The sequence below is a fragment of the Anastrepha ludens genome, chromosome 4, assembly GCF_028408465.1.
Source record: "Anastrepha ludens isolate Willacy chromosome 4, idAnaLude1.1, whole genome shotgun sequence".
In the NCBI taxonomy this organism is placed as follows: Eukaryota; Metazoa; Arthropoda; class Insecta; order Diptera; family Tephritidae; genus Anastrepha; species Anastrepha ludens.
The window spans coordinates 116,896,575-117,022,417 of record NC_071500.1 but is presented as its reverse complement, the minus strand read 5'-3'; the positions used below and the strand labels follow the sequence as shown (position 1 = coordinate 117,022,417).

At 35.9% G+C, this 125,843-nt stretch overlaps 3 protein-coding genes across 3 annotated transcripts; 2 read left to right on the top strand and 1 right to left on the bottom strand.

Annotated features, from left to right (window-relative positions):
• The first annotated feature begins 19,255 nt into the window (after positions 1–19,255).
• On the top strand, positions 19,256–57,279 carry LOC128860801 (catalase-like). Its single transcript, XM_054098552.1, has 3 exons — positions 19,256–19,452; positions 55,527–56,048; positions 56,116–57,279. Exons 1-3 carry the CDS (start codon positions 19,396–19,398, stop codon positions 57,055–57,057), a joined length of 1,521 nt encoding a protein of 506 aa, XP_053954527.1. The 5' UTR covers positions 19,256–19,395; the 3' UTR covers positions 57,058–57,279.
• A 2,648-nt stretch (positions 57,280–59,927) lies between these two features.
• On the bottom strand, positions 59,928–103,860 carry LOC128860800 (protein I'm not dead yet). The gene is made up of 15 exons (XM_054098551.1): positions 103,675–103,860; positions 103,419–103,585; positions 69,802–69,840; positions 69,586–69,724; positions 69,331–69,447; positions 69,071–69,219; positions 68,868–68,982; positions 68,715–68,788; positions 64,978–65,103; positions 64,568–64,900; positions 64,404–64,498; positions 64,244–64,330; positions 63,519–63,712; positions 63,325–63,462; positions 59,928–61,245 (listed from the first exon to the last, which is right to left on the bottom strand). The coding sequence occupies exons 3-15, from the start codon at positions 69,816–69,818 to the stop codon at positions 61,030–61,032; spliced, it is 1,800 nt and encodes a 599-aa protein (XP_053954526.1). The 5' UTR covers positions 69,819–69,840; positions 103,419–103,585; positions 103,675–103,860; the 3' UTR covers positions 59,928–61,029.
• A 1,440-nt stretch (positions 103,861–105,300) lies between these two features.
• Positions 105,301–106,548, top strand: LOC128862338 (uncharacterized). The gene is made up of 2 exons (XM_054100900.1): positions 105,301–106,181; positions 106,239–106,548. The coding sequence occupies exons 1-2, from the start codon at positions 105,929–105,931 to the stop codon at positions 106,463–106,465; spliced, it is 480 nt and encodes a 159-aa protein (XP_053956875.1). The 5' UTR covers positions 105,301–105,928; the 3' UTR covers positions 106,466–106,548.
• Positions 106,549–125,843: the final 19,295 nt, after the last annotated feature.

The window sequence follows — 125,843 nt, the reverse complement described above, 5'->3', positions numbered from 1 at the left end:
AAATTATAATTTTTTTCTTAGGATATATGGGTAAATTTAGAAAATATGCAAAAAATACATTCAAGTTAATTGTTTATGCATTTTTCTCTCAGGTTGAAGATTTGTTCTTATAATAAATATAAATAAACCTTTATTTATTTTTAATTTTAAATAAAAGATATTAACCCTGCAGGACGCAGATCTTCATATGAGCGATTATGTGTTCCTCAGTGTCGAGAGAAATAGTAGATTTAAAATCGATTTCAGTATCTACTTTCAGCTTTCTAATAGCTATGTAACTCGTTTTTGTTGTGGCAGCTCATCGGTCGCGGCGTCAATCTTATCTAATGGCAAACCCAGGAAAGATGTTGTTTTGACTGGGTCCAGTGGGAGAGGGGTGTTAGATGAATAGGTTTAAGGGGACACGTGAATAGGTTGTTAGTGTCGTGTGGGGTACTTTCACATGCCGGAAATATGTATATTTAGTATGCCAGGAGTTTATTCCGGATAGGTAGGAATTTAACCTAGAATGCGAACAATTTTTTGGGATATAGAAAACTATCTTTAGTTTATATTTAAAATTGTAACACAAGAGATTTTAGCAATGTTTCACTAGACAAACTTTTTTTGATTGAAATTATTTTTGAAACTAGTTGTAATATCCAAAATCTGATACATATGTATATTATAAGAGTAGTCAGAACATCGTATCATAACTGTTATATGAAAGTATGGTACTTAATCAATCAATTGTTCATTATTTTGAAATGTATATTAATTACAAAAACTTAAAGTTGCATGAAATTAAATGAACAAAACTTGGCTTTAAAATTTGAATGCTGTAGCATTCACGTCATTTTGCATTACTATAAAAATGAATGCTTAGCATTCACGTCCGCGATCGTGTTAAGTACTGAAAGGTCGTTGAAAGGACTGAAGAGAACGAGAGTTAACATTTACATACGTAAATATAATTTTGTACTTCATTTTAACTCAAGTATTTTTGTAACTTCTTTGATACATGCTGTTTTGTTGATTCATATCAGGCCTGTCTGAACTAATAATTAAAATCAAATCAAACAATAATAATAGCTGAGCAATCAAGCCTCTGCAAAGGTTGCCCTTAATGCGGTGCAAAGGCTTAATCAAATCGCTTATCCGACATTATCCACGGAGGGTGCTGTATCTTTGTAAGTACAAATACTAACCAATTACACCCTATCCCCTTGATTCGAGGTTCTCTTTGAACGATGGAAATTATAAAAAATAGCCCATTCTCAAAATTCCAATTTGGTTTCAGAAATAAATATTCACGCGAAACTGCAGTACACTGCCTAATAAAGAGTGGAAAAGTATTGCAAGGCAAACTAAAATTCGGGCTGTATTTTAAGACTTCAAAAGAGCTTTCGAAACAATAGAAAGAGAAATACTGTTAGAGAAACTAAAAATTAATGGAATAGAGATAATGAATTAAAATGGTTCAATTCCTATTTAACTGAAAGGAAGCACAGTAAATGGATGCGTTTCGGGATTTGGAAAAGTACAAATAGGAGTCCCACAAAGGCCTATCCGAGGTGCTCTACTATTTATAATTTACATAAATGATAATAAAAAAAATGGCAAAGCATTGCAGGAAAATTAGGTGTAATATGGAAAATGTTTAAATCAGCCGGTCGAGCTATCCAAAGTTATGCGGCGCAGGTATAGGATGAGAATGTTGCTGTATGTTTGATAATGTTGACAAATTACAACTGCAATTCATAAAGAAAATTTTTAAGCTCCCAAGCTGTACTTATGCTACTCGAGTATGATCACATTTATTCGCTTGCATTCCACTTAAATTATATCCAAAAACAATATTTGCATATGAAGCCTTGAGGCTCTCGCGCCTCTTCCCAAAAATAGTTTTAAAAAGAAATATTTTCTGGGCCAAGATTTTAAATCAAATAGGATTGGCTTACAGTTTGAAGTGGGACGAAATGGTGTTAGAAAAAAGAAAGTGGTAAGAAAAGAAACGAAATATTTCCAAATTGTATTAACACTTCTAACAGGCAAAAAATGTGGAATAGAGCACTAAACAGAACGGACAGAATATATAAAGACCTGGACCATAGTGTAGGTCAAAGTTATTTTAAGGATGACATAGAAAAGTTTTAAATTTCATGAATTTTTAAAACCAGCAGTAATTGTATTATGCTTAATGGCCTTTACAATAAACTCTGCTCCATATGTAACTTAAATGAGAAGGAAACAAACCAACATTTTCTTGGATGATGCCCAATAATAAAACAATACCACTGCACTTTCTTTGGAAAAGTAATACCGAAATAGTTCGTCCTCTAAATGGTGTAAATGATTTTCAATGGAAGAAATTAATCAATTATTACTGGTGCTTTAAAGTACAGACAATTTATCATAGATGAATAGTTTTGTAAATAAATATCTTCTTAATTTTACCGGTAGACGACTTTTAAAGTCATTGCCGTATGATCATTTAAATGAAGTAAATATGAATACTGTTCAACCTTCCTATATATCTGTTGTAACCAAACAAAACTAAATTCAGGCCCGTAGCCAGACCTAACCAACTGTACGGGTAGACACTATCGAAGGACGGGCAGGATTAAAAGTTTGCAAAAACAAATAATTAAATGAAATTAAAATTATTTGTGTAATAATTTTTTTTTATAATAAATTATTTTATTATATATATATATAATTAGTTATAAATAAAATAAATAAGAAAATTCAATTTTCAATTAATTCTTAAAAGAAACATACAAAAAATATTGTTAAGAATAGATACTTAGTATGTACAATGGCAGTTTACGATTTTTGTTATTATTAAATTTTCGGAGAATCATATCGATATTAATTGCACGTGTGCGATGTCAGCCATGCTGGCATGGGGCGTTGCGCCTTATTAACTGCGGTTAATGCCGAAAATGTGGATTTGTGGACTCGCAAGTTGCTGTACTGCACCCAAATGTCTCAACAGCTACCATCAGCTCGAACGTATCATCAGCTCGCTTCACGAAATCTGAAAAGTACCTCCAACTTTGTTCCATCGTCAGCCTGTTCCTTTCAATTCTTGAAAAAGTTTTTCACAACTGTCAATTCTTCTTTGCTGGGAACTTTCAAACCTGTAAACATGTAAATTTATAAGTGCTAGTAAAATGGAAGGGACACATTTTGTGTTGATTTTAAATGTTTCGAATTACCTAGTTCTCTAAAGCTACTCAAATCATCCGTTTTGAATTCGCTAATGTTGGAAATCGCAGTAACTAGCTCTTGATTCTTTGAGAAAGCGTCGCTTGATTTCGTTTATTATAAGATAAAGGCATTCATTGTAAATTCCTTTCAGCTTCTTATTTGACTCTTTTAGGTTCCCATCAGTTACGCGATTTGCAGAGTATGAAGGTAATCTGGTCTCAGTTATGTAGCTTGGATGCTTAGTTGTTTTAATTTTTCGTTTGGACATTGTTTCGTTCATGGGTTCTGTCATGGGTATGAGCTTATATGCATCTTCCGAAATTAATCCAAATTCCTTCCGGCTTGATCTCATAACTTGAAGTTGTTGAAGAATTGACTCTATGACGTCTACTCCGTCTTTCAACCTCGCTGTTCGTGACTACATAGCAGCGTTCGCTGGATGTAAAATCCCCAGAAACTGTTTAGCAAAAATTAAACAAAATCGAAATTCTTCCGTTTTTATGACAGTTTTGACACCAATACTTTTTGCTCTTTCTTCTCGTTGCGGTAGCAATCGCACTATGGTTTTTCCTTCATATAAAGAAGAAATTTCGGGATGGTGAAAAAATTCATGTAACATCACACACATATCGAAAAAGTTCCTCAGTGCATCATTGCCAGACACCGCTTTTACAACAACGAGATGGAGACGATGGTTGAAGCAGTGTATGTAAGGAACGATTTAGGTGTTGTTCCAGGAGACCAGAAACACCTCCTCTTTTACCACTCATCACATTAGCTCCATCATAGCATTGGCTCAAAAGACACGACAAATCAATACTATTCTCACGAAATGTTTCAATTGTTTTTTCGGTAAATGTTTTAGCGCCCAATCCCTCAGATGTAATAATATCGAGTAATGATTCTCGAGCTTTTCCTTTCTTCACGTATCTGAGAGCGGTAGCTATATTCTCTCGGTTGTTTTTGTCTTTGGTTCCGTCTACCATTAGCGTAAACCATGGAACATCAGCATTTTTAACATCAGAAACTACTGATTCTCTAACTGATTTAGCCATGATTTCAATTATTTCATTTTGTATTTCTGGAGACGTGTATTTAGCAGTTTTGGGAATAGCTAAAAAACTATCCTTTTTCAACGTGAACTCGAAAAGTTGTATGAATAAATCACGTTCAGCTTTTTCATCAACGTCATAAGATCCGCGAAAGGGAAATCCATTGGTCGCCAGGAATTGAACGACTTCAATAATAGATTTTATGTAATATCTATGTTTACCAAGGGTTTCGCCATTGACAAGAGTTAAAATTTCTGTGTTTGTATATTGCCGATTCTTTTTTTCCTCCCACAAAACATAGCTTTAACATGCGATCCTGTCCTTTCATGTCGTGGAAAATCTCTTTTGGCATCTTTCGCATTTTTCCTGATTCTAAAGCCACTCAAAGTAAATGCCACATCTTTCAAATCTGATTGTTTAAACTGCATACATGCATAACAAAAAGCAGCGTCTTTTGTCACCGAATACATCAACCATTTATATTGGTGGAACCATGATGATAGAAAAGAACGGTTATTACTTTAAGGGTACTGCGTCAAAACTATTTGCTTGATAGGTTCTCCTTTTTTAGGTAAATCTTTTATCTCATTTATTTATATTGGTAATGTTGATTGAGATTCAGATTGCGAGCTTGCCTGAGCATCTATAGTATTTTTGGATGAAGAGGTAGAGGGCACGTCGGAAGTCTCTTCTAAACGGGGACGTTTTCCGCCGAAAAAATTCCTTATCCAATCCAATCTACAGCCAGTTTCAAGTCAGGCAAACTTTATCTCGATTGCGTTTCACTGACTCTAGATAGATACTTCCTGAGTTGAATTTCCTAAATAGGGTCGTGAAATATTTGACCAAAGTAGGATGTTCTTCGTAAATACCAGGCAAGGCTTAACTTAAGTAAACTGGTGTGAATCTAGACAAAAATTTTACTGACAAAATTGCTACAGTAGATACTGCGTTGGCTCTCTCTATAATAATTACGATAACCCTCATGAGATGTTCGTCAGGTTAGAACTACCACTTTTAAAAATCAAAATCAAATATAGCTATTCATTTTCCGTTTTTTTTACTGTGGAATCGAAAAAATTACAGTTCATTGGTTTTTGTTAAATAACCCCTGGTTGTGATAACTTTATGGCTATACAATACTACCACCCTAGTAACTTTTGAGTGGGTGAGTAAAAATGAAAAAAAGTATGCCAATAATTATCGTTTTTCACCGTTTATCAACGTGGATTAAAAAAATGTATCGCTCTTTTTTTTAAATAACCCCTGGTAGTGAATCCACGTTGAAAAACGACATAAAATGGGAGTTATTGACATATATTTTTTAGCTTTTTTTTTAGAGCTGTATTTTTTCGATTTCACGGTAAAACACGGAAATTAAATAGCTATATTTGATTTTGATTTTTAAAAGTGGTACTGCTAACTTGACGCTCATCCTAATGGGTGCATAACAGTTCCACGTAAGACAAACCCCATGTTGATTGAAAGTTACTGGCACTGGATAGACATTTCCTGAATTGAATTGCCTAGCTGCGGCCTAGTAAGATTTATTATCTACTTAATTTTCTCGCAATTCGCAGATGCAATTTCAGAAACGGTTTAGAATATATTGCAACTGTTTACTCAAACATCAAGCTCAAGAAAAACACTAAACTGGATTTTGTTTTTAATAACTGACTGAGAACAAAGTAGAAATTATGATTAGGACTTTAATCGATATTTATAATGAAATGCACAGAAATTACAGAAATGCTCGATGCAGAGAAGGTAAATAAATAGGTTATTGCATATGTTGTCAAGTTGCGTAATACATTTTTGTCACTTTTTTGTACTGGGTTTTCCTAGTCAGTGCCTGTTTGGAATTCCCTAACAATACCTCTCTAAAGTAGGCATTAATCGTAGAACTAGGGATTGGCCGGTGTCTATTCTAGAATCGAGCGAAGAAATGGAAAATCCAGCTGGTACCCAGCCAAAATCCAGTTCCGATCTCTCACCGGGTTATTATCACTTATAAGTACACTAATAATTCAATAATTCCAATTATTAGAAATTTGATTATCAAAGTCATTACTTAATTAAACTATTTTTTTATATATTGATTTGAAATAACAATTTTGGAAAACTTGTTCTCGGGTGAATTAATTGACGAAAACAAGACACAGGCTATAGTCTATCTTCAGTCAAGGCTGATCATCCGTAACGTTGAGAAGGCGTGTTCGTTGGTGCGCAGGCGGAATTCCCATTATCCGAAGAATTTGATGAATGTTTGGTGCATGCTTGTGCAGTTTGGGAACATTTGTCAAAATTGTAATATCAAATTTCCATAGCGATAGAAATAACTCGAACTCAAAGTAGTATCAACAAACACAGGTGTGCCGATTCTCCAATGCTATCCAATCACATCAGTAGCACTGAAAACTTCAACCATTTAATATGCAAAACTTTGAGTGATTTGTATGCCAAAATTTGTTCAAACATCGGTTTTTTCTTGTACTTATTCTCTGTACGGGCAAAGAATTCGCTTGTACGGCCAATGCCCGTCCACGCCCGTATGTAGCTACGGGCCAAACTAAATTGATTACAAAAACTGCAAAATAAAGGAATGAGTATGTAAAGAATGAGCGTAATATGAATATATTCAGAAGAAATTGCATAACTATATTAAAAACTTGTAAATCACACTATCCAATCTGTATAACGTGGGCGGCCGCCGTGACCGAATGGGTTGGTGCGTGACTACCATTCGGAATTCAGAGAGTGAGCGTCGGTTCGAGTCTCGGTGAAAGATCAAAATATTAAGAAAAAGTTTTTTCTAATAGCGATCGCCCCTCGGCAGGCAATGGCAAGTCTCCGAGTGTATTTCTGCCGTGAAAAAAGCTCCTCATAAAAAATATCTGCCGTTTGGAGTCGGCTTGAAACTGTAGGCCCCTCCATTCGTGGAACAACATCAAGACGCACACCACAAATAGGAGGAGGAGCTCGGCCAAACAACCAAAAAGGGTGTACGCGCCAATTATATATATATAGAGTATATATATAATCTGTATAACGTAAAAACATTTAAGCTAAAATAGTAATAGAATTAAGAATAGGTGTAAGACGATGACTCGTCTGTTCTGGAACCGTTTTCTGTTGCAAACCAGGGGAGCAGAAGGTAAGAGTCGCATAGCAAGGAAGATAAAAGCCTTAACCAAAACCGGACATACCGATGAGGTTGTTGAAGGACTATTAAGACTATTGGCAAGTGATACTGCAGTCTATATAAATATAAATCTATATAATTCGAAAATGTTGGGAAGCTTCTGTAGATCCTGGATGTAAAACAATATTATCTTATTCCAAAGTTTAATTTTGGAAAATAAATAACAAAATCTCATCATTTGTAAATTTTTAAAGTTAACTCCAGCTAGATTTATGAAATACCCACTGGGTGCCGAGTCAAATGGTATAGGCCTAATACAAGGCGAATTGAGTATCTGCACTGGCCCCATTAATGTCTCTACACTGTCTCTTTATAGACTTTAAGTAAGCGTTTGATAAACTCAACAGAAAATATATCGACCATCACCGAAAAGTATTGGGTATACCACAAATATACATAAATTTGAAATGAAATCCGGCGTGAGGCAAGGTGACTCACTATCAACGTTTTTATTTAATTTAACACTGCATTTAGCAATAAACGAAATAGCCCAAGGTGGCATAATATTTTAAAAATCGACATAAATATGCGCAACGCTAATGACGTGAATTTTCTGATGCGATTTGAAAAAAAAAATTCTTAGAAGAATATTTGGCCCTATACGATTAGAAGACGGTACATACCGTATACGGTATAACCACGAGCTCCGTGTTTTAATCGCGAGAGGAAATGTAACGCGGTTTATGAAGACCCAAAGATTACGATGAAGGACCTGCTTTAAGAATGAGCAGCGAAAGAAAGGAGAGACCGGACGTAGAACACGATGAAAATCGCACAACATAGAGCGAAAACGAACTGTCGAGAAGAATAGAGGCGTATTGTAGAGGAGGCGATGGTCCACCCCGGACTGTAATGCCAAGATCATGATAATGATGATGGTGGCGCCATTAAAAACAGTTACTTTATTTTTCGCGATTTTGACAAGTCTGACGTCAACTCAGTACAAAAGTAAGAAAAATTACATGTTTGTTAAAATTCAGTGGATGCCTTGGTAATATTGCGATTTGTGAGATTTAAACTAATCAAACTAATGAAAACGAAGTGCCGTGCGTTAAATTGTGAAAGCATAAGTTAATATAAATAAAGCGTCCAAATGCAGTTTTTTGCGTTTTTTCTGAAACGAGAATACCAAATATAACTCAATTCAAAAACCATAAATCAATTTAAGAGACGGGTCGCGGGTAACGAATATTTTGATTGGTAGTTTTAACGAAGTGCGTTCGCTAAGATGAAGCAAGTAGGGAAAAATTGTCCTATGGTGGAACGTTGTACTTATTAAACTTCGAAAAAGTTCTAGGAGACTTATGAATAAGGCATTAAAAACTCGAAAAGAGTAGGACTGGTTCAAATATCAAATCGTGTAGAAAAATATGAGAGGGTAAATTTCTACGTTAAAATTAAGGTTTTATAGATAATAGCAACAAGGCTGTGTAAGGTATTTTAAAAGGACCTTGCAATTCTGACGCAAGTAGGTAGAGATAAGGAAGTGAACACGGTGGCAGGAAGAGTCTTTAGTCTCGTTTGACGATTTTAAGTCGTCGGGCCTGCCTTATTTGTATACAACTTTGCTTAAGTGTAGGAGAGACAAGCTTATAGAGGTTCCAATAAGAGATTTTTACAGCTTGTCTTGGACGAAACAACCATAAAGTGAATCCACTTCACGCTGTCCAGAAGAATGCTGACTGCGGGGGTAAAACTGTTTTTTTTACCATGGGGGCAAAACTGTTTTTTTTACCCGAGGATGACGGGGTACTCTCGTCTACTTACAATGTTTGGTAGTGAACTCTCTATTGCAAGCTTACACGAATGATATTTGAGCGCTATCATTAGAACAATTCCTCAGAATCTGTTTAAAGCGCAGTGTGGCCCCTGAATAAGATTGATGAATGGTGTCTCGATGCAGGCGTAACACACACGGAAGCACAGAGTCGTCGCCAAAAAGGTCCTGGAGCCTGGGCAGATTAAGGATGGATTAAGAGGTGCTACACATGCTGTGTGTTCGTCCACGTCTCAAATGCATGCAGAGAAAAATACCGTATGAAGCTTTGCAGACGATGTGAAATGGAAGGACACCATGCAGCAACGTGAAAACTCCGTTCTGTGCGACAGTGCTCACGCAGGTTTTAAGTTTGCGCGAGAAGCCCAAAACCTACTATGGCAAACGCTCGCTGGAAACAATATGGATATTGCTCTTCTTTCAAAGTCCAACGAAAACATCAATTCTTACAGTTTGATGGCGTAATATTGTAAATGTACGCAGCCGCATATGTGCGTATGTATGTAACTACAATATAAAAATTCACATATTTGTCATCTTGATGTGCTGTGTAAAGATGTATTTATGTATGTGCGCTTATATAAAGCGTTTCTCTATGAAGAAATTATTATTATTACTACCATTATTATTTATTAAAATATAATTGAAATTATAGATTCATCTAATATAAAAACACTAGCAGCCCTGGTAGCTTAGTCGAGTGATAGTAAATGTAAGTAAATATAAATTGTAAGATTAAATAAGTTGAAAGTTATATATAGCTTTAAGCAAATTTTAAATTTGTATTATATTTGTTTCAGAAGGGATGGAGAGAATGTTGATTGGATATGCGATATCGTGTTGTGGTCTGTAAGGCGGAGATAGATGGACAATATAGTAGAATGTGGCGTATGGTTAAGCGGTTCGCGTTGCAAAAGGGTATGGCCTAGCCTTAAACATACAAAACATCAGGTCACCCAAGTACATAGTAGGCGAAGTTGGCAGTATGGTAAGGGAACCGGTATTTATGCTGGAAGATATACCAATTGGCGCCCAGCTGGGACTTTCATGCTTTGGAGTATATGGCTTTAATTGATGTTGTACTAAGTGGGCTATAAAAGTGCAAAAACGATTTTAAGGCAAGATTTGCGGTATAGTCAGCATGATGATTGCCGAGTATGCCCGAATGTCCAAATAAATTTGTATTCGTAGTATCACACCCTGCGATTCACATAATTCATATAATTTTACGCCAATTTGTTTATTTTTTATTTTTATATATTGCCGAAAGTGAAGACGGCCACGCCATAATACTAAAGACTCCTCAATAACTAGATCTTTGCCGGGATTATATACAAAATTCATCACGTTATTAAAATGTTTAACAATCGGTTAGATTTTTTGTAGGTTACTATTTTCGTTGTTTGTGCTATTTGAAAAGTGCTGAAACCGTAATAATATTTGAAAACGTATGAGTTCTCCAAAATGGCAAATTATAAAAATGGCTTTTATTCCAATAATGCGCAATGGTGGATTTATGCAGCCCATGCGAAGAAGCAATGCCCAGACTTTTCGCATTTCTCCGCGATTAGTGTCTTCCCAATTATGAAATCTTGATGATTTTCTCAGTATCCCTTTCCGCCCTATTATTTCTGCAGCGTACTCATTAGTTTCTTAAACCAACATATCAATAAGCCATCAGAATTGAATATGTCAATTAGTTCGCCTGGAGTTCTTAATTTTCCCGGAAAATTCAAGCCTTGATCCTTTCCTCGAAATTCACAAACTGGTGTCTTCATTTATAGATTGCACATTGATAGAAGTACTAGGAGCTTCATTTTCACTTTCTGATTCTTCCGAATTATACATATATCACATATATTCGTGGTCTTTTTGCAATAGAAGATAGACTGTGATTCAGTCTCGGAATCACTATCATTTAGAAAATATTCTTCTTCTGAATCAAAATCACTGGCAGCTGATATATCGTCGTCCATTATAACTAAATTGAATTGTACATTGGATCAAATAAATAATTATAAGCTATATAACCATTAAGAATTTTCACTTTCAAAGCATACCTAATATGTACAACAATGTGTGATATCACTGAGAAAAATTTGTTCAAGATTTTATTTCACAACTAATAGTTTGTTATCTGAACTGTACAAAACTATTGTGATTACTGATAAGAGAGGCACTGTAATCGACAATAGTGAGTTTCTAAGCGTCGCTAATTTAGTGAATGTTGCGTCTCGTTTTATTGCATTTTCATTATTTTATCCATCTGCGTGCTATATTATTTGTTTTTCTACTAAAACGTACGCAAATACGAAAAAGGATATCGAGTCCCCTTGCCTTTTCATTGCCAACGACGAGTATACCCGTCTTTGGTTTTCTGCTTCTTAATGATTATGTATGATAATATATGTGATCTTACCAAGAAATAACAGGGTTTTGGTAAACAATAACACTCAAAATATAAATGGCAATGGGAATGACTTCATATAATTTAGGCTTGGCAGCGAATGGGTGAATTTCGTACTGATTTTCTAAATCATTAACATTCTCTGATAAAACCGTTATGGGAACATAATTAAAACAGAGAATTTCATTTAATGCAATTGTTGTTAATAATTTTTTTACCGCCTAAAAGTGTGCCCCATAAACATGGCTTGAAGCACTTTAATAATACAAATTTTCTATGAATTGTTATGACCTGCCGAGTACGTGAGAACGACGACAAAGTTTTAGGCGCATCACAGTGGCCGAAATGAGCGATATAGAGGGACTTTATTAAAATTTAATATTATGAAGAAATAACTAAAGAATGCGATTTTGTGATGTGTGTGTATATTTTTTAATTTAAAATTGTAGTCCATGTTAACACAAAATTTGAGCGTTTTCAAGCTAGTCTTTGTTTTCTTTATTAATGTGATTCCTTGTGATCGTAAATGTGCAAAATCATCTGCTAATGCTATTCAATGTCGGCTACCAAACGAGACCTATTGGTAAAATGGCATGATGACGAAATTTCTTCAAAAATTTCCCACCCATGGATTCATTTATATTTGCTAATATAGTCTCTAAGAATAAATATAATAAGGACCAATGCCGAAATATATGTATGACATTAAGAAAGTAGCCAGTGTGGTTAGGGGATACCCTTTTGTTAGTTGATTCAACATTTAACAAAAAAGCTATAATGTAATTCTTAGCAATAATGCAGAATCTTTGACAGGAGCAGCAGGCTTATTTTTGTTAAAAAAAATGTTGAAATGTTTGTTGTTGAAACCCCTCACGTACGTGTCTCTTACCCAATATTCTTATATGACCGATAAACCTAACTTCAGGTGCTCCAGGTTAATCTGAATTACTTTTAACTCCTTGGAAGTCTTCCAACAACTTCATCTTTCTCAACAATTAATGGTATTGTGGACTTCGTTTAGGTCATCATCTAGGTCGATTGCTTTAAAGATTTTTATCTTGACCTTACATACGCCAACCTTTAGCTTGTTGCCAGCTGCTTCTAGTGCCGACAGGCACTCGCCGTTGAACTGCCACACGAGTGTCATGCTGTTGGCGTTCTAGCAGCAATACTAATCCCAGTCAGTGTAGTGTATGTATATGACCTGTCGTCTTCGTCTAACTCATCTAAAGGTAGGACCAGGAAACTTGCTGTTTCGACATGATGGGTCCAGAGGGAGAGGGGTATTAGAAGAGTGGGTTTAGCGGGGCATGTGAAAAAGTGGTTAGTGTCGTGCGGGGTGCCTTCACATGCAGGACATATATGTATTTAGTATGTCGGGGTCAATTCTGGATAAGTAGGAGTTGAACCTACTGCAATATCCAGAACGTAATTGTGCCAGTGTTACGCGGATCTTACGGGGAAGCTGGAGTTCTTTATCTGCTGTAGGTGGTGGTTGGACTCCGATTACGGCATTCGGTGGTCAGAAACTTAAGATGGTGGTGATGGTCTGCTGATATCTGTTCGTTTTGTCCTGGATCTCATCGGCGTAATTGAGTAGGTGTCTCCTGACGTGCCTAGGAGGCGGCTCTGGCTCGAGCAGATGTCTGCAAGGGTGAAATCTGCGGTAACACCCAAGCAGAAACTCTTTGCTGAGTAGTTTATTATGCTCCTTTACCGTTGTGAAGGTGTTGAAGAGGAGGCATCAAGAGGCAACCCGTCGCTGTTCGAATATCAGTGTTTTGGCAAGTCTGGAGCTTTATCCACTGCGTGTCACTAGTTCCAGGCGACCAGACAGGCGCAATGTTGTTTAGAACCGGTCGGCCTATTGCCTAAAATGTCGATAGCAACATTTCTTTGTCTTTGCCCCAAGTGCTGCTGGCAAGCGATTTGGGGACCTTGTTGCGGTTTTGGACTTTAGTGGGAATTGCGGTTGTGTGCACAGAGAAGGAGAGCAATCTGTCAAAGGTTACACCCAAAATTTTGGGATTGTTAGCAGTCTGAATTTATTTGTCATCGACTTTTACCTTAAGTTGCAGTTTGTCCTCCTTTGTACAGGTGGTAAAGAGGGTCGCCGTGGACTTTGTGGGGGAAAGTTGGAGATTCCTCGCAGTGAAAAAGCGAGAACGATCGGTGAGGTTGACGTTCACTTTGGCGCACAGGTCAGGGGCGGTTTTGGTTAAGCCCGCGGTTTATCTGGGCCTTTATGACGGTGAGTGCTGTAGTGATACTGTGCACTAGTCGGAAGCCATACTGATGTGACCGGTAAGATTCCCCTTGATGGGTGGGTTTCCCAGGATTCAGTTTTCAACTTGTCAGGTATAATGAGACTGGCCAAGGTCAGATTGAAAACCCTTGTGAGAAACCCTACTCCCAATGGACCCAGCTGTTTCAGCATCAGAATGTTTAGTCCGTCAGGGCCAATGGCTTCTGATAATTTGGTTTTGTTGATGGCCCCCGGAACCTCATCACAAAAGGAAGTAAGTGGCGCACTGTTGTGCGTTAGTTTGTGCAACCGTCTGGTGGCACGATGCTTGGATCTTTCGGCCGGAGGATGCAGTGTGAATAGCCGGCTAAAATAGGTCGCTCATCTCTTCGAGTCCGACGAAGTGCAACCGTTGAATGTAATGGCCACCTTATCGGTGTGCTTCGTCGGGTTTGACAAGGATCTTACGGTGGACCAGATCTTACTCACACCAGTGGTGAATTTGTAGGTTTTCAGGTGCTCACCACATTTGGCCCGCTTGTGTTGAATTACCAGTTGCCGAATCTCCGAATTGAGATCCCTTATGCGGGGATCCCCGGGATCGGCTTGGCGTAGGTGGTCACGCTCAGTTGCTAAAACGGCTGCTTCGGCTGGGAAATTATTCGGCGAATGTGTCCTCAGTGAATTCCGCGAAGCCGGTCCATTTAGCTTTGTTGAAGTTAGTATAAGACTGGTGATTCGCGGAAAGAAAGTCGGCAGATCTCTCAATCGAGACGATAATGGGCCAGTGGTTTGATGCAAGCGATAGCATAGGTCGCCAGGTTATGCTATTTATCAGACCAGCGCTAACTATTGTTATGTCAGGCGAGCTGCTGCAATTGTCTACTACCCTGGTGGGCACGTCGTCGTTCACAGTGCTGAATGTCAAATCGTTTATCTGCTCTGCCAATTGATGTTCCCTACGATCGTTTGGCAGGCTTGAATGCCAAAGATCGTGATACGTATTGAAGTCACCTACAACCAATCGGGTTTCACCTCTGATGAGCGCACCAACGACCGGGTGATATCCAGCCGGGTACTAGGTGACGGAGGGTATGTAAATATTACAAATTTCGAGCTCGGCATCACCTGACTGGACAGCTATGCCATGACATTCTGAGGTTCTGTCCCTGCGGTCAAGGCCTTCGTCGATCAGACGATACTGCACTTTGTGGTGGACAATGAACGCTAGGCCACCACTACTGTCTCGCTCGCGATCTTGTCTGTGCACGCTATAGCCATCCCTGGTTATCAGTGAAGAGCTAGCGTGCAGCTTGGTTTCTTGGACCGTAGCTATTGGGATTCCGTGTCGGCTCATAAAGTCGACTATCTCATCTACCTTGCTCGTTAGTCCGTTACAGTTAAATTGCAGAAGCTTGAAGCTTCTCGGTAGGACTATTGTAACTCGAGGTGTGAGCGACGCGTGTGGTCGCCTACGTTGGGTCTGCTGTGCGTTCTGCTGTTGTTGTTGCGGTCTGTAGAAAGGGGCAACGTAGTCAGTTGTCCACTCACGGGTGATGAGCAGGTCAGATCATCTCCGAAAGTGGCACAAGCCTTTTCAAAAATTACATATGACTGAAGCCAGGTTCCGAGATATTCTGGTCTGACACACGGAACAGACTGCGCGGGGGACTAAGAGCTGCTGGTTTGTCTCCGCACTGGGGTTGGAGCAGGAGGGATGGAGATGGGCTATGTTTGGGGATATGCGTTGCGACGATAAGCTCCTTACCGTGGACATATGGGTTGTGGGGACGGTTGGTGGTGCCGGCCTATCAGGGGATATGTTAGCCGTTGAGGCATTGGACGCCTGGTGACGGGAGCAACACGAGGCCCAATACCGTATGGACCACTCTCTATGTGACTTAAGGCCTGAACAAGTCTTAAGGTGGCTCCACCCATTGCACTTATTGCGCCTAACCCTGGTGGAGTTCGGGTGGACCCGCTTATGGTAAACGCAACAATAGAATACCTCTAGCCCAGGGTTGGATTCTATACCAGCTCTAAGGAGAAGTATTTCGAGCAAGATTGCTGCATAGAATTGCTCCTGTGACGATAGAGGAGGGAAGATAAACGATCCACTAGATAGGGCTAGTTTACTGGGGTGGCAGCCCTTGGTCGGGAAAAACTCGAGTCATTCCCGTAACGTATAACCGGCTGCCATGGGAATAAGTGTCATGATATTTCCTTGTGGTTGCTCTGCCTTGATAACAACCATACAGCTGTTCGAGGAGGGCAAGGGATGTCCTTTCCGGGAATCAGTTTGATTTTTAAGCCTACTCATGCGCTATTGATCTCAGCTAGGCATTATTCAAGGACCTTTCTTGATCAGTTGTCTCCGTATTTTATTACGTTGCAGCCTCGAAGGACCTCTGCAGAGTCAAAGGAAGGAAGAGGACCGTGTTTGCCCCCCTGCTTAGCTTGTTTAAAACGATTATGGACAATTTGGACTTCAACTCGTTCACCATTCCTGGACTCCCTTGCCGCTGTGCCCTCACTGCTCAGCATAAAGAGGAGGTTGTCCTTTGGTCTTGACGTTGACGGCTTGTTCTGCAACTCAATTAAGTCGGCTTGAGCCTCTTTGACGCGCGATTGGCAGCGTCATGTGCATGATTTTTTTCGCAGCTTTGGTCTTTTTCTATTTTCCGGTGTGGAGTAATTGAGTACTCCCTTACTATTTTTTTGTATTTCGCTTAAAATGAAGTGAGCCTTTGAGTACTGCGATTTTAGGATAGCGCTGTCTGACTTGGTTCTCGTGTGCTTCAGCTGACTCTTTTCACTATTCTTGAGTCAGAATTGGTTCTTGTTGTTGTGTGATTGTCTGGAAAGGGAGTACTATGGCTGATAGCTCCCCTATTCGTCGATGATATACTGCGTTCTTGGTTAGAAGCCAGCAATGTGTCCTCATCCGAGGTGAAAATTTCTAAGTTACCCAATTTTTTTGTTTTTAATAATGATGGTTTTCAACTGGTCCGTACGACAGATTCGCCAGACCGAAGTCAAGCTCGACCATACAGAGGATATTAGGGGCAAATAAGAGGGCAAGGATACACTACGGCAGGTCCCCTTACCGTGGTAAGGCCACGGTTACTCACCGAGGTGGCCAGAGATCGGTGAGGGAAGCTCCATTCGCGATTCCCATGTTTGAACTCTCTTCACCATTCAGCCTTCGGTACGATTCGAAGAGTTTGTATCCAAATGACCACTACAGCAAAAGTTGTATAGAAACTAGCGTGGTATGTGCTCCGGTAGTCCCGAGCTCGAGCGTTGCAGACAGTTTTTAAATCCTTCTCATAAGCAAAAATGGCGTTTTGTTCATGAAAGGCAACTGTGATTTAATTGTTTAAAATCTGGCTATCGAGATGGTTCATATCGTCGCAAATGTGCCAATGCCAGGTGTGAAAAGAAAGAGTATCTCCTTGTAGCCAAGAGTTGTTGCTCAAGATATTACCAGTAAGGATGTTTACGACAGTAAGTTCTTGATTAAGGCTCGTCACTTAGTATAGTGAATAAGAGACTTGTCTTAAAAAGGTATGGTACTGTATTAGTACGGTAACCGAGTCAGCAATGATATTAAATATGGAAATATCGGGTGTAGGTTAAGGAGACAAAAATACTCCTCTGTGTAATCAGAGCACCGTGAAGAACCTGCAGCTACCGAAGAATATTCTTCTTCTTGAGAGTTATAGAAGCTGTCCATAGAAGGCGCATGACTGGCTGCGTTGTTGGGCTGGCTGATTTACTGTCAAACGAGAACGTAGCGAACCAGCAAGTACATATATATATAATTGGCGCGTGCGCCATTTTTGGGTGTTTGGCCGAGCTCCTCCTCCTATTTGTGGTGTGCGTCTTGATGTTGTTCCACAAATGGAGGGACCTACAGTTTTATTCGACTCCGACGGCAGATATTTTGATGAGGAGCTTTTTCATGGCAGAAATACGCACGGAGGTTTGCCATTGCCTGCCGAGGGGCGACCGCTATTAGAAAAATGTTTTTCTTAATTTTGGTGTTTCACCGAGATTCGAACCTACGTTCTCTCTGTGAATTCCGAATAGTAGCCACGCACCAACCCATTCGGCTACGGCAGCCGCATGTACTTCGAACCAGCAAGTACTTCTGGTAAAAGTGTGCTCCCAGATAACTCTTTCGAGGACGAAAGCACCGACGAGTTAGTTAAGCCGTCAAACATACTGAGGCACAGGAGAAGGCTAGAGCACCCACCTTATCATACAAGACAGCTGTTTAGCCAATTACTTTGAAACAGGGCGGTACCTACGGATATCGTATTTGCGCCACTTCGGCGCAGATAAGCCAATAAGCCTACTTGCATAGCCGTCCAGATTTGGGTAAACCAATTCTAGAAGTGTTTATAAAATTTTGGCAATAGCTGTCAGCTCTGACATCGCAGAGATGTTTCAACAAGTGATTGTACGTGGGATGAACAACCTGCCCAAAGGTTCCTATAGAAGGAAAAGCCCGGTTGTTGGGAACGGTGGGTACGTAGCGTGAAGCATGCAATGTAACATAATCTGACCGACTAGCTGTTACCTGAGCATGCATTGCGCAATGTTCTATTTAACAGCGCTTTTCGGTCTTTGACATTTCAATTTCACTCGTCGCTTTGTTCTTTCTTATAATTCTTAGAGTGCTCAAAGTTGCCACTTGATATAGCAACACTTTGGCTAAATCTGGGCGCACTGTTGGCTGTATACATGTAGGAAATATATAGAAATATAGAAATATATATATATATATATATATTTATATATATATAATCATTTACATATTTAAGTGGAACGAGAAAAAGGTAAAGGAAACACCCACATGGCAAATTAAATGATGAGTTTCTTATAAAACGTTTCCATAAAAGCCAAGCCCTGGGTTTGCAGGTTTTGGATTTGGGAGAATTGTTAATTGTTCGCATGGCATCCATGAAACACGCATTGAACTGTAAACAGCTGCAATATACAAACAGACAAGCACTAGATCACAAAAGGTCAAAGATTCCCACCACTCAAAATCATGTTTTTGTTCTAATTTAGTAAAAAAGTTATTCAAAAACAAAATTAATGTTTAAGTTTTCGCCACCGTGCATATCTAGCGATGTGTACCATAATTTTAAACGCCGGTAGCAAATCAATTTAACGAATCAAATCGAAAACAATTTAAAATTAAAATGCATGCAAGCCACCACAAGCACGGTTATAATATTTGTACGGGATTTGACAAGTGTTTTGGCTGGTGTTTATAATATTACTAAATTTGATTTCAATGGCAGCACTAGATGTATCTCTCCACTTAGAGTAGAGCGCAACCCTGATGAATTTTAGCTGTCAAAAAGTATAAAAGGACTTCGAGTTCTTAATTGTATATCATTTTGGGTGCTTAGTAAGTTTTATATCGTTTTCGATTCTGATTCAATTGTTCGGAGTTTGTGTGCCGTCTTTGTTTGTATTCAACGCTCTTAACGAATTTTTTACAAAATGTCTAACCGTGACGCAGCCAGCAACCAGCTAATTGACTACAAAAATAATTTGTCGGTAAGCTTTGTGAATGCAATGTCATTTAGGCTAGAGTGCACTCGGTGCAATGGAGTGCATATCTCTTGTATTTTGAATATGGATGGCTTTTATTTGATCATAAAGTGGTAATAAGAAGATATACATAAATTTTGAAATTTAGAAACGAAAAAAAAATGGATTACTAGGTCTTAATCGATAGTGAGGAAAAAGCGACATACGTTTTTATAAATATGCATTTGAAGTGATTAACTGATTTACTAAAATTTTTCAAATTATTTATGTTTACTTTTTTCGAATTTACATGAACCGGCACTGGGAACATTCAACTTTTATGTGTTGTTTCTTTGTTTGTATTTATTTTAAGATTTTACAGCTTTTTAAAGTTTTTGTTTAAATAAATTCCATAAATACATGGTTTGTCGTAGTTGCTAAAGCATTCATTGTGTATAACGACTAAAGTATGAACTTCAGATTATTCATCTATAGATAGAGCGAACAATGAATAATGAATAAAGAACTTATCTTATATCTACATACATACGTATATATGTATGTAAATACTCCTAAATAAATATGAAGGTTATCAAATTGGTTATCAGTTTACTATTTAACGTTATATTACTATTTAACGAAGTATTTGGAGTTTTAAAGTAAAGTTGTAGAAATGTAAACATTGGAAGCATAAGAACATACATATCTATGCATTTAATAAAGGGGTTTCCAATAAGAGGTGTTATTTTGATATTCAAAGAAAAATGCTATTTTTTAATATAATATAAATGATCGGATGTTTACTTCATTATAAAGAGGAAGGCATGCCGTTAATAGTGGAAAATAACTTCAGATAACTCCATCGCAATCCATTTACCTGTAACCCCTGTTATTGGAAAACGCTTTATAATTACCAGAAAACGACCGAACATTGATTTTTGAGCTGGACCCAAGATGCCCAAATGAAAAAGGTCTGGAGTTTTTAAAAATCCAATCTTTTTTTATAAAAAAAAAAATAACAAAAATGTTAAGTTAAGTTTCAATCGCAGAAAACTTTAGCTCTAACATTCTTATGTTTATAAAAATAACACACAATATCTTACATATATTTGCATGTGTACTGCAGTAATTATATAATACGCAGTAAAATAACTTTACATTGTAAAAAGCTGTGAAAACAAAAGTTTCACGACATTTTCACTTTGCAAGAGTCACCGTTTATCAGTATAGAACTGACCTGCAGCACTGCACAATTGCTTACTAGCAATTTAACATTAGTTCAAAGCAATTTTTTCTACTAGGAAATGTGGGCTTTGATACCAATACTCAAGTTACAATTTTTCGACAGAGATGAACCAAACCGAAGCCGAAGTGCGGTTGTAATAAGGGCGTACATCGATATACATACATAAATATTGGTCCCTATTATGAGCAACATTCGATCTTCGACTGTAGTCGAAAGTGCTGATCGAACGAATTTTCATTTGGTATTATGGTGCTCATTCGTTGAAGAATAGGACTATTGTGAATTTCGATCGCTCGACGCATTTACAATAGATAATTTTTTCTCAGCTGATACACCAAATCAAAATAAAAGAAAAACCGATTGTGTTGAAATTCTTTGCTAACATTATTTTTAAAAGTTAAAAAAAGTATTTTTTGTGAAAATGAGTACAACGGAGTTGTGGTTCGACGATTCATCGGACGATGAAAGATTAGTGGAACTAGCTAGAAGTAGAAAACAGTTGAGGGACGCATTCAAACCCCTGGAAATGGCTTCCACTGAGTAAATTTAGAATTTTCAAAATGTGTTGACGTATTTAATATTACAGAAATTTCCTTACAGATTTTTAAAGAACTTTAGATTATCTAAAGAGGCGTTGGTGAACCTACTGTCCAGTACAGAAAACCTGTTGCAGCAGTGCACCCGAGTTAAATTGATTCAAATATTTTAAAGCTAGCCACAGTTGTGCCATTTTGTGCTCAGGGATCGTACCAATTGAGTATTGGTAATGAAGGTATGCTAGGACTTGCTCAACCCACTGTGTACAATGATGCTGAACATATTGAAGTGGAGTCAAATAACGCAGAAGTAGAAAACATAAGAAATGAAATTTTGAGAATATTATAGAAAAATCTAAAAAGTATTAAATAGAAATCTTTACGCCACAGTTTCTGTTTTATTTTTGTTATAAATTTTCTTTATTCAATTATTCGTCATTCGAAAAAAATATGTATTTCAGTTCCTCTACGTATTTCAGCCCATGCCTGCCAATAAAATATATTTCTATAAACATCACAAAAAAAAAAACCATTATTAAGCTTAATCCATTTTGCTGCCGTTCTCACTGGTGGTCCCAAGCAATTCAGCTCCGTTGTAAATTCCTCCCATTTTTTTGCTGCTTGAACTTTGGTGCAAATCCCTTTTGCGAATTGTGGCTTCGCCTTTCTAATTGTTGTTTGGTACTCACGAATTAGTCGAATTAGTAAATATTTATTATTTGGTTACTATAAAACCATAAATAATCGCAAATAACTTACACTTTAACAAGTTTTCCCACAATACGCTACACAATCGAAAGCAAAATTGCATTCGACTCTAAATTCGGTAAACAACGAAAATTTCGATAGGGTTGCACCGCTCATAATACCAAATTGACATTCGATTTTCGATCTTCGACAACCAGCGAATATCGAAGATCGAATGTAACTCATAATAGGGGCCATTAATGTATATCCATAGACTATCGAAGAAAAAGTTAAACAAAGAATATATTTTTTCGTTAATTTGTTGGCTCAAAGATTGCCTTGATTTTTGGCAATTTTCTTTGCTGGCGGAGGGTTGGGTATTTTTTCTATATAAAAAAATGTCGACCATGCGTTAAATGGAGAAAATACGCAAGACCTCATCGAAAAAAAAGCCACTTGAAATTTACACTTTATTATATTGTATATTACAATATTATATTTAATATGCTATAGAGCTGTATACCCGGATATTATCTAAAGGTTTTGAATAAAAAGTTTGAAAATTCAATGAACATTTCCCAACTTTTATAAACTTTGCGTTATATCGTTTTTGTTGTAGTATGACTTTAATTTTTATAATAAATAATTGAAATGAAAAAGAAATCAAATAATCAAAACTTGTTAATATGCGGCGTATACCGTTGTCGTTGTTATTATTATTGGTTGTTGTTGACGCAATTTAAATAAACGGTTTTAAATGTCTTAAATATATTGCACTAAACTTATCAAAACTATCGTATGTCCCAAAAAAGTGTTTTTGGGAAAAATTAAACTTTCCAACAGAAAAAATTCTGGTGTTTAGCCATATGAGTCAACAAATCCAAAATTTGTATTGCTGTTGCCTACTTATTATATGATATACATATACTTACATCTACAATGTGCAGGTTTAGAAGCTATAATTTTTTTCGCTAAGCTTTGTCTCCATAGAAAGCATTCAGGTAATTTTTGTTTCTATAAAGGAAATGCACAAGTCTGCAAGCGAGAAACCTGCTTCCTTCACTTTAAAGCAGCCAAATCGGAGCTGCTTAGTTTAAGACCGGTTGGCAAATTTCCTTGTACATTCTCAACAACTTTACTTTGCCTCGGCTTCAATCACGTTACGTTGATAGGTAACCGCACCATTAATAATGTTATCATGCCAACTACGAAGAAGAGAAGTGCCTAACCTATAATATCTTAAATAATAAAAAAAACATTTGCTCCAATTGTTGCATTTTTTTAATAATTACCTAAAAATATTCAATAATTGCAATAAATCTTTTAACAAATTATCTTTCTTTCCACTCCTATATTGTTTTTTTTACAAGAAAAGCAACGACAGTCAAGCAACAAGTCAACAACAGTATTTATTTTTTTGGTTGTTTACTTGATTATGGCGTGGCTCTTGATCTGCTTGCATATGTATATGTATGTATGTACATACATTTGCCTTTGCACAAATGCACTTTATCGCTTACTTTTTTATTTGCGCGGTATGTGTTAAGAGAGCGCAATTCAAATAAACCAAATAGGTATGAGCTGATTATTTTCTTATAATGAAAAGATTCTATAATTACACTGCACAAAAAAGTTTTATTTTTCGATTGGAACAGAAAAGTGAACATTATGTGCGGACCATTTGTGTAGAACAAAGTTATAGTCCAGCACACTTAAATTTGTTTAAAGTAGATCAAAGTATAGAATTTGGTCATAGAAATCTCTATGTTAAAGTACGTTCACATATGCATTAATTACCAATAAACCTACAAAATTAATCTACCCGTTCACATATGGCAGATTACCTGCAAAATTGACAATCGATATGAAAAAGTATGGTTATTATGTCGGATTATTTTATAATCTCGCTTTTAAATTACGGATTGGGAGTTAAGCATGAATATGTGAACGTACATATTATTACGTTACAAGTGTTATGTGTAGGTGGTTTTTAGTAGTGCATATGCACTAAAAACATTGTAGACATTTAAACCCCATAGCTTACTCATTTTACGTGTCAATTTGATCCCTTTTTCAAGAAAATTCCCAAAAGTTTTATTTCATATAGGGCATTTGAAAACTAAAATGTTCTACTATTATATTTGTGAGAAAACTTCAGTGGGGCTTACCGGATACACCAAAGTCGATAACAAAACTGCTTTTTGATAATTGACAGAAATATTTATACCCCATTCAGCGACAGCGCTGAAAAAAATTGTAAAGACCCTTCCTACCGGGTAACTCTACTATAAACGATTTTGTTTGAGTTGACCAAAGCGTGGTTTCTTCCTCGTGCTAACTGGTGTCCATTTGTTACACCAAGTGAAGTTTTTCTCTGGATCCGCTTGATACTTGTTTACAATAGATTTTCTGTTAGATTTCAAGGCTGTCAATATTATGGGTATTCGCTGTAAGAACTTGATGGCGAAGTCTTTCTTCTATATCAACTGTAGTAGACGGCGCGATCCAGTGGTTTCTTGCTTTGCCCTTGAGTAGGGTGGAGATGTCAGTATTTGATTTTATAAAGGCATTAACCATCAACCTTACGCATTAAGGGGCTGTATACTCAGGTGCAAGCCCTCAATTGCTTCTCTTGAGCACCGAATATGTCTGAGTGACGAAAGATTCTACATGGGTTCGCCACCACATTTCACTGATGAATTGCTCATGGTTTTCAGGGTTATCTGCTACCACACCCCACTGTAGCCACTATTTTAATAATTTTTGTGTCTATTTTGTTATAACTTACTCGTAAAAAAATAAGAAACTGAAATTCTCGAAAAAAAATTGTCACGAATTCGCCAAGTCGTCTAAAATCTTTGGAAAATATTTCAGGTTAAGCCAGCTTGTTTTGAAAAAATGTGTTATATATAATTCGTAGTAACTGGCGCGTAAGCTTATTTATTTATTTATTTATTGACCCGTACGTACTATTGTTTTCATGATATCTTGAGCTATTACGTGCCGATATTTTGTAGAGAAATATGCATTTTTATATAAACCTAGAAAGGTGATTTCGTACATTTTATGACTTCAATTATTTCAATGATTTTTGATTTTGTGTACAGAACACTAATATATGTAAGTATGTATAATATTTTCAATATTTTACAATTCGAAGTGCTGAAGCAAACACAGTTTAATAAAAATGTAAACTTTTATTTAAACTTACGTTTCGTCAATTATTAATTATTTATTTTCTGATTTGGCACGACGGTCGTTTGGCGGACCAATCGCCCCTGTCCTTTGCGAAGTTCCACCTGCTACAGATCGTTTGCTTTCTCTGTCCACCCATGGACGTCGAGCCTAAGGATCATATCACTGGAGTACCAATGCTACTTAATGCATTCCTCTCAAATGCTACCAAAGCATTATCCTTTTTATTAGATATCGGGAATTATGAGCGGTTTGGAGAGTGTGATTTTTGCTCGTCGAGAGAGTGCTCTACTTTTCACTTGTCTAACGCGTCTGAAATAGCACCTGATTTCCGGGCTATATTGTTGGTGCTGTTAAAGCCAAATTTTAGGTAAATTATTATTATTACTTATTTATTATTTGTGTTACCTCATCCAAGCCCAGTTCCCTTATTAAGATCAGGATAGAGTTGGGTTGGATTGAGCGTATGTGCTTTTCCTCTTGCTGCAGTCGACCAAAATTTCTCAACCTTCTCCCCGCTATAGCGCTGCATTCCAGGTTCATTGGAGTCTCCTGGGATTGGTTGCAGAAATGGCAAGAGTTCGTAGACCAAATCCCGATTATGTACAGATGACTTCGCAGTCTGCAGTGGCCTGTGAGGATGTCCGTGCGTATTCTCAGATTATCCTCATAACCCTCCCTATGAGTTGTTTAAACCTCTTTTGGTTGTACACTCCCAGTAGAGGTTTCGCTTGGCGTTTACAACTACTATTATATATATGCCACAGACAGATGGCATAGATCTCCGCTTGGAAGATTATTGGAAAACTACCCTTCTTCCTAATGAATTCTACACATTCTCGTTTTTTGTTTCCTTAGGTAATTTCGGACTAATATAATACAATGAATTTTGTGTCAATAGTCTTGTCTAATTCTAAAAGCATCACTATTTCTTAGCTTTTGTATTACGTATTCAATCCTATCCGTTAAATATACTGATGTATTTTTAGTTTGAATTTTGTGAACTGCCATAAGGGTGTGAGTTCAAATTTTTCATTTATACTAAGTCACTTTAAAGTCTCTAACATTACCTTAATTGATGTATATCTACTACATTTCAATATACTATAAGTATGTCGCATGCCCTTATTCTGCAATTTTTGCAATCTTTCCATTTGATATCATACATTTTTTTGCTGTCATTATATCTGTTTTATTGCGAATTCTTCTAAAGTAGGCTAATTTTTTCCCAATCTTCTTGCTATAACACATAGGCTGAAAAGTCCCGACCCAACAAAGAAAACACGTTTTTTTTTCAAACTTAGCTTTATTCATCAACGTAATTTCCATCAAGAACAACGCAATCATTCCACTTTTGTAGAACGATTTATCTTTTGCCCCGAACTAGGCCCCAGTTTCAGCGTTATCTTGTCTTTGGTCAACAGTGAGGAAACGCGGCACCCACTCTGAACAGAACTTTCTCATAGTCAAATGCTCAAGCAATATAAAGCCAACACGTTTTTTTTATATCTTTACGATGTCGGCTAACTCACGCAACTCACATTTCGATCATTCAAAACGATTTTGTGGATCTTTTTTATATTTTCTGGTGATACCTCTCATTTGGACGTGCACTGCGTTTTGCATCATCCGTGTCTCTATGACCACGTTTGTAGTCAGTAAAAGATGTTTTATTGTTGTTTCTGATGGAGCGGAGCCCCCATAACACTTTACAAGCCATTGCTTCGTTTGAAAGGTATTTTTTCTTATCAAGAAGCGGGACTATTCAGGCCATGTGTTATATTCAATATGAGGCTTATATTTTAATTCTTTATCAATAATTACTTCTAGATATTTGATTGTGTTAATTGTTCACTTTTTTTTGTTAATTTCTAGCAAATTTGATTTTTTTTTTAATTTAAGTTTGTTAATTTTCAACCATTTAGTGACTTCGTCTATATCAGCTAATATTTATTTTTCCTTCAGCATAAATCAGCATATAGTAATATTCTACATTTCCTTATCATTCTAAAACATTTTTAAATCATTTATATTATATAAAAAGTAAATAGTATAGGTCCAAAAGTTGATTCTTGTGGTACTCCTATTTTAGTCTTTTCACATTCCGACGTCTTACCATTTATTTTCGTTCTTTGGTGTCTATCATGCACCTCTCGTAATTAACGTATTTACCACGACCAGTATTGTGTACCCTATTTCGGTCCAGTAATCTGCTTATTCCTAAGAAATCTGGTTTATTCTTCACGGTTTTACATGTGTTAAAAAGTTCGGCCGCCGTAGCCGAATGGGTTGGTGCCTGACTACCATTCGGAATTCACAGAGAGAACGTAGGATCAAGTCTCGGTGAAACACCAAAATTAAAGAAAAACAATTTTTTAATAGCGGTCGCCCCTCGGCAGGCAATGGCAAACCTCCGTGTGTATTTCTGTCATGAAAAATCTCCTCATAAAAATATCTGCCGTTCGGAGTCGGCTTAAAACTGTAGGTCCCTCCATTTGTGGAACAACATCAAGACGCACACCACAAATAGGAGGCCAAAATATAAAGGGTGGTTAAATTTCAAGGGCGGATGTTGAATATGAACCACACCTAAACGTCAACGACGCCGTTGGACTTCTTTCTTTGGGGTTATTTCAAAGAAAAGATGTACGTCGATAAGCCAGCAACAATTCAAGGGCTAAATGATGAGGTAATTCGGCACATTAACGGCATACAACCTCAATTATGCCTCAGCGTCATCGAAAATTTGGACCATCGGATGGAGATGTGCCGCCGAGGCGCCATACCAATATTATCATAATAAAGAGAAATTACAATAATTTCTAAAAAAATTGTATTTTATTCAAAATCAACACCGGCCCTTGAAACTTAACCACCCTTTATGTAAAGTTCTTCTAATGTAATCTCCCTAAATTTAAATACGCCCTTTATCTCTTCAATGTAATTTACATATTGGCCATACTCAATTCATACATATGTATATTATTTTCTTCTATGCTTGGTAAAAAATTTATTAAATTTATTTGCATATACATTATCGTCATCATATTCCGACCCTTCAAATTCTACAAAATCTCAATCATCAACTATTGCCTCTGAAAAACTTTGAGCTCTTCGCTGATCTATAAACTGCTACTGTGACTACTTCATTTCTACAATCAGTACATCTACATGCTGTCCACCAAAATTTTGATGCTATAATTTTTTCTGATATTACAGTTTTCCAGCTTTTGTTCTTTATATTACAACCCCTGCAGAGCTAGACGAGTTTGAGGTACAGTTGTTTTTATTATAATTTTCAAGCATTATTCTCATTGAATGGCGTATCTGTTATTTTCTACTATTAACTCAAGCTGAGAAAAATAAACAAGAAACAAAAGTAAACAAAGCCCTTTACAACTTCTTAGCTATATGGTAGCTGCCAACAATGACATGTCTGAGAGAAAGCTACGCTGAGAGAGCTGATATTTAGGGCAATGATGATTATGACAGTGACATTGAATATCGCATTCAAAAAGTTACAAGTTATGGGGTGACCTAGTCTGAAACCTCCGATCGAATTTGAAGGATTTGCGGAAGTCCTTCCCTGCTTCAACCGAGCTAAACTGAACTCAACACCATTCTTCTTATGCTTGGGAAAAGCCGTATAAGTTTAGGGGATTCCAAAATTAAACATATCCTCTCGGTGCTATCAAAAGTAGCTGTTAAATCTCCGAAATCGAATGCAGGATCGGACGAACCGGAAATGCCTCGTCAATGGTGAATTTTCCAGGCCTGAAGCCACACTGATAAGCCATCCAATTAGTTTGTTGGCGATAGGCTTCAATTTTTCACTATTGCTAATAGGATCTAGGTTTATCTTGCGGTAATTGTCACAAACTGCAGGAGCACCTTATGGGCTGGGCAGAGTGCATTTAGGTTCCAGTCTTCCTCTGACCAAATTTCGCTTAGTGGCTGATACATGCATTCCAACAACTCTTGCCTACTTTAAGAATGCTCGACTTTCTGTTTGACGCTTCTCGCGCTTAATATTATTTTTAGTATTAATATTTTTAATTGTGCATGCCTGTTATTAGCAACATGAAGTAATATTATAGATCTTGTTATGGCATGAAGCTTCTTATGTATGTATAAGCAATATGTTATTTAAACACTGAATACGTACTTGTGTATAAAAAATAAATAAATAATAGGCGCGTACACTTCTGTTAGGTGTTTGGCCGGGCTCCTCCTCCAATTTATGGTGTCCGAACGACAGATAGTTTTTATGAGGAGCTTTTTCATGGCAGAAACACATTACCCGGAGGTTTGCCATTACCTGCCGAGGAGCGACCGGTTATAAAAAAAAATGTTTCTATTATTTCATGTTTTCTTGCATGGAGATGCGCACCTGTGCATTACCGAATGATACAGTTACAAAAAGTCTTGGCTTCACATTAATTACGGAAATATGGAAATTATTTTCAATAATGCAATGTGCATATCATATGTATGCCAGGGTAATATATTTCGTATTTTTTTTTAATTTAGAAATAGTCGTATAGTTTTGTCCTACATATACTCGTATACGTGGCTCATTTCACAATTTTTGCCATTAATTTAAAATTTTCCCCTTTCTGTGACAGAATGATATTATTGTTCCCTATCGATTTCATGCGCTTCAATTGATATATTAGTTTGGGGAAAAGAAATCCATTATTCAAAAGCCTATCCATGCAATGAATTCTGAAAATGTTGGCAGTTAGAGTCCCATTAGCAAAAGCCTCTAAATAATGAAGTATAGTGCGTTGAGTGCACATTCCTGTGCGATATTCAGTGAATCGCATGCCGATTTGCCTACGTGAAAACATTTTTCGAGGCCAAGCATTCTACACCGCATTATACATATATTTGAGGTTTCGATATCTTGAGGCAAATCGATTGATGGTTGTATTCAAAACTAGCAAACCCGGCCCGCTTCGCTGGGCACACTAAAATAGAATAGATATGGTTTAGAACAGAAAAGATATGGTTTTCATATTATTTATTTCTTTATGCTTTATTCAAGCGCTTTGGTATAAACAATATTTTTTGTTTTTCTATTTGCTTTTGAGTAAATATATAATGTTGTTGGCTTCCCAACACGTGAACAGCCAACGTATAGTTGACCATGGGTGAATACTGGTTCTTCTAAATTCATCCCGCATATTTCTAAAGTTCACCCTTGTGATTTATTGATAGTTATTGCAAATGCTAAACGAATGGGCAGTTGCAAACGCTTGAATTCAAATGGCAATTTAGGTGGAATCATTGGAATTCTGGGTATTAGAACGTCTTCATTCTTGAATTTGCCAATTAAAATAGTTGCTTGGATAGCATTATTCATCAATCGTTTGACTACTTCATTTTGTTCTTGACGTTCTTCTGATGTCGCGTTATTCCGGGCATTTCTCATGCGCCTATTATTATTTGTCGAACGACCAATATGATTACGTGATTGTCTTGGCATTTGTACTGTAATAAACATGATTGTAATTATGGTATTCTGAGATTTTAAAACATGTTTTTTTTTCAATTTTGTGGATTATGTTTTCGATGCATATGTGTTTAAAAGCCCAATTCCACATGGGCAGGATTATTTTATTTTGTTGTGATTTTCTTAAATCATCTCTTTTCTTCTGAAAATTGTTGACAATTTGCATGATAAGACTATTAAATTTTGCATCAAAGTTACGCATTTTTCGTGCTCTTCTCTTGCATCCTTTAACAATTTCTTTTGTGTTTTCCTTTTTTTTTACCTTTTTTTCACTCATGGTGTATCGTAGCTTATCGCAAATGAACCGAAAAAATAAATCCACAAAACATCATTTCATTTGAACATTCGGATTTCACATTAAACTCTCAAATTTCGTAAGAAATTACTCACTGTTCCAAAATCCACTCCAAAAAAATTCACAAAAAATGTTTACACTTTGCACTTACGTCTTCTCCTTATGGCGTCCAAATCTGAAAGAAATATTGACACATTGTAACTCATACTGTCAATTTGACAGTTCAGTTCCGCCCCAAGCGTTAAAAAAGTAAACGACATTATGGCTGGTTCAAAGAACGCTGTACGCGTTGCCGGTGTTCCGAATTACAACCAAACTTTACGAAACCCATTTTCAATACTTATTTAACAATGTGTGTAAGTTTGGTTTAATTCGGTGCAAAGACACGGCGGGTCCACGTTTTGGCATATATTTCGAGACCTTAGTGATCAATAGGTATGAAAATGACCCCGTATTAAAGTACTTATCAACAGCTTTCATTTGATACCCATATTGTACATACACAACCAAAGGTTACCCGGGTCCACGTTTTGAGCTATATCTCGAGACCCCAGTCACGGAGCGGCATGAAAAATACTCTGTACTAAAGCATTCACCAACAGCTTCCATTTGATATCCATATTGTACAAACATATCCTAGGGTTACCCGGGTCCACGTTTTGGCCTATATCCCGAGACCCTAGTCACGGAACGGTATTAAAAATACTCTATACTATAGAAATCATCAACAGCTTCCATTTGCTAGCCATATTGTACATACACGTCCGAAGGTTACCCGGGTCCACGTTTTGACCTATATCTCGAGACCCTATCTACCAATAGGTATTCAAACTATACGGAAACCATCTTCAATACCTACTTAACAATGTGTGTAAGTTCGGTTTAATTCGGTTTAAAGACACGGCGGGTCCACGTTTTGGCATATATTTCGAGACCCTAGTCATCAATAGGTATGAAAATTAACCCGTATTAAAGCACTTAACCACAGCTTTCATTTGATATCCATATTGTACAAACATATTCTAGGGTCCACGTTTTGGTCTCTATCTCGAGACCCTAGTCACGGAGCGGATGGAAATACTCTGAACTAAAGCATTCACCAACAGCTTCCATTTGATACCCATATTGTACATACACATCCGAAGGTTACCCGGGTCCACGTTTTGACCTATATCTCGAGACCGTATCTACCAATAGGTATCCAAACTATACGGAAACCATCTTCAATACCTCCTTAACAATGTGTGTAAGTTTGGTTTAATTCGGTTTAAAGACACGACGGGTCCACGTTTTGGCATATATTTCGAGACCCTAGTCATCAATAGGTATGAAAATTACCCCGTATCAAAGCACTTATCAACAGCTTTCATTTGATACCCATATTGTACATACACAACCAAAGGTTACCCGGGTCCACGTTTTGACCATTTTACCGGCAATTATTCGAATTTTTCTCACCTTTTAAACCTTCCCTAGACCTCCACGAATAATTCAAGACCAAGATAAGATAAATCCGTTCAGCCGTTCTCGAGTTTTAAGCGAATATAGGGACAGATTTTCACATTTATATATATAGATGAGCATAAACAAACTAAAAAACGGAAGTGTTCCCACGTTCTTTGTAACCGGCACGACCCGGATTTACATCCGGCCAAGGACTGTCACTTCAGCAGCATTCATCGTGTTGTGGACCAATTGGAAACTTTTCATGATGTGTTCAATAATAAAAAATTGAAACAGTGAACGTTTCTCATTATTGTTTGATCTTGCAAATAAAAACTAAAAAAATAAACAAAACTCTGATTGATTTTTTTTTTAATTTTGTATTTTTCGTTGTATGGAGGCTTAGATATTCTATAAATATAACGAAGCATTTGCCCAACCCCTTCAACTTGGTTATAGCGGAGGTTTCACTGTTAATGAAATATGCATGCGCCGACATAGTTTGTTTACTACCTATTTATTGTAGCATTGTCACACATACATAAGTACAAACACAAAGTATAGTTTTCATAACAAATGAAGCCAATTTTTAAAAGACTTTTGCTTCATGCCCTTCCATTTGGTTTTTCTATAATTTTGTAATAAAATGCTCAATATTACCTCTTATTTTTTTACACAACAATAACAGTAACAACTGCGAAACAGTTTTTGTATTTCACAATATTTAGTATGTAAAAATTGCCCATTAATACATTTCCTTTATGCATGTGTGTATGTACGGCTGATATGTATGGGCGAGGTGGGATTGCTAATGTTTATTAAATGGTTGTATGCAATTGCTATGGCTATTTACATTCCGTTTTGAGAAATGTTTTTAAGAATTCCCTTAACTTGCATCGGTTGATTTCACTCGTTAATTGCTTACAATTATTTTCTAAATTTTTTTTTTGCAGTGACTGTTGGAAATTTGTCATACCCGAGTACACTACTTATACATCTATCCCTTCTACGTGAGAATCATTTGTATTCAACATTGAGAAAATATTGATACACATATGTACATATATCAGCTTTGTTCGCGTACTTTTCAGCATTAGCCATTAGCAAATTTTCGGAGCATATTTAAGTGTCCGCTATTCAAAACCTTCAAGAGCTTGTAGCAAAGTTACCATTTGTTGACAGTTGTTAAGCAAGCATATATTGCGCCTGCTTGTGTGATAATTTTTTTTCAAACTGCTCCCTAAACTGCCCTTGCCTTGCAATTGTTTTATGTATGCGATCGCCTAGTCCCGTTATGGGGCTATAAAAAACTCTTCCTACATTTGTAGAGGTTTCTGACAGAGCTGGGGAAATGCATTATATTACAATTACAATTACATGCGGAATATGGCGTCTGGGGCAGTTACAATGCTTGCAAATGAAAATAGTCTCTCAATCGACGCCGAAGAGGTCAATGGTGTGTGTACTCGGCGTTCTAAACCCTTTTTCTGGAAGCGGCAATTCCTTCAATTTCTTATTAAAAAGTTATTAAAAAATTTATCGGCAAGGTACAATTTGAAGTTTTAATGGATACAAAATCGATAATATACTGAAATTAGAAGTAGATGGAATATTTTTTGCTACCAAGGCTGGGAAAGACCGGAAAAAAAGGAAAATTCGGAAAACAATACAAGTCGATGAAACGACGGTGGTTAGGAGTACTGCGAACGAAGTACAAGTCAGCGACGTGTTTCCAACAACTAGAATTACATATATAGTTGCGATTTAATTCCAGCGCGGCGGTTCTATTCGTGCTTACTATTAAGAAATTGAAGAAAGCAAATTCAATTCATCAGTCAGCAAATTATTAATAAGTTATTTTCCATTGGTTTTTAAGTTTTTTACTTTAAGGATCATAAATGAAATTGGAAGCAAACAAAATATTTTTCTATTGCAATCAACGGAGTTGAAAGAAATTTCTTATGTTTTTAATTCCTTTCAAAGTATTTGACATTGCTAGCATATAATTTATTCCAATTACAAACTTCCATTTCTTATAATGGAATTGAAGAAAAATGCTTTTGAAATTACTTCTAAGAAATGGAGCAGTAATCAGTTCCTTTGAAGTGGACTGATGGAATAAAAATTCCTTGTACCTTGTAATTGAGAGTAATTTCGTTCCAAAAGCAATCACTACGCTCCAGCTCTGGTTGCCGGCTATTATACCAGAAGGCTATAATACATCAATAAATCCCATTTTCACTTTGGCTATTTACGTTTTGGCTGTGGAAGAATTCTAAAGCAATGTTCATCCATAACAGTCCTTAACACCCTTCTTAGGAATTGAATATGCTCGTTTTGATGATAAGGAGACAGAAATTATAACGAATTCAGTATTCAATACACCTGTTCCAACGAAATTCCAATTTATGAACTCCATCCCAGAAGTGAGTGTCCGCGGGCTGCAAAATACGCTTCCACAGATGCTATGGCCTCATCATTTGATGAAAAACGCTTTCCACGCATGAATTGTTTTAAGTCTGGAAACTGATGGAAGTCGCTAGGGGTAAAATCTGGTGAATACTGTGGATGCTCCAACAATTCGAACTTGAATTCATGGATTTAGGAAAATAATTGTTTTCTTTTGCAAACTGGGTATTTTTTCTCGATTCTTTTTAACTGAATTCAAAATTTATTGTTTTACCAGTTTGCAAGTAATTCACAAACAAAATAAATATTATTATTATATGAAATTAACTTAAACTTTTACATAAAATATCCTTATATGTATTGGGTTGGCAACTAAGTAATTGTGGATTTTTTTTAGAAAATCAGAGACAATTGTCGAGGAACTAAATAACTTTATTCTGTAATGTATTGCCCATTTTGATCAATGAATTTTTACCATCTTTTTGGCAGCATCATAATCCCACGTTCATAAAACTTTTGGTTTTTATTAGCAAAAAACTGAATCAGTCACGATTTGACATCATCATCATTATTGAAATTTTTACCATTCAAGGAGTTTTGTAAAGATCGAAACAAAAAGTAATCAGATGGTGCAAGGTCAGGACTATATGGTGGATGTGGCAAAACATCCCAACCAAACTCCAATAATTTTTGCCGAGTGGCGAAAGATGTGTGTGGCCTTGCATTGTCATGATGGAATACAATACTTTTTTCGATTTGCTAATTCGGGCCGCTAGTTGGTCGTTAGTTGTTCAATGTAGACAGCAGAATAGATCGCTCGGCTGGGTGGTAAGAGTTCAAAGTAGACAATTCGTTTGTAATCCCACCAAGCTGATAACAAAACCTTCTTTTGATGAACATCATTTTTGATGTTGTTTGAGTTGGTTCACCTGGCCTGCTCCACGATCCTTTCCGCTTGATATTGTTGTAAACAACCCATTTTTCATCGCCAGTTATCAGTCGTTTTAAAAAAGGATAATTTTCATTGCGTTTCTTTAGCAATTCGCAGCTGTTAATACGTTGCGTTAAATGCGTTTCTTTCAATTCACGAGGAATCCATGTATCGAGTTTTTGAACATAGCCAAGTTGTTTTAAGTGATTTTCAATGCATGTATGTGATACATGAAGTTTCTCTGTAATCTCACGTGTTGTAGTGTGAAGATTCGAATCGATTATTGCTTTGATTAGGGCGCCATCAACTTCAACTGGACGACCAGAACGTTTTTCATCTTTGAGTGAAAAATCACCAGAACGAAATCGTACCTGGCAAACCAATTTTGACACTGCCGTTCTTTTAAGGCTTCGTCACCACAAACAGCGCATAACTTTTTATGAGCCTGCAATGAGGTTTTCCCTTTGCGGAAATAAAAAAGCAAAATATGACGAAAATGTTCCTTTTGATTTTCCATTTTTCAACGAACGCCATACGAAAACTACACAACCGATCAAAAAACTTGTTTTACTGATTGACAGCTGAATTGCCAACTTTCAAATAACAAAATGTGTTTTACATTTGTACTACGTCTGCAAACCTAAAAATTCAACTGAAGCCATCTATGAGTGAAATCCACAATTACTTAGTTGCCAACCCAATATCCCGACTAGAATTGCAGTGACTGAGGCACGCCTCACTATTACCTTACCAGGCCCACGTTAGGCAAGACAAAGATTGGCATGCCAGAACAATACCAAATTTGGTTGTGGTCACGAAAATCTGTGGCAGTGTCTCACTTAGGCATAAATTGGAATCCCTAACTGATTTGTAGAAGGGCATCCGGAGTATTACCGAAGTTCGGTTTTTCGAACCTGCGCCTAATGAGGCAGATGTGTGGCGATACCTTTCGGGACTTGGGCCTAGTTTGGCTGCCTTATGAGGCGCAAATTTGGAATGCGGTCTGCCTTATTTGCACCTAATCATCACCTTACCAAAATTTCTAGTCGGGATATATCTTATACATACCTGTATGTACATAATTAACTACGGAAGATGGCGTAGATCACTTTTTTATGATGTTGTCATACATTCTGTCAAAAAAGTACCGGGAATTTTACAATAAAACGCACAATAATTGTTTAATCATCAACATTTATTTTGTCGCCTTCAAAATAGGCTCCATTCGAGGCAATACTCATATGTCAACGATTAGTCCAGTCATCAAAGCCCCTTTTAAACGCGTTTGAAAAGATCTTCTTCCGCTTCTTCAGCGAATTCTCCTTAATGGCCTCTATCGACTCAAAGCGGAGTGTAAATTTAAGTTTTGGGAAAAGGAAAAAGTCACAGGGGGCTATATTCGGTGAATACGGTGGTTGTTCGATGATATTTGTCGAGCTTCAAAAAGTGTTCACAATATGAGCCTTGTGAGACGGTGCGTTATCATGGTGCAAGATACATGAATTTTCTTTCCACAAATTGGGAAGTTTCCTCCGCACATTCTCTCTCAAACGTCGCATAACTTCCAAATAATATTCTTTATTTACTGTAGAACCATTTAGAATGAATTTTACCTTCAGCACCATGATAATAAAAAAAAAACGAGTAGCATGACTTCCATTTTTGGCCGACTTTGACGTGGTTTTTGGGGTTTTGGCTCATGTGGATAGCGCCCTTCAGGCGCCTGTTGACTGGTTTGCAAGTCAAACTCATATACCCACGTCTCATCACCTGTTATGATGCGCTGGATAAACGTTGGGCCCGAATTCACTTGCTCAAGTATGTCTTCAACCACCTTCTTCCAATGAATTTTTTTGAAAGAATTTTTAACTCTCTTGGAACGAGTTGAGCAGCCACGCGTCTCATGCCCAATTGATGGTGTAAAATGTTGCGAATTGATTCGTGAGACACGCTAAAGGTAACTAGATCTGCAAAAGCCTTATACCACTCGTACATCTGTGTTTTTGAAAAAGCACACTCGCCATATGCTTTCTGCAATATTTTCAACGATTCGGCACACGAAATCCCGTTCAAAATACAAAATTTAAGACAAATTCTGTGTTCGATATTTTTATCCATAGTGAAAATCGCAGAGCACACCTGCGGTTGACTGATATAATTAAATGCCAAAAACAAGCAAATTGACAGATCACACTCAAACTCTGCGACACTATAGAGGACAGTTGTACCAACATTCCAGCAAAAAAAATTTAGACATATGTGTAACGCGCGCGTTTAAAAATGAACAATTCCCAATATATTTTTGACATAATGTATATGTCATAAAATATTTTATTATCAACAATTTTAAAAGGTTTTTCCATAATATTTCTCACTCATCAATTTTTTTCTTTGCACCTTATCAACTTCGCCATACTTTATTCCTCATCTCTCTTGCCTAAGTAGACATCCTCGTCAAAAACTTTGCCTTTTAGCAGTACTGCAGCTTTCTTCAGTTCATCCCTCTCTCTCTCTCTTATAATAATAGTACAATAAAAGGACATATATGTATGTTTATACTATTCGAAATATATACTAAATCGAAGAATGAATGTAATAAAACTGTTAAGAGATTTTCTTCAAATAAATGGTGGAGTTTTGCGGTTAAAAATTGTTGTTTAATTCGACTCGGGTGAAGTGACTTGGCCACTAAGATCATGCGTTTTGCCATCCTTGGATTCCTTTAGAATTTTTTGTTGGAAAGGACAATATTCGACGCGTCATTGATGAGATTATTCCAAAACTATTCCAAACTAATGTCACGTTTGGAAAGCTTAAATCAGAAAGCTAAATATGGTCTGTACTGAACTTTATATACCCGCGCGCATTTTAGTAAAACTTAATTTGCGCTGCCTGCTAATTTTTGGAATCAATTCAAATCATATACAATAAGAGTTAATGCTTGTAATGTCAAAGGGATGGACGGAAATTTTATCCTAACATATAAAAATCGAAATTCTAGGCCTATGGAATCCTCAATTGTCTGTATACAGGATCCTGTATATTAAATATTGTCATAGTCCAGCTTCGTTTCAGAACGTGCAAGTATTAAAGCGATACTTGCTGCTAGTAGTAGAGAAAGGGTGGAACCCTTTCTGCTTTGGAAAGACCACTTGGCATTAGCAAGTGAGAAAAATAATAAACAGCTGAAGTATTTTTTTCTAATTCCCGAAATTGCAATGACAGTTAAAAAGCTAATCAATAAATTAACACGTTGAGCGCGGTGTCGATATATCTGAACTTTTCCCTCGGCCGGTAGAAAGCGTTCGCTCTATAAGTTTACGATGATATAGTATTATCAGCGATCAATTCCCTGTTCCTTCAAGAAGCAACAGTTTAGCAACAAATATCAGTTACGGAATTTCGGAGACAATTGATAAATGGACTAACACAGCAAGTATGAGAACAAATTCCACTTCAGGAAGGAAGAATTGTTCATAAATTACAGAAAAAGGAAGGAAACTTCGATAAAGGTCGGAAATACTGTTCTGGTTGTTATGATGAAAATTCAAGATTATTTGTTGCATTTTGTTACATGTAAATCTTTGTCCCACTTTAGCTTAGTATGCTTCAATAAAGCATACGTATTTAAATACATTCGTTCAGGTTAGATTTATCTTTTAACTTTAATACTGTCGGTCCCACGAAAAGTGTAACGACGGTCTCCAGGGACCGGAGCCGCCCACGGCGAAAGATCAGTGCCGGTCTCATGATTACTCTATTTCATTATTCATGTTTTGATGCAATCTTTGTTAGCATTGTAGAATAACTTTTGTTTTTGTTCTAACTAGCAGATGAGCCATTCCATTTTGTTACCTATTAAAATTTTTGATGTGATAAAATCAAGTTGCAGTTAACTCTTGTTTATGGAGATAATTGAATTTTTTATACACTTGTACAGTGAGATATGATCTTGAACGCCAACAAAAAGTGAGTAATGAATATAATTATTTTTCCTGGTGTTTAACTTTCAATTTTAAATATTATTAGCATTGCATTATAATTGCCTTAATGTGTAATAAGCGAAAATGCATTAATTATTTCTTACTCATCCATATATCCTTGAGTTTCTACGCAAGAGTGCACTTCAATGTTCGGCTAATAGATGGGCGATGTTACGAGTATAATTATCGTGTATGTAGTACTGGTCAAAACTTTTGTAAATTAAAGCGTGATGTGTTTTTACTATAAACGGTAAATGTAGAACTTCAAACTAAGTATGTATGAATGTATAAGTGCTATAAATGAGTCTTTATTATGTGCTAATTATAATTCATTTGTGTGTGTAAATGAAAGCCACAAAAGACACCTTCGAGTACTGAAAACTTCAATGAAGCGTGGCACACTTTATAAAAAAGTCAATGCACTTCATTCCATGACTTCAAAAACTGGTATGCAGTTGTTTTTGTGTTAACACTTTGATGGTTAGTTGTTGGCTATTGGCAATGACGCTGGCGATTGCCGCCGTTGCAAATAAAACTCCTTACAATTGGTTTACTATCTATTTCTGCGAGTATACACATAAAGTGGTTATAGGTACGTAAGTCATACGCATAGCGTTAAACTCACTGCAATGTGGAGAGAGAGTCATGTGAAACGAAGGACGAACGCTTAAATACTTTTGGTTCATGTTCTTATAGAACTTGTTCAGCATCTATGTCTGTGTGTGTGGGCATGTGCATTTAAGTAGTAAATGTGCTATATATGAATGTATGAATACATGCACCTACATATGCATATAGGTATTTACACGGCACGCAGTGAAAATTCTAGTATGGTCACGTCTTTACATACATATCTACATATGCAACATATACATACATATGTATGAAAGTGATCAGCACGTAATAGAATACGTTTTCTTTTTGGTTAAATTCCTTGAATCTTATGTTTGCGACGAAATTGGTATCACTGAAGCTAATTAGTTGAATAATTAGCGAATGCGTTTGGATTTTACAGATTTTTATTTTTTATTTTTGGAATACAACCAGTTTATCAGCAATTTGACCTCTCGGTTTTTGTTCTTTTTTTTTTAATTATATTAGCAACTTTGTATACTTCATTTCGAAGTGCATTTGCGCTACATATGTTTATATGGTATGCAAGTACACAGTCCAATAGATTGACGTGCGAAATGAAATCAAAGAGAAACATGTGATACTAAATTTGAAAAGGACCATTGCAATGATACTCATTTCGTAACTGGTTCCAAAGTTGTGTAAAGCGGCTACCTGTTCAGCAATCACTCCGTGTACTAATTTATGTTTTAATTTTATTCTTTTATAAACGCGTACATTGTTGTAATGTCATGAAGAGTACCTGGTTAGCGCTAGTCTTGAACTGATGCATATCAAATTCAATTATGAATAAGTGCGATTAACTGTAGGCAATTAACGCACACATGCAAAAGTGCGGGCATATCTGTGTGTAGGTATACCGCTTTACTCTTATCTCCATATTTATTTTGTTTTGGGCTAAATTGTGTTATCTCACAATGTACCAAAATAAGTATAAATCATTGAAAGCTGTTACTACAGTCAACTCCAACATTAATTTCATCTAGATTTTTACTAAATATCACATGAATGTACTTATATATATGTATCTAAAAAGCTGTACACTCTTAAAACATCGCAGAAAATACGTGTGCACCTGCGTGCATGCGTGCAATTATAGTGCGTACTAGGGATGCCGATCCCGGGATGCCGGCTTTTTTCAATTCCAAAAATTCCGGGACTAGTCGATTCAAATCCCGGGATGATTGATTAAATTGGTGACTCATCCAGAATCCAAATAGCGCTTCTGCACCATTTTGTTGCCATATCTCGTTACCAATTTGTTTAACGGTTATTTACAGTATGACTATATCCAGTATGCGCGGTTCAAAAACCTTATTAGGTTGTTGACGTTTAAGCCAGACAGTTGTTCGAGACTTTTGAATAGTGGTTTGCCCAGAGTAGACATTCTCTCCTGCCGTAAGGCATGACATTCACAAAGGAAATTGAATTGTTTTCTTTTTTTCCGGTTGTTTGCAACTGTGATAGTATGTGTTGTGAGGGATGCCCATTTTATCTGCTTTTGTTCCCTGATAGACCAGAAACTGCCGTGAGTCTCCAGGCGTACCATCGGTTTATGTTGACGTTTGTTTGAGGTTGTATGTGGGCTTCTCCTCCTATTTGTGGTGTGCGTCTTGGAGTTTTTGATAGAGGTAACTACAGTCTTTTGCCGTATTTTATGAAAGAAATGACCGCAGACGGTTATTAAAAAAGACCTTTCTCTCATTTAGTGTTTCGTATTCGGGCACTACCGACTGGTAGTCTCGCACCAACTAATTCTGCAACATCCTGAAGAATAAATTGCATAAGGCTTTAATTAGCAGTTCGCAAACTTCATTTAATGAAATGTCGTATGATATGTCAGAAGTTTTGATAAATCAAATTTGTTTTTTTTTGTCGGGACAACTAGCAAGTGCTGCACTCAGACTTTAATTAAGTCCATTGTACTACACTTGGATTCCCTTTTAATTTTCTTCAAATCTACCCGATCTCCGAAGAAATCAGAGTAGATCTTGTGGTGCCAAGGAGCCAAGGTGGTCGCTTCTTAACACATCAGCGCCAAAGACCTCAAACCTTATTCGAGCGAAGGCGGAGCAGACGCACAGGAAGTGGTCCGCCGTCTCATCCTCCTCTTCACAAGCTGGGCAGAGTACATTGTCTGAGATGCCCACCCTTTCCATGTGCTTCGCCCACAGAAAGTGGCCCGTCATCAGTCCAACCAGCCGTCTGCACTCCCTTCAGCTTAATGACAGGAGGGTTTGCGACAGTCGATCGGACATGACAGGTAACATCAGTTTAGTCCATCTGTAGCCTCTCTCAGCCTGCCAAGCTCGCTTGTGGGTTGTAGTAACCCATTTGCTAACCGTGCCATTGATGGCCGCAGAAGGGAGTGGCAAAACGGGCTCTGGGCCAAAGAAGTTGGCCTCAGAGCCCATCTTAGCTAAGGAGTCAGAGGGTCCAAAGAAGTTTACTATCGATGATTACTCCAAGATATTTGATTTCTTTGGTTAGTTGGGTTGTGACTCCTTTTAGCTTAGGCAGAACGAGTCTATCAAGCTTCCTCCTTCTGGTAAAGAGGACAATACCAGTTTTGGTGGGGTTTGCCGATAGCCCATTCGCACAGCACCAAGTGTCAATCATATCCAATGTTTTCTGTACTTTTCTACAGATGGACGACACCAGCAGATCCTCCTCCGCCCGCACCGTGACAATTCTTTGGGCTATCATTGAACGAATCCAATTCACCAGCACCCGGTCTACACCATGTCTCCTGGCAGAGCTGCACATACTGTCGAAAGTGGCATTATCAAAAGCCCCCTCTATATCAAAAAAGATGCCCATAGCGTAGTCTCTTCTGTCGATGACCTGCTCTATCCTAGCAACAAGGTTTTGCAGTGCCAACTCGCAGGATTTTCCATTTTGATAGGCATGCTGAAATGGAAAGAGTGGGTGAACCTTCAGAAACTTCTAACGCATATGCAACTCCACTAGCCGTTCGAGACTTTTCAGCATGAAAGAGGTTATGCTGATAGGTCTAAAGCTTTTGGGGCAGGTGTAGTCATCTCTCCCAACGTTAGGGATGAAAGCGACCCTCACTATCCTCCACGAGCGTGGTATATAAGCCAGTGCCAAGCATGTAGTGAAGCAGCTCTGACAGCAGCCTCTTTCGTTGAGGGCTGTTGCCGGCCAATGCTTATCTGATTTCCTGGAAAGTGAGAGCTTCTCCGTGAAGGAGCCATCAGATTCCCTAAGTTACCCCAGCTTTGTGGTTGGATCCTTTTTCAGGATCCTAACCAATTTTGCCGTGTCACTCAGAGAGTCAATACCGCCGCAGAATTCCCTAAAAGAAGCCCTTTTCGACTCACGAATTCGCTTCTTGTAGTTACTCTGAATATGACGGTATCGCTCCCAGTCCTCAGCAAGATTAGTCTTGAGGGCCCGGTTTAGAAGTTTTCTCGACTCACGCCTCAATGTTTGGAGCTCTCGGTTCCACCACGAAACGGGAGTCCGATCAAGGAGAGGTGGAATTTTACAGACTGTTTCAAAACATTCAACTAAGGCAGCGCTGAGTTTCTCAACTGCCACCTCAATCCCCTGTTCTTCCCGAAGTCTTGGTGGCGTCACGTCAAAGCCCCGCAACGCCTCCCTAAACTTCTGGCAGTCTGTTTTCCTGGGGTTTCTGGAAGGCAATGGCATTTGTGCCTCCTCGCCACACTGAAATTCAATATACCTGTGGTCCGAACACGAATCTTCGGCAAGGACTCTCCAGTTCCTGATTGACCACCCAAATTTTGAATTTGATAAGGTGAGATCAATCACCTCCTGCATTCTAGCAGTAACAAACGTAGGCTGTCTGCCCTTGTTGTGTATGTTTAGGCAAGAGGAAGCGATAAACTCGAATAGCCGAGAGCCCCGCTCATTCCATTTGCTGCTGCCCCAGATCGTATGGTGGGCATTAGTATCGCAGCAGAGAACGAGGCCCATACTGCGCCACTCACAGAACCTTGCGAGACTGGTGGCCTTCCCAGGTGGTGACGCTTCCCGGGCATCGTAAGAGAAATAAGCAGATGCAATCACAAATCTCAGCCATCCCCTTCTACAAATTTGTACTTTTTCTAATAATGGTGGTGATAGAGGTAGGAAGTATTAAAATTTCTATTAATAAACTAGCCACCAAGTGTTGAAGCGGAACGACGCTGCTCATCTGCTGGTTTTGTTTACAATGAAGTTAAGGCACACTTTTTAAGATCACGCTTTAATCAAAACAAACAGTAACTTAATCGCAAAAAGTAATTCGCTAATATAATTTAAATAGAAATAAAAAATAGTTTAAAAAAAACTAAAAAACACGCTTTTATTGCCAATCGAACTAAAAAGTATAAAATAAATTTTAATGACAAAGAGACCTATAATGAAGTAATAGCAAATCGAACGATCAGTCATAGTCAACTACCTCAGAACAGAATTATAACAAAAATTAAGATACAAATAGAGTAATTCAAATTAGAGTTAAAAGCGTGGGATGCATTTTGCTTCACTTTCATAACATTCTGTACATAGGTAGTTACCAATAGAATGATTGTAATATTTACTATATCAAGCATCCCACGCTTTTAACTCTAATTTGAATTACTCTATTTGTATCTTAATTTTTGTTATAATTCTGTTCTGAGGTAGTTGACTATGACTGATCGTTCAAGTGCTATTACTTCATTATAGGTCTCTTTGTCATTAAAATTTATTTTCTACTTTTTAGTTCGATTGGCAATAAAAGCGTGTTTTTTTAAACTATTTTTTATTTTCTACTTTTTAGTTCGATTAGCAAAAAAGCGTGTTTTTTAGTTTTTTTTTTTTTTAAACTATTTTTTATTATGAATGAAAATTATTGTTATCATTGCAGTCAGTGAATTAATGATTCGATATATTCGTGTTATATTTAATTCCTTTCTTATCGACTGTCAGTCTAAAGCTATGCAGTTATCGGCCGTGATAAAGAAGTAATCGGGATGAAGAACTTATTTCGTGGAGGGAGCCTGAGAAACGGCTACCCCACTCCATTGGCCAGTTTTTTTTCGATTTTCGTGGTGTGGTGCACTATGAATTCCTTCCACCTGGCCAAACTGTTAATAAGAAATATTATTAGAGCGTTATGCGTCGTTTACGTGAAGAAATTCAGCTAAAAAGACCCGAATTATGGGCCAACAACTCTTGGTTTTTGCATCACGATAATGCACCGTCTCACACTGCACTCGTTCTTCGTCACCATTTCGCCAAAAATTCCACGCATATCGTTCCGCAACCTCCATATTCGCCTGATTTGGCTCCATGTGAATTCTGGCTATTCCCAAAACTCAAGCGACCACTCCGGGGAACGCGTTTCGTGTCGATTGAGGAGATAAAAGCTGAATCGAAGAAGGTGCTGATGGCTATACCGGAAATGGACTGTTTGGCATGTTTCGGGGATTGGAAAAATCGTTGGCATAAGTGTATTTCATCGAGAGGGGATTGTTTTAAAGGGGATGAAATTGATTTACAAGAATAAATAAAGATTTTTCCTTTTACAACCAAATTCACCTTACTTTTTGCCCGCAGGTAAAAAAAGAAAATATTAATCCTGGCAATCCTAATAAGGATAATGGAAAACTTTTATCAAATTATTGCATTGTCATCGGTCCTTGATAGGTGTGCAAAATTCCAAGTCGATCAGAGTTTTAGAAGCCAGTGAAAACTAGGCTCAAAGATTCCGTTACATACATACATGCATGCATACATATATACATACATACATACATACATACATACATACATACATACATACAACCCGACCTAATTAAAGTGTGTTAAAAACACTATGCTTCGTTTAATTTTGGGCTACGAACTTTAAGTGACTTGATAAACTGGGTGATTATACAGTCGAACTTCCATATAGTGAATTCGCACGGGGCCTGAAAATGACTTCACTATATAGAAACTTCATTATAAAGAAACATTGATTTTTTATGTAATTTTATTTAAAATAATCAGTGAGTTTGGTTTGAATTACAATCTTCCATTTTCCATTTTCAATAAAAGCTTCCAAATCATGTAGAGAGTTGAAAACATTAATCGGCACGTCACTCCTCATTTCCACAAAGGTTCTAATTACGCTAATGGATGCAGCAGCTTGTATCAACGTAGGTAATGCCTCCTCAGTTTCTGCCAATTCTTCAACGGTCAAATCGTGTTCATCGTTATCTGAAATAATATTTACATATTAAATTTTTGTTTGACTATAAAAAGATAAATGCTTACCAGGTTCAGCTGGAACTCCGCGACTTTCAAAAATGCTGCTGAGAATATCTTCTTCGAATGGGTTGTCCCAAGTCTGCACACCATTATCAACATTTACGTAGTCATCAAACGATGCTTCGATATTTGCTACTTTTTTAAATGAAGACTGTAAAGCAGCCAAATCCGATATTGAAAGAAGGTCCTCTTCATCCCAATGCTCAAATGTAATCTGCATGGCATCTTTTGAAAATCCAGCCTTTTTAAAACAGTTGGCAATTGTTTCTGGTTTAACATAGACATTCCATACATTGCTAAGATTTCGAACTGCTTGCAGCAAGTCTATGGCCATAACAGAATTTCCCTCATCCACTTGAGTCAATATATTCGTTAAAATTCGTTTTCTGTAATGTTGTTTCATGTTGTAGATAATGCCTTGGTCCATTGGTTGAAGTAACGAAGTCATGTTGGGAGGAAAATAAGCGAGATGAATGTTTCTCAACTTGTCTCTTACATCTTTAGGGTGGGCAGTACAGTTATCAACAAAAAACAAAACCTTTCTGTTTTGATCACAAAATTTTTTGTCGAGTTTTACAATCCATTTCGTAAAAATCTCACTGGTCATCCATGCTTTTTTGTTAAACTCATAATCGACACCTAAAGATTTTATTCCCTTGAAGCACCTCGGATTTTTGGCCTTTCCGATTACCAGCAATTTTAGCTTTACTGATCCAGTCATATTGCTTCCCACCAGGACAGTTATTCTCTCCTTGCTTTGCTTCCCACCAAAGCATTTTTCATTTTTGAATGCCAGTGTTTTAGTTGGCAAGCATTTGAAAAACAAAGCAGTCTCGTCGGCATTAAAAATGTCGTTAATGTTGTAATTTTCAATTAATTTCGGTAAGACGTTCGTTACCCATTCATCACGGTTTTCTATGTTGGCGTCAGCACTTTCCCCACATAATATCTTTTGAATAACGCCATGCCGAATTTTGAACTTGTCTAATCAACCTGTACTTGCCGCAAATTCGAGGTGTCCTAGTGCTTCCGCAAAATCTTTGGCCTTTTGCTTCAATAATGGTCCAGATAAAGGGAGATTCTTACCACGTGCAACGAGTAACCATTTCAGCATTGCTTCGTCAACATCCTCAAAATGACAAGGTCGAAGTCTTTTGCGTTTGGTATTTACTGCCAAATCCTCCGCATTTTTTAAAATCACTTCCTTATTTTTTAAAATATTTGATAAAGTGCTGGGAAGAGCTCCGAATTCATTGGGAATATCTTTTTTTTTTTCTTTCCTTCATTAACTTTGTTAATCATTAATAACTTTTTTTCAACCGAAATGCTGCTTCGATGCGTCATTTTAACTTCAATCACTGAATAAAACTGTAATAGCTCAGCTCTTTCTGTTTTAATTTTGGGATTCCCCTCATTACAGTTTGTCCACATCTAACTGTAATTTTTTGCAACAGAAAACTTTTGAAAAAATTCACTGTATGGAGACAAAAACTTAGGACGCTTGAATTTCCAGCTGTAAAATTTGTTCATTATATAGAAAACTTCACTATATAGAAATTCATTATAAGGAGACAAAAATACACCGAAAGTAGAACGAAAAAGCAGTGTCTTCGAAACCAGTTCATTATAAGGAGAGCTTCATTATATGGAAGTTCACTGTAGAGAAGTTCGACTGTATTTTAATAATTGGATTGCAATTCTGGTGTTTACATAAATGCATAAAACTCTTTTTATAAAAAATTATATGTATGGATGTATGTATGTATGTACTTTAGAATTGAATACATTTAATTTGGTGATGGGTAAAATTTCGAGAATTAACATCCCTAATGCATACATACATATAACTACATAGCTACATGCATAAATACATATACATATATGTATGTGCATTTGTGTAAGTCGCACAACTGGTTTATTTTTATTTATAGTAGCGTACACAATCTTGCTTTACTTTGTACATATAACTAATGTGAATAAACCTTAAACAGAGCTTTTGATAAAGTACATATATATTTTATTACGTTGTTTTCGTAATTGTTGCCCTTATTGCAAAAAGTGCAAATGTTTTCGTAGCGGAAAAGTGAAAGAAAGCAAGATAAGAGATCATCACTCAAGTATCAAAAAGTCACTCACAGCAACAGAAGTTACTCCCATATAAATTTAAATGAATTTTCATCAATTTCACATCGTAGGCTCTCAATAGCAATGGGTAAGCCGTCCAGATAGTTTCATCCTTTTCCGACTCGAAGCAGATATATGTACATCGGTTGATGAAAAGTGTCAAATATGATGCATTTTTACAACGCAGAAGTCAGAGCATATTTTTGTTTTTATTGCATATTTCAATATGAACTCTGTCACTAATGCCAATTGATCCAGCGTGCTCGAATCTCTGGGCCCATGGTCTGGTTATTCTATTTGTTGATTTATGCAGGGTAATTTAATAAGGCTTCTTTCTGTAACTGTTTTTTATCTTTATTGATTGAAAATGAATGACTCATATATTAAATCATTTATATAAATATATACTTAAATGTTATTGCCTTGCATCCTTTTTTGGTGTTTGGTCGAGCTCCTCCTCCGATTTTTTGTGTATCCCACAAATGGAAGGGCCTATAGTTTTAAGCCGACTGCAAGCGGCAGATATTTTGTGTGAGGAGCCTGCCGAGGGCGACCGTTATTAGCAAATACTTTTTGTATCATTTGGTGTTTCATGCACGGAGATTCGAACCTACGCACTTCCGAATGATAATCACGTACCAACCATTCGGCTACGGTGAGTAATAAATCGTTTACTTAAGAAAATTTTATCATGAGCGCTGAATTTTTTTTGACCGCGTATTAGTTAATATGTAAATATATAGCCACACAAGAAATATGTTTTTAGTTTCTTAAAGTACCATTTAGTTAGTTTTAACTTGTTTCTTACAATTTTGTGCTATTTGACATACATTTTGTCAGAAAATGTTTTGACGTACATAAATATTCTTCTTACTCCTTTAACTAAAACCATCGATTCTTATTGAATTTGCAGAGCCTTTCAAAATTATTTAATTAACTTACATAGTTACCTCTGTCGTCACTGACGTCTCCAATATGGAATCGGGAGTAGTCGGAGCAGGAGTTTTCTCTAAATTAACCAATTTATATATTATTTGTTAGTATTTTTAAGACAAAAGTCTTTGCCTTCGCCTTAGAGATCGCTGGAGCGAGGGAGATATCAACATTTTTTCCTATAGTCAAGCTGCGATCACGGCTCTGACGACGCCATGGCGCAGATCCAAATTGGTCAATTCCTGTAAGGAGGATATCAAATCTCTTGGCTGTGCAAGTAACATTTTTCTGATCTGCATTCTAGGGCATAGAAACATAGAGGGAAACGAACATGCTGATGAGCTTGCCAGGAAGGGGTGGGATACGGTACATTAGACAGGGCTAGTTTACTGGGGCGGCAGTGCTTGGTCGGAAAAATCCCGAGTCATTCCGGTAACGTAGAACCGGCTGCCATGGGAATGGCCAGGAAGTGGTCGACTGATTTGGTTTCAAAGGTCTCCCAACCGGTCATCGGCTTTTTGATTGTTAAAGATGATTGTTGTTAAAAAGTAATTAAACAACTTATTTCTCAGGAAAGCACAGATCAGATGGAGCTCCATTTCTTCGTGTGGTATTTCGAAAGTCCTATAACCCCAGTACAATAGCAATAGACGCAGGGCGCTGATAGTGCTGAGGACTCCAGGCCATTAAATTGCCAAACTTACAGTTGTGCTTACTGGTCATTGGGCGATCGAGCAGAAAAGCTGGGTTTACCCTTTAATCCTCATTGTTGAAGCTCTGGGGATCTTTCAAAGAAGGAGACTATTGGGCATTTTCTCTGTAAATGTCCGGGTCTGACAGCCAGACGATGAAACTCACTGGGTGCTCCTTTCTTCAACAGCCTGAGTTTAAACCTAAATCCCAGCAACCTTCTCCTCTGGTTGGTTGTAGATATATGCCCGTAGAAGGTCTCATAATGGTAGCAAAGCTGCGCTTTAGTGTTACTTGGGGAGTGGCAGTCTGTACTTCAACCATTTCACCTACATAGTTACAAGTACTTCGTAACGGTAGCTTTCTGAATTCACCAAACCAAGCAAAAACAAAAATACAATAGTAAAACAAATGCTTCTTTCATGCCCCGACCGTATTTTGTTGAGAAAAGTAGCCGCAAACCCGCAGATTTCGATAAGTAATCTTGTTAGTGAGCTTAGAGATGAGTGTGGGGTCGATCTTTCTCTTGAAACAGTCCGCTTAGTTTTACAAAATCATAATTATACTTCACGAGTTGCTCGAAAGAAGCCTTTGCTCTCTGCACAACATATTGAACAGCAATTATCTTTCGTTAGAACCTACCTAGCTCAACCAGATAGCTACCGGGATGATGTGAAATTCTGCAACTAAAACTATGCTATGTTACAACGATATACCCAATAGAGTGCCTCCATACTTCACACTCACACACCATTTCAATTACTGGAGAGGTGGACTATTATACTGACAATGAAATTTGGCAAACTTTCAATCCTGGTGTGGGGATGCATATCCAGCAAGGGAATGGGTAATTTGCTGTTTATAAAAGATTAGATAGATGCTCGAAATATTTGAATATTTTTCAATGTCATTTGACAAATCGTGCAACGAAATTTGGCTTCATTGTTGCCAACAGATCTCAGTTTAAATTCTGCTAGGACAACGATCCAAAACATAAAGCTCATATGGTCAGAACGCGGTTTCTTTTTAATTGAAGTAAAGTATTGGATACATTAGCCCAAAGCCTGGATATTAATCCAATAGAAAATTTGTGGGCATATTTAAAGAAAAGTTGCAAAAAACACTCAACAGGTCGAGCAGAGTTCAAATACGTTATTTTCGAGGAGTGGCTTTACATATCCTAGGACTATGATGTTCAAGTGTACTGTTTGAAGTGTACTGTAAGGTCTCGTTTTATGAGGTGGATACGTTCTACAGAAAATCGCTTATAAAAAAGACTTGACTTGCCTTGAAAAGGTGGGGATGCATTCCTCAATTTTTTAAAATCACATAAAACCAAAACAACGAGTTAAAATTAATTTAAAACGGCATAAAAAGGTTTGCAGAAATTAAAAGAAATAGACTGCTTAGTAAATTACTTCGAATGTCTGAAATAAATTCATATAAAAGCTTAAAATAATCTTGTATGAGGACTTAATTCATTGTATTTTATTGAAAATAAAATTGAAAAGAAATAAAGTCTTACAATTACTATCTGATAATAGATTGCACCGTTTGGAAAGTGGTTTCAAATCACCTTCATTATCAGAGGAGACTGTCTCTGCAATAGATATTTGAGGTAAGGGCTATGGATTAATGCATGAATAAATAATAAACGCTGTGAGCTTTCAGTGTTCCACGATTTTTGGAGACTGTCTATATGTGGCTTCCAAAAAATTTTTGGATGAAGTACAAACCGCACAACTTCAAATTCGCATAAAAACAATCAGCATAAAACGAGATTACACAGTAAATTGTTTTTGCTTTTTATTTTTGTGTTATTTTTCAACGGAATAACTTTATTTTGTACTATTGACTTATAAATTACACTGTGCGACAGTGAAATTATACTTTTATAGAGACCTAGTACAACTTGTAGGTATAGTAAAACTAAGAAAAATGTTATAAGAGAAATTTTCAATACACCCCCAAAATCTCATTTTATGGCCATAAAACCGTTTTTCAGTAAGTTGATGTGAACAATCACTCCTAACTTCGCCAATTTCCATCCGATTTCGAATTTGGTTTTTTAGTTCGAAAGAACAAAAACAAGCCTTTTTGACAGTGTGTTGACAATTTTTCTGAAATGACAACTGACGAGACTGTAGACGGAAGTATTTGGAATTTTTTTATTTTTTCTCTATTTTTTCAACTTTGACATCATTTTTGCAATATTATCCGATATTGAGGATGTTTTTTAGTACACTACTGTTATAGTAAATTTAATTCTGCGTCGAATGAGCTATATTTGAATTTGTAATTGAATTAAAGTTCATAGAGTTGTGTGAGTTTTAAGATTTTTTTTTTTTTACTAATTTGGTATGTAGGTATAACTGACGCTAAATCGGAATAAACAAGTTTGTCATTCTCTTCATCAGTTTTGAATACTTCTCTGTAAGAAATTCGATCATCATCTTTCCGGAAATACGTAATTCTGAAGTCGTCATCAACTAAATTCCATTGTTTAAATCGAGAAGCGAGCGTTTCAGATTGTCTTCCCGATAGAAGTAAATCACCAGAAAGATCCTGAAAATCCGAATTTGATACAATGTGTCGTTCTGAAGACTTAGAATCAGACGGAAAGTACTCTTCATCATCACGTGTATTGTTATTAGTTTGATCATCATCAGCAATGAGTTGAACTTCCTTCAATACATGACCAGCAGTTGAGTCAATTATATCGTCCAAGACTACGGGTTTCTTAACAGTTGCAACATCAGCATACTTTATGTGCTTTCGAATTTTATAATGATGACCGTTTACGTCCGTTTTACAAAAATAACAGTCATCTGGCTTACAATAAGGCTGTTGATGCCATATCATCGGAGAATATAAGGAAATTCGACTTTTTTGGCAACGTTTTGATTTATATCTCTTGAATTTCAATGAACACTCAGTACAAGCAAATTTCGGTTCATACCAGCGATCAGAAGTAGTATATGTAAGCTTAAATAAATCGTTGTAGCCATCAACCAGAGCTTTATTATTCTGTAACTTCAAACGATGCTTTTGATCCACCAACAAACCACATATAAAACAAAACTTATTCCGATTATCGCACATTAAAACAATAAAACTTTGACGTTTTAATAAGGTTATATTATAATAACAAACTTCAATGGACAGTGTGAACTTAGGTACACTTGCGAGCTTTTTCATATTTTTATTTAAAAAGAAATGCGTGATAATATGTTAGATATTTTCGAAAGTTCTAACCAGTTCTGTTGTATGCAGTACAGTGTACTCCTATGTATACATATATACTCCAATAAATAGTATGTATCTATCATATAATAACGCATCAAAACACGCCCTTATTCCCATTTAGCGTATGTTATACCTACATACCAAATTAGAAAAAAAAAAAAATCTTAAAACTCACACAACTCTTTTAATTTTAATTCAATTACAGTCAAATATAACTCATTCGACGCAAAATTAAATTTACTATAACAGTAGTGTACTAAAAAAAATCCTCAATATCGGATAATATTGCAAAAATGATGTCAAAGTTGAAAAAATAGAGAAAAAATAAAAAAGTTCCAAATACTTCCGTCTACAGTCTCGTCAGTTGTCATTTCAGAAAAATTGTCAATGCACTGTCAAAAAGGCTTGTTTTTGTTCTTTCGAACTAAAAAAACAAATTCGAAATCGGATGGAAATTGGCGAAGTTAGGAGTGATTGTTCACATCAACCTACTGAAAAACGGTTTTATGGCCATAAAATGAGATTTTGGGGGTTTATTGGAAATTTCTCCTATACCATTTTTTTTAGTTTTTCTATAGCCACAAGTTGTGCTAGGTCTCCATAAAAGTATATTTAATTTTTTTTTTGTCACACAGTGTTATTTGTGTTAGTCAAATAAAACCAAAGTTTGAAAGAAAACCTTGAAGAATATTGTACATATTTTCTTAAACAATAGGTCTGAATTTCGCTAGATTAGTAGATAACAAAACACTTTCTTGACAAATTGTATATGAAGACACATTTAAATGCGAATAAAATGCGTAATTCGTAATTGAAACTTATTTGCACTTGTACCTGCAGCGGTACTGCACTTGGGTACAAGTTTATAATACCTGCAAGCCAAAAACGTTTAGCAAAAAAATCTTAACCCAAAGCACTAAACTTAAATCAAGCTAGAATACAAATTAAACTCAAGTATGTTTTTATATTTCCTTTTTTATTTCAAACAAAGGAGTATAAATTAAGAGAAGTATTATATTATTTCTATTTAACTACCTATTTATGAAATTTCTGCTAATTAGTTGGTGTAAATGGGATATGTCGAATTCGCAAAACTACAAGCTTTCGTGGTGTATGCAGGGTGGGCCATCTAAAATTTGCTTTTTGGATCGGCTATACAAAAAAACTAATCAATATTTTTTCAAACTTTTTATTTTATTTTGAAGATTGAACATTGTCATTTATGAATAAAAAATAATATCGTTCAAATGGCTGCCACGACTGGCTTTACAGTAGGCCATTCGATCAATCCAATTTTTAAGCACATTTTAGATTGTTTGGGCTCCATGGCTCCGCCATTCATGAAGGCAACTTCGATTTCGTGTTTTAAAGCATCAATCGTCTCTGGATGGTTCGCATAGCATTTGTCCTTAACGGCTCCCCACAAAAAATAGTCCAACGGGCTTAAATCACAGCTCCGAGGCGGCCAATTGATATCGGAATTCAAAAACGGTAGCCAAAAGTTCGAGTGTAACTTTGATAAAAAATGGCCCGATAATGCCGCCAGACAAAAATCCGCACCACAACTCGTTGTGGATGCATTTGCTTCTCTACAGTAATGTGTGGATTTTCTGAGCCCCAAATCCGACAATTTTGCTTATTGACGTAGCCACCGATGTGAAAATCAGAAAAGAAGAAGACTCACCACTTTGGAAATAGATTTTCAATATTTCCCAATTTTCTTCAAGCGTATAGCGTCCCATTTCGTAAATGTCAAACCCTTAAGTAAATTATGAACACATTTGACAAGTCATTTGTGTTACTATTCTCAAAAAAATAGGTGGTTCAACCTGTATATTGTATACCTACACTAGCACGGTTGCTGAAACATATCATACATACATCCGCATGTGAATTCAATACAAAGCCCACACCAAAAATATTATATGAAATCATTATTAATTATTTCTTATTTTATTTACTCTTTCGCAGGCTTCTCCTGGCATTATTACTACAGGAGCTGGTAACCCGGTCGGTATTAAGGATGCCACTCTAACTGTGGGCCCAAGGGGTCCCGCTCTGTTGCAGGATGTTAACTTTTTGGATGAGTTGGCTGCCTTTGACCGTGAACGTATACCTGAGCGTGTTGTCCATGCTAAAGGCGCAGGCGCTTTTGGCTATTTCGAAGTAACACACGATATTACAAAATATTGTGCAGCTAAGGTGTTTGAAAAGGTACATAAGCGGACGCCGATCGCTGTACGTTTTTCCACAGTTGGTGGAGAAAGTGGATCCTCTGACACCGTTCGTGACCCGCGTGGTTTTGCTGTTAAATTCTACACTGACGACGGCATTTGGGATTTAGTTGGCAATAACACTCCAATTTTCTTTATTCGTGATCCGATTTTGTTTCCCAGTTTTATCCATACACAGAAGCGCAATCCTCAAACTCATTTGAAGGATCCAGACATGTTCTGGGACTTTTTGACTCTTCGGCCGGAAAGTACTCACCAGGTACAACTAAATGATAGTATTAATTTTGGATGGAATGATTTAATGGATATTTAATTGGTATTTGCAGGTATCCTTTTTGTTTAGCGATCGTGGAATTCCCGATGGTTTTCGTCACATGAATGGTTATGGTTCTCATACCTTTAAGTTAATTAATTGCAAAGGCGAGCCGGTATATGCCAAGTTCCACTACAAAACAGATCAGGGCATTAAAAATCTTGATCCAAAGGTTGCCCAAGATCTAGCAGCAAGTGATCCTGACTACAGTCTTCGAGATCTATACGATTCTATTAAGAATGGTAATTATCCCAGCTGGACGTGGTACATTCAAGTGATGACATTTGATCAGGCCAAGAAATTTAAGTATAATCCATTTGATGTAACAAAGGTTTGGAGTCACGCAGACTTTCCACTTATACCGGTTGGAAAGATGGTGCTCGATCGAAATCCGACCAATTACTTCGCAGAAGTGGAGCAAATCGCTTTCAGTCCAGCGCATTTCGTACCGGGCATTGAACCATCGCCTGATAAGATGTTGCAAGGTCGACTTTTCTCATATTCTGATACACATAGGCATCGCTTGGGACCTAATTACTTGCAGATTCCCGTTAATTGTCCTTATCGCGTTAGCGTGAAGAACTTTCAGCGTGACGGTGCAATGCGTGTTAACGACAATCAAGGTGGCGCTCCTAACTACTTCCCGAACTCATTCTCTGGACCTGAGGAAAGTGCTCGTGCAAAGAGCTTGATGCCGTGTTGCCCTGTACAGGGTGACGTATATCGCTTCAGCAGCGGTTTCACTGAAGATAACTACAGCCAGGTGACCGATTTCTGGGTTTATGTGTTGGACGATAAAACTCGCCAGCGTCTGGTAGCTAATATTTCTGGCAGTTTGAGCAATGCCAGCCAATTCATTCAAGAGCGCGCTGTGAAGAACTTCACCTTGGTTCATGCAGACTTTGGTAGAATGCTTACTGAAGCCCTCAACTTGGCTAAATCTGCCAAAATCTAATAAAATAATGCTTTTATTTACTGAGCAATGAATTAAAATACGTGTTAATACAAGGAACTATCACTTGGTTGAGGGTCGCTTTCAAAAAATATTTCTGTTGATATATTGTCTTTACATATAATATTCATTTTTTGTATTGAAAAATCGTTTTGGATTTAAATACAAGTACTTGTATAAATATATGTTTTTTATATTTTCAATAAATTGAATAATAAAATGCTATATGTGGAAATTTTATTTAATAAACATTATTCGTAAGTAGCTTACGTGATTTATGAAAAACATAGTATACAGAAATTGCACATTTTTTCACTTGTTTTATTGTAAACCTAAAATATCTGCAACGCTCCTAAATACTATTCAAACAATGATTACTATCCCAGTTCGATCCGTAGTATTTTACAAACAAAATACCCAAATATTTTACTGATATAATATACTAAAACACGCTAACCTTTCACTTTCTAGAATGGACCTTGTTAAACTCACGCGAGTACGTCTGGGCCATTCAAAATTAACCCATAATCACCTTATCGACAGCAATACCCCCAGAACATGTCAGTTTTGTAACTCCACCCCGATCTCCATTAATCACGTTATGTCCGAATGTTATCCCGTCAACTCACTAAGAAACCATATAATACATAATACCGATCCCATTCAATGCATTTCTAACCCCACAATCGATAATATTAAAAAAATGATAGCTTTCTTAAAAATATCAAAATTGTATTGCGAAATTTAAACAAACATGTCGAATAAATATACTATATCTCCTAGTTTATAATGAAATTCTAAACGACGCATAAGCACTTAGTATTAAGCATTAATTAATCACTAATTTTATATCATAAGAAGAAGCTGAAGGCCTTAGCAGCCATAGCTTTCCTAACTAGGCTTATAATTTTAATTATAAGCTTCAGTTGGTAATATTGTAATAATAATAATAACTATTCATTTTCTATATTTTCCATATAACCGGAAATGAAATTAAGATAAATTAATTTATTTGGCAGATTTACCGATTAAATAAATTTAGTACTAATATGCGGAAGACGATGGAGGCAACAGCTAAAGAACGTACGCTGTAAAATTTTAAATATACTTAAATGTTCTTATAAAGTATGTGACACCCTGGCAAAACGGCAGTCTGTATCTATCGTGGTCTGTTTCGGTTTTTTTTTATTTTGACCAAAAGTTATCAGTCTTCGAAAATTTCATTTACATGATAATAGCTAAATGCCCGATAATAATGTTGGGTGATTGGATAACCTAAAAACTAGATTTGGCGACTGACCCACAATTCAATCAATACTCTTGGTATCGTCAATTACAGGTATTGTCTTCGCAGATAATGCTTATTCCGATCCGAAAAACATGCGCAATTTGTAAATAACTTTATAATTTTTTTAAGGATCCACTTCTGTACTTAATCTTCACACCTTACTACATAAACTTGTGATATTTTCCTAATAAGCGCTTAAAAATATTTCCTTCAGCGACTTAATTTTTATGCATTTCTGTCTTGTGTGAAATTTATATTTAATACGGGTTTTCTTTAAAAAAATGTGTTTCTAATAGCGGTCGCCTCTCGGCAGACAATGTGCATTTCTGGCATGAAAAAGCTCCTCATAAAAAATATCTGCCGTTCGGAGTCGATTTTAAACTGTAGGTCCCTCCATTTGTGGAGCAACATCTAGACGCACGCCACAAATAGAGGAGGAGCTCGACCAAATACCCAAAAAGGGTGTACGCGCCAATTATATAATATATACATTTATATATGTATATAATTTATTACTATTAGACTTTTTTTTGAGTCTGGAGAAAGTTATAGGATTTGTAATTATTTCTGTGAAAACAGCGATTGAATGCGATTGGAGTCTTGTGTTGTGTGAGGTGGCTTATTTTCTTATTTCTTCAACTATTGTGGGTACTTTGAAATCTCAATGAATTTTTGCATTTGTGACATAATAAGAGACACTCCCAATGTGACAAGTGATGCAATTGATAGATTTGTTGACGATTTGCAAAAAGATTTGTTGCATTTATGAACGCGTTTTACACTAAAATGGAAGTATTATTGAGTTTAGTTGTTGACGATATATTTGAAGTAAAAAGTGATAGTTTTTTGCTAAATTTAAGAAAAAAAAGACGTGTTAAGCTAAAAAGAAGATCACATATAGTAAGATGTTCATTAAAACGAAAAATTCCCAAAAATAAATCTTTTTTTCCTAGTCGCTAATGCTTTTTAATTTATTGTGATTGTAATTCATTACTTTTCCAATTTTCAAAAAAACAAAAAAAAAAACAAATCTTTTTTTGAAACAATTAGAAAATTTTCGCTGCGCGATTTGCCCATCTATTTTTAAATCTTTATTCACTTTTTTTATTTCTTCCGCCACCTTATTCCACAAAACACTCTTTTTCCTCCTCCCTGAAGCAAATTCACTTTCCATGCTCAGTCGGACTCTGAGAAGCAACTTTACTTCCGATGTACTTAAATAATCGCTAAAATCAAGAAAAATGTAATAAAATATTGTTTTAATAACGTATATTTAATATATCTTTGCATTAAAAGCTAAAAAAATTAGTTTTATACTCACTTTTCATCAGACATCATATTAGCGTAATCAGCGGCAGTATTACAATTTTTCCTGCAAATAATGCGTGACGTTTGATACAAAAATGGCGTTTTGGAACGCGATGCATTTGCAGTACTGCCATATTTGCATTTCTGAACGCATTGCCAACACTGCAAAAGTACGTTGCGCATTATAATGCGTTTCTGAATATACCCTATAGCATAGTTCTTGGGTCCCTTTTGCTTACTTGCACTCTCGTATTCTAAATAAGTAATTTTAAAAATTTTATAATAAGTTTTGTGCATTTATTTGTTGTTCCATTTTTTTAATCAATAAATAGTCATTACAATAGCTTACAAATTTACACTTTTGTTTAATGGTTCAGGTGTTAGGTAATCATTAAATTGTCTGTTTGTTTTGCTTTTTCCTTCAATTCCAAATTGAGGTTATGCTAAATTTTCTACATACATACAAACATATACAATACAAATATATATTGCGAGTGATTAAGACTAACTAGTGGCACTACATTTGTTTTGCAGTATCAATTCCGAGAGTGTCGATTTCTACAACATTGTTCTTTTAAAATTTATAATCTGATTTTTCTAAACTAATTTCTTTTACATAACTTTACATTTGATTATTCGCTAGTAAAATTACTCGTACCTTCACTCCATTCCACTATGTACTTATATAAATGCAGTGTAAACGCGTGAGTAACATTGATTGATATGCCGTTTTCAAAATTTGAAACTTTGTCGTTCTTTCACCTCCTCCAGTTAAGGCAGATTCAGACAGAAGTGTAAATGACCAACTCAATTTGGCATGTGTACGTACATATGTATGTATGTATATGTATGTTTGCCATAACATTTTTAAATACTAAAGTAAATGCTTTCTAAATGGAAAACCTGTAAGGAAATGTCATGTTCTAAGGTACTCTCAACATATTTCAGTTTCTTTGAATTTGAATATAAAAATATATGGATATGTATTTACATATAAGTACATATGTACAAACATATATGTTTGTGTGATATTTTTAGATATGTTAATGTTAAATTGAGTGTTCATAATTTCAAAAACAAAGTTGTTGATTTTATAGGCAACGTGCTCGAACATTTCTATGTACATATGGTATATCATATAGTACTTATGTATGTATGTGTGCTTACATCTATTGATTTATACGATGCTTTTATACAGTACGTATTTATATGCACAACATGCAGGCAATTTTATTTCTACACACGAGTATAACTCAAAACGTGGTTCCATATCAGTTACTTAATGGTTTTAACATTCGGCATATTTAGTATTTTTGTTTTCATTATACAAATCACATCTTAAATCCTGTACGCCGTTACCTAATCGACAGTGAAAAGTTTTACTGGGTCGTTGCATTCAGAACTTGAAGAAGTATATTCGATTCGGGTGCCAGAGTTGTAGCATTGAAAACAGTTGCATTCGTGGTAATGTTTACGTTTGGATTTACCCAATCTGGAAATGTGGTCATGTTTGGATATACGACTGTACCCCATGTAAGACTGAAAATGTACAAGACGATTATACTGATGATAGTGGGTCCAATACCAGCAACGGCCTGTAAAATTTAACGAAAATTAGACATTAAATACAAAAGTAAATTTAATAAAATTTCCATAAATTTTATTAACATATATTGAAATTCTTCTATCGCGTAAAATGATTTTCATTCAATCCATATTACCTACAGAACACATGGGCTGAAACGCCCGGGGCCTAATACATAGATGACACTACTTTTATTGCATTCACCTCTTTTTCAGTTAAAAACTGCTGTTAAATTTTCATGATATTCTCCTCATTAGTTCGTGAGCTATTGTGCTAAGAGTAACGCTACTTTTGCTCTTTTCAAACGAAGCAATGGCTTGTAAAGTGTTATGGGGGCTCCGCTCCATCAGAAACAACAATAAAACGATCTTTTACTGACTACAAACGTGGTCATAGAGACACCGATGGTGCACAACGCAGTGCACATGCAAATGAGAGGTAACACCAGAAAATATCAAAAAAATCCACAAAATCGTTTTGAATGATCGAAATGTGAAGTTGTGTGAGTTAGCTGACATCGTAAAGATATAAAAAAACGTGTTGACTTTATATTGCATGAGAATTTGACTATGAGAAAGCTCTATTAAAAGTGAAATTACACTGATGAATAAAGCTAGTTTTTAACCAAAAAAAAGTGTGTTCTTCCATTCCATTAATTGTACCTCATTGAAGTGACCTTTGACACTTTTCGTTTTCTTAGATAAAAATTGGTCAGTTGCTAGGCTATGAAATGCATAAGTAATTTATCTGAAAATTACAATTTGTTGTTTGTAAACAGTAAAAAAGCTAGCTTAACATTTATAAAGTGATTATCAACTGGCCTCTAACTAAAGCGTGATGTCATTTAAGAACGTGGAATTGATCAGACTGCAGCACTCACTTGCCTAGCTACCCAGGAATAATATCACTAAAGTTATCAATTTCTAAAAGTTAACTGCCCTAAGACTCAAATTGTCATTGTCCAGGTTTCAAGGAAAAAAGGTCAGTTTGTTGCTTAAAAATAAAATTAATATAAAAAATATTAAGTTAGGTTAGTCAAGATGCTAGTAAAAATTTACTATTTAACAAAACATGAAAAATGTGTTGAACTGAAATATCAACCACTTGTACATCTCAAAAAACTCTCATGTGGCTCCATTTTACAGATATGTATTTACGTTAGACACATCGACAAAATCTAAAATAGAGAGTAATTTATTTTGCAACCAGCTATGTAATCATTAGACCACCTGACTACATTATTGGAACATTTATTTTCACCGCACTTAATTTCAATACATTGAAAATATTTCAAATTTATTTTCCCCAAACTTGTTTAGCATATCGTCTAAATATGTGCGGCTACTCTATTCCTCTGCGCGCTATACATGTATGTATGTATGTAAGTTAAGATTAGTAGTGTTCCCCAGCAGTTGTTGCTAATTATCATGTTTTGCAATTCGTGCACCCCAAAAAACATGCAAAGGGGAATTCGAGGGCGTAAAAGGACATTTAATTTTGAGGGGAAGTAGCAAGTTTTTACTGGAAATATTTCTATTTGTAAGAATTATGTGGTAGAAAAAATAGCTAGTTACAAACACTACAGTGCCGAACACTTTTAAAAAGACGCAAATGGGTTAACGCACGCAAATAAGCAAGGTGTTTATTTTCATGTTATCAAATGGCATACTATATATCAAATACTTATTTCACTCTATTCAATACACTTTGGAATAAAGAAATAAAAAAATCTATAGTGGAAAAGTTTAAATAGAAGCACGTTTACATAAGAAAAGTGTGTCGCTATACCAAGATCACAGTATAATTCGCCATTTTCAAATTTTTTAACCTTTTTGAATTATGCGCTATTAAAACTTCCTAGTTTTACTACTTTGCGTTATTTGTGATCTTTGTTCTTTTTGTGATAATTGCCTCTCTCAGAGCGAATGGTGGTTCTGGAAATCTACTAGAATGGTTATGGCTGATAAGTTTGAAAAATCATTCATTTCCAAAATGTCAATGTGTTTCACTTTTTGTTATACATATGTTAATGAAAATTTGCAAACAACTTAATCTACCTTTTTAATGGATTTTGACTTTCAGAACTTACCATATCTTTTGATCTAATATTAGCATAACCAGCCACCAAAGCATTGGGTGGCGTACTCACTGGCAGATGGAATGCCAAACTGCAGGCAAGTCCAGCTGGCAAAATTAAGTATAGAGGATGAACTCGAATAACTTTTGACTGAAAACATAAAATATATTTTTTATTAAACAAACTCTTGATTTAAGTAATTTTACCATTTCAGCCAACACCGGAATAATGATGTTTGCGATAGCTACGTTGGAGCTGAACGCCGTTAAGAATACAGCGACAAGGATCACCATCAGTAACAAAAGAGGGTGTGGCAAATCCTTCAACACAACCAAAGAATTGCCAATCAATGATGACATACCGCTTTCTTGACTGCCTTTAGCGAGTGCGAATCCTCCACCTATTTGAATGAAAAATTGTTATTTCAAGCATCGGTATGTGTATGTACTTTTATTTTATGTACTATTTCAAATTTACAGCACGCGACAAAACGATAGCATCTCAATATTTTGATCTCATTGTCAAACAAAAATCATATAAATCCAAATTGCAAACTTTATACAAAAATTAAAAGAGTTTCACAAAGTTATTGTCACAATTTTAAGGTTTTTAATTAGAATTTCTTGAAAAAATCTAACATTTGGAAAATGTTTAAGTTCCGAGAACGGGAAATATTATAAAAAATCAGCCACAATTTAAAGCAATTTCAAATTTACAATTTAGTTAGGTGTAAGCTACGTACCAAACAATTTTGAAGGAACTGTTCATTAAGTTTGTGGAATTTTTCTAATTTGTGTATGAGGTTCGAAATTTGGGTTTATACATTAAAAAAAAATAAAACAAAAATTATCGAAACTGGTCGAACAACTGGTTGAGGTGTTGTCGTTTACCGTTTTGCGGGTTTCTACTTATCTTTCAAAATAAAACTTACCAAGCAAGAAAATGAGACCCCATGGCACTTTAGTTTGAATGAATTTCCAAGTTACCAGGGATGGTGTTGTACCAGTAGTCGCAGGACCTTAAAAAAAATACAAATATAAAAATTTACCAAACAGGTACGATAATTTTATGCTAGTGTAACATTAGCTTACGTTTGCAGAGACAGTAGCGCAAGAATGCATAGTTTGCTGGCAGAACGAAACACATGATAACCACAAATATAGTGGGCATAGAATTGAGAACTTTTCTGAAAAGTAAAAAGTGAGAAATATAATACCTTGAAATTAAATAAACATTAAAATATAAATTTAGTTACTTTGTGCTGAGCCAATCACCCCAGCCAGGGAAAATTCGAGGTTGCCGAGTAAAGTACATTATAACCATAAAGATAAAGAGGACCATAACTTGTATTTCATGCGCTTTCATTGGTCCCAACTCCTTGTAGCGTTGGTCAATGACCTTTTTAGCAACACCAGCACTGCTCTCGCCCAATCTAACTTCCTCAGCCTCTTTGCTCTTTGGTCGGAACAAACCCATGAAATGCCATTGCAACCAAACGTATGTTAGGCCCGTGTAAACCAACATTGAAGGCACTGAATAAAACATAAATGTCGCAAAATCCATTTTTTCCTTCGAATTAGGGAAAGTTCTGTAAAAAATTATATATTCAATACCAACAGGAACTTATGTAGGAGCACCTGAGTTTTAAAATCGGACGATATTTACTCTTCATAGATGCCTTTGAAAGTCAAATTAGTCGCTGTGCCTATAATTGTACCACAGCCACCCATGGACGAAGCGTAAGCGATGCCCAAAAAATAGCACAGTGTCATCTTCGATGGATATGGCGGTCTAAAAATTTAAAATTGGAAAAACATTTACATGAAGTAGCTGATGTAATGAGTTCATAAAAGTGAATCAGAGAAAATGTTTTATGATGAAAATCCGAAAAAAATATACAAACTAATCATGTTAAAAATCCTTATGGTAGATTTGGTTTTCATCGCGATCAATTTCTAATAAAATCTCCTAAAAAAGGCGCAGCTGACATAATATTTTGCAAAATTAATCGATCTCCAAATAAAAAGATTTAAAAAATTAGTTTTTATGGGAATACACGTACTTAAACGTTTAATTTAATGGATCAGCAAATATTTGTCTGAGATGAAGCACACAAAAGAAACAACAAACAACTCAGTCCACTCTTTTATGAGGAGTTCCGTAATTTTTTATTAATTTTTCTGATAAGTTTCCCTAAACTGTTACACAACTGTTTGTTGTACACAACGTTTACAAATCTTTCCTCAAGCCCAATAACCAGTTCGTCAAACTTCTAAATGAGTCAGTGCGTCGCAAAATGCCAGAAAACGAGATATATGTTTTGCGTTGATTTATATTTGTGAATTTAAAGTCGATTTTAAGAAGAAAGATTATTGTCACTACCACTCGATTCAAGAACGGAAACCCGCTGTGAGCTGCCACACTGAAAACCTCAAACGTTAGAAGCTGAGGATTTCGAGTGACAACAACTCATACGGATATCTACAGACCCCACGTAAAATGACAGACACATAAAATTACAGTTTGGTCAAGAATGATAGATTACAAGGTTGCGACCTCCGTGAGAGTATTTCTGGTTGTGACATCACAATTGGACACACAGGAAACAGAGCGATGAATTTGCTCGTTAATAACAATAAAAATGAACGAATAGGGGAGACTAAATTTGGTCTAGATGGATCTTTATGCACCCGCGTACTTTTTAGTAAAATTTGCGCTCGATGTTAATTTTCGGAATCAAACAAACTCATGAACAATGCGAGCTATAATACAATCTATAGTAATATTAGAGGGACGGATGAAAATTTAGTCTTCACACATAAATGCGGGCGTAATTTTTATCCGAGGCGGCCGCCGTAGTCGAATGGGTTGGAGAGTGATTACCATTTGGAATTCGGAGTACGCAGGTTCGAATATCCGTGAAACACCAAATTGAAGAAGGAGTTTTTCCTAATAGCGGCTACCTAAGTTGGGTAATTTTGGTTAATTTTTAGTATAACAGAGATATCACGTTTTTTTTTTTCTTCGAAATTACCATTAAAAGTCGTTGTTATTTACCGACTTCGTTTCCATTCTCAATACCAAAGAGTAGTGTGTGTACCAAGTTCCATTGAAATATATTAATTTAATAAAAGTTGGCGGAAGGACGGATAGGCATGGCTAAAGCAGCTCGTGTCGTTATTCTTAGAAATTAGCAGATCTGTATACTATATTTCGATTCTTTTATGCTGTTATATACAACCCTTATGTGAACAAAACGAGAATGCCCTTGAGCACAAGTGCACTGGTAAATGACAATATAATAATAAAATGAAAGCAAATTCTCAACTATGATATTACGTCAGCAAATCAACTGATTCTCTCAAATACTCTGAGAGCGGGTAGCGGTGTGCGGATGTCCCCATTGTATGGTATAGAAAATTGCAATTTGGTGTGAAATTTGTGCTAGTGGAATCATCGGATGTTATTACTTTTAAAATGAGGCATGACATTGATGTATATACGAGGATGAAAACATTTCATTGTGTTGCAATCTAAATTGAATGCTTTCCAATATTGTTCGTGCTATGAACGAAATACTCGTAAGACCACAGATGCTGCAATATAGAGTTCATGAATGCAGTGTTTAGAGGGGATTCGTTTAGCGAATATGAAACAAATCATACATCACTATTACTGTCAAGAACCAAACTATAAAACAAAATAAAGTTAGATATTATGTATATTATTTTTTTCAATTAAAAGGCATGACTCAAATAGACATATTGAAAATTCCTTTAATCAGACTTACTCGATATTTACTTAGTTCTTATCTTGAACTTCAAGGTTACTTATTTCTCTTTTCCTTGCATCCTTTGTACGCAAACAGGGGATTAAAAATAGGTATGTATTAATATTTAAGATATTTTTGTAGCTCTATTTAATAAAGTCAAATAAGGTGTGCGAGTGAGATTAAATTGTTCACATCAAACAAAATTATCCAGAATTTAAAAACAATACTCCACTATAGAGCAGTTCTTTCATTCCCGTAATCAAGAGTTTTAAATACGGTAGGAAATAACCTTTAACTAAGTGCTTTTTTTTTTTTTTGAAGTGCATTCCATCACTGAGAAGCAGCAATACTAGATTATGAATTACAAGTAATATAGTACATATACAAGTACAAACATATATGTATATGTTTAAACCAATCGGATAGTGAAAAAAATACTTTGTCCGTGGTACCCTTAGAACAAAAGATAGTTTGTCGGGAGCGGCGTTTGTGGCTATTGAAGGGAACGATGAGGATTTTATTGTTAGCGAAATGACTTGATTGAAAGTTATCTAAAGTGGATCAGATGAGCTATTCTTTGTGAATCAAAAGTCAACCCTCCAGGGTGGAGCTCAAAGCTGAAAACCCTGAACTTAAAAGTTGATTAGTTTGATGGTATCTTACTATCGTTTTCTGATTTAGGATTCATAAAAGTTATATTAAAAACCTCGACATTGAGAAACGGATGAGAAACACATCAGTTACCTTGAATTGCTATTGGAAAGAACAGGGTATCTCGTAAAACCAATTATTTTGTATGGAGGTGAGATTCTTTGAATAGCCTGCATTGGTAAAGCAGTTTCAGATCGTAAGTACAAAGAGCTATCCTTATTGATGTCGGTGAGATACTCACTACTTTAAGCGCTTAATCTTACGTTAAACGCTACTCCCGCGGACATTCCTTCTGGGAGTACGCAATTAACCTCGAATTAGGCTTTTAGATTACAGTAGTGTATTTAAGGAAGTTGTTGATTTTTCTTACTAGGTTTTTACACCTTTATTTCCAACACACGAAATTATTGGAGAATGCCTCATTAGCTTTGAGTATCACTAAAACATTTCTTCGTCCAGTTGATATACGAACAAAGTCATAGTTACATGATAGAAAATTGTAAACCTGATAAATTGGTTGCACAGAGCTCCCCTATTTTGGTTTCCTGCTGTAACGAGACTGGGGATCTTTCTGATCAAGGATTGATAGAAGACGGTCAATGGTAGCACTCTTAACCAGGTGAAGTCCCTACTGTGGTAGCTGCTTGGTGTACCATGAGGAGCAGTCATCTCAGTAATGAGTAGGGGTACGAAAGTTGTTATAGACAAAAACGAGTTTCTAATTTTTATTAGCAATTCGCCAATCTATTTACACTCGTCTTAATCTTTTCCCACTCTTCTTTGTATATCTGTTGGTAACACAATGAACAGTTCTTTTCTTTCAATCTTTCCTCCCTTTTAGGGCTCTTTAGCTCAACCTAACATCTTGCTAAAAGTATCGACTAAACTTAACAAAGTACCGAGGACTCACTAGTGACATATCATATGTACCTTTGTAATAACATTTACATGTTTGAAAAAAGTTTATTGTGAAACTTACTCTTCATCTTCGGCGTTGTCCTTCTTTCCGACAATTTTATATGTAGGCTCCTGGTTAATTTTGCAAAGTCCTTGCTGTTTATTAAATATGTTCGAAACAAATATATATTCGATTTATTATGAACATCTAGCCATGTATTCAAAAAGGTATTACCGCTTGAAGTTCTTCCAAAACAGCCTGTATAATTGGGCACATCATTGCCGTACAGGCGGCATTCGAAATCCACATAGATATAAACGTCGTTACCATGATTAAACCGAAATGTAATCTGAATTTAAGAAGGTTGATTAAATTTGTTTCATTCTATGAGTCGGGTATAAATGTTTTTTTTAGCATTTGTGTATTTTCTAGTTCACCTTCGGGGACTGCAGCCAACCATCTGAATGACGCGCAATGCCAATCGTTTATTTAAATTGGAGTACTCCACAGCGAGAGCAACCATTATGCCACCCATGAACATCACCAATGTATCCTTAAAATACAACAGACACGTCTCATTGGAACTCTGAAAAATAAAACAAAATCTTATCATTCATACACGTCACGTGCATTCTTGAATTTACGTTTGCATTTGAAGAAGATTATTTTTGTGAAAACAGCGAAAAGAGACACTTACCATTATTCCCATAACAGGAAATGCCACGATCGGAATCATCGAGGTGACGTAAAGTGGTAGTGCTTCAGTAACCCAATATATTGCCATAACCAAGAGCAAATACATGCAGCGATATGCCTGGGAGGAGAAAATTTGATTTTATATATTTTTTTATTTGAAATAGAAATAAACTAATAACTAAAAAATAAATAGTGACAATGCTTTCATACTCCTTATATTACTTTTTATAACTAACAATTATCATTCACTACTTACAGGTGAGTTATCTGTCAACATGACGGGAAGAGTCAGCAGTGGCGTTAAAAAAACTACCAAACCCTTCCAGTGGTACGTCAAGAAGTTTTTCGCATTTTCACTGTATGATTCTGGCCTCGATGAGGCATTCCCCACTTCACTGTTGGCAAAAAGTTATGTAATAATAATGATTAATTTTAATAATAAGTTTTAGTAATTGCAAGTTGCTTTACTCACATTTCCATGTTAAGCATTTATCTCCTTCCCGCACAGATTCTGAAAAAGGTTAGAAAAAAGGTCAATAATTACAAACAATTATTTGATAATTACAAATGTAATTTGAAAATATCAAGTCGATCGGTAATGACTAAGTTAAGAGTATTTGAGCGTTCGTTGCTCCAGACAGGGTTTCAAAATTCATCTAAGGGATATCTCTAGAAAGAATTTTATTAACAGATTCATTTTGATTTTTTTGTAGTTGTTTCAATGTTGCAAGTTATGATGTACGGATAAACTGTTACCCATTTTTGTTTTTGTTTTTTTAGGTGTCTCCTGGTGTAACCCGCTTAATTTTCAATATTTTGACATGAAAGTTGTGGAAATATTGTTTGAATGTTGCATTATTATATGAAAATTGACTGAACTACCACTATCTATATCGCCAAGAACCAAATTCTTAAAAATATGGTTTTTTTAAATCGAAATTTGGCATTTTCTCATTGGAAATTAAACGAAAAAATGCTTCGCTCGAGTGGAAGAGAGATTTCATTATGTGCTTTAAAATCTGATAGTCGCAATGGTGCAATATTCGAGTAAGTGATGCCAGTTCACCTTAAGGGACAAATATGTGAGGCAATAACCAAAAGTATTTGGAACAAGGGCAACACCGCCACGTTTGTATTCCCGAGTATTCGAGTTTTGAGCCATCTGTGTATACATGGATGGACTCGCCCTGTCTCACATCGTCCCGTTCCCACTCCTCCCTTGAGGGTAGGAGGGTCGTAAACGATGTATGGCAAGTATAGGCGGGAGTGCATAGTCCACCATTCCGGGAAGCCCCAAAGTGCCAGCCAGGATTTTACCGTGACCATAAGCCGTGCTTGACCACTTATTTAGAGTGTTCAGCCTTATTGCCGCACTGCGTACGTTATATATTATATTGCCTGCAGATCTACCGGAAGGAGGTTTAATGTCGCATATAATGCTTTCGATGGTGTAGTTGACTTGGCGCCGGTTATCAGAACAGATGCTAGTCTTTGAACCTTGTCAAGTTTCTTGATGTTCACACCCTTCTGAAGGGCATCCCACCATATTACAATACCATAGTAGAGAATTGGCCTAACAAGTGCTGTGTAGAGCCAATGTATTATTCTGGGTTCCAATCCCCATTTCTTCCCAATAAGCCTTCCGCAGCAGTACAATGCGGTCATAGCTTTGCGTGCTCTGTCTGCGACTGTGAGCCCCCAATTTAGCTTCCTATCTAGTACAAGCCCTAGATACTTTGCCCTTTCTATTACTGTAAGTGGTTTCCCTCCTAGGAATATTTGTTGAAGAGCAGGTGTTTTGTGTTTCCTACTAAAAAGTATCAGAACCGTTTTTCCGGATTTACTTCCAATCCTTGACTTTTACACCAAAGTGATAATCTGTTGAAAGATCTTTGTTGGAGATCACATAATGTTGAAAGGTGCTTCCCCGAGATTGCTATTACAATATCATAGGCATATGATATTATTTTACCTGCAATTTTTTCAAGTTCTTGTAGAAGATTATTGACAGTTAGGTTCCATAGAAGTGGAGATATTACCCCACCTTGGGGTGTACCCCTGATCGGAAATTTTTTAATGGATGTGTTACACAAATTTGCTCTTATCGTTCGCCCAGTTAGCATTCGTTCTATAAACGAGACTATTGCATTGCTTACTCCCATCCGGATATATATTATTGAAGGCACCCTCGATGTCTAGAAAGGCAGCGAGGGTATATTCTTTGTAGTGAAGTGATTTCTCGACTGTGTGAATTAGCTCATGGAGTGCTGTTTCCACTGATTTGCCTTTACTGTATGCATGTTGGGAAGGTGATAGTTTGTCGCTAATCCTTCCTTTGATATGCACATCTAGCAACCGCTCTAAAGATTTTAACAAAAAGGATGATAGGGTAATTGGCCTGAAGTTCTTCGATTTCATATGTGTGGTTTTCCCTCCTTTGGGAATGAATACCACTTTTACTTCTGCCCATTTCTTGGAGATATAGTTAACACGCATCGCTGCCTCAAAAATTAAGGCGAGTGTAGGTGCAATCATATCTTTTGTGTGTTGCAAATCAGTGGGAATGATTCCATCAAGTCCCGGTGATTTGTAAGGTTTGAAGCTGCCAATGAATGGCAAATTTTATGTTATCCTCCGTTATAAAATCTATTGGGGATTCTCGTAATGAACTATAGGGTGGGTTCTACTGTCTTCGTTGCAGAGACAACCTGGAAAGTGCGTCTGCATTACCTCTTTTATGAGGTAGCTATGATTGCTGGGACTTGTTGATATTACTTTCCGGTGTCTACTGGTCTCCGAAACACTTTCTATCTTTTGACAGAAGTCTCTCCAAGACGCCGTTTTTGCTGCCCTTATGGCATACTTAAATCTACGCTGGCATTCTTTGTATCTGTCCCACGAGTTGTTTCTCCTCGCTTCGTTATACATAGTTCTGCATTCCCTTCTGAGGTTTGCTATATCAGTGGACCACCATGGAGGTTTCGGTTTCCCTTTTCTCGTTCTCTGACGACAGCTTGAGGCAGCTTGTTGAAATGCTGAAGTCAGCTTATCAACCACTGAGTCGAGCTGTGGTTCGGACTTAACTACTAAACTAAACACTTTAAAATCGACCATGTAATTTTGAATGAATCCAAAAAAGCCGTTAAATATGCGAAACGCACCCCTGGAAGGAGTACTGCGAGTCCATTGAATCCGTGAAGAATTCTGCCAGGCTAAGCAAGATCCTTTCGAGAGACCACTCTTGCAGAACTTTTGTAAAAAGGGAGGACGAAGAGTGGACTGAATCTGCAGAAGAATCTTTGACTATCCTGGCGAAAAATCACTTTCCGGAAAATTCTATTACTCCACGTGGCATTGTCGACACGAGTCGACAGGTAGGACTACCCGATGCTTCCCTGGAATCTATCCCGTCAGTTGACAGAATCACGTGGGCAATAAATAGTTTTTCTCTTTTTAAATATCCTGGTTCTGGAGATATCTTACCTGAAAGGCTTCAGAAAACAAGTACTTCGGTGGTTCCTGTCCTGCAAGAAATCTACTTGGCGTATATCGCTCTTAATCACGTTCCCGCCAACTGAAAGAAAACGAGGGTTGTTTTCATACCCAAGGCAGGGAGGAGGGGTTACGACTCGGCCAAGAACTTTAGGCCTATAAAACTTATCTCATTTATCTTAAAAGTGTTTGAAAGATTGATTGATTATCATATTCGAGAGCATATCGAATCCAAATTCCCTTCAGCGCAACACGCTAACCTGAAGCGGAAATCCACGGAATCAGCCTTACATGAGGTCGTAGGGACTGAAAGGCAAACAATTCACTTTGACGGCCTTTATAGATATAGAAGATGCTTTTAATAACATCAGGGCGGAGTCATTATCACTGCGTTAGATAGAATAGTCTAACTCTGGATCTCGTCCCTGCTTGGCTGCAGGTCGCTAAAGTCACTAGATTCGTTCACAGGGGGGCGCCGCAGGGTGGTGTCCTTTCGTCCCTCCTTTGGCTAGTTGCTATGGACGAAGTTCTGATAATGCTTAATAAGGGTGGGTTTAAGGTAGTAGCATATGCCGATGACTTGGTCCTGATCGTATCGGGACCGTTTCCCTCAGCCATGGCTGAGATTTTGAAAAGGTCGCTGGCTGTACTTAGTCGCTGGGCTGCCACTTGCGGCCTCCGAGTCAACTCTGACAAAACGGAGCTGGTGCTATTTACCAGAAAATATAGACCTCCACTCTTTCGAGTGGTTTTGCCAATCAGGCAATCAGGTTAAAGGAGATTGGCCTCTGGAGGCAATCTCTCAAGGGACATAGTAGCATTTTCGGACAATTAACATCGTATTTCTCCGAACAGATCTCTCTATCCGCAAACTACAGTTTGAGGGTCGTGCTAGGGCAATATTTCCAAATAGGCAGGATTCGAAGGGGGGGAAATCTGCACCGAAGCTTGCACCTCTGTCTTCATTGACGGTTCCAAGATGGAATCGGGAGTCGATGCATCTCTAAATCAGCCAATTTATCTATCTCCTTTAAACTGCCGAACACTGCTAGTATTTTTCAAAGGACCGAGGGAGATATTAACATTTTCTCCGATAGTCAAGCATCTATTAAGGCTCTGACGACGCCATGGTGCAGAACGAAATTAGTAAACTCCTGTAAAGAGGAGATCAAATCTCTTGGATGTGCAGGTAACATTTCTCTGATCTGGGTTCCAGGACATAGGAACATAGAAGGAAATGAAATTGCTGATGAGCTTGCCAGGAAGGGGACTGAATTGGACCCCCTCCCCGGTCATCGGCAACCCCCTGACAGTTGTTGAAGGGGAACTGCAGAAATTATTTCTAAGTAAAGTGCAGAAAAGATGGAGCTCCATTACTTCATGTGTTATTTCGAAAACCCTTTGACTCCAATATGATATACGAAGGACTCAGAATGTCCTTTGGACTCCACGTCCAAACTCGTAGCTGTGTTTACCGATCAATGGACGATCGGCACACTCGCGGAAAAGTTAGAGTTACCATTTAACCCCCATTGCAGAAGCTGTGGGGACCTTTCAGAGAAAGAGACTGTAGAGCATTTTCTCTGTAAATGTCCGGGTTTGGCAACTAGACGACTAAGGTCACTGGGTGCTCCTTTCTTCGACAGCCTGGGGCAGTGCGCCAACCTAAATTCAATCAATCTCCTCCAGTATATCAACAGCTCTGGCTGGCTGTAGATATCTGCCTTTTGGAGGTCTCATAATGGTATCAAAACAGCGCTTTAGTGCTATTTGAGGAGTGCCAGACCGACACTTCAACCATTTCACCTACCACCTACCTACAGCCAAAAGTGGTGTATGTTATTTATATGCAAAACAACTTTACCGGAAATTAAAACACCAAAGGACACAGAAGTGTGAACGTCCTAACCGTCAATTCAACAAACGAAATCAGGTATAAAAAAATAAACGCAAGTAAGGAAGACTTAATTCGGTCCAAACGGAATTTCACATTTTAGTAAATTTTAATTTGGGATTGCTGTAAACAAACTCATAAAAAATTAGAGTTATTTTAGCATCAGATGGATTGGCGAGAATGGGTGGGCTATGTAAAATTTGCTTTTTGAATCGGTTAGAAAAAAAACTAATCAATATTTTTTCAAACTTTTGTTTTTATTTTGAAGAATGAAAATAGTCATTTATGAATAAAAAATAATATCGTTCAAATGACTGCTACGACTGGCTTTACAGTAGGCCAGTCGATCAACCCAATTTTTAAGCACATTTTCGATTGTTTGGGCTCCAATTTCATGAATGGCAACTTCGATTTCGTGTTTTAAAGCATCAATCGTCTCTGGATGGTTCGCATAGCATTTGTCCTTAACGGCTCCCCACAAAAAATAGTCCAACGGGCTTAAATCACAGCTCCGAGGCGGCCAATTGATATCGGCATTTCGGCTGATTATTCAGTTTTCAAAAACGGTAGCCAAAAGTTCGAGTGTAACTTTGGCAGTGTGACAAGTTGCACCTTCCTGTTGAAACCAAATGTCGTCCATGTCATCCTCTTCAATTTTTGGAAACAACTCGTTGAGCATGTCACGGTAACGCTCGCCATTTATTGTAACCGCGACTCACATCTTTGGAAATAGGTTTTCAATATTTCCCAATTTTGTTCAAGCGCCTAGCGTCCCATTTCGTAAATGTCAAACCTTTAAGTAAATTATGAACGCATTTGACATGTCATTTGTGTTACCATTCTCAAAAAAATAGGTGGTTCAAAAAGCAAACGCTATATGGCCCACCCTGTATTAAACGAGCGCGGCAGTTTGCGAGTAACTCGCATGCAGATGCTTATACAATTTTTGAAACAACGGTGAAAAAATATTAAGAAATATTATTAATAAAAGGTTCTAAATTAATTTTATAGTAAACTTGTTTATATTCAAGCAATATTATTAATAAAAGAATCACATTTCTTAAATCCTCAAATGAATCTCTTGTGTGGCACGCCTCAGTAAACTCAAATTCTTGCAATTATTCATTGAGGTCATTTCTATTAGGGAATTGTCTGGCAACTATTTCAATCACAAATCAATTAATTACAATCAGTGGTAAAAATGCCTAGTAGACGTTATATGTTTGTATCTATTATATAATTCATATTCACATCTTCGTTTAGTTAGAATGATAGTGTCATGGAATTTAAAACGGCGAGGTGCTATAATATACATACATACATACATATGTATATTTTAGTTTGATATTGAAACGAATGCAAATACGCTCGCAGGTCTGACCATATCAGTCCTACATACATGCACACGCACCCATAAAAAAGAATATTGTTTGCCGCGATAGTTGTCACATGTGTGAAAATGTTACGGTAACAAATCAACTAAAGAAATGTGAACAGAAGCGCGTGATATTTATATTTCCTTATATATGTATGTATATGCATACTTCGACATATTGTGTTTAACATTCCATAAATAAACTAATTGGCAAATGAAAGTATACGATTTTAAGTTTTGCATTCGAAACATTCATTTCAACATTATTAGTATAATAATTTTTAAAAATGTAAATAAAAATAAATTTATTTTAATACATAAAAATAAAATAAAATAATAAATTTATTTTAATAGAAAATTAACTTTAATACAAATGAATTAAAGAAGTTTTAACGCAAATATTACTAAAAAGATCGAGCGAGAAATGTCGTTTAAAATTTTAAAAATCACAGGAGAAATACATGTACAGCTATGTACATGCACAGGTATGGAGAATAACGGTTAATGAGGAGCTTATATTGGAAAGAAAAGTAACTGAACATTCAGAAACATTCTGCTCGGATTAGAACGGTGCTTTAAATATTCGACCTTTTTTATTTTATCAAGTCTCTTGTTTGTACAACCATCTTGAAATAAAATGATGAGAAAATAGGGGAAAGTGAATAGTAATTTATGTATGCATGTGTGTTTTTAAAGTAAGTACCGCTTTGACATAAAAAATAACAAGTACATTTTTTCCAAAAATAATTTATTCGCTTGAAAGGCCATACTTTACTCTACTTTTCCACACAATTCCCATTACTATTGAGGCATTTATCGTATCTTGGGACCAGCTTTTGTATGCCATCGTCAAAGAAGATTGCGGCCTGATTAGACAGCCACTGCTTCACAGTCGTTTTCACTTTGCCATCATCGGAATGGCGATGCTCCGATGTTTCATCGCCTGTGATAATATGCCTTAGAAAATCATTCCCCTCGTTACTGTATCGTTTGAGAAAACTCAATGCCCTGCCCAATCTTTTGGTTTTGTGCTCATCAGTTGACATTTTTGGCACCCAGCGTGAACACAATTTCCCATAATTTAAACGTTCGAACACAATTTCGTAAAGAACACTTCTTGAGACAGCAGGAAACTTTTCAGCTAATGACGACATCGTGAATCGTATGTTCTCTTTCACTTTACAGTCCACTTTTTGAATCAGTTCATCGGTAATGACTGAAGGTTTCCCACTTCGTTCCTCATCATGAATGTTTGTGCGGCCATCTTCAAAGGCCCTAACCCATTTCCGCACCATTCCATCACTCATAATGTTTTCACCATGCACTTGACTGCTTTGGTGATGAATGTCAACTAATTTGAAGCTTTGAGCGCAGAGAAATCGTATTGCAGCATGCACTTTAGAGTCGGCGGGATACTCAATAGGTGGAGGCATTTTAAAATCACGCAAACAGATGTAGATTCGATCGGATGGTTCCGTAATGGCGTCTGTGGCATCCCAACAGATGTAGCTACACGACGCGCATAAGGCGGCGTAATTTAATAACGGTACTTTAAAAACACGTCTCACGTTTAATAAAACAAAAGTCTAAAAGTAACAGAAAATAAATTCCTACAACCACAAACTTCATTCACTACGGCAAGGATTTCAAATTTAGAGGGATGCACTTACGATGGCGGCCGCGAACGTTGGTGCGTGACTACCATTTGGAATTCACGTTCTCTCTGTGTAGGTTCGAATCTCGGTGAAACAGCAAAAATAAAAAAAAAAAAGTTTTTTTCTAATAGCGGTTGCCCCTCGGCAGGCAATGGCAAAGTTCCGGGTATATTTCTGCCATGAAAAAGCTCCTCATAAAAAATATCTGCCGTCGGAGTCAGTTTAAAACTGTAGGTGGATCCATTTGTGGGCAACATCAAGACGCACGCCACAAATAAAGGAGAAGCTCGGCCAAACACCCAAAAAGGGTGTACGCGCCAATTATATACAATATTTTATCCCAGATAATTGGCTCATATTTCTTATATTCCTTTCTATAATTTGTAATCTCTCTAAGTTGAAAATAGCGATAAATTGTAATTTGTTTTTGGATTATTTGCATAACTCGTAATTTGTTTTTGAATTACTTCGATTACGAGTTATCGAGGTTCCACTGTATATGTTACACAGCCAATATCTTGTTGTTGGCGGTTGTTTTTATGAGCCCAATTTTAAGGTCATTATCGAAAATAATAATAATTTTGGTAGAAATTGCTAAAAAAATGGCACGTTTTGAAGATTATGATAAAATTATGTGCTAAGGAGTAGTTTAGAAAATTTGGTAAGACATTTTCGATAGTATAGTTTATAACACAAATATTATTTATACATATTTTGCAATACATATATGTACTCGTACATACGTCGCGGGGGCTTGAAAACTTGAATAGTCAATAGAAAACCGAAATATTGTTTGAATGATTTTTTTTATTATGATTTGTTAGACAATATCATCGCATTTATTTTTAAACAAGATATCCGGCATATGTCCGCCGCGACTACGAGCTATATAGTCCATCGAACGGTCCAAATTTTACAAATTTTTCCAATAAATCAGGCCGTATGGGGTCAATGGAGACTTAAAGCGTTGTATGGCAAGTTGTGCAAAGTTGGTAAAGAGCTTCACACGCCGGAGAAACTAAGAGCTTGACTATGAAATTTTGATCTATATATCACGCAGTCGCTTACAGAACTTTCAGACCATTATTTGCTTCAGTCTCTGCAAAACTCTCTTAATGGTGTGCCGTAAAATTAAATATAATCGAAGTGCAGTTTTTCTCTCAGAAACCTCGAAAGAGAACTTTACACTTTCTCATGCATATCTGCAGTCAGTTTCATTTGCCTCCTCTAAACATTTTCAATTATGACTCTTTTGTAGTTAGTTTAGGACATGCTCGCACAAACAATTTTATTTATATACATAAACATACGTACATTAAAAACAATGCAGAACAGTGCCACATACATATATTGGTAAATTAATTGATGAATTAACAGCTCTGCGCTAAATGAATTTATCTGCAATAAAATATGAGCTCAAATACGTTTTTTCATAAAAATTTCTGCCTTTATTAATCAGAATTAGCACTTTAATAAATTATTCGAATTGTTCAAACACATATGTATGTTTGTTGAAAAGTACAATAATAAAAGAGTATTTGATCAGCAGATATTTTGCGAATACGGTCGATTCGGTTTAATAAGAGATAGCAATAAAAAATATTGAAAAAACAGAGTTTAATGGTAAATTCCAACAAATAAAGCGCTCACAAGTTTTTGCTCTGCTTGAATGAAATATGGTTTTAATGAGAAGCTTCTTCACAGCAGAGGTTTGCAGATTTGTCGTTGCCTGCTGCGCAGTGCTAACTACTGAACTATTTTTAATAATTTATATTTATTTCCAGTAGTCAAGATATTAATTTAGTTATCAATCTAAACTTCGCCCACTTTTCACATCATTAAAATTTGAAATACTGCTGATTAGAAGTGAACAACTGATAACAGTAATAACTGGTTTTCTTAATTGCCGCTATAACCGCTTACGCGGTTTTGGCCGAGTTTAACAAAGCGCGCCAGTCGTTTCTTTCTCGAGCTAACCGGCGCCAGTTGGACACACCAAGTGAAGTCAAGTCTTTCTCCACCTGACCTATCCAACGCAGAATAGGCCTTCCTCTTCATCTGCTACCACCAGCTGGTACCGCGTCAAATACTTTCAGAGCCGGAGCGTTCGTATCCATTCGGACGACATGACTCAACCAACGTAGCCGTTGCGCTATGTCTATGTCATCGTAAAGCTTATACAGCTCATCGTTCCACCGCCTGCGATATTCGGCGTTGCCAACGTGCAAAGGTCCAAAAATCTTCCGCAGAATCTTTCTCTCAAACACTCCAAGCGTCGCTTCATCGGATGTTGTCATCGTTCACGCTTCTGCGCCATGCGATAGAACGGGCATGATGAGAGCCTTGTAGAGTGTTAGTTTTTTTCGTCGAGCGAGAAATGTACTGCTCAGTTGCCTACTTAGTCTAAAGTAGCACTTGTTGGCAAGAGAGATTCTACGTTGGATTTGAAGGCTGACATTGTTATCGGTGTTAATGCCTCGATACCGATACGCGAGTGCGCCGACTGTTTTTTTGAAGACAGGAGGTACTTCGTTTTATCCTCGTTTACCACCGGACCCATTCGCTTTGCCTCTTTATCCAGTTTGGAGAAGGCAGAACTCACAGCGCGGTTGTTAAGGCCGATGATGCCGATGTCATCGGCATACGCCAACAATTGTACGTTCTTATAAAATATTGTGCCTGAGCGATTAAGTTCTGCGGCTCGTACGATGCTCTTCAACATCAGGTTAAAGACGTCTCACGGCAGCGAGTCACCCTGTCTGAGACCTCGTTTGGTATCAAACGGTTCGGAGTGGTCCTTCCCAATTGTGACGACGCTGCTGCTGTTAAGCAACGTCATCTTGCATAGCCGTATTAGTTTTGAGGGGATACCAAATTCAGACATCGCGGCATATAATAACTCCTTTTCGTACTGTCGAATGCAGCTGTGATATCGACGACAAGATGGTGTGTGTCGATTCTCCTTTCATGGGTATTTTCCAAGATTTGGCGTATTGTGAATATTTGGTCGATGGTAGACTTTCCAAGTCTAAATCCACACTGATAAGGTCCAATCAGTGGTTGACGGTGGGTTTCAGCTTTTCACACAATACGCTCGCTAGAACCTTGTAGACGATATTTAGAAGACTAATCCCGCGGTAATTGGCACAGATGGCAGGATCGCCCTTCTTATGGATTGGGCAGAGCACACTTAAGTTCCAATCGGCAGACATGCTTTCATCCGACCATATTTTGCATAGGAGCTGATGCATGCACCTTACCAGCTCCTCGCCGCCATGTTTGAATAGCTTAGTCGGCAGCCCGTCGGCGCCCGCGGCATTGTTGTTCTTTAGACGCGTTATCGCTATTCTCCCCTCGTCATGGTCAGGTAGCGGAACGACAACGATTGGGGTATCGGGATCTTCACATTTTCTCTGACATGCGCAGCTGTCACTGTTTAATAGGTTCGAGAAGTGTTCCCTCCATAGTTTAAGATTGCTCTGTACGTCGGTCACCAGATCGCCGTCTTTGTTCTTAGAGGAAACCGCTCCGGCCTTAAAACCTTCTGTAAGCCGCCGAACTTTCTGGTAGAGTTTTCGGACGTTGTTCCTATTGGCCAGCATCTCAAGCTCCTCGTCATACCAACTGTTTTTTCAGGCTCGCCGGAATCCGATTTCTTCTTCGGCGGCGCTACTTGGAGAACGAGAAATGTTGCTCTCCATTGAGAGTAGAGTGGCGCATCTTCTGAAAGTCTGTTATGATTGCAGCTTTTCGATGTCGAACATTCTTTGCGTAGTTAGATGTACGTTTTTTGCTGCACAGAGGCGTGTGCGCAGTTTGGTTATATATATATAATTGGCGCATACACCCTTTTTGAGTGTTCGGCCGAGCTCCACCTATTTGTGGTGTGCGTCTTGATGTTGTTCCACAAATGGAGGGACCTATAGTTTCAAGCCGACCCCGAACGGCAGATACTTTTTATGAGGAGCTTTTTCATGGCAGAAATACATCCGGAAGTTTGCCATTGCCTGCTGAGGGCGACCGCCATTAGAAAAAAACTTTCCTTCATTTTGGCCTTTCATCGAGATTCGAACCTACGTTCTCTCTAAATTCCGAATGGTAGTTACGCACCAACTATTCGGCTACGGCGACCGCGTTTTTGGTTACCATTGCAAAAAATCAATTATTGATTGTTATCAGTAGTTGAGTTGCAAATTGGTATTTACACGAGACAGTTTTACAAAAACAATAGCAATACATTCATACTTTTTTAATGAGTTCACAATTCTCTTATTGTCTTCGTCATTGGCTATGATTCTTCGAAGACAGTAAATTTGGCAAAGTACCGCTCGAGTGAATCCAAATTACCATGAAAAATTATTCTTTTTCCTTATTCTTTCCTTTAAAAGTGAACTGGGAAATTTTCAAAGATGAAGCGTTCGAAAATGTCAATTGCCGTTGTATCTTCTTTCGATGGTCAAAGCCATTATACAAACTTTATTTACACGAAACAAAAATGTAGTCCAACTCGCCCTAGTTCCATAGAAGTGCAACCTGGTGAAGTCGAGCAATCTAGTAAATCGTACCCTTTACAAGAACAAATTATCAAGAATGTGAATAGGATGCCTTCACAAGAAGTGATACCTCTTGAGGATTTGGAACTTCGCCGACGGGACTCTGCAAAAATTAACTTCTTCAAAGCTTCTCCTAAATGGGCTATATACATAATTGCAGAAAGAGCGAAATGTACTCCTTAAAAAGCTAATCTGACATTTGGCAACTAATGTTAACTATACATAGAGGCTCTTGGAGAATTTCAGAAGTACATTCACGTTTATAACTAAATTATGAGAGATTATAAGTCAATTAAAACCAAGTCATAAATTTTACTGTCACTTAAGTATATTGCATATACTCGTATGTACTTTGCCCTTGGGTTTGAACAAACATTTATGGTTAATTTTATATGCATATTAAATTATTTATCACGAAATACAGCCAGATTCAGAAGAATGATATGCAATAACAATGATGATACTTTCTTATGTAAATTTGGAATATATGTACATACAAGCATATGTAATGGGTTTTAGTAGCGACTGGATTGCATTTCCCGTCGCAGCTTTACACATATTTATTACTATAATTTATAGTTACTATATTTTAGAAAACTGCATTGAGCTAATTCAAAGGAACTTAGCTAACGTGATAAACACGGCACATGTTTACCCAGATCGGGCACATGTTTACCCAGATCGGATGATTTATCGATAAAGGTCGTTAATTTAAGTTTCTAGTAAATGCAACATGACTCTTCCAAAATAAGCAAAACCTATTAAAAAATCAGTTGCAGTAAAGTACATTTTTATTTTATAATAAGCAAGGTACAATTTCCCAAAATCATTGTGCAAATAGAAATCTTTAGAAATATACGCTTTAATAAGTATGTTCATGAAGCAAGCCATTCGTAACAATCAAGTTTAGGTGAAATAAAAATAAACACGAATTAAAATTTGGTGATTAAAATGGCGTATGTCAGTAAATATATTTTAGATAAAATTCATAAGGTTTATTTGAAGACATATATTAAATAGGAATCGGCCAATGATATACCATAGAGGTAAGTATTTCTGAACCACAGCCTCCAGTTACCGTTGCTGCAGTTTGCGAAATACAAATCGAAAGCTTTAAAGGTATATTTTGTGTTTTACGCTTGTACTTCTTGGATATTAAATAATTTGGCAATATATAATATATATAAGAATATACACTACATGCAGAGCTGGTAGCAAAAAAAAATATGAAAAAAGCTCTGATTGCCCCAACAATGTAATTGCAAATGGAATACTCTTCATCTGACGGCTATAACCGAATGGAACCAATTATTGTGGACAAAATGTGTGTGATGCTAAGATCGTTATTTGGCAGTTTATTTGCTTTTATTTTATTTAAATAATATGAGGTACCTCAACTGAAATTTTTGACTTCTTGTGATTTTTCCTACCAACAATTTAATCATCTGTTCGTAAAACTTGCAAATTATTACTGGTTTTGAGTTCATGTACTTTTTTTTTGGTATGCTTCTCTTTTTGAGAGCGAATTATCGGAAATTACTGGCAAGTTACAGGATAATTTTTGCATGAACGAACCTAATACATATATATTATTATGAATGGCGTCCCTTTCAGTTGGGATTCAGGTTGATTGTGTCTACACTGATTTCAAAAGCTTTTGATAAAGTTTCACACTATTTAATGATATAATTTGGTTTCTCCTGCTCTAGGGCTTCCCAAGGGAGTATACTAGGCTCGCTACTGCTTGTTTTGTTTATGAATGTAATAAGTAGCCGCTTCAGCTTCTGAAAGTACTGTTTAAAAGTACTTTCGAAAATTATGAAACCCGATGATGTCTTTAAGCATCAAACGCGGGTGTTAATTATCGGCTTTCTTTAAGCAACATAGGTGTTTTAAAATCACGTATATGAAATTTCACATTATCTTGTCGATGTTCTATGGCATTTCTCATTCTTGTTACAAAGTTTGATTCAAATTAAAGATCTTGACGTAATTTTTGTGAGTATTTTATCTTTTAATTAGGACCAGTCATAGTATTTGGAAAGCTTACTCAGCCAAAGGGCTTGTGAGGTGAAATAGCTCAACATTTTCTGACCCATATACTCTTAAGTTACTATTTACGGCTTTCATTCGTTCCAATTTGGAATACTCTACTTTCAACTGGAGGCCAAGACTGAACGGGCCTACGAAGTTGTTCTAAAACATGCTTTATGTCGAGCCATACATAAATTCACATAAATTTCGCTTGCTTTTGATTATAACCTAAAGTCTTTGGAGTAAGAAGATCAGTCCTATCGCTTGCTTTTACTTGTAATATCGTCAGTGGTGACATTGACTGCCCCTTTTTTTGAAAATAATAAATTTCAACATACTTCAGCGTAATTTTCGTAGGGGTGGCGTAATGCTCTCCTTGTTCAAGCCTTGAGTGAATTTAATTTAATCTTCATAAAGTGTATTTTCTAGTACTCTAAGTAACGTATTGAATGTTTTAAAAATATTTATTATTAACGAGACTAAATAAATAAAGGTTATCATTCACATACATATATGTATAATTGGAGTGTACATGATTTGTAAAATGTTTAGCTGAACTCCTCTTCTAATTTGGGTGCACGCCTTAATAATGTTTTTTATGTCGAACGGTTTCGTGTCTAGGGGCGACCGTTATTAGTTAGTTATTAGTTTTAATATACATATATATATATATATGTATATATATTTACATATATACATATAAGAGAAATTAGATTATTTTCTCTTCCTGATAAATGATATTAGTCCAATTATCGCTTCATTAATGTTGCACTAAAGTTATGAGTGATTACGGAGTTATTACAATATCATTTGAACTACTTGCTTCATTTAATTCTAAAGCGTTTCCCTAGAATACCGCTATAAAGTTTAATGTTCTTTGGCATACGCATATTTACGACCTTTAAATGCTTCAGCACGCAAATGATTAGTAGTAAAAATTGTCACCTCATCCGTAATCACTCATAATTTTAGTGCAACATTAATGAAGCCATAATTAGAATAATATCACTTATCAGAAAATAGTTTAATTTCTCTTGTTGACATGCCACCGCATTAAATTTATTTATAACAATCATGCGAGTAAATGCATGAACTTCGTATTTGCTGATAAGTTTTCGAAAAGCTCTACTTACGGCAGATTGAAGATTACAGTAAAATTTAAAAAAAATATGTACAAATCACACATAAATATAATTTAAAATGCTCAGATCAACAAGTGATTGGATGGTAAGATTATTAAATGATATTTAAAGGGACGGGTGACTTTGAAATATACTTGTAGGTAAGTATATGAATAATGAATAATATACTCGTACATATTTGTGTATATATGTTTATATGGGTTTAGTGAAATTTTCAATGACATTTTGGCATAGTTGAGATTCTATCTTAGCAATTTCATACCGAATATTATGTTTGGAAGCTTCATTGTTTTTCGTTTATTCCCCTCAACTCTATCATTATGGCGCCACAGAAAACAATATGAAGGCATTAAATCGTTTATCAGTTTGCTACAGAATGACGTGAAATAATTCCTCCACAAATTTCGTTTGCAAAACGCTGATAGTTCCGTTGGCTGTGTGGAATGGCACACGGTATTGTTTAAACCACTTATCGTCAATGTCCACATTATTTATATTAGGCCAAAAGCATGTTGTTAACATATCTCGATATGCTAAGCACCACACGCTCAAGTTATTTGAGGTGAATACCTATGAAACCGATGCCCCTACAAGCCAGAGGTAACCAGATATATTGGAAACTCTATCCCTTAAAGGGGTAGAGCTTTCCATCTAAAAGCCTTTATCATTAATTGCTAGCTTTGCTCTGTGCGGTGGCGAGCTTCTTAATATTTTGGACGTTTTAGGGCAAAACATCTTCAGCTCGATTAAAATCGATCAGCAGCATTGACTTGTAACATTTTCATCTGATTTCAGAAGCTTACATCGGATCACAAAAACTATTTAAGAAAAAATGTATACATTTGTAGCGCCTTTTGGTATGTACATATGTTTATATATATATACATGTATGTTAGTATTTGTATATTGATTTAAAGACGAACAATGAATGACTGTGATTACGTAAGACCATGTATGTATTGTATTTTCACAATCTACATAAAAGGTACAGGCAGGACAAGTAGAAACTACGCCATTAATAAAAATGGAACGATACACGCTTAAACTACACATTGAAATTATTAAAATTCACTACAAAAATGGTGAAAAATTGGCAAATTGGCGTGAAGCACCTTGTCGGACCGCAATACAGAAACTGGTGAAAAAATTCGAGCTGTTGGAACAAGAACAGCCGAAAATATTGCTGTTGTAGCCGAAATAGTTGAAGAAAACCCGGGTTTGTCCATTCCCCGTCGTTCTTTGGCATTCCACAAACGTGATTATACCGTATTTTGCATAAAGGTGGTACTATCCTCCACTGGTCGCTGGACACCCGAGCTCATCCCGAACGTCAACACATGGTTGCAACGCAGATTTTGGTTGACTTTTACTTTTACCTAATACAGTTTCTGACTAGACACGGTTGCTTTTAACATTATCTGCACAGATTTGGTCTGGCTGCTTTACCATATTGCCCCACCCGCCCTGAAGAGCTCAAAGACGTGAAAAATGTTCTATTCTACTGTCTTCGGTTTGCAATAGGCGGGAGAAGTTAACTCTGGCGTGTAGCATACAACCGAGTGTATCTGATCTAATGAACATTATGTGCAGCTCCAAACTCTCGGCGTGCAAGTTTACTAAGCTTTACTAAGCTGCGGTCGCTGAGTGAGCTCGATGAAGAAAGGCGAAGAAGAGAACTGTTTCAACACCAGCAGCTAGAGGCTGATAGCTATGACACCTGAGTCTGTATTAATTTAGAATCAGATCACTCACGACCAAATCATACAGTGACATTAGGTATACTCGTATGTAATGACATTACCGCATTTTTGATATTCCTTTTAATTCCACCTACAGTGGAAGCAATTGGAGACTATCTTCCACGTATTACCTTCATACATCCCAGACAGAGGGCCTGGACTCAGTTTCTTATTGTGGTCAATATATACAAACACGGCTCCACCTCGATGTAATGCAAATAGGCAGTCCCGGGTGGAAGTCAGCCGAATAGAGTAGGTTTATTTTGGTGGGGGGTGCATCAATTAGGGAGTTGCTTCACAAAAATTTTCCTCATTGTTTTTTATATAGAGCATGTCATAAATCTAAAATGTAAGAATCATGAAGTTTCCTATGCAGATTTACAACAAGAATGTGCAAGAAGGTGAAAATTTGACCCTTCCTAAAATATAATTTAGACGTAAAATTCAAATCGTCCATAAACATATAATTTACCATAATCCATTGTCAGAACGTTGTTTTTTTCGTTGTATACCATAGTGTAATTAGACAATTCGAAATGCAGTCACAATTACCATTACTTTTGTTGTTGTGTCCTCTATATTTTAATGAGCTGCAATTTCGTCATCTACGAGCCCCAACTGACATGTTGGCACAACAGTTAAACTAACGTGAAAATCTATTGGATTTAACGTAGCGGCTTAAGCAAAATAAACTAAAAAAATAATTTTATCGTACCCAAAAACCACATAAATACCATTTTTTTCAAACTAATTACAAATTATACAAAATAAGAAATAAAAAAAATTATTGGAGACTAATAACTAAAATTAAAAATAAGGAAGCTTGAGCTCAGAGTTACTAGTAGAATGCTTCAGCCCCGAAACAAAGTAGAGAAAACATTTGGCCCGCCCTAGTGTACATATAGATTTGATAAGTACATACAACCCGATCTACATAAATACCCTTTATATCCTCCGCAAACTTTACAACAACGACGGGGAGGTGTTAACAAATAATTCTACAGATGCAAATTTAATCCAAATACAGAAATTAATTTGTGCGAGTATGAAACTAATAATCGACTGCGCGGCTTTTTAAGTGTTTTAATTAAAAAATGGTGCCAATTAATATATATACATATGTACGTATGAATGTATATATATGGTATGTATCACAATTTAAAGTTGTACACACACACACTCATACATATGTGATATGATACATATGCACGTGCGATTAAAAAAGGTTGAAATCGACTAAAATCTTAATCTTGTCATGGGCTTATTATTAAAAAAAGGCTATAACAAAATCAGACCACCAATGCGCTTTTTAAAATATATGTACATACATATACAGTCAATGTCAAAAGAAAGTGTACAAACTTGGAATGTATTAATATTAGCTTTATTCAATACTTTGATGGGTGATACAAAGAAACATATTATATTTTTTTAATTCATATTTAATACTATTCGAGTTTATACAAAAACATAAACAAAATTATTACAACAAAAAAAGTTATGAACGAAAAATCTTATATACTTCATAGTTTAGGCGTCAAATGAAAGTGTACAGAAGAGCAGGATGCACATTCAGTATTTTGTATGCTTTCCATTTGCCTTTATCACTGCTTGCAAACGTCGTGGCATAGAATTAACAAGGTTTGCAGTCACTTCTGGTGCAATTTTCTGACATTCTTCAGAAATCGCGGCTTTGAGCATATCCTTACTAGTAATGGTTTTTTTTCGGATTTGTCTGTCTAGGTGCTCCCACAGATGGTCAATGGGGTTGAGGTCCGGTGACTAGGGAGGGTGATCTAATATAATTGCTTGGGTACGTGATATTGCATCCATTCTTTGACAACTTTCGCAGTGTGCTTAGGGTCGTTGTCTTGTTGAAATACCCAAGACCGATCCAAGCTCAATTTTTCGACACTAGGGCGCAGGTTATTCTTCAATATGTTGAGATAGTCTATTTTATTCATAGTGCTTTCTATGAATGTCAAATTACCTACCCCGCCAGCGGCCATACACCCCCACACCATCACCGAGCCACCCCCATGCTTCACAGTGGATACTACATTACCTTCTGCAAGTGCCGTATTTCTGGTTCGCCAAATTTTTGTTGCTTTTTTCTTGCCGAACACCTCAAATTTGCTTTCGTCGCTAAATAGTACGTTATTCCAAAATGAAACGCCGTTATACTGGTACTTTTTAGCAAAGTTTAATCGCTTTATTTTATTGGTTTTCGAGATAAGAGGTTTTTTCCGCGGAACTCGCCCATAGAGACCGTTCGCATACAATGCTCGACGAATTGTGCTAGCCCTAACCGGCTTTCCAGACGTTTGTGAAATATTTTTGGACAATTTTATAGCACTTTCTGACGGATTTATTTTCACACTTCTCACAACCGACCTTATTTCAGCAACATTTAGTCGCCTTGGTCTGCCGGATTTTGGACGATTTTCCAGCTTGCCATACTTTTGTTTCTTGTCAATAATTTTTTTTACAGTATTATGGCTTCTGTTAATAATACCACCGATTTCGCGCAAGGTTTTGCCTTCCTTGTGATATTTTATCACAAGCTCCCGAATATCCAAAGACGTTTGTTTTTTCATTGCGATTTTTTTTTTTTTTTTCAAAGCAACTACCGATTGCGACTAAGCAAAGACTTTAAATGAATCGTATACGATGACTCTCACAATAGACGCAACTATGTAACGGTTCTTTTCCAAGTCCGTTATCTGGCAAACACGTGGTCGATGATTTGTACACTTTCTTTTGGCACCTAATATATGAAGTATTTTCGATTTTTAGTTCACAACTTTTTTTGTTGTAAGAATTTTGTTTTTGTTTTTCCATAAATTCTTATGGTATGAAATATCATTTAAAAAAAATATAAAATGTTTTTTAAAATTACCCAGCTAACGTATAAAGAAAGCCCTTAGTATTACATTTCACGTTTGTACACTTTCTTTTGACATTGACTTATATATACATATATGCATTTGCATACATATATGTACGCATAATACATTTAATATGTCCGAGTAAGGCAAATTTCGAGATTGTTTCATATTTTCAGGAATAAAAGAAACCAAAATGAGAGAATTAGATGCACATTTCTACCTTTTCTTCTTATTGATGCTTTTCTGAGTTGTGGTTTCATGGTTTCATGGTTTTTTTACAAGCTGTTCAGATGGAGTGTGGCTTTTGTAACATATCTCGCATTGGGCATTATGAACAGAAGAAGAACACGACAATAATCTTTCCCAATTACCAGCCATTTAGTCTTTTCACTTCCTTTATAAGTTCATATCGTGAGTAATGAGCGAGAGACTGAAGCCTTTTGAGCATAAACTTTAGTACCGTGAAAATTTGCGTGGATATTTCAGAGAGAAAGTAAACTAATTAAGAATTCTAGAGACAGTTGAACATCAAAAATTAACTTCTCAAATCGTCAAAATTAACTTCTTCAATCGGAAAATTATCAGACCAGCTACGAGGTAATTTTGTATTTGGCTGGAATTTTAATGTTTCCTCAGTTAAAGAGAAAACATGAATTTTCAACTTGAACTCATACTTAACAGTTGTATGAGCTCAACTTGAAATTCCATTTAAAAAAAGTTTAACTCAATTATTATTCTCCAACTGGCCAAAAGTATACTGTAATACTAAATATGTTTTATATAAATAGGTTTTGTGTTTGTATATGAAAGTATCATAAATAAATTTAAATTAATTATTTACTGGCTTTACTTTTGAAAGTAAAAGGTTCACGTCATATTTATAATTACGTTCAGAACATTTTAATTTACTAATTATTGTGTATTTTGATTAACACTAAATATTAAGGTAATTTGACTCCGGTATGCTTGAAAATTATTTATACACTTCTCAATTGAAATTAGTTGCAGAATGTGTTATAGTGATATCAGCGAAAGCAGTACAAATTTATGAGGTGTGATTAAAAAGTAAAGTGCCTTTTTATTTTTCTAGAAGAATATTTGAAGTAAAAGTAATCCTCCTCATATATAAAACATTCGTGTAAACGCCTTTTCCAATCCACGAGCCATCTCGGACCAAAAAAGACTTTTGTATGGTCGGAAGTCTTCCGACGATGCAGTTAAATGAACTGCGAATATAACAGATGGGTTGAAAAGAACCGGCCTGACAAAGAAAACACGTTTTTCTTTATTTAAAATTAACTTCAATCATCAACCTAACCTCCACCAAGAACAACACAATCATTCCAACGTGCTCTAACATTTGAATACTACTTTAGTGGAACGATTTCTCCTTTGTCTTAAAATAGGTCTCAGTTTAAGCGATAACCTCTTCATTCGAGCGAAGTTTCTTATCGGCGAGCATTTTTTAGGTCTACACACAGCCAGTAATCGCTGGGAGCCAAATCTGACAAATACGGTGGATGTGGGAGCAATTCGAAGTTCAATTCATATAGTTTTGCGATCATCAACACGTTCTTGTTTTCGGTCAAGTGAGCAAATGCGGCACCCACTTTGAACAGAGCTTTCTCATAGTCGAATTAATCAAATATAAAGCTAACACGTTCTTTTGATATCCTTACGATGTCAATTAACCAACGCAATTTCACTTTTTGATCATTCATAACAATTTCGTTAATTGTTTGATGTTTTTTGGTGTTATCGCCTCATTTGGACGTCTACTGCATTGTGCATCATCGATGTCTTTACGTCAGCAAACCATCGTTTAATTGTTGTTTCTGATGGAGCGGAGCCCCCATAACACTTTACAAGCCATTGCTTCGTTTGAACGGTACAGTGAACAGTGAACGACGTACGCAGTCCCTTACCGCAGCCCCTAACGAGCACAAAAACTCATCCCGTGAGAACAACTGCGTTCTTTTAATTACAACGCGGAGATGGACCCGAAGAATCTGCGTGGTACAGTAAAACACGGTGGGGGCCATGTAATGGTTTAGGGCTGCATGTCAACAGCTGGTGTCGGGAACTTGGTTTTTATCGACGAAATTATGGATAAAACAGTTTATTTGAATTTATTAAAAAATAATTTACTACAGAGTGCTGCAAAATTAGGCATTCGGGACAGGTTTAGGTTCTATCAGGACAATGATCCGAAGCATAAGTCGGAATTAGTGCAACGGTGGCTTATATGGAATTGCCCTCATGTGGTAAAAACGCCAGCACAATCACCTGATCTCAATGTAATTGAGAATTTATGGAATATTCTGGATCAAAAAATTAGAAAACATAACATAAGCAGCAAACAAGATCTAAAAACAGCATTGCAAGTGGAGTGGGAGAAAATATCTCCTGAATACACTGGAAAACTTTTTAGCTCCATGCAATCCCGGTTAAAAGTTTTATTAAAACAAAAAGGCTACCCTTAAAATATTAGATTAGTAAAAACTTAATAGATTTAAAAAAAAAATCATGTTTTTTCTAGTTTGGTTAAGCACACGAAATAAGGTGTGACGTGGATTTACTTATAATTTTGATTTTGCTGTAAATATATTACTTAAGAAGAAATAATTTAAGTTTATTTATGTATGTTTGTAACAAGAAATAATTTATCTTTGAATGTACGTTTAAGTTTTTTTTTTTTTAATTAAAGTTTATACAAAAATATTAAACTTTTTTATTTTGATAAACGGGCACACGAAATAAGCTGTGAGCCACTGTATGTTTTGAATTGAATAAATGAAATGGAATGAAAGCACATACATATTCACATATGCAGTATATATGTATGTATATACATATTAAATGGCATGTTAACTTTCAGTCACAGAAAAATACAGAAACTATGCTCTCGAAACGTTCACCGATGATACCACCATATTTGGATTATATGCTTTTCAAATGAAATTTTTGTTTATAGAATATAAAACGCCGTAATAATTTCATTGTAAATAGTTACTTTGTAATATCGAATGAAACCCAGAAGAAAACTGTTTGAGATTTATTGCCTTTACAGAGCGAAAAAATATTGTTTTCTACGTAAATACATATGCACACATAAGTTCAGACGCATGTGTTTACAGGGTAAGCCAAATAAGACCTATACATTTTAAGCACGAATAACTCTTTTACATATTTTCTTATATAATTTTTTTTCTTCTTACTTTCTGGAATTGAATTCTTAGAAAATAATAATGGATGCATAGAGTACACAACAAAACGTTAAAACTATCGCCTTTTTTATTGCCGCAAATGTTTTAGCCCACGAGACGTTCCTACAGCCTTTAAAAGACAAATTTGATGAAGTGTATGTTAATATACCAAAACTATTAGAATATTCCAAACAAAATATGGAGCTTTCAACTAGAAACATTAAGTGGGGCCATAGAGAGTGAGTTCAAAACACCCAATGTCTAAATGGAGCAAAAGTGGGTCATAGATAGGGCCTTTATTTCTATAAAATATATTCAATATATAAAAAAATAATAATTTAGCAAAGTATTATTAGAAGAGTTTTATCTGTTTAACATTAATAGGTCTTATTTGGCGTGTACATTTTCTTAGGTGGTTGGTAAAATTTGAAAAGAAAAATGTTTTTTATAAGCAGCTCTTTCGTGGCTGAAATAAAATTAGAGGCTTACTATTGCCTGCCGATTTGGGCAAAAAGAAATTCATTATTTTCGGTGGATGGCTGTAGTTGTGATCGATATCTCGTAAGGTATCGATCAAAAATTTGGTACGAGAATGCAAGCCAGGCCGCTGAAATTGTTAATGGAGTTTTTGGTACCGATACTTTACCAGCTAATTACGTGCAATTTTGGCTTCACCGATTCCGTCCAGGCATTTTTGATGTTAAAGAAAATGTCGATAATGTCGCAAATATCGATAAAAATCACAGAAATAATCGAAGTTGGCCGGCATGTTAGTAGTCGTAGCATCGCCCAGGAGCTAACAATGCACCATAAAATAGTTTTAAACCATTTGCGCAATAATAATTTATTTCTTTTTCTCCATACTAATATGCTTATATTATTATTGTTTAGAAAAAAAAATTTGTTCTATAGATTGATGTTTAATGCTCACTGCGGGTTTCGAAGCTGGGACTTGCCGAATGGCAAAAACCCACTCAGTTATGGCAGCCGCATATATATATTATATTTATTTCACATACACATGCACATGCACTTAGGTTTTATTTTTGTGTCCCATGCACTTGCAATCTGTTTAGTCGCGGCAATGATTTTAAATACATATGTATGTATGTAAATTTAATGCATTCTCTGGGTAAACACCAAAATTGAAAGTTAATTTATTTTTGCAATTTTCCATTCAGGGGTTACACTGAAATCGAGAATGATGCATAACAATCGGTGAGGTTATAAAAGTTTAATGTTTTACGACATTAAATGTGATTGACAACGAGGCGAATAAGTTGATTGTTCTTTCTCAAATAGAGATAAAAAGTCCATTATTTTATTTTCGTTCACTGGCCGAAAAGAAACAAATATTTGCTCGATGTTAAAGATTAAATATCATCAAAATTTAAACTTGAAGCGTTAACTTGTGAAAATCGCAAAGTGAAAGCACCACCATGCGTCAAGAAAGTTAAAGTTTTACTTTTAATTTTCTTTTCTTCCAATTTATTACTGCACAGAGCCATCCCCAAAAACTAGGTGCTTATTAATTGTAGCGATACATTTTTCTCATAACCAAATTATCTTTTCATATTACGTACAATGAACGCTTTTCGCTGATATTCTTATAGTAAATTTTGGAAAAAAACTGCAGATAAAGATATTAATTTTACACCATACTTACATATGTATATATTTATATTTGTGTAATACTACAATAATATTAGTGTGGAGCGCACGAGTAGAATCTTGAGAAGTCTAGCCTGGCCGTTCCCTTGGAATTTATGATTTAAAACACAACAGATAAATTTGTAATTACTACAATGTTAGGTTTTATAATTCATAAATTAGTCAACATGATTGAGTTTATTTTTATTTTTAATTCGAGTTAGTGATATTAAAATAAACATATAAATTTTTCCTTTTAACCGAAACTTCTCGTCAACAATTAATGTATTGTATTTAAATAAATTCAACACGTTGTTGCACCGTTATTAACGTCCATTCCCTACGACTATTAAATATCAACTGGCAAAATCAACCTAGAATTTAGTATGTACCCTGTACCTGGGGAACTGACCCTGATCGATACACTTTAAGCCAGGCCTACTACCTATCGTAACTAAATATATAATATACATAGTCATGGCATTGATTAAAATATTAACTAATTTCAATGAAAATGAATATAAATAGACTATAAAATACCAGATTTCACCTGAACTGAGACATTTGTAATAAAATACATATGTATGTATATTTTTGGAGCACGGCCGATTTCGCCTCAATAGCAAAAGTAAATTTCTAGCATGAAAAAGTATTCCATAAAAATAATCTGGCTTTCGAACGTGGAGATAATACTGTTTAAACAGACAAAGAGGAAAATCCCAACAAAGTTTCTGAAAAAGGTTTTAGTACATTTTTGTAATTTGGCGTTACATGGAACATATTTTGAAAATTTCTGGATTAAAAGTTAATAATAAAGGAATACATAAGTGAAACGAAGAGAGCAATAGAATAATGAGATGATAAAATTATAGAGGCTCCGTTTCGTAAGTCCGTCAGGCGGTCAGCCAGTTGAGATTGCGCCGAGCACTAGACCAGAACTTGCTTGCATAAATTGTGAAATTAGTTAAAAGGAATAATGAGTGAAACAACGTTCCGACATGTACATATGATCCAGTTTATTATATTATTTACAAGTGCTCATACATCCAATATGAGTCTTAATTTAAAAACGAACTCATTTATTTTCTCTGTATGTGTGTATTTTACTTTGTAATTAAGAGTTAAGCTGCGATTAGTGGTGCCGTACCTTAGCCATAACCGTAACCATAGCAATCAGTGTTGGCACCACTGTAAACGATTATAGATGTCGCACCACAACGTCGTAACCATAAATTTTAGTTTTTCACCGTAACCGTAAGCAGCTGCGAAATAATTTATATTTGTTTTAATGTTTGCGATAAAAATTTTAATATAAGAAATAAACGACGAAAAATTAATTGACTTAGTGGAACATTGTCCGTGTTTTTATGAAAAAATGCAAATGTTGTAATTAATTATACTTCAATATCAGGCATTTATGGTTACGGCATGACTAATCGCCAAATTCTGTAATGTCAGGTTATGGTTGCGGCTATGGCGTTATGGCTACGGCACTTCTAATTGAAGCTTTAGGCCCATACACTTAGCGATTTTTAATTCATTCGCACGAGTCTTATTATTTCTATTTTTAAAGTCGCAAAATTTTTAATATATTTATTAGACATAACTTTAAGGAAAAAAATAAAATTTGTCTTATAAATAGGCCAAAATGTTTAAGAAATACTTTGCAAAACGGGTACATATATGCATTATTATAAATCCATTACCGATTTCGTGAATTTCTACTAAAAAATATTTTTGAACATTTTAAGTATCTTATTAAACAGCCTAATATGAATCTGAAGGAGCTGTACCACCTCTTCAAGAAACGAGCCCTCTGGTGGAAAATTTACTGAAGTGCTGTCCTCTAGATTCTTACATAACACACGCCAAGGTAAAACAATGAAAATAAAGCACCCCCTAAAACTTATTTATTTCTATAAACTAAAGGTAAATATATTTGAATACAACCAATTGTAAAGTAGCCTGCCTGTGACTCCATCTATAAACTTATGGACTTAACTTCAAAAACGCTAAAGAAATTAAGACGACGTTTCCTTTAGACAGTTGTGTGTCTTTATTGCTTATAATGGCAAACTAAAATGAAAATCTATTTTAAAGAGGTAACAAAATGTATTCCGGTTGCTAATTTTTTGAAAATTATATATATATAATTGGCGTGTGCACCCCTTTTGGGTGTTTGGCCAAGCTCCTCCTCGTATTTGTGGTGTGCGTCTTGATGTTGTTCCACAAATGGAGGAACATACAGTTTCAAGCCGACTCCGAACGGTAGATATTTTTTTATGAGGAGCTTTTTCATGGCAAAAATACACTCGGAGGTTTGCCATTACCTGCCGAGGGGCGACCGCTATTAGAAAAATGTTTTTCTTAATTATGGTGTTTTCACCGAGATTCGAACCTACGTTCTCTCTGTGAATTCCGAATTGTAGTCACGCACCAACCCATTCGGCTACGGCAGCCGCCTTTGAACATTTTTTGAACATTAATACACATTAAAATGCGTTGTGGTATACACATACATATAAATATACACATACGTAAATTGCAAAAATATTTGCAATTACTGGTAATCGTTTCAAATCTATACCCAAAATAAACCGCAACCTTTGTGCTTTAGAAAGCTTTAAAAAAATTTGGCTAAAACTTATTTTTGGAAAGCAAGAAATTTTCAAGTGCAGGTCCGCATATAAATACATTTGTACGAGTATGTATGTACATATAAAAAGATTGAAAGCGACAACACCACATCTGCATCTGTCTGTACTTTTACTGCTATATATGTATGCGTGAACATGTTCTTATAGAGTTAATATTTTGAGCACGGCATCAAAAACAACCCCTACAACAACACCCCCTATTCCTATTATATGAGGCTACGATTCATTTTATTCCTCATCTTTTATTTAAACTGTTGCCATAAAAATATTAAATTAATCTACTTCTAGAAATATATTGACGTCTTCATGTTACATGATATTTATTTATCGTTCACTTGCAGCAAGAGTTTCATAATCTCAAAATTTGTATTTGATTAGTACCCAGAAATGACTACGAACAATATTTATTTACAGTAACTGATTAGGCGAAAATGTGTATTCGCTTTTCTCGAACCTTTTGAGTTATGGCATTCTGAAAGGAAGCGAGCTTTATGCATTGGGTGTTTTTTCAGCTTTATGAGAACTATTGATATCTATACTTATGGTTTGACAGCTGAAAATTGCAAACTGTGTTGACATTTCTGTGCAGTAAGGTTTGGCAAGGCATCATTTAACACCAGAGCAACGTTTCCAAATTGTGGAAACTTACTTTGAGAAAAATAAACCTGTTTGGTTTCTTTTGAAAAAAAGTAAACCTCCAACAAGACTGTGCAACTTGTCATACAGCGCGCTTAACAATGAATTTATTGCAATGTTCAAAACATCATTGACCCTATACGGCCAGATTTATTGGAATAAGTTGTCAAAAATTGGACTGATCAAATGGACCATGTAGCTCGTAGGCGCGGCGGACATATGCCGCATATGGTATTCAAATAAATGCCATGAAATTATCTACAAGATTATAATAAAAAAAATGCATTCCAACAATATTTCTGTTTTATTCCAATAAATAATTTTAAGTTCTCAAGCTCTTAAAAACACACCATTTTTTATCTATTCGAATATCTATATATATGTATAAAACCGATTTGAACCGATTTGGCTGAAAGTTGGTGGAGATGTAGCTTAGAACCAGGAGACGGACATAATATACTTTTTATCCCATTCAAAAGCATTTCCGTGAAGTCACTATAAAATGTGGTATAACAAAAACGCATCTGATATGGAATATCAAAACGCAAATTACAGATAAACGTAATTTTGTCTATGGTTAGGTAGAAAATTTGATAATATAAATTTTGTCAGAAATATATAATCACAGTAATTTGTATTTTCTTTGAATCATCATTATCAATGCCGCGAGCAAGACGATCGAATCTTTCCCGACAAAGCCGTAATGCAAGAGGGATACGAAACATTGCGAATAAAACGACTGAAGAAGCACAAGGAATTGCCCGTGAAGAGCGCCGCGTTAGTATGGCTCGACTTCGTGCTTCTCTATCACAAGAGCAAAGCGAGGCAGCCCGTGAAACGGCTCGGTTGGTAATGCGAAATCGTCGAGCGAATAACAGAGATAAACAAGTAGATCATTTTCGATGCACAAGAAGAGAATTATCAAGTACTGATTTGAATCGAGCAGCGTTTCGATATGATTGCAACACTGATCATTGCTTGTTTGTTTGCGAGTATTGTGGCGCATTGAAGTTTTCCGGAGAAACGCCCGGATTGTGCTGCCTTAGTGGAAGAGTGAAATTGCTATTATTGACTTTTTTGGAGGCGCAATGATTTTTCTGTCTGGCGACTTCCGCCAAACACTGCCAGTAATTCCAACATCAACGGCTGCTGACGAAATAAACGCTTGCCTCAAATCATCGCTATGTCAAATCTATGGCGCTATGTGAAAAAAGTTCAGCTGACAACAAACATGAGAATTGCATTACTTAATGATACTGCTGATCTACTGAAGATTTCTCTGAGCAATTACTGACTATCGGTAATGGTCGAGTACCTGTCGACGAATCGAGCGGATTGATTTCATTTCCTCAGAATTTCTGTAACTTTGTCTCATCGAAAGACGAACTTATCGATAAAGTGTTCACAAACATCATTAATAACTACAAAAATAATGAATGGTTGAGTGAGTGAGCAATTTTAGCGGATAAAAATTAGCGGCTAAAGAGCTTAGGTCATCAAACTACATAATTCAAAATGATATCATTGGAACAATGCATTCATTCAAATCCATTGACTGTGTAACAAATGAAGATGAAGCCACCAACTATCCAATTGAATTTATAAACTCCTTGGATGTGCCTGGCTTACCACCGCACAGTTTACGCCTAAAAGTTGGCTCCGTGGTAATCATGCTTCGAAACATAAGCTCACCAAAACTTTGCAACGGTACGCGTTTGGTGGTAAATAAATTGATGAACAATGTGATTTACACGACGGTACTCAAAGGAAAATTCGAAGGTGAAGAAGTTCTCATTCCGAGGATCCCGATTATCCCAACCGATCTTCCGTTTGAGTTTAAAAGACTTCAATTTCCTATCTGTTTTGCATTCGCTATGACCATTAACAAATCACAAGGCCAATTCTTGAAAGTTTGTGGTCTGAATCTAGAAAATCAATGTTTCTCACATGGTCAATTATAGGTGGCATGTTCACGGGTCGGAAAACCATCTGCGTTGTTTATTCTTGCACTTGATAATAAAACAAAAAATGTCATGTATCACAAGGTGCTTAACTGAAGAGTGCAATCTATTAAAGCTTCATTGAAATACTTGATTAATAAAAAAATGAACTTAATAAAATTTAAAATCTGCTTTTTTATTGGCTTTAGGGCGGAACAAAGTTCGCCGTGTCAGCTAGTTATGTATAATTATGTAAACATATACATATATGGTAACGTAAGACATACCACAAACAACTCTGCCTTTTCAACTATAAAGACAAAAACACGAACGCCACTAGCAGCTGCTATCGCTACTATGTCCAAAAAAATCAATTCGATGTTGACAGAGTACTAAATGACGTAGATAAGTCATGAATATCGTGCTATCTATACCATAAGAAAAAATGTGGGCAATACGTGAAAAGATTATGATAATGGGAGTGTGACTAAATATTATATACTAAGACAATTTTTAAAATCCTAATTTGTCTGGTTGCCTGTTAACAACCAAAACGCGTTAACCTCCAAAAATTCTAGTCAGTAGTATTCTGATTAAATAATTGTAGGTGCCTCAGTTATTTCTCGTATTCAGTTTATTCCCATTTTATCATTGCAAATAGTTCTCACTTAAGTTGAGCACCTTTGAGTGATTGCCTCCTCCCTTCAGTTCGCCCCCTAGTTGGTAACCAGAAGTTAAAGTACTCAAATGGTATGATCTTTTTGCATTTAAGTATGCCCAATTGGCGCGATAACCGCTTACCCGATTTTGGCCGAGTTTAACAAGTCGTTTCTTTCTCGTGCTTCTATGGCGTCGTAAAGCTTATACAGCTCATCGTTTCGTCGCCTGCGATATTCGCCGTTGCCAACGTGCAAAGGTCCAAAAATCTTCCGCAGAATTTTTCTCTCAAACACTCCAAGCGTCGCTTCATCGCATGTTGTCATCGTTCACGTTTCTGCGCCATACGTTAGGACGGGCATGATGAGAGCCGTATAGAGTTAGCTTTATGTAGCCTTAGACTTGCTAAATCTATCATTGACCAGATAATCACGGCTTTCTGAATCATGGAAAAAACCCACGAAAAAATAAGCATAAAACATTATTTGCTAATTTCATAGTTTTTTGAAATGAAACTCTAGGAATGATCTCTCTGAACGGATTGAACCCAAATGAGATGTTCTTTTGACGAACAACACCTTCTTATATGAGTAAACATTTCATTACATACGCCTTATAGAATAATAATGAGAGAGCCCATGAAGTGATCGAAGAAAGATTCTGTGGAAATTTTATAGGCCTTTGCGTGTTGGTGACACCGACTTTAGTGGACGATGGAATGGTGCATATGAGCTTTACTGCGGAGTGGACCTAGTGGAACGACTTCGCGATCCAAGTCATGGTGTACGAATGGATACAAGCGCTCCTGCTCTGATAGTATCCATTCGATGTGGTGCCTACTAGTTGGGAAGCCCGAATGAATGAAGAGACGACTGACACGCTTAACCAAAATCATTTAGACGTTTTTCTCATTTTAATAATTTGTATGAGACTTTTCTATCATTGTTTAATTGATTTCTTTAAGTTTGTCAAAGATTTTTTCGGCAACACAATCAAATAATTAACAATTATTTCTCAAAATATTCGAAAAGTAACAATAGTTTTTGGATCGATTTTTAAATTTGCGTTGATTGAAAATGATTTTTACCCTTTTGATGGTGTTTTTTGTATGAAATTTTTCAATACTAAACGTAACAAAAAATAATTACATGAAATGTTTCCTTACTAAAGTAACAAAAAATAATTACATATATAATGTTTATTTATACATATGTACATATATCTTATTATTTTCAAGAAAAAGTTAGCCATAAAGGATTTGTTTTTTCCAAATGGTTTAATTTGGTGCTGTGTGATTTTCATTTGGACTCACTGTATTTTCAAAGTGCATAGTACAAATGCATAATCGAGTTAAGGACCCACTGAATGAATATTTGACGTACTTACACTTTGTACATATGTATGTACATATGTATATACACATATGTGCGCAAGTATATGTGCCTACGTAAAAATATATGCTAATATAAAGAAAAAAAAGTAAAGAAAATAGTGGCACAATTACATATGTATGTATATACATTATTTTTTTAATATAGGATTAAAAAATATTTAATTGAATTAACATGAAAAACCTATAATAAAGTAAATTCAATGAACAATCGCGTAGATTTCTCTGGATTTGTTGAATCGCTCTCACGTCACAAGTTAACGGGTGCCAGATTGTAAACAAAGAATAGAGACATACATAGTGTGTATATTCGTATGCATGTATGTATATACCTACATTCGGTGGACTTATACAAGCATATATGTATATTAGTATGTATTATATGGGAGAGGAGTCGTAGAGAGTGACCAGTCTCACCATAATAACAATAAATCCTGGGATAGAAATAAAGCAACAAATACTTTGATCTAAACCACAAGCATTTTTCATTAGAATTTTCTTAAGAATATGGAACAACTAAACAGAGTGTCCGATCCAACGCATACATATACACGTGCATGTGTTTAAACATACTTATATTTTCAGTAAATATGTATATACAAATACATATAAGCTTCAACGTATAAATATTTTCCACAGTCCAGACATAGCTAGAGCATAATACTGGGAAAAGATGTACATACATAGATACATATGTATGCATATGCGAACTTTGTATCTTTGTATTCATGTAAATTAACTAGAGATCGGTAGTGATAATGAATTATAAGTTCATCATATATGTATGTATGCACCTATTGTGCATATCCACATGTGTTTACATGTGTGCATACACGTGCACATTTCTCATTCATTCTAAGTTAAATAAAAGAGACCAAAAACTAACGCCGCATTCTGTTCCGAGAATATAATTATAATTAAGTTTATTAAAATGAAAAAAAAGAAATAATTCATTGAAAATTCGCTCTAAAATTCTATCTGGTTAGCAAAGTCCACATGTTCATACATACATATGTATGTATATGCACGTACATTGTACATATATGACACACACATTACTTCATAGCTGATAGCTAAGAGCGTTCTTATGCACTCATCACGAATATACCAACTCAAAGAACAAATTTTGTAGACCAACTGTAGTCAACTCCTAGGGACTTGTTTGCAAATATTTTACTCACCCGGCACTGCACACTTTTTCACAAATGGCGCCACACTTTTTCAAAACTTTTTACTTTAGATTATCGTCGGATGGCAGGAAATGTTAAGTTATTAAATTTTGTTGGGAATTATAAAAAATGGCTTCATCGAATGCGCCAAAATCAAATGTAACCAAGATAAGAAAAGGCTGTGCAAAGAAACGCGAATAGTATATAAGAATTGTATATATGTTCTTATATACAAGTATACATATGTATTTATAATAAGTATACACACAAATGGTAGGAAATATTTGAGATCGTGGAAAGTAATGTACTAAAGTCAAACAAGCCCGCCGTGATAAGTACAGGTAGCCGATATACGCGGTTGTGAGAAATGAATGTCGGCGGTGTTAGCGTTTCCTACGCCAATATCGACCAATGTTATAACGATGATAGCTAGCGAATTACTAACTGGTAGCGCTGGTGTAACCAACAGTGAAGGTATACGATTAAGGCGGCATTTGCCATCAGCTGTCATTGCACTGTTTCGAGAGCGCGTGAGAGTTTATAAATACAAGAGAGCTGTCAAAGAAACAAAAACTTTTATTCGAGTCACATTGATAACGTTATAATTTTGTTTATTTTTACAAAAGAATCTACATGTACGCATATATACGTATGTTTGCGAAAAGCACACATGGAGGGTCTGCGGCTTGTATATATGTAGCGTACTATGTATGAATAAATACATACGTACTTATAGATGTAGATACAGGCATGTGCACGTAAGCAATTGCGATTAATATATGTAGCTACTGCCGTAATGCGTACTACGTATGCATTACGCACGCATATTTATAAATATTTTATATTTGTGTTACCCAGCTGGAAAGTGTGAACAAATGAAACAAATTTCTATTTCAAAACTGAGATCTGTTTTGCTAACTGAGAACAGAAGAGTACGGCATCTTGTCAAATAAAACAATACAATATTTGATCTCTCAGTTTTTATTACTACTAGGTTGTTAGGTTGTAATGGTTGTCCAGAGAGTAGGGCCCACTTGGACGAAATAGTTTGGTTCGCCCTTTGTGATAATTATAATTTATTACTACTATCACTCGAAAAATTTATAAAAAGTACCAACAACTGTATTTTATATGTATATACAGTCGAACTTCCTTACAGTGAACTTCCATATAATGAAGCTCTCCTTATAATGAACTGGTTTCGAAGACACTGCTTTTTCGCTCTACTTTCGGTGTATTTTTGTCTCCTTATAATGAATTTCTATATAGTGAAGTTTTCTATATAATGAACAAATTTTACAGCTGGAAATTCAAGCGTCCTAAGTTTTTGTCTCCATATAGTGAATTTTTTCAAAAGTTTTCTGTTGCAAAAATTACAGTTAGATGTGGACAAACTGTAATGAGGGGAATCCCAAAATTAAAACAGAAAAAGCTGAGCTATTACAGTTTTATTCAGTGATTGAAGTTAAAATGACGCATCGAAGCAGCATTTCGCTTGAAAAAAAGTTATTAATGATTAACAAAGTTAATGAAGGAAAGAAAAAAAAAAAGATATTGCCAATGAATTTGGAGTTCTTCCCAGCACTTTATCAAATATTTTAAAAAATAAGGAAGTGATTTTAAAAAATGCGGAGGATTTGGCAGTAAATACCAAACGCAAAAGACTTCGGCCTTATCATTTTGAGGATATTGACGAAGCAATGCTGAAATGGTTACTCGTTGCACGTGGTAAGAATCTCCCTTTATCTGGACCATTATTGAAGCAAAAGGCCAAAGATTTTGCGGAAGCACTAGGACACCACGAATTTGAGGCAAGTATAGGTTGGTTAGACAAGTTCAAAAGTCGGCATGGCGTTATTCAAAAGACATTATGTAGGGAAAGTGCTGACGCCAACATAGAAAACCGTGATGAATGGGTAACGAACGTCTTACCGAAATTAATTGAAAATTACAACATTAACGACATTTTTAATGCCGACGAGACTGCTTTGTTTTTCAAATGCTTGCCAACTAAAACACTGGCGTTCAAAAATGAAAAATGCTTTGGTGGGAAGCAAAGCAAGGAGAGAATAACTGTCCTGTTGGGAAGCAATATGACTGGATCAGAAAAGCTAAAGTTGCTGGTAATCGGAAAGGCCAAAAATCCGAGGTGCTTCAAGGGAATAAAATCTTTAGGTGTCGATTATGAGTTTAACAAAAAAGCATGGATGACCAGTGAGATTTTTACGAAACGGATTGTAAAACTCGACAAAAAATCTTGTGATCAAAACAGAAAGGTGTTGTTTTTTGTTGATAACTGCACTGCCCACCCTAAAGATGTAAGAGACAAGTTGAGAAACATTCATCTCGCTTATTTTCCTCCCAACATGACTTCGTTACTTCGCCACCAATGGACCAAGGCATTATCTACAACATGAAACAAGATTACAGAAAACGAATTTTAACGAATATATTGACTCAAGTGGATGAGGGAAATTCTGTTATGGCCATAGACTTGCTGCAAGCAGTTCGAAATCTTAGCAATGTATGGAATGTCTATGTTAAACCAGAAACAATTGCCAACTGTTTTAAAAAGGCTTGATTTTCAAAAGATGCTATGCAGATTCCATTTGAGCATTGGGATGAAGATGTCTTCATTTAAAAAAGTAGCAAATATCGAAGCATCGTTTGATGACTACGTAAATGTTGATAATGGTGTGCAGACTTGGGACAACCCATCCGAAGAAGATATTCTCAACAGCATTTTTGAAAGTCGCGGAGTTCCAGCTGAACCTGGTAAGCATTTATCTTTTTATAGTCAAACAAAAATTTAATATGTAAATATTATTTCAGATAACGATGAACACGATTTGACCGTTGAAAAATTGGCAGAAACTGAGGAGGCATTACCTACGTTGATACAAGCTGCTTCATCCATTAGCGTAATTAGAACCTTTGTTGAAATGAGGAGTGACGTGCCGATTAATGTTTTCAACTCTCTACATGATTTGGAAGCTTTTATTGAAAATGAAAAATGGAAGACTGTAATTCAAACCAAACTCACTGATTATTTTAAATAAAATTACATAAAAAATCAATGTTTCTTTATAATGAAGTTTCTATATAGTGAAGTGATTTTCAGGTCCCGTGCGAATTCACTATATGGAAGTTCGACTGTATAATTTAAAATTCATAGGCTCTCAGTAGCATTTGTTTAAAATCAGTCATTTGGTTTCATAGTTGGCATTGTTGTTGGTGTTAGTGCTAGTTGCCAACTAAACCAAACTTCGTTTGCATAGGTGTTTCGTGATGTATGTATGTATGTGTACACTTTGTTCTGTACTCGTTGGACAACAAAAGATCTAATTTAAGGGGGCCCGGTGCTCTAGAGCTCGAAAATTTAGGGTATGTTCAGGAGTTTTTTTTTTTGCAATAAAAAAAGAAAAAGGATATTTAAATTTTTTAGGCTTTTGATTTGACTTCTTTTAATACAAAAATGAAAAAAGGCCCTAATTTTAAAAATGGCCCTGAAGTTGACCCTCCCGAAAAATTGGACCTGGGCGGTGTTATCCATTTTGCTTCTTCTAATTGTCTGAAACACAAAAACCAAAAAATCAGTATGACTGTAGCTATGTTCAGTTACTAGAATAAAAAAAAATTGACAAAATGACGGAGTTTTGAATTTGACACTCTAAAAATAGTTTTTTTTCAGTTTCTTAATCGAAAAAGACGAAATAATTGAAATAGTAATATGATTCTAGTACAATATCCATTGATATTCTGCACAACATATTAAAATTTCGGACGATTCGGTTGAATAACTTTTTTTTTTGACAACATCAGGCCGAACAAAAGTCGTTTCGAGATAAATGAGTTTAAAGTTTGAGGTACAGGAGCGCGAGAACCGGTCTCTACCTAGTTAATGGGCTGTAGAAGCTATAATATTGGGAATTTCCGCATGAAGATTTCACAGATTTTTAAGATACTATACCTTCGAAATATCGAAAAAACCAAAAATCGATTTTTGGAAATTTCTAGACCACCCCCCTTAAGGGTCCCCTTAAGGAAAATTTTGCAATTATCGGCCCAGCAGTACCGTCAATCGAAGATAATTTTAACGGCAGTGGTACGTTGTTTTTTTTTTTTTGTTCTAATTAAAACTTATCATAAAAACGATCTGTCAGTCGGCGGCGCCATACATGCAAATGCGTTGCTCTATTTGCAGGGTCAAAATCAAAACGCACACCATAAATTGAAAGAGAAGCTCAGCTTAAACACATGATAATTTGGCGGTTGTTTATTAAATTTATCGGACTCCGCTTTAAAATAGTGAATATTTCGACTAAGTCAAATCACTTTTCTTAACTGAGGTGATGATTTTATTGCTCGCTTATACTGTCATGCTGAAATGTGCTCTCTGAGATTTGGAATTGAAGTTGAGTGGCGCATTTTGTGGCTGTTGTTGGTAGTCACTAGGTGCTAGATGCTCAACTCAGCAAAGGATATTGCGGATCATGGCTGCAAAGAGGTAATGTCAATGCAGGTCGCCTCCTAAAAATATACTTATATATAAATAAATAATTGCCACGTACACTTCTGTTAGGATTTGGCCGATCTGTTCCTCCTATTTGTGGCATTCGTCTTGATGTTGTTCCATAATAGGGGGGCCTGCAGTTTTAAGCTGACAATGGCAACGGTTTTTTATGAGGAACGTTTTCCTAGCAAAAATGGCATTGCCTGGGGCGACCGCTATTAGAAAAAACCTTTTATATATCACTCCCAAGTGCTAGTCCCCCATCAACCCATTCGAATATGGCAGGCGGCCGCATGAATTATATGTTAAACAAAAAAATACAAAAATACAGAACCAAGCTCAGTGATCTCAGAACCAGTGAAAGATTCTTTACAACAATTGTTAAAAAAATATATAGGTATAGGTATATACAAGGCACCGATTAGAAATGAGTCCATATGAATAGTACGCCTAATTCGTAAATTTGAACCGAGCAATTCTTTTACTATAATACCAACAGAGTTCGAAAGTTCGTTATATTTGTGCGACCACTGTAATATCACAAAGGGCAAGTTAGGGAAGATATTCATAAATATAGTGCGGTATCTGGATGGGAGGATTAAATATTATATTGCGTGTCTATATCCAATTAGAACATCTCATAATAAATTAGTATTAGAATTAGAGCAGACCATTAGCTTAAATCTGAAACTGAAGTTGAGAGATTTCAGTTAAAATAATTTCAAAGAATTGCGATTATCTCACGCAAGGAAATTTAAATAGCATTAAATCATAATCACAAACAAAAACATTATATAACATCAATTAACGGTATCTCAATAGATGACAATATACATTTTATTTTACATAGAAAACTTTTGAAGCCTATATTTTGGTATTTTGGTTGTGACACTGAGGCAGCTCTTGTTGTTGATTGATGTTTGAAGCCGAAAAGAGTACGCATATCGCTCAATGGGTACAAGAGTGTCACATCCAAAATACCAAAATATAGTCTTCAAAAGTTTTCTATGTAAAATGTCTCCGAATTTCTTGGATCAATTTTTTATATTTGCAAATTAGGTGATCAATACAATTATTTACATTTTTTGAAAAGGAATAGGGAACACAGGCCGAAATATTCCAAGTCATCAGAGATAAAACAAGTATTCTAGTAGAAAGCTCTGAAGTCCTAGTCCGTAAAACGAGTGCAGTGATCGCTCAGAGTTTTTAAGTTGGGAAATCCTAATTATCCAGAAAACTTAAACTTCCTTCCATGCAACTTCCTAAAATCTTAAGATTCTACTTAAGTTTTCTGAATAGTTTTTATTTCAACTTTGTTTTCAATCGCAGTATCGATAGACAATAGGCCGTATAATTGATCATTTTTTGGCAACGCTGGAATAGAGCTCTCTTAAATGACATGTGTTTGAGCCTCTTCTTAGCAGGTGGCGAATAGATGAAGCAAATGAACATATGTCGGCTGCGCGAGAAGAGAGCTGTCTTAAATTGCATGTGCTGGTAAGGCAGTGTGGCCTAATGAGCTATAGTCAAGGCGAATTTATTACAGGTGACAGCAAACACATATAAGTAAAACCCTACATGTATTTGTTGTTGCGTTTGGTGCAAGCATCATGTCAAAATCAGCAAGCAAATGTAAACATACGAATGTAAACATACCAATACATACAAACAAAGCATATCATTTTGACGTAAGCCATACCTACGGCGAAAAATTCAGCTGGGTGAATGCTGTCACCTTATTAAATCCACCTTGGCTATAGTCATACCCGCTAGCGGCGAATGTTACTCGATAACTTTGTTGTTGCTTTCCCATGCAAATTTTTCGTCAAGTTGATCGAGCATAGAGATAGCGAGCGAGGAAATGGGAGAAAGAGGCCTTTTCTTACAAAAAGGAAGATATGTATGTGGACCAAAGAACTGCACCGGCTCAGTGTAAAACATTCATACGCTTCACTTGAACAAAAAAACAGGCCTTTGCGTTCAAACGATCGAACTTGTTCAAATAAGTTATTGTCATTGTTTATTTCAGCTCAATCAAATCATGTGCTGCGTTTTAGCTCTCCGATGTTATCACCACTCGTCTTCATAGCAGCCGTTTCGGGTATTTGCTCGTTCGGCTATACATTCATTTTTTTGAGCAAGAATAAAAGGGCTATAGAGCCAAATGAGCCGGTTTGAACACGTATGATCCCGCATGAGTTTTTGCTTGTAACTAACGATAGCAAAGTAAAAGCAAAATTTTAAAGCAAAAACACTATATTTTCATATTTGTTTTTTTTCTTAAAACTTATAATAAAACACGAAAGAAAATAATGTAAATAAGGAAACATTGCTGAAACCAACTAATCCTTTCAAATACGAAACCCAATTTACAGCGTACATTGTACGCCAACGCTCGTTTGCTCGAACATGTGCTATTTACAAAAATGACAATTACTTCTTTGAACAAGTTTGATCGTTTGAACGCAAAGGCCGATGCTAATTTCATTCAATGCTGCTTTTTGTTCAATGATTAGATTTGAGCCGAAGACATTGGATCATACGTGTTGACTGAGCTGAACTACGCGTTCGCCTGCATGAGCTGACTGCACTTGACCAAATATTTTGGATCAGTTGACTGAATGTGAGCAAGAAATTTAGCGTATGAACAACTCAAGAAAACAGTGAGCCATGCAGGTCTCTGATGTGGACTAGCCTCCACCTTCGATAAAATATCGTGAAGAAGTAAAGGGTAAAAACATCGAATCAAACGATTTTCTTATGTATGGTAATATTATGGCGATAATCACATTTATGTACATTCCCATTTACACTTTTTTTAGTAGTAATTGTGTAATTGGAAAGAAAAAAAATGTTGACAATACATAAACTCACTGAAAACACTCCAAATCGACAAAAAATTATATGAAATCAAAGAGAAAACTTTGACCAAAACTATTCCTTCACACTATAATTATTTTTTTAGGTATGTCGTAAATCTAGTACGAGTACTAGTTCCAAGTCGCAAACTTGGAAAATGAGACTCATTTATTTTTATACTTTATATATCGTCCCCTTAGTATAAAAATAGCCTATACATTTTTTGATTTTTTAAGAAAATGAATTTCAAACTTTTTGTCGAAAGTAGCTCCCACTCAAATCTCGTTATGTCTGTAAATATTTATTATTTTTTGACTGACGTTTTGACCCACTTTGTGGAACTAGAATTTTAAAAAAATAATAGCCTATGAGCACATAGGCTATTGTTATACTAAGGGGACGATATTTCCTCGGACAAAAAACAACAAAATTCAACTGTTGGCGAAAAATTTACTAAGATAAGTTCATTCAGTTGTCGGACCTAGGTTACCAGAACTACCCATATTTACTCGTATATAAAGAAACTACCCGCAATTATTTCTTCTCTTTACACTTTCAATTGTAGCAACAAATATGTACATATTCATGTATTGTTCTGCCTGTAATTTCTAAATATATATGTATATTTACATCACCATATTCTGCTATTTTTGTGAATCAGGTTGATTATGCAACCCTGAGGTGATTATGAAACCTGAGTTTAACATTGACGCACAAATCTATACAAACATATGCATGTACATACATACATTACGCACGACTCCAGTAAAACTGCTAGAGATCACGTGCTCAGATTCTCAACTTTACCTGCATTAATGTGAAATGCTTCAGAAATATACTTACATACGTATGTACATGTACATAGTTTCGCACACATATGATAGAAATAAATAGGCAACTTTTTACATACGCACCTTTATACCTGTATGGGCATATGTATGTATATGACAAGTTTTTCCAAACACCTGAGAAAAGTAAGTTGCGCGTAACAGTGGATTCGTCAAATTCAATTTAAATTATGTACAAAATATTAAAAAAAATTAAACGTTTATATATGAGTTTAAACTATAACAAAAAAAGTTTTTGAGTTTTAAATGCAATTTTTTTTCTCATAAATATGTACATACCTACATACATACGTATCAGGACACTGACTTGCATTCAAAATGAAACTTTGAAATGGAACATGACTTCGAATGGGATCTAAAAACGTTTGCATATACTATATATATGTACATATGTATATATTGTAAGTTCATTATCAAAACTTGCTATGCAGGCAGTCTGAAGCGACGAAATCCAGAGCCGCACTACTTGAACGAATGGAAAGGCCCAGTTTCCATGTCGCACTTTCTCTGCTCGTAATCCCGCTTCATTTCAGTTTTATGCACAAAAATGAATTATTGAAATCCAGATTGCGTTTACTTGGAAAGCACGAGTTTCCGATCTGCACTTGTGCTGGGTCTTGTGATGGGCAGACAAGCTGAAAGGACGAGTTCAAAGTCGCAATGCTTGATCGGATACAATCTCGCATATCCGCTTCAGGTCGTGTTCGAACGGAGAGCATAGGTTTCCGATCCGTCCTTGTTCTTGAGATAGTGTTGTGCAAGGGGTCTGAAAGGACGAGTTCCGTTCTACCTGACCGGATGGAAAATAGTTGTTCCTGTACCGATCCTCTCTATCTTTGTAATATGCAGTGCTCTTCAATGGTTAGTAGTCTCTTAAATATAACAATCATAAAACATCTTTTCACTTTTTAACCCTTCGATGTTTTCTATGCTTCTATTTATTTCCATAACACTGCCCACAATCTCCCCGCTATTTAGAAATGGTCCGCCATTAACTAGCACAAGTATTTTTTTTTTCTTTTGTTTCATCCGTATTATCGACCACGTTTTTCAAATATTTTCAATGATTTATGTACTTTTTATGTTCCATGTATTTAATTTTTTTTAATTTAAATAATCCTATACCTTTTTTTTTGTGTGCATTTTTTGTGGAATTTTGTACAATTTAGATATTTTCTCATTAGTTGCCACTAATTTTAAAGCATTCCATTCACATCTTATTTTAATGTAAGCTTGTTTCCCTTACGATTTATTATTCATGACTAATAACTCAATGCATCCCGCTAACATCAAAACAATTCGCAATGAGTGTAGAGCGTCATCGGATGTTACGCAGAAATTGTTAAATACAACCAATTTACTAAAAACGAATATACATTTTTGGTGGCATTTTGAACAAATTTTAATTAATTCGCTCTTATTGGAAAACTTCACGCGACTTCTCCATGTATCCGGTGGTTAGGTCTTTCGTGAGTTAAATATCATTATGCAGAGAAGATGTTTTCTTTAGAGGCGAAGACATTTAATTAGACTCACGCCGAAGTACATTTGCAAAGTGTTCAAATTTATTTTGAAAAAGATAGTTCAATTCCAGAAACTTCTCTACTTTACATGCATTTCATAGTGTTCATAATCGTCCATCAGCGCGATAGATTCGAGAAATTATAGATAATTTCACAATACGCAAACTCACAATGGCAATAGGCATTCCCACAAAACAAGTGATTGATGATGTACAGAGCAGTGTTAATGATGATGAAATGTGTCAATTCGTCATTCTACTGAACAATTAAAAAATTAAACTTGTAAAGCAATTGAAATCATACGATCATCATTCGCGCAGTACATTTGGTGAATGGGTCGAAGTAAGCAATTGAGCACTTGGAAGCCTACATTCTGATTTACTGAAAACTGGATCTTACACCTTCCTTATACACCTGTATCTTATATCTTACTCTCATCTTATGCTTCGGATCTTCTTCCTCTTTGCATATTCGTGATATGTACATACATACATATGTAGCAGTCAGTTTGTAGCGCAATGACGCTGCAATGGTACATCGTCCGTGGGGATGCCTGTACGTCATTGACCGTCTACTTTAGATCGCGTAATTTAAAGCATTGAATAAAAAATGATTTTTAAATGTGGAACAACCACTGTAGAGTGAATACCAGTTTTTACAGAAATAAATACACAAAATATTGGTTTGGAGAAAGTCGTTGAACTTGATTTTGTTTTTTCTCCCAAATAAATCACATTCAACGAAAAGCGGAGACTTAAGATAAGATATGTGGAGTTGAAAAGTTTTAAACGAGTATTTATTTCCGTAAATGTATAAACCAATATATACGTAAATACATATATGTTGAAAAATATGAACTCAATTAATTTCATCAGAATTTGCCTTTCATATTGAGAGAGAAATGACGACTACTATGGCATATTACATGTATATATACGTATGTATTAGGCCGGGTCGATTTGTGGGGAGGCAAAAAAATCGCCCATTGCTCTGTGAAAATCATATTCTAGGGATCAAAATAAGAAACTTTGCCGAAGGAACCATACCTCTAAAACGAGTTCTGATGTCCCCCAATTTGGGTCGAACTTTTAGTGTCTTTTGTGGGGAGGCAAAAAAATCGCCCATTGCTCTGTGAAAATCATATTCTAGGGATCAAAATAAGAAACTTTGCCGAAGGAACCATACCTCTAAAACGAATTCTGATGTCCCCCAATTTGGGTCGAACTTTTTAGTTTCTTTTCTCATGTAAAGGCCAAAAATGGTGATATTTTGAAATGATTGTATTGGGAACCCCCCCGGGGGAGTTCCAGGGGGTGGGCCACTGGCATTGGTGGATCGGCCGTCCAAAGTTAGCGGGGGTCGGTCATACATTTGGACTCGATTGGAGCACTTTAAATGGGTCAAAGTGGGATTTTTCGTTCGACCCAAATTGGAGGACATCAGAATTCGTTTTAGAGGTATGGTTCCTTCGGCAAAGTTTCTTATTTTGATCCCTAGAATACGATTTTCACAGAGCAATGAAAAAAAAAATTTTCTTTATTGATGCTACTGCCTAATTTGTTCTATGGCCAAAAAAATTAGACACCTGTATTTGTATTTTGAAAATTATCATTGAACTCACATGGAAAAAAATCTCTTATACGTCAGTTTGGTAGAAAATGTTTACAGGTCGATATTATGTTAAATAATTCTTTTAATTTCTTTTAATTTCTCTTAACAAGCACCCAAAAAGTGATAGAAAAAGTAAAAAAAACGAGATTGATATTTTTTTCTTTGTAATTTTTTAAATTGTTTGTTCTAAATATTGGAGGGTCCCAATAAAAATAGCTAAATTTTCTTTTTAAGTAAAGCAAGAAGTGTCTAACAAATTTAAGCATCAAGCAAATTCAATTTTTTTTCGAGCCATCCTAGTACATATGCATATACATTTTTATATTCTACAAGCATTTATATAGGAACATACAGCTTGCGAGAGGGATGTCTTTACCACTTTACCAACCTTGACAAAACAGTGATATGCATTATTTGGATCCAAGAGCCGAAGTTATAAGTCGCGCTCTAAGTAGGAACTAAAATTAGTTGGCATCAACTCCCGATCCCGCACACGCACACATATGTATGTACATGTACACTCTTAAGTAACAGCAAAACTGAACCTTTCTTTCACTGATTCTTTTTAATAGGCATCGCTCTCCGGTTTGACTTTTGAGATGCCAAATGTTAAAAAGAACTAAATGGCGGGCGAATTGAACGTACGAAAGAGTATGTGCGTGACATATGGCACGTTTTTTCACTATTAATTTTCATTCTGCAATACAGATATTTAATGCGAAAACTTTTTTTTTCACAAGATAGTGTTTTCCAAAATCGATAGACAATGATTAATCTGAAGTCTATGTATAATTAAAGAACTCTAAATAAACAAAACAAAAATAATTATTATAAAGTGATTAGGTACCATTACGCTTTTTTAATTTTTTCTTAATATGAATTGATAAGTATATCATAAAAAAGTTGAAAACGTTTACATGATATTAATTGAAAATAAAATATTTTCAAATGAGGCCAAACACGTGCCTTTAATTGTTTTGTTTGGTAGCACTTCACACAACCACGATGAGATACACGAAATCCAATTTTTCAAATTGCATTCAACGAATAATAATCAAAATAAAGGCGGAAAACTGGTTCAGTAAAGTCATCTTACAGTTCTGATTGTGTTTGTCGGATTTTAACTACTGTTCTTTTTCTGTACCGAATGTGACTAGGGATGCAACATCGTTCTTAACAACAACAAAGTCGAAAACATCTACACATAGCCCATAAAGTATGCGTTCACTTTTCACATTTTTAAAGTGATAAAAAATACAATATAAACTTACAGTTCAAAACATATTTTATTTATTTGTTTCTTTATTGCATTCTTAAGTTACAAAAGATGATAAAAAAATAACGGTAAGTAATTGCAGCAACATGTAAATATAGCAAACTAAAAAGTTTGCGTTCACTTTAACCTTTTAAATAATATACAAAAACGAAAATTAATATTTTGTTGGATAGCCACGATGTTTCAGGACTTCACTCATAATATTTAACATTGAGTTTACTACTTTCTGCTCTTCGCAAAGCCACTTTACTTGTTGTCGAGTTCTTTTTTCTAACAGATCCCACAGATGCTCAATATAATTGAGATCCGGAAAGTGTGGGGTGTCTCGATCTGTTTTGAAGCTTTGCACTAGATGGCCAAAACTTTTGGCAATCTGTTTAAAATTTATTTTTAAAATTTTTAAATGCCCCTATACCCCCTACACCGGTATTGTGTTTGACTATACCTCCAAGATTTTGTTTCTCAAGAGAAATTCCTGATTTGCGCAAATTAATTTGACGACCTCTTATCCAAAAAAACAAAAAAAACAAACTTTGCTTTCGTCTAAAAAAATTAATTCGTTCTAAAACTCTGGAGGCTTATTTGTATAATTATTAGCGAATTCAATGTGCTCTCGTCTGTTCTCAAGTGAAATAAACGGCTTTCTTATAGCGACACTACACTTCACGTAATACTTTTTTAGCAGTTCCATACAAAAACGTTTTTTAAATGTTTGGTTTACGTGTTCAACATTTTTGATTTTTGTTCGGACCGATAGTGTTCTAGGACGCCTAAATCTGCTTGTAATTGTTTACTGCTCGATGAACAGAGAGAAACGTTCTCTCAATAGCTTTACCAATATTTCGAAAACTATTTCCATTTTTCCACAATTTTATAATTATTGCAATTGAATTCGCTAACCGATCAAAACGATCCTAACAAAGTAAAGGTAAACAAACTGTTGGTTTGGTTTGTCTGGTTGCTATATTTACATGTTGTTGCAATTACTTACCGTTATGTAAACAATGTCAGGAATCTTGATATTTTCTTTTGCTTTTGTAACTTAAGAATGTAATGAAGAAATAAATAAATAAAATATGTTTTCAACTATAAATTTATATTGTGTTTTTAATTAATTTAAAAATATTTGTAAAGTGTAGGTAGACGTTATGGGCTATAGGTACCTATAATAATGACACATAGTCCTCTTTGTTAGTTTAGCTATAAGCCAGAACTAAAAATAATAGTTATCTCGAAATTACAAATTGCAAAAGTTGGCCGAACTCGGAAATTTAACAAAAAACTATTTTATAATAGTCATTAGATAATTAGATGATATAAATTTTCCGTCGAATTTTTTTTTTTTTTTTTTTTTAAATTTTTTAAAGCGCTTTGAAGTCAAAACACCGATTTTTCATAAAAAAAACTTGAAAACTTTGTTGTTTTAAAATATGACAAAATTTAAAAAAAAAAAACTCGACGTTGTTACCTGCGAAACTTTATTAGCTGATGAAATCAATTTGGTTTTTTGATTTTAGTTGATCCAGTAATGAGTTCTGAGGGACACCGCAATACAACTTTTTTATGAGACGTCCGCGAAGATTCGCTGCCACCAACTCATTTCTTCATAAAAATCAATGAAAATTTCACACAATATTCTTTAAATATGACTTTATAATGAAGTAATTTTAAAATTTTGAATAAATCAACTGTGTCGACAAAAAAAATTTCGAAAAATATGCTTGTTTTACACCGAATTAACCATACTACCCCCTTAACATCGACAACAATATCACCTTTGCACGTTGGCAATGGCGAATATCGCAGGCGATGGAACGATGAGCTGTATGAGCTTTACGACGCCATAGACATAGCGCAGCGAATAAAGATCCAGCGGCTACGTTGGCTGGGTCATGCCGTCCGAATGGATACAAACGCTCCGGCTTCGATGCGGCACCAGCTGGTGGTAGCAGAGGAAGAGGAAGGCCTCCTCTGCGTTGGAAAGATTAGGTGGAGAACGACTTAGCTTCACTTGGTGTTTCCAATTGGCGCCGGGTAACACGAGAAAGAAACGACTAGCGCACTTTGTTAAACTCGGCCAAAATCGCGTAAGCGGCTATCACGTCAATTAAGAAGAAGAAGAAGTTCAGCTGAGAGATATGATTAAATTAGACCGAGTAAGAAGTAAATGTGCGGAAATAACTGATACTCGTATGTAATTGATAAATATATGCGTTATTTGAATTTATTTTTTGAATTTATTTATTACTAGTACAGAGACTATTAAAAGTCTGTTCGTAGGGTTCATAGGTTTAAATTAGTTTTTGTTAACCAGATTTTTTTATCTTTTTTATTTTTGTCGTTAATTACAATACATCATAGGCTTTTAACCTCTTTGGAAGCTGATTAAATATTTTAATGCTATAGTTTATGTAAAATTTTGAACCAATACTTAATTTACATTTTATGTGCTCAATTTGTCTATTTCTAGTATTTATTATCCTTGATAGAAAAGAATTCTTTAAGTTATTGTAATTTTGTATTAAAGCTGTAAAGTAGAACAACTTTTTTATCGAAAGAATGTTGCTAATCTTTAAGGAACTATCTGTTATTGAATTGTGTTTACTCTTAAATATTATTTTTAATATTTTATTTTGTACTAATTCAATCCTATTCAGTTCAGATTTGTACGAACCTCCCCAAGATACGATACCGTAAGACAGTGGTCGCCAACCCGTCGATCGCGAGCTACCGGTAGCTCGCAAAGGCAATTCTGGTAACTCGCGCTGCTCACGGTGCAAAAAATCCAAAAGTCTGAAAATCATTCCAGTATTAGCAAATTTCAGAAATTTTCATAATAAATAGATAAACAGCGGCAACACTGCGGTAAGCGATTTCGCGCCGACAAACACGACGCGAAGTCGCGTCTCCGTTCTAGGATCGGCTGGAACCGATTAGCGTGTTCGAGAATTTTTTGGCTTTATACATATATACGCAATGCACGTCGACATTGCGCTCAGTTTAATACTGAACGGCATTATCAACGTTCTGCGTGCAGCGGTTGGGTTAGAGTTCGATACATTATGGCAAGCAGTAGTACGAAGGCGAAGACATACCATTTACATTCGGAATGGGAAGAACAATATTTCTTCACAGAAGTTAAAGGCAAAAGTGTTTGTTTGCTATGTAATACATCTGTGTCAGTTCCTAAAAAAGGAAATATTGAGAGGCATCATAAAACTGTACATTCGAATTTTGAGAAGGCATTCCCGTTAAATTCTGCCACCAGAAAAGAAAAACTGAAACATTTAAAAATCCAGTTAATTGGACAACAGTCAATATTTTTGAAAACAATCGGCAAAAATAAGGCTGCAACTGAAGCATCTTATCGTGTTTCCCAGATAATTGCACAAAAGAAAAAACCTAATGAAGACGGGGAAATCATAAAACAAGCATTTTTGGAAGCTGCAGATTCTTTATTCGCCAACTTTAGAAACAAAGACGAAATAGTCTCTGCTATAAAATCTATGCAACTTCTGCTAATACAGTGATGAGGCGAGTAGAAGTAATGAGCAATGATATTTTTTTACAGTTAAGAAGTGACTTAGATAACTGTATTTATTTTTCACTGCAACTGGATGAATCAACAGATGTAGTTGACACCTCACAGATGGCCATATTTGTCAGGATGGCTTTTAGTGATTTTACAATTAAAGAAGATCTTTTGAAGTTTATTCCACTCAAAGGATATACTACTGGGCTAGAACTGTTTTCTCATTTAAAAAATCTCATCTCTTCTGAGAAAGTTTCAATATCAAAAATGGTAGGCCTGACAACTGACGGTGCTCCAGCTATGGTGGGTTGTGATAAGGGGCTCGTGGCGCTATGTCATAAGGATGATATACATCAGCAAGTATTATGTGGAAATTTTCTAAAATTGAACAACGTTATGAAACTGGTGGTGAAAATTGTGAACAAGATTAGAGCTCAAGCGTTACAAAGAAGATTATTTAAAACCTTGGCTGATGAAATTGACTGTCAATACGGAGAGCTACTTCTTCACTCTGAAGTGCGATGGTTAAGCAGAGGACGAGTGCTCAAACGTTTCAATGATGTCCTGCCTGCTATACTCCAATTTTTCAAAGAACGCGATGAACCGATTCCTGAACTGGAAAATTCGACTTGGCTCAGAGATTTTGGTTTTCTTGTGGACATTACAGAGGACAATTAAATAAGCTTAACTTGCAGCTTCAAGGCAGGGATAAAGAATTAGCGGAAAAGATTTCTGATATAAATGCATTTATTACAAAACTTGAATTTTGGGAACAAAACATAAAAAACCGCGATACTAAGCATTTTCCTATTCTTTCCGAAAAGATATCCAAAAATCTATTAGAGCCCTATGACAGTAAATATCATATGGAAATAGTTTCTAACTTGAAGGAAAACTTCAAAAATCGTTTCAAGGATTTCAGCAAAATTGCTTTAGTGACATAATTTGTTGTTTCACCCTTCATGGACATTGATATACAACAGTTCGCACCTTGTGTTATGAACAACTTTGGCGAAGACATTGCTGTGACCGGAATGGAACTGATTGCTTTTCAAAGTGACTTGACTTTAAAATCTTTAGGTTCAAATACAAAATGTATATGGACTTTAGTAAGTAAAGATAAGTATTCAGTTTTATGTCGTGTTGCGTTGAAAGTGAAAGCGTTATTCAGTTCAACTTATTTGTGTGAATCTTCTTTTTCCAATATGAAATTTATTAAAAATAAATACCGCAATCGGCTTACAGATATACATTTGGATATTATATATTATTATTATAATTATATTAAATTATACTGCAAATATTAAAAAAATTATCGAAGAGTCAGAATGCCAATCTTCTCATTAAATATGCTCTTTTTATCTGCCTATATTTTATTTATATAATAATGTACTATTACTGTTTTGTTGTTTTTTTAAGTCGCTTGTGATTTGCCATTATGACTGCAAAAAATTTTGTTACGATTGATAGGTGTGAACATGGATGTAGTTATGCATAAGTATAAGCACTATAAGTCATAAGTTTATTATATATAGAACGTATATTAGTAAAATAAATACATGTATTGTATGTCGAATATAACTGTGTATTATTTAATTTATGTTGGCTTGTGCAAGTAGCTCGCTGTTTATTTCAAAATCTTGAAAGTAGCTCAACACATTGAGAAGGTTGGCGACCACTGCCGTAAGAGGTGACTGATTCGAATAGGGCATAATAAATACATAGTTAATAATTGTTCTTTGTTTAATACAATATATATTTTAATTTGGCAAACACAAAGATTAATCTATTTCGCTTTATTAAATAATTAATTTGAAAATCCCATTTTAACTTATAACCAATTAAAATGCCAAGATATTTAGTGCTTTCAACCCGTGTTATTGGAATACAGTTACATTTACTGTTAGAATCATGATTATGCATAAATATATTAATATTTCCAGGTACAGAATCTTTATAAACTCCAAAAGTTATAAATACCGTTTTATTAATATTCACAGATAAGTTGTTTTGACACATCCATGTAAATATTTTATTTGCAATTAAATTTGCATTTAATTCAGCATCCTCCCAATTGGGCATGCGTTATTTACTTACAGTGGTTCAATAAGGAACTCGGGCATACATAGGACGCAGCTTCAAATTCAAGGTTAAATATTTTTAATTTTCTATTTTTCTATTGGGTATTCAAATAGCATTTTAGAAATAGTAATAATAATTTATAAATCCTTTACCTCCTTGTTATAAAATATTTATCATGTAGCATTCGCAAAATTGGTGTCAAACAAGAAGTCGGACATCTGCCATTATTGCAATTGCTTGGCACTTTAAAACGGGGGGCAGATGAACGGTGGATAGGCAACAAATAATTATAATGGAAGAGTTGTACGAGCAATACCTTTCATCAACTAGATTAATCGACAAAAGAGAATAAAATTTGCAAAGCGTCATGAGTATAAGGATTTCGAGTTCTGGAAGCACGTTTTATTTTCAGATGAAAGCAAAGTATTTTGATCAGATAGAAAATCATATGTGTGGAGAAGAACTAATGAAGAGTTGCTGGAAAAAAACTTATGTCCGACAGTTAAACATGGGTATGGGTCGGTAATAGTATGGGGTTGTAGGCCCGCTGCTGGTACTGGAAATTTGTGCTTCATTAACGGCAATATAGACCACAAAGAATACCTAACAATTATGAAACAAAATTTGGTCCAACGAACCCAAGAATAAGGCACTTGATGCCCGGTTATGGCTTATGTAGAATTGTACTTCAAACATCTCCGCAATCTCCAGAAATCAGTATAATTGAACATCTGTGGGCTCATTTGGAAAACCAACTGAAAAAGCATGTTAATAGGAACAAGAAAGGCATAGAAGACAATATTAAAGAAGAGTTCGGGAAAATAGATCCTTAACATACAAGAAGCTGGTCGAATCCATGCCAAGAAGACTATGAGAAAAAATAAAGGCTTGCCGACTAAATATAAATTATATTGTTTTTTCTTAAATATTATTTGCCTAACTCTACTTTATATACTCCGAGTTATTTTTTTAATGTATTTTGCTAAGTTTTTTTGTTCGTATTTTCTATATACGAATGAGTTGAAGTTTGTTTATGTTTTTGTGGTTTTGAAAAATACGCTTGAAGAACGAAAGTAAATGTGACACATAAACGCATTAGATTTACATTTCAATATATGTATATTTTTTTATTTAAAATCATATCACTTGGGTGTCCGACTTCTTTATTTTGCCGAGAGTAAACGCGAAAAATCACAACCAGCGATTGTTCGTGAGCTCGAGCACCTTAAAGTAAATAAAGTTGTTGTTTATCGCAGAACTACTCATTACAATGATAATGGTAGCGTCGCGGAACGTCATGGAGATAGTCATCAAAAGACCGCAACGTGAAATGGTTCAAATAGTGAAAAAGCGACTTGAGCGAAATCCCCGAAATCCGAAAGGGTGCCAATCAAATGGCGAAAGAACTGAAAATATCTGGCCGTAGCATCCGCCGCATACTGAAAAATGATCTCAAAGTCTAGCCTTACAAGATCTAAAAGGCGCATGATCTCACACCAAAGCAGCAACAAGTCCGACTTGAGAGAGTGAAGGAGTTGCTTCGCTTGGCCGAAAGCGGGCAATTTCCGAACATTGTGTTTATTTGACCGACCGCTCATACAGGAGGCAGCATCCGCGACAAGTTAAGGGTTAGACCGCTGTAACCGCAGATGGGCACTCTCCAACCGTTTTCATCGAGCCTGGCGTCAAGGTAAATACGATATATTATCGGGAAAGTATTCTGGAAGTTGCTTTGAACCCGTTGGCAGACAAACATTTCGGTGGCAGACCATGGACGTTTCAATAGGACTCGGCACCGTCTCACAAAGCTCTAGTGAACCAAGAATGGGTAAATGGCTCTCAAATTCACTAGACGCGAATCCAATGGATTATTCTTTTTGAGCCATTTTGGAGAGCAAGATCGAACTAAAAGATTCCCCAGTCACGAGACGCTGCAAGTCACATTCGGGCAGCTTGCGATTCGTTTCTGAACCGTCTCAAGGCTATAGTCAAGGCAAAAGGTGGTCATATAGAGCAAAAGTAATTTGATTCTTAATTTTGTATTATTTTCACACATTTTTACTTTGAATTGAATAAAAGTAATTTTTCAAACTAAATTTATGACCTTTTTAATTGGTTACACTTCGAGTGCCGGACCCTTTACATAAAAACGAAAAATGTGGCGTAATGAAGACTTCTCGAAGATATCGTTAGACCTAGTGAGTGAGACTAATTTTCGATACAATCCCACTCGTCGTTATTCACAGCGCGTGTTCACATCAATTTGAGTTTTACGCTTACATTGCTTACATAATTTTTTAATTTTTTGGAAAACTTAAGTATTGGCTTCATTATTCTTCATCATTGTAAAATTGTTGAATGTCTACTGCCAAATACATTTCAAACTAATATAAAGTTATTATTATTTATTAAGAAATTAACAAAATAGACCTAATGTACTAGCAATGAAGGCTTAGTAGTGGGGAGGTCTATAACTGCCTACGTTATATGGTAAAAAAATTATTAACTACGAATGTCGTTTGAATGGTCCGCACAAAAATATTAACTTCTTAATTGTTTGCGGTAAACATTCGTCCAATGATGTTCTAGTTGTTGATCCCTTCTGAATAATAGAATTTGTACAAGTCAGAAAAATACGTAGATTACGTACGGTGACTAATTTACGATTGCGTAAACCGCTTTATGCTGCTGATGAGTGTAAGTGTAATCTGCGAATCTTTATTAGAATATCTTGAGACACGAAAATGGATGTGCGTATACCAAAGAGTTGTTCTAAATGTTTTTTGTTTTTCATGTACATATCTAAAATAAAAAATCGCATGCTGCCAACGTAGCTAATATCGAAAGTAAGATTTGTATCCGATATTAGATATTCAGATTCAGATATAAGAACACATTCAGAATAGTGCAGCGAATAAAGATCCAGTAGATCCGCTGTCTAGGCCATGTCGTCCGAAACGCTCGTGCTATGAAGGTATTTGATGCGGTACCAGATGGTGGTAACAGATAAAGGAAAGGTCTCTTTTGCGTTGAGAAGATGGGGTGGAGATGGACTTGGCTTCACTTGGTGTGTCCAACTGGCGCCAGTTTGCACGAGAAAGAAACGACTGGCACTAAACTCGGCCAAAAACGCTAGAGCGGTTATCACGCTAATCAAGAAGGAGAAAAAGTTCAGGATAGTCTATTTTATAAGGAAACAAACATATTTAACATCTAAAATAAAATTAGGTATTTATGTATGGGAAAGATAATTATAATTAAAAACTGAATCATCAAATGCTTGTAAACCAATAATAATATTGTCAAATTGTAAAATTGCTAAAGAAATAAATGAAGCTCATCATCATTCATCATCAAGATACAGCTTCTAATTTTTTTGAATTTCTTTTTATACAAATTTTTGTATATAATAATTCAATTCATGCTATTTACTACTCCGGTTTCAATTTACGTTGACTCTCATTTCTTATTACTTTTGATTGGAATATGTTAAGAAAGTGTGTTCAAAATGCAATGTCCGAGAATACCTACTCGGAAAATTAATTGAATTGATTAACTTGAATTCAATGACCGCATTGACAATATACTCACTCACAAAATGCTATCGAATTGTAAATACCAAAGTGATCATTCAACTCAGTCGTCATGATAAATTCACAAGCTGGAAAGAATATATAAAAATCAGTGCAAGTTTTCTCCCAGTTAGTGCTTATTTAGAAGGTGCAAGAACATTAAACTTCTAATATTGTAAGAAAAAATAAATGTATTTAAGTAAGTCTCGAAATTTGGGATTCTGTTAACTCGTTTCACTATTTAGAGTCTTAAAACAACTTTATTTTTTTGATTGAAATTTATTTAGAAATATAAACAACAAAATATAATAACAAAGCTCTGCCAATGCATTCTACTAGAGTGATCAAACAAAAACATACGTGTATCGGCGATTTCAAAGTTTACATCTGAATTTTTTTAGGGAAGGTCGAGTTCCCACTTGTACATTCTTATGGTAAATCGGCATAGGAAATTACACAATTTTATATTTTGAAATACACTTTATTATTCTGTATAGTCAACGAGACTCCAATTTATGACCTCATTTGATGCAAAACGATGGTAGCCGGTAGGGACCAAACTTGGTAAATACGGTGGATGCTTCAACAATTCTAACTTTAATTCAAGGATTTTAGCCATTG

Bases quoted from the DNA above. Each gene is read 5' to 3' on its own strand.
- LOC128860800 (XM_054098551.1), bottom strand. The intron at 65,104-68,714 runs GTAAGTTTCACA...TTAAATTTTTAG, and splicing joins GACAACGCCGAAGATGAAGA to ACCGCCATATCCATCGAAGA. The intron at 64,901-64,977 runs GTAAATATCGTC...AATTTTTTACAG, and splicing joins TTCAAAGGCATCTATGAAGA to AACTTTCCCTAATTCGAAGG.
- LOC128860801 (XM_054098552.1), top strand. From the start codon at position 19,396: ATGTCTAACCGTGACGCAGCCAGCAACCAGCTAATTGACTACAAAAAT. The intron at 19,453-55,526 runs GTAAGCTTTGTG...ACTCTTTCGCAG, and splicing joins ACTACAAAAATAATTTGTCG to GCTTCTCCTGGCATTATTAC. The intron at 56,049-56,115 runs GTACAACTAAAT...TGGTATTTGCAG, and splicing joins GGCCGGAAAGTACTCACCAG to GTATCCTTTTTGTTTAGCGA.
- LOC128862338 (XM_054100900.1), top strand. From the start codon at position 105,929: ATGTATGGAATGTCTATGTTAAACCAGAAACAATTGCCAACTGTTTTA. The intron at 106,182-106,238 runs GTAAGCATTTAT...ATATTATTTCAG, and splicing joins CGGAGTTCCAGCTGAACCTG to ATAACGATGAACACGATTTG.